At 39.2% G+C, this 138,098-nt stretch overlaps 9 protein-coding genes and 2 long non-coding RNA genes across 24 annotated transcripts; 7 read left to right on the forward strand and 4 right to left on the reverse strand.

The window, feature by feature from the left end:
* Positions 1-3,725: 3,725 nt before the first annotated feature.
* On the forward strand, positions 3,726-21,014 carry LOC110051181 (charged multivesicular body protein 5-like). Its single transcript, XM_089285014.1, has 8 exons — positions 3,726-3,883; positions 3,960-4,064; positions 5,812-5,858; positions 6,579-6,672; positions 7,680-7,751; positions 9,715-9,826; positions 11,153-11,271; positions 20,404-21,014. The coding sequence occupies exons 1-8, from the start codon at positions 3,815-3,817 to the stop codon at positions 20,452-20,454; spliced, it is 669 nt and encodes a 222-aa protein (XP_089141140.1). The 5' UTR covers positions 3,726-3,814; the 3' UTR covers positions 20,455-21,014.
* Positions 21,015-28,015: 7,001 nt separating this feature from the next.
* LOC149115539 (uncharacterized) lies at positions 28,016-37,186 on the forward strand. The gene is made up of 3 exons (XR_016206079.1): positions 28,016-28,149; positions 30,102-30,225; positions 36,899-37,186. It is a non-coding gene; the product is annotated as an uncharacterized LOC149115539 (long non-coding RNA).
* LOC149115540 (uncharacterized) lies at positions 35,155-36,886 on the forward strand. Its single transcript, XM_089285018.1, has one exon. The coding sequence runs from the start codon at positions 35,229-35,231 to the stop codon at positions 36,033-36,035; it is 807 nt and encodes a 268-aa protein (XP_089141144.1). The 5' UTR covers positions 35,155-35,228; the 3' UTR covers positions 36,036-36,886.
* A 3,194-nt stretch (positions 37,187-40,380) lies between the features above and the next one.
* On the forward strand, positions 40,381-44,064 carry LOC110051175 (major facilitator superfamily domain-containing protein 6-like). Its single transcript, XM_020757187.2, has one exon. The coding sequence runs from the start codon at positions 41,543-41,545 to the stop codon at positions 43,220-43,222; it is 1,680 nt and encodes a 559-aa protein (XP_020612846.2). The 5' UTR covers positions 40,381-41,542; the 3' UTR covers positions 43,223-44,064.
* Positions 44,065-45,414: 1,350 nt separating this feature from the next.
* LOC110051173 (epithelial discoidin domain-containing receptor 1-like) lies at positions 45,415-72,768 on the reverse strand. 6 transcript variants are annotated; one of them, XM_020757180.2, is made up of 11 exons: positions 72,083-72,768; positions 71,190-71,220; positions 70,350-70,486; positions 51,603-51,700; positions 51,314-51,480; positions 50,300-50,473; positions 49,981-50,128; positions 48,234-48,779; positions 47,982-48,098; positions 47,345-47,710; positions 45,415-46,819 (listed from the first exon to the last, which is right to left on the reverse strand). In XM_020757180.2, exons 3-11 carry the CDS (start codon positions 70,400-70,402, stop codon positions 46,704-46,706), a joined length of 1,785 nt encoding a protein of 594 aa, XP_020612839.2. In that variant the 5' UTR covers positions 70,403-70,486; positions 71,190-71,220; positions 72,083-72,768; the 3' UTR covers positions 45,415-46,703. The 6 variants fall into 6 exon arrangements, with proteins under 6 accessions (XP_020612839.2, XP_020612841.2, XP_020612843.2 ...); XM_020757182.2 differs by lacking the exons at positions 70,350-70,486; positions 71,190-71,220; positions 72,083-72,768 and adding an exon at positions 65,250-65,416; XM_020757184.2 differs by lacking the exons at positions 70,350-70,486; positions 71,190-71,220; positions 72,083-72,768 and adding an exon at positions 65,246-65,416.
* Positions 72,769-72,878: 110 nt separating this feature from the next.
* Positions 72,879-87,153, reverse strand: LOC110051178 (cation channel sperm-associated targeting subunit tau-like). 5 transcript variants are annotated; one of them, XM_089285020.1, is made up of 11 exons: positions 87,109-87,153; positions 83,493-83,575; positions 82,597-82,688; positions 81,187-81,372; positions 79,937-80,065; positions 79,601-79,648; positions 79,372-79,440; positions 76,405-76,443; positions 75,099-75,162; positions 73,862-73,946; positions 72,879-72,932 (listed from the first exon to the last, which is right to left on the reverse strand). In XM_089285020.1, exons 2-10 carry the CDS (start codon positions 83,527-83,529, stop codon positions 73,942-73,944), a joined length of 669 nt encoding a protein of 222 aa, XP_089141146.1. In that variant the 5' UTR covers positions 83,530-83,575; positions 87,109-87,153; the 3' UTR covers positions 72,879-72,932; positions 73,862-73,941. The 5 variants fall into 5 exon arrangements, with proteins under 5 accessions (XP_089141146.1, XP_089141145.1, XP_089141148.1 ...); XM_089285019.1 differs by lacking the exon at positions 87,109-87,153 and adding an exon at positions 86,687-87,102 and having other exon boundaries at positions 83,493-86,178; XM_089285022.1 differs by lacking the exons at positions 79,372-79,440; positions 87,109-87,153 and having other exon boundaries at positions 83,493-87,102.
* Positions 87,138-99,637, forward strand: LOC110051176 (26S proteasome non-ATPase regulatory subunit 3-like). The gene is made up of 16 exons (XM_020757188.2): positions 87,138-87,401; positions 87,878-88,027; positions 90,553-90,593; positions 91,083-91,220; positions 91,782-91,918; positions 92,308-92,362; positions 92,670-92,726; positions 93,055-93,133; positions 93,978-94,081; positions 94,796-94,910; positions 96,374-96,467; positions 96,582-96,711; positions 96,907-96,969; positions 97,326-97,418; positions 97,644-97,694; positions 99,487-99,637. Exons 1-16 carry the CDS (start codon positions 87,287-87,289, stop codon positions 99,559-99,561), a joined length of 1,497 nt encoding a protein of 498 aa, XP_020612847.1. The 5' UTR covers positions 87,138-87,286; the 3' UTR covers positions 99,562-99,637.
* A 1,904-nt stretch (positions 99,638-101,541) lies between these two features.
* Positions 101,542-109,141, reverse strand: LOC110051177 (HSPB1-associated protein 1-like). Of its 4 annotated transcripts, XM_020757189.2 has the most exons (7): positions 108,739-109,140; positions 105,963-106,323; positions 104,619-104,720; positions 103,613-103,660; positions 103,237-103,290; positions 103,033-103,092; positions 101,542-102,082 (listed from the first exon to the last, which is right to left on the reverse strand). In XM_020757189.2, the coding sequence occupies exons 1-7, from the start codon at positions 109,107-109,109 to the stop codon at positions 101,660-101,662; spliced, it is 1,419 nt and encodes a 472-aa protein (XP_020612848.1). In that variant the 5' UTR covers positions 109,110-109,140; the 3' UTR covers positions 101,542-101,659. The 4 variants fall into 4 exon arrangements, with proteins under 4 accessions (XP_020612848.1, XP_020612851.1, XP_020612850.1 ...); XM_020757192.2 differs by lacking the exon at positions 103,033-103,092 and having other exon boundaries at positions 108,739-109,141; XM_020757191.2 differs by lacking the exon at positions 103,237-103,290.
* Positions 109,142-111,973: 2,832 nt separating this feature from the next.
* On the reverse strand, positions 111,974-113,918 carry LOC149115541 (uncharacterized). The gene is made up of 2 exons (XR_016206080.1): positions 113,858-113,918; positions 111,974-113,643 (listed from the first exon to the last, which is right to left on the reverse strand). It is a non-coding gene; the product is annotated as an uncharacterized LOC149115541 (long non-coding RNA).
* A 314-nt stretch (positions 113,919-114,232) lies between these two features.
* Positions 114,233-125,010, forward strand: LOC110051214 (uncharacterized). Its single transcript, XM_089285016.1, has 7 exons — positions 114,233-114,810; positions 117,604-117,865; positions 118,347-118,633; positions 119,337-119,519; positions 119,754-119,923; positions 122,686-122,898; positions 123,722-125,010. The coding sequence occupies exons 1-7, from the start codon at positions 114,487-114,489 to the stop codon at positions 123,975-123,977; spliced, it is 1,695 nt and encodes a 564-aa protein (XP_089141142.1). The 5' UTR covers positions 114,233-114,486; the 3' UTR covers positions 123,978-125,010.
* An 8,227-nt stretch (positions 125,011-133,237) lies between these two features.
* On the forward strand, positions 133,238-137,059 carry LOC110051119 (uncharacterized). 2 transcript variants are annotated; one of them, XM_020757096.2, is made up of 3 exons: positions 133,238-134,006; positions 134,795-135,025; positions 136,018-137,059. In XM_020757096.2, exons 1-3 carry the CDS (start codon positions 133,602-133,604, stop codon positions 136,078-136,080), a joined length of 699 nt encoding a protein of 232 aa, XP_020612755.1. In that variant the 5' UTR covers positions 133,238-133,601; the 3' UTR covers positions 136,081-137,059. The 2 variants fall into 2 exon arrangements, with proteins under 2 accessions (XP_020612755.1, XP_089141156.1); XM_089285030.1 differs by having other exon boundaries at positions 134,795-136,091.
* The last annotated feature ends 1,039 nt before the right edge of the window (positions 137,060-138,098 follow it).

The following is a 138,098-nucleotide window of genomic DNA, read 5'->3' on the forward strand; positions in this document are numbered from 1 at the left end:
TATTTCACCGCCTTTAATGATAAGAATTTTGTACCTAATGCCTATGCGTTTACTACGATTTTCTTCCTTTCCAAGCTTCATACAGATTCTTAAAATATTGCCGCCTCAAATTTTGACCGAGGGGTCATATCCTGAGTATGGGTACCCAGTGGCAAAGTTCCTATTCAGGCGGAGAACGTTTCACATTTTGTAGTGCACAGTCCGCGCAGTTTCCACTCTTGGAAATGTGCGAAACAATAACGTGACGTAACAACATGGCGGTTGTCAACTTTTCCCGTGTGGACTCTTCGTGAGTTGTGAATTTGCCTCTTTTCAAGTCTTCCTATGGTGCGTGACCTTCATGTTAGTAACCCAACAACAAAGAAGGTATTGAAGAAGCGTTATGCGTGATATTGTGGACAATGGTGGCGTAATGTGTGCAGACGGGAGGTCTTGCTTTCGATATGTATGTCAGGTTTTGTTGTCTTCTGTATTGTGAGTATCAGCCGTAGAGGCGGTGAAGATCTGGGTAGAATGACTATGGTGCCAAGTGGGGTGACTGTATTGCTTCAGTATGGGCCCTAATTAATATGCTCCTAATCCCCGGCCGGTGGTGATAGTACCAAGCTTAGGAGAAAATAGCCTCGATTAACAGGAGATACGGGATTGAATGTCATCTATCTAGGTGATATTGTCAAAACGAAACACAAGCCACTGGAGATATAATGGCAGATAGATGTCCCGTGCTCCAAGATTGATAGATTCAGTGAAATTAGTCCCGTACAGGGTGGCTCAGGGTTAGTTCGGAGTTTACCGGGTCAGAGGGCAGTTTGTGGCAATGTGGGAAACTCTTCCAAGGCGAATTAGCTGGTCATTCATCACATGGAAAAGACATGTAGTTGCCATCTTTGTGGGTTGGCAGCTGGCGACATGTTAGTCCTGCATTTACCACCCGCTGTTTGCCCCACACTGATTGGACATATTCGCAGCGGCGATTCATCTACTGACTAGATGAATATGTCCCTATCTCCCCCCCCCCCCCCCCCACATGAGGCATTTGTAGCAGGGCGTTGTTTAGCATCATCCAATCAGTGTGGAGCAAACAGCGTGACGGTTGCTCCTTGGCACACGAAATCCCGGTCGGTTGCTTCGAAAGCTTCATTTTTCGAAAATAACCCGGCGGTTAGCGCTTAGATTTTGAATGGATCTTCGATCGAATGCCACGAGAAGAAGAAGAAGTGTCGACCTTTAAGTTTATCTGGTGTTCGATCTGGAAGTCCGGCGATTCTAATTTCTGGGTGTATATCGGCCTGGTGCTGGAGCGGTGGAAAATGAGCTTTGCAACCTTGTTCTCCTCTTATAACGCGTAGTAACAGTCAACGCAAAACCCACCAAATCGCTAAAATTCGCCATTTTGAGCCAAAGGAACGACAATACACAACATTTATTTTGAGCTTTAACATAGACATTACTCGATGTAAGTTTACGGTATTAAGACTCTTCAATATTCCCATACATTTCTTTATATTTCGAACATACAAACAGACACACCGCTTGTATGCCCCCCCCCCCCCCCCCCCGGTGGACAATCCAGTCCGTCTCTTTATTGTCTTTGGCTCAAAGTTCAAACCAAAGCTCGACCAATACGCAGTGCATTCTGGTCTGCTGAAAACGAGGCTCTACCACTGCGCAGAGCATTATGGTCCGCTGAAAGCGAGGCTCAAACACAGCGCCGAGCATTATGGTCCGCTGAAAGCGAGGCTAGTAACGACGACAAAATCTCGATTTCGCCTCCATTTATTATATGAACTGCTGTTCCGCTCACTCCGCAGCAATAAATGGAAATATAGAAAGTCAGGGAAAAGTGAATAACAGAAAAAGATGGGAAAAGAGTGAGAAAAGAATTGAGGGGTTATCAGATCAATTAGATATATTTTTTTTACTTCTACTGATATTTTACTTTAGAAAGTAGGGTATCTAAAAGATAGTAATGCTGCGGCACAATTTATTGATAGTGACACATTTAACGCAGTAATTCATCCATCTGCGCGTTCCAAGACTTCCATTAACCTTTATTTCTTAAAGTAGTGTCAGATCGTAGCGTGGAACTTAAACTCCGTCCTTGTATGCATCACCTTCATGCATGATGACGCATCGATGGCGAGGTGTGACAAGGAATCGAGACAAAAAGGCACATAGTGATCTGAACTATGTTTAGACATGAAACGATACACATCAACCTCTCCTTTACCAGATCGCGAAAGTCGAAAGATGTGAAAATTGTAGGTGCAGAAATCTAACGTATAAATTCTGTACAGGCACACATTAAATATCTCTAGAATGTTGACAAACTGTGTCGAGGACGCGTCCATCGCGATGTGTGAAAATGCTCAAGCTTTAGCTTAAATAATGTTTGGATGAAAAGGAATTAGACCCGTAGCCCGCAAGGGCTACGGGTCAATAGCCCATGAGGCGAAGCCGAGCAATAATAAAGAATAACAAAAGCAATAATAAAGTTAGCAAATGCAAGTTGAAGAAATATTTATTTGAGAATAAAACGAAAGAAAGCGTCACGCTCGATTGCGCCAATTTTGCTGCTCGAGGACTATTACTAATAATCCTCTAGTAGCATAACCAATTGAAATGCAGGATTTGCATTTGTCCACTAGTCGGGTGATACTAAATCAAATTAGCGTGTTCTACGGTTTTCGTTTGTTTTAATTATTCTACAGGCTTTAGTAACGACGATTTCTCTTCATCTAAGAATTAATATTCAACCAAGGAGGCGAGACTGCTGAGAAATGACATACTAAGTTTAAAATTAAGATGTCACAATTAATCGACCAGATTTACAAACTTTCACATACTGCATTGGGAACAAAAGCAAGAGTTGTGAAAGTCAAGCACGATCTCCTTCACATCGTTTTACAGGTAAATCAGAGCAAAACATACCCGCTAACCTTTCTCACTGGAATCCACGCGAAAGCTTGACGGTGTGAAATCCTCGTGTTGTTAATGGCGCAATGCACTTTGGTAAAAAGTGGCGCAGCGCACTCTGGTTAAATGCAATGCATTCATAACCTTGTCTACCTCAGTAAAGGAATATCCTTCTTCGAGAACACTTTGTAGTATATTTTTAATTCTGCCTTGAATGATATTTTTGGTAGTTCTTTCAGAGAACTTGGTATCTTATTCCATAGTTTAGTACCAATTCTTGAAAAGGCGTTTTTAGCAGACGTCTACATGCATGCCTCGAGAACTAAGACCTCAGACCTGAAAAACTCAGACCCGGTGGGTGTCTCGAGAACTCAGACCTTAAAAAGTCAGACCTCCTGGGTCTCTCGAAAACGCGGACCCTGAAAACGCAGGTCCTCTTGCCACTCGGTGTCTTGTACCTCGGTCTTGTACGTTGCGGCACAAGCAAAGGCCGAAAGCTGCGAGAAACAAGTCGGCGAGCGAAGCGAAAGGTGAAAATGCCAAGCTTCATTATTTTAATCATTTCAGATCTCCTCCTTGATGGAGAATAGCAGCGAGTAATACCCCTATTCATGAATAATATTTTCCGTAGCTCTGTTCCTGCTAGTTCTCATGCGTTGCGGCAGCAGCAAAGTCACGAGAGATGAGTCAGCGCCAACAATCAGAGCCTGCTCGCAAGCTTCTTTCGCCCAGTACGTCACGGTCAGAATCCCAACATAACGTCATTGTTACAACTATATTTGGGATATGATCACGTGATCGAAGGCCTTCTTAATTTCATGACGGAAGCGCTGAAAATAGGGCAGAACAGAGTAGTTTTCTCGTCAACAGGAAAGGAAAATACATCCTTTGCTCCAAAATGAATAGGCTTTTTGGGAAAGGAAAACCGAAAGAACCACCCCCAAATCTGACAGATGCTATTGCTAACGTGAGTAATTCAAAATCGAACTCGATGTCCTATCTGTTTTTGTAACAGAAACTTAAGTTAATTTACTTTTCTTTAGGTTGACAGTAGAGGAGAGTCCATAGAGAAAAAAATCAGCAAACTTGATGCTGAACTCCTGAAATACAAAGAACAAATGAAAAAAATGAGGGATGGACCATCGAAGGTTTGTTTGGGAAAGTGGCCTAGACCAACTAACTATGGTCTTGTTGAAATCAGCTTGGCCTAAACCTTTTATGTCAATGAAATGCATTTAAGTCGTTATGTTTCCTTCGCAGCTTATCTCCTAGTTTCTTAAAAACGTTTGACAGGACCTAGTGAAGTCTATTCATTTGTAATATCTTCATTCTGTAACAAGTAGAATGAGACTTTCTCAAGTATGATTGTAATAGTAATTAGACCTGTCGTACAATTCAGGGAGTAACTGGGTGAGTAATTTCAAAATTGAACGAGTGCATATTGTGAGGCCAATTTAAAATTGCGAGCACGATTACTCTCTGAATTGTACAACACAAGTTGCAATTACCAATTAATCACATCAATAACAAAATTTTGAATTAAAAGTCTTTTGAGAACTTCTCTTGGACGAAAAGGTGCATGGAGCCTTCCACAAGTTTCAAAAACTGCAGGAAATATTCAGAAGAAAGCCATTAAGGCCCAAATTACAACAAGTTGATCGCTTGCTGATTACGTGACAAATAGGTGTGCGAAGAACCAATCACGGTCAAGAATTTTGTTATAGATATGAATTAAGACAGAATTGTAGGATGGCTGTTACTGGTTAATCATACATCAAACTAGTATGCATTTAAAAGAAACTAGTGGTCAGTTAAACTCTTTGGTAGTAAAGAAAACCTTATCTTCCCTATAACTCCTTTCATAATTATTCATACAAATAAAATTGTTGTTAGTCTCACTATTCAACGTTTGGTTCTTGAAATAGGGAAATAGAAATCATAAAGAAATTGTATGTTAGTTAGAATATGGTTAAATATAAATCTAACCTAAATATAAAACTTAAAGGTAAAAAACTGTTAAAATTATGAGTCTAAACATTTTCGATCTGTTTAATCATCATCAGAGTGAAATAATATACATACACTCAGTGTTCTTATAGTTCAGGTAATGCCAGTTATGTAATACCTGTTCCCATGGGAACAAGGTGAGGTCCAGTAATTGCACTTGTTTGTTTAGTTCTGGACAGAAGCGTGTGATGTAGAACGTTTCTTTTATTCTCCTTTTTAATCATGATTGGGCAGTGGTTAAAACTTCCCACATGAACTTGTGGTTAGGGTGTTTAGACTCATAATTTTAACAGCTTTTTACCTTTTTACATTTTACGTTATATCGGCGAAATGTATATTTAAATCTAACCTATTTAGCAAACATGTATTGGAGTGCATCTGCATGGCACTGTAAGCTTATTAGGCCTAGTTTGCAGTAGAGCAAATTCAAATATTTCTTAATGTTTGGCAAAAAACAAATTTGCAAATAATTTGGCAGTGGTTGCATCAAACCAACATGTCTTAACCAAACTTTGTTGTTGACTTTTACGCTAGTCACAATCCCATGTTAAAAGCATTTTTCACTAGAGATGATGAAACATCTTCCCCACAGATTATGCAAGAATGGTTACTTTGCCTTCTTTCTTTCTTTCTTGACATTTTTGTTTGGGCTGCTGCTGGCATTACTTGCATTGGGTACTTGAATAAGAAGGTGAAGGAGATGGTGTTGTTTCCATACTGCGATAAACATTGTGAAGAAATTTGTTTATTTGTTCAAAAGATAGATTTTTAACTATTATGTTATCAGCAGACCTTTGACATTTACCTTGACAAATTTTATGTTGAGGTTCAATGCACTGTGTAGTCGATGTCATTCAATACCTTAACCTTACATGTCCTTGATTCCAGAATATGATCAAGCAAAGAGCTCTTAGAGTACTGAAGCAAAAGAAACAGTAAGTTGCATGGATTACATAGATAATGAAACATTTTAACACATAACACAATGGCCTAAGTAGATGAATATTTACCTTGACTTCATCTCAGTTAAGATTCACCATTGTTATATAGCTGGAGTTTACATTGAATCTAATGCATGCTACCATTGGCTGATTTATGGTCATGTGACAATGGCTATATCTAATTGTTGACATCAGCAACAACCAAGCAATTGTCGCCCACTCTCCGACTAACCAGAGGTTACTTTTACTTCTCCTTGACTTATAACTTCACACTAAGCTCGAGCTGTATAACCAAACACTTAATCACTGGTCCCTTGGGAAACAGTTAGTCGTGTTTTCCCTCAAATCTTGATGTTTCTCTCAATTCTCAGCAAAAAAACTTACTGTTACCATCAGGATCATTGATTATGTCTACAATGTTCACGTCGCCCTTGGCAAATAATATATTATTTATTACTATAGAATGTACTCAACTTAAATCTCATAACATGTTGTTTCTCTACAAGGAGAGACTTGCTACACATGTATCTCAAATTAAAATTGTTACTAACCTTGTTCATCTTGAGAATACATGTGTGATTATGTTATTATGCTTGGTCCAGAATGTATATTAAGTTCCAAAAAAAATATCAATGAAATTTTACAGTTGATGAATTTTCCAACTTAGTGAGTTCTAGTTATTTAACTACCTGTACTCTTCTCTAAATATTGCAGGTATGAAAGTCAACTTGAAAATCTCCGGCAGCAGTCTTTCAATATGGAGCAGACAAATTATGCTACACAGACACTTAAAGACACTAAAACTACGGTGGGTGTTTTCCATGTGCAGCTGTTACATTTGTACATCCACTATACCTTAGAAAATTACGCATTGACTTAACTACAGCTTGCAACAACTTTCACTCTCGCATACATGCAGTCTGCAAAACCACTGCATGTAGCAGAACTGTGTACATGCAGTGTACCAGTAAGAAATATACATAAAATAAATAAATGAATAAATATACATTTATATAGCGCCATTTTCCATTAATTGTCCATGGCACTTTACAATACTTTAAAATTAAAATCCTAAGTTTAAAATCCTAAGAGTGGCTTTCACCTGAGAGTTGAAAAATAAAAACCAAAGTAATCACTCAAGCCAGTCATAAACGACACAGAATCAAGTGAACCAGTCAAAACCCAAGGCAAATACTTGTAGCTGGTGTGAAGTGCAGGAAAACCTGCGAGCAAGTTACAATTGGTTTTGGCTTTGCTTCTGATTGGTTTAGAAAGTAGTGCAAGATTTTTATACCAATTGCTGTTAGAGTAGTCAAGCAAAACCACAGCAAATGCAAATTACTTTTTATACGTAAGTCAAAACTGCTGTCATCTGTTGAAATCATGTTTGGTGTTCATCCTTGGTCTCACTGAGGTATTGCCATTGTGATAGTCTTTATGCAGTACTGTATGTCAAGTGTGATTCTCTGGGTGAGGGTGTAGTTCTGAAAAGAACCGTAAGTTTTTGAAGACTATCTTTTCAACATCCTGAGCAGAATTCACCTTCTGAGACAAGTGGAAAGTGTCTGTTAGTCACTAGTGTTGTAATCCTGGTACATTGAAACTGATTGGTCAGTTTAGCTATGATTGAATTGGCTTCAAGATTCTTGTACAACCTGTCCACAGTTCCAGTCATACGAAGTTTAGTGACTCGTGTTTTCTCCATACCTGTTCTGTCTGCCAGACTCCATATATCAAATAGTTTTTGTGCAGGTACATTTTAGATATTCAGTTGACAAAACAGAACATATCAAAGATTTTCCATCTTATTTTAAGGTTGATGCTATGAAGCTGGGACTTAAAGAGATGAAAAAAGAATACAAGAAAGTTAATATTGATGAAATCGAGGTATGCCTTGGTTTGTTGTAAGCATTTATTATTAATTAGTATTTTAATTATTGTGGTCCATGTACAGTGTATATCACTGTTTCTGTCAGACTGTGCCATTGTGGCAATCCCACGTTGCAAGGGGAAGGGAGGTTTCAAAAGCCCATTAGAAAGGATGACACTGAAATGGAATTTCCGGTGGGGGGGGGGGGGGGGGGGTGAAACTACAAAACCTTCCATGGGAGGGGTATGGATATTTCCTGGAACAACACAATCAGAGTTGGCCCCCAGAAAAATGAAAAAGGGCCAATTTGGCCCTCTCCTTTTACAAGACTGCAGGCTTAACACAGGCATAGTATTTTAAAAGCCATCCCAGGGATCGAAATTACCAATACGGTTGCCAGTGCAACTAACATTTCATCCTTGGCGACCAAAAGTTGTGGTTTAGTCGCCATAATAGTGACTACATCTCTCTGTATTGACGATCAATAACAGTTGTTTTCTCACACATTACATGTATGTCCTTCTAGAAAATCATATTGAAAGATCTTTGCTTCAAAAATGTTCAACATAAGAAAAGAAGTCTATTCATCCTTTTACTTTGCTGTATTGATTGTCTCACATCGGAAAACTTCCAAATTGCTCACCGTCTTTGAAATCACCCTATAATGCATGCAAACCCTAGATCGTTGACTACGTCATGTATGCCTATGGATTGTTCTCTCATAATGCACAGATCCTTCATACTGGTATCTGATTCAAAGGAAATTTTATTGAGTAGAAACACTTCAATAAACAGTTACTATTAAATTTTATCATACATCCTAGTAAACTGCTTTTTTTTCCTTGGTACCCTGATGCATTTTTTCTCTCTGTAGCTTTCAGTTTATTGACCTCTTTCCTAAAACACTGGCCCCTAAAAAAGGTCGTCAGGGGCCACTTTGGCCCTCAAGTAAAATTTTCTGGCTGAAGCATTGGTATACAAACAATATATAGCCCACTTGACATACCTCACCACATAACTAACTGAATTGGAATAAGATTGTGCAAAAACCTCCCAAGTGGGGAACGCCACTTTAAAACGGCAGGAATGCTTGTCATCCCGCTTAGGGTTGTAAATCACATGTTATTATTATATCAATTTGATTTTGGTCAAACTTAGGATGTTGAGGATGAAATGCCACTATTTTCAGCCATCAATTGAAGATATTTTTTAGGGTTGCACTTGAAGAAGTAAATATTAAAAAAACACTGTCTGTAAGTGATATCTTTTAGGGACCAAATAAAGCTTGAGCCATGTCCATTCAAATCTCCCAATGAGCTTCTCCAACCTTCTCACATGGGGTTTCCCCCAGGGAAGGTCCTATCTGATTGTCTTTGGTACAGTTGAGTAAGTAGAAATTTGATTCAGACAAGAAATGTTTGACATGGATTTTGTCTAAGGGAATATTATCAAAAAGGAGGTAATCATATGATTCAAGTGCAATTAGGAATTAAATATTGCATACAGTAAAATATTAATATGTTAATAAGGAGGCAGTATAGCCAAGTGGTTAGGGTGCAGAATTTGAAATCCGGACATTGCAAGCTCAGGTCAAGATACAATCTTTTGCACCATGGTACAGGACAGCTGCACTCCCCTTTTAGTCACTAAGAATTCTGTTATATACTCTGAATTCTGTACTCTGAATAGGCCATGTTTGTTTGATATATCAATATGGGGTCAAGATTGTAATTTTTTTAAGTTTCCTGTGTCTTTCAATTCCCAAAGGAGACTTGGATACAAAGAAAACAACACCAAATATAGAAGTTTGTCCTAAAAGCCTTGGAGCCATGTTAGAATATTGATATATCGAACGTGGCCTGTTAGATGTAATACTCTGCAACTGTATTATTACATGGTCACATGTTCCTTTTTGAAATATTACAACTGTAACTAACTGTAACTATGATATATACCCATTACTCGTCTCTCTGTTATTAGGACCTTCAAGATGATATGGCAGATATGCTAGAGATTGCTAACGAAGTCCAAGACACATTGGGCAGATCATACGGAATGCCTGAGGACATCGATGAGGCTGACCTTGAAGCAGGTTAATCGCTATTAATAAGTGTGTCCCATTACAGCTGGCTTGATTAGTGATGTTAGCCCATGTGTTTTTGTGGGAGGCACCAATAGACCATTTTTGTAATCTCGGTATTGGACTGGAACTAGCTTGCAACTGAGGCTAATGCAGGGAGTCTTTTCAAATGTAAATAAAATTTATCTCTTTTTAATGATATTCTCTGGCATCAGCCACCAAGCTAGTTCCAGTCCAACACTGAGAATATGAATATGGTCTATTACAGCTCTAGTAAATTATTGAGTTTTTTTTGTCTCCAGAGTGTAATCAATAATTATTTTTAAAGAATGATAGCATAGCTAGAGGGAGATTTTTGTAGTGATCAGGTTGTGCAAATGAGCAGTCGGTCTATCATCGGTAAAGTAGTAATTGTGCTGGCCAGTTCTGCTGAGTCAAACAAGTGCTTCCACAGTGAAGACTTTTAAATGGTACACAACAGAGATGGGAGTATGATTAGATCCATAAATAGCTTTGACAGTTTTTAACCTCATGTGCGATGGGTTCACACCTTAAAAGTTTCTTTCTTCTGCAAATTATTTCAAATCTCAATAGTGTCTCCTCTTCTTAATATATAATTACATTACTATAATGGCTTGAACATTTTTATTTTCCAATGCCTAATAAATTCTATACAACTGCAAATCATCCATTAGTAGCTATGAAGAAAGGAAAACCTTCCCTCACCAGTATTGAAAACACAACCTTCAGATTACCGCATCTGAAATCAGAGCAGAGGAGTCCTATTCCACCTTTCCATTTAAATTCACCATACAATTGCAGCATGTCAGTCTGTTTTTTATGCGAATCACTGTATGCGATCCAGCTGGATACATTAGATCCTGTGACACGTCTGGTGAAATTCTACTCATGTAAGTCAAAAGTGGCATACTGTACATGTAAAGAAACTCTGATTGTTTAGAAAACCTTATTTCCTTCGAGGTGCATGATGTGTGTTGCATAACCTTTGCTAGTTGTTTAACACTGCATGGTCCTCATTTTGATTGTCCTAGATTGCCAAAGAAGTCTACTTTAAATGAAGAGATTATTTTGAAGAACTCTTAAATTAAGCTACATGTAACAGCAAATAAAACGGCACAGTTGATTAACTATAATTGTATTTACATTGACATGCCATTTTCATTGTTGAAGAGCAGTGGTGAGGTACAGTTGTAGAGGGATAGAAAAACAGTTGAAGTATCAACTCTAGATTCCTGTTGCTATAAAAAAACAGATTTTTATTTACATTTGTTGGTGTTTGTGCCCTGAACCACATATTTCAAATTTTTAAATTAACAGAATTGGAAGCCCTTGGAGATGACCTTGCTCTTGATGAAGACACTTCTTACTTGGATGAAGTTCCTGCACCATCAGATACTGTACCAGGGGAGAAAGATACAGGAGAAGCAAGAACACAGGTGTGGGACACTGTTAATCACACTGCATGAGTCAGTTTGTAAAGTACCTCTGAATATAGTACATCTCAGTTTTCAGGTGGTATTCAGCTACAAACCACAATTGGTGGCATTCTTTGTCTGTGTGCAATCTACGGTTATTTGCATCGTTGTCAATAGTGAGTGTTTGAATACACATGTAGCTAGTCAGATTTTGAGTTTGATGACAGTTAGTGGCTTTGCTGATGCTAAAAACAAGAATTGCAAGCAGTTTGGTTTATTCAGTAATAGCTCGAAGGATCTTACACTATGTTGATACACGAGGTACATAAATCTATACATGGCCATGCTCATTGCCATGTATTTTTTCTTGGTGATGGTGGACCAAACTTTATACTGAAAGATCTTCAGTTTGTTTATGAATAAACCTAACTGCTCAGGTAACAATCAGTTGTTTAATAGCATGTACACAATGCGCCATCGTTGAACCCGCTACATTTGATGGTTGTATTCAGTGTACCCATTCCTTTTAATACAGTAAGTTTACATGTCAACTGGTCTGGTAGAATGTACAGTTTGCTGGTCTGGTAGATTGCACTGTTTGCTGGCCTGGTAGATTGCACTGTTTGGTGGTGTGGTAGATTGTGCCGTTTGCTGGTCTGGTAGATTGTGTTGTTTGCTGGCCTGGTAGATTGCACTGTTTGCTGGTCTGGTAGATTGTACTGTTTGCTGGTCTGGTAGATTGTACTGTTTGCTTGTCTGGTAGATTGCACAGTTTGCTGTTCTGGTAGATTGTACAGTTTGCTGGTCTGGTAGATTGTGCTGTTTGCTGGTCTGGTACATTGTGTTGTTTGGTGGTCTGGTAGATTGTGTTGTTTGCTGGTCTGGTAGGTTGTACAGTTTGCTGGTCTGGTAGATTGTACAGTTTGCTGGTCTGGTAGATTGTTCTGTTTGCTGGTCTGGTAGATTGTGCTGTTTGCTGGTCTGGTAGATTGTGTTGTTTGCTGGTCTGTTAGATTGTACAGTTTGCTGGTCTGGTAGATTGTACTGCTTGCTGGTCTGGTAGATTGTACAGTTTGCTGGTCTGGTAGATTGTACTGTTTGCTGGTCTGGTAGATTGTACAGTTTGCTGGTCTGGTAGATTGTACAGTTTGCTGGTCTGGTAGATTGTACTGTTTGCTGGTCTGGTAGATTGTACAGTTTGCTGGTCTGGTAGATTGTACAGTTTGCTGGTCTGGTAGATTGTGTTGTTTGCTGGTCTGGTAGATTGTTGTTTGCTGGTCTGGTAGATTGTACTGTTTGTTGGTCTGGTAGATTGTACAGTTTGCGGGTCTGGTAGATTGTGCTGTTTGCTGGTCTGGTAGATTGTGTTGTTTGCTGGTCTGGTAGCTTGTACAGTTTGCTGGTCTGGTAGATTGTTCTGTTTGCTGGTCTGGTAGATTGTACTGTTTGTTGGTCTGGTAGATTGTACAGTTTGCGGGTCTGGTAGATTGTGCTGTTTGCTGGTCTGGTAGATTGTGTTGTTTGCTGGTCTGGTAGCTTGTACAGTTTGCTGGTCTGGTAGATTGTTCTGTTTGCTGGTCTGGTAGATTGTGCTGTTTGCTGGTCTGGTAGATTGTGCTGTTTGCTGGTCTGGTAGATTGTGTTGTTTGCTGGTCTGGTAGATTGTGTTGTTTGCTGGCCTGGTAGATTGCACTGTTTGCTGGTCTGGTAGATTGTACTGTTTGCTGGTCTGGTAGATTGTACTGTTTGCTTGTCTGGTAGATTGCACAGTTTGCTGTTCTGGTAGATTGTACAGTTTGCTGGTCTGGTAGATTGTGCTGTTTGCTGGTCTGGTACATTGTGTTGTTTGGTGGTCTGGTAGATTGTGTTGTTTGCTGGTCTGGTAGGTTGTACAGTTTGCTGGTCTGGTAGATTGTACAGTTTGCTGGTCTGGTAGATTGTTCTGTTTGCTGGTCTGGTAGATTGTGCTGTTTGCTGGTCTGGTAGATTGTGTTGTTTGCTGGTCTGTTAGATTGTACAGTTTGCTGGTCTGGTAGATTGTACTGCTTGCTGGTCTGGTAGATTGTACAGTTTGCTGGTCTGGTAGATTGTACTGTTTGCTGGTCTGGTAGATTGTACAGTTTGCTGGTCTGGTAGATTGTACAGTTTGCTGGTCTGGTAGATTGTACTGTTTGCTGGTCTGGTAGATTGTACAGTTTGCTGGTCTGGTAGATTGTACAGTTTGCTGGTCTGGTAGATTGTGTTGTTTGCTGGTCTGGTAGATTGTTGTTTGCTGGTCTGGTAGATTGTACTGTTTGTTGGTCTGGTAGATTGTACAGTTTGCGGGTCTGGTAGATTGTGCTGTTTGCTGGTCTGGTAGATTGTGTTGTTTGCTGGTCTGGTAGCTTGTACAGTTTGCTGGTCTGGTAGATTGTTCTGTTTGCTGGTCTGGTAGATTGTACTGTTTGTTGGTCTGGTAGATTGTACAGTTTGCGGGTCTGGTAGATTGTGCTGTTTGCTGGTCTGGTAGATTGTGTTGTTTGCTGGTCTGGTAGCTTGTACAGTTTGCTGGTCTGGTAGATTGTTCTGTTTGCTGGTCTGGTAGATTGTGCTGTTTGTGGGTCTGGTAGATTGTGCTGTTTGCTGGTCTGGTTGATTGTGCTGTTTGTTGGTCTGGTAGATTGTACAGTTTCCGGGTCTGGTAGATTGTGCTGTTTGCGGATCTCGTAGATTGTGCTGTTTGTTGGTCTGGTAGATTGTGCTGTTTGTTGGTCTGGTAGATTGTACAGTTTGCGGGTCTGGTAGATTGTGCTGTTTGCTGGTCTGGTAGATTGTACAGTTTGCTGGTCTGGTAGATTGTACTGCTTGCTGGTCTGGTAGATTGTGTTGTTTGCTGGTCTGATAGATTGTGCTGTTTGTTGGTCTGGTAGATTGTACAGTTTGCAGGTCTGGTAGATTGTGCTGTTTGCGGGTCTGGTAGATTGTGCTGTTTGCTGGTCTGGTAGATTGTGCTGTTTGTTGGTCTGGTAGATTGTACAGTTTGCGGGTCTGGTAGATTGTGCTGTTTGCTGGTCTGGTAGATTGTGCTGTTTGCTGGTCTGGTAGATTGTGTTGTTTGTTGGTCTGGTAGATTGTGTTGTTTGCTGGTCTGGTAGATTGTGCTGTTTGTTGGTCTGGTAGATTGTACAGTTTGCGGGTCTGGTAGATTGTGCTGTTTGCTGGTCTGGTAGATTGTGCTGTTTGTTGGTCTGGTAGATTGTGTTGTTTGCTGGTCTGGTAGATTGTACAGTTTGCGGGTCTGGTAGATTGTACAGTTTGCTGGTCTGGTAGATTGTACAGTTTGCTGGTCTGGTAGATTGTACTGCTTGCTGGTCTGGTAGATTGTGTTGTTTGCTGGTCTGGTAGATTGTGTTGTTTGCTGGTCTGGTAGATTGTGTTGTTTGTTGGTCTGGTAGATTGTACTGTTTGCGGGTCTGGTAGATTGTGCTGTTTGCTGGTCTGGTAGATTGTACAGTTTGCTGGTCCGGTAGATTGTACTGCTTGCTGGTCTGTTAGATTGTACAGTTTGCTGGTCTGGTAGATGTTACTGTTTGCTGGTCTGGTAGATTGTACAGTTTGCTTGTCTGGTAGATTGTACTGCTTGCTGGTCTGGTAGATTGTGCTGTTTGCTGGTCTGGTAGATTGTGTTGTTTGTTGGTCTGGTAGATTGTACAGTTTGCGGGTCTGGTAGATTGTGCTGTTTGCTGGTCTGGTAGATTGTACAGTTTGCTGGTCTGGTAGATTGTACTGCTTGCTGGTCTGGTAGATTGTGTTGTTTGCTGGTCTGGTAGATTGTACAGTTTGCTGGTCTGTTAGATTGTGCTGTTTGCTGGTCTGGTAGATTGTACCGTTTGCTGGTCTGGTAGATTGTTGTTTGCTGGTCTGGTAGATTGTACAGTTTGCTGGTCTGGTAGATTGTGCTGTTTGCTGGTCTGGTAGATTGTACCGTTTGCTGGTCTGGTAGATTGTTGTTTGCTGGTCTGGTAGATTGTACAGTTTGCTGGTCTGGTAGATTGTGCTGTTTGCTGGTCTGGTAGATTGTGCTGTTTGCTGGTCTGGTAGATTGTGCTGTTTGCTGGTCTGGTAGATTGTGCTGTTTGCTGGTCTGGTAGATTGTGCTGTTTGCTGGTCTGGTAGATTGTGCTCTTTGCTGGTCTGGTAGATTGTGCTGTTTGCTTGTCTGGTAGATTGTGCTGTTTGCTTGTCTGGTAGATTGTACTGCTTGCTGGTCTGGTAGATGTTACTGTTTGCTGGTCTGGTAGATTGTACAGTTTGTTGGTCTGGTAGATTGTGTTGTTTGCTGGTCTGCTAGATTGTACTGCTTGCTGGTCTGGTAGATGGTACTGTTTGCTGGTCTGGTAGATTGTGCTGTTTGCTGGTCCGGTAGATTGTGCTGTTTGCTGGTCTGGTAGATTGTACTACTTGCTGGTCTGGTAGATGTTACTGTTTGCTGGTCTGGTAGATTGTACAGTTTGCTGGTCTGGTAGATGTTACTGTTTGCTGGTCTGGTAGATTGTACAGTTTGCTGGTCTGGTAGATTGTACTGCTTGCTGGTCTGGTAGATTGTGTTGTTTGCTGGTCTGGTAGATTGTACAGTTTGCTGGTCTGTTAGATTGTGCTGTTTGCTGGTCTGGTAGATTGTACCGTTTGCTGGTCTGGTAGATTGTTGTTTGCTGGTCTGGTAGATTGTACAGTTTGCTGGTCTGGTAGATTGTGCTGTTTGCTGGTCTGGTAGATTGTACCGTTTGCTGGTCTGGTAGATTGTTGTTTGCTGGTCTGGTAGATTGTACAGTTTGCTGGTCTGGTAGATTGTGCTGTTTGCTGGTCTGGTAGATTGTGCTGTTTGCTGGTCTGGTAGATTGTGCTGTTTGCTGGTCTGGTAGATTGTGTTGTTTGCTGGTCTGGTAGATTGTGCTCTTTGCTGGTCTGGTAGATTGTGCTGTTTGCTTGTCTGGTAGATTGTACTGCTTGCTGGTCTGGTAGATGTTACTGTTTGCTGGTCTGGTAGATTGTACAGTTTGTTGGTCTGGTAGATTGTGTTGTTTGCTGGTCTGCTAGATTGTACTGCTTGCTGGTCTGGTAGATGGTACTGTTTGCTGGTCTGGTAGATTGTGCTGTTTGCTGGTCCGGTAGATTGTGCTGTTTGCTGGTCTGGTAGATTGTACTACTTGCTGGTCTGGTAGATGTTACTGTTTGCTGGTCTGGTAGATTGTACAGTTTGCTGGTCTGGTAGATGTTACTGTTTGCTGGTCTGGTAGATTGTACAGTTTGCTGGTCTGGTAGATTGTACTGCTTGCTGGTCTGGTAGATTGTACAGTTTGCTGGTCTGGTAGATTGTACAGTTTGCTGGTCTGGTAGATTGTACAGTTTGCTGGTCTGGTAGATGTTACTGTTTGGTGGTCTGGTAGATGTTACTGTTTGCTGGTCTGGTAGATTGTACTACTTGCTGGTCTGGTAGATTGTACAGTTTGCTGGTCTGGTAGATGTTACTGTTTGCTGGTCTGGTAGATTGTACAGTTTGTTGGTCTGGTAGATTGTGTTGTTTGCTGGTCTGCTAGATTGTACTGCTTGCTGGTCTGGTAGATGGTACTGTTTGCTGGTCTGGTAGATTGTGCTGTTTGCTGGTCCGGTAGATTGTGCTGTTTGCTGGTCTGGTAGATTGTACTGCTTGCTGGTCTGGTAGATTGTACAGTTTGCTGGTCTGGTAGATTGTACAGTTTGCTGGTCTGGTAGATGTTACTGTTTGCTGGTCTGGTAGATTGTACAGTTTGCTGGTCTGGTAGATTGTACTGCTTGCTGGTCTGGTAGATTGTACAGTTTGCTGGTCTGGTAGATTGTACTGTTTGCTGGTCTGGTAGATTGTACAGTTTGCTGGTCTGGTAGATGTTACTGTTTGCTGGTCTGGTAGATGTTACTGTTTGCTGGTCTGGTAGATTGTACTACTTGCTGGTCTGGTAGATTGTACAGTTTGCTGGTCTGGTAGATGTTACTGTTTGCTGGTCTGGTAGATTGTACAGTTTGCTGGTCCGGTAGATTGTACTGCTTGCTGGTCTGGTAGATTGTACAGTTTGCTGGTCTGGTAGATGTTACTGTTTGCTGGTCTGGTAGATTGTACAGTTTGCTGGTCTGGTAGATTGTACTGCTTGCTGGTCTGGTAGATTGTACGGTTTGCTGGTCTGGTAGATTGTACTGTTTGCTGGTCTGGTAGATGTTACTGTTTGCTGGTCTGGTAGATTGTACAGTTTGCTGGTCTGGTAGATGTTACTGTTTGCTGGTCTGGTAGATTGTACAGTTTGCTGGTCTGGTAGATTGTACTGCTTGCTGGTCTGGTAGATTGTACAGTTTGCTGGTCTGGTAGATTGTACAGTTTGCTGGTCTGGTAGATTGTACAGTTTGCTGGTCTGGTAGATGTTACTGTTTGGTGGTCTGGTAGATGTTACTGTTTGCTGGTCTGGTAGATTGTACTACTTGCTGGTCTGGTAGATTGTACAGTTTGCTGGTCTGGTAGATGTTACTGTTTGCTGGTCTGGTAGATTGTACAGTTTGTTGGTCTGGTAGATTGTGTTGTTTGCTGGTCTGCTAGATTGTACTGCTTGCTGGTCTGGTAGATGGTACTGTTTGCTGGTCTGGTAGATTGTGCTGTTTGCTGGTCCGGTAGATTGTGCTGTTTGCTGGTCTGGTAGATTGTACTGCTTGCTGGTCTGGTAGATTGTACAGTTTGCTGGTCTGGTAGATTGTACAGTTTGCTGGTCTGGTAGATGTTACTGTTTGCTGGTCTGGTAGATTGTACAGTTTGCTGGTCTGGTAGATTGTACTGCTTGCTGGTCTGGTAGATTGTACAGTTTGCTGGTCTGGTAGATTGTACTGTTTGCTGGTCTGGTAGATTGTACAGTTTGCTGGTCTGGTAGATGTTACTGTTTGCTGGTCTGGTAGATGTTACTGTTTGCTGGTCTGGTAGATTGTACTACTTGCTGGTCTGGTAGATTGTACAGTTTGCTGGTCTGGTAGATGTTACTGTTTGCTGGTCTGGTAGATTGTACAGTTTGCTGGTCCGGTAGATTGTACTGCTTGCTGGTCTGGTAGATTGTACAGTTTGCTGGTCTGGTAGATGTTACTGTTTGCTGGTCTGGTAGATTGTACAGTTTGCTGGTCTGGTAGATTGTACTGCTTGCTGGTCTGGTAGATTGTACGGTTTGCTGGTCTGGTAGATTGTACTGTTTGCTGGTCTGGTAGATGTTACTGTTTGCTGGTCTGGTAGATTGTACAGTTTGCTGGTCTGGTAGATGTTACTGTTTGCTGGTCTGGTAGATTGTACAGTTTGCTGGTCTGGTAGATTGTACTGCTTGCTGGTCTGGTAGATTGTACAGTTTGCTGGTCTGGTAGATTGTACAGTTTGCTGGTCTGGTAGATTGTACAGTTTGCTGGTCTGGTAGATGTTACTGTTTGGTGGTCTGGTAGATGTTACTGTTTGCTGGTCTGGTAGATTGTACTACTTGCTGGTCTGGTAGATTGTACAGTTTGCTGGTCTGGTAGATGTTACTGTTTGCTGGTCTGGTAGATTGTACAGTTTGTTGGTCTGGTAGATTGTGTTGTTTGCTGGTCTGCTAGATTGTACTGCTTGCTGGTCTGGTAGATGGTACTGTTTGCTGGTCTGGTAGATTGTGCTGTTTGCTGGTCCGGTAGATTGTGCTGTTTGCTGGTCTGGTAGATTGTACTGCTTGCTGGTCTGGTAGATTGTACAGTTTGCTGGTCTGGTAGATTGTACAGTTTGCTGGTCTGGTAGATGTTACTGTTTGCTGGTCTGGTAGATTGTACAGTTTGCTGGTCTGGTAGATTGTACTGCTTGCTGGTCTGGTAGATTGTACAGTTTGCTGGTCTGGTAGATTGTACTGTTTGCTGGTCTGGTAGATTGTACAGTTTGCTGGTCTGGTAGATGTTACTGTTTGGTGGTCTGGTAGATGTTACTGTTTGCTGGTCTGGTAGATTGTACTACTTGCTGGTCTGGTAGATTGTACAGTTTGCTGGTCTGGTAGATGTTACTGTTTGCTGGTCTGGTAGATTGTACAGTTTGTTGGTCTGGTAGATTGTGTTGTTTGCTGGTCTGCTAGATTGTACTGCTTGCTGGTCTGGTAGATGGTACTGTTTGCTGGTCTGGTAGATTGTACAGTTTGCTGGTCCGGTAGATTGTGCTGTTTGCTGGTCTGGTAGATTGTACTGCTTGCTGGTCTGGTAGATTGTACAGTTTGCTGGTCTGGTAGATTGTACAGTTTGCTGGTCTGGTAGATGTTACTGTTTGCTGGTCTGGTAGATTGTACAGTTTGCTGGTCTGGTAGATTGTACTGCTTGCTGGTCTGGTAGATTGTACAGTTTGCTGGTCTGGTAGATTGTACTGTTTGCTGGTCTGGTAGATTGTACAGTTTGCTGGTCTGGTAGATGTTACTGTTTGCTGGTCTGGTAGATGTTACTGTTTGCTGGTCTGGTAGATTGTACTACTTGCTGGTCTGGTAGATTGTACAGTTTGCTGGTCTGGTAGATGTTACTGTTTGCTGGTCTGGTAGATTGTACAGTTTGCTGGTCCGGTAGATTGTACTGCTTGCTGGTCTGGTAGATTGTACAGTTTGCTGGTCTGGTAGATGTTACTGTTTGCTGGTCTGGTAGATTGTACAGTTTGCTGGTCTGGTAGATTGTACTGCTTGCTGGTCTGGTAGATTGTACGGTTTGCTGGTCTGGTAGATTGTACTGCTTGCTGGTCTGGTAGATTGTACGGTTTGCTGGTCTGGTAGATGTTACTGTTTGCTGGTCTGGTAGATTGTACAGTTTGCTGGTCTGGTAGATTGTACTGCTTGCTGGTCTGGTAGATTGTACAGTTTGCTGGTCTGGTAGATTGTACTGCTTGCTGGTCTGGTAGATTGTACAGTTTGCTGGTCCGGTAGATTGTACTGCTTGCTGGTCTGGTAGATTGTACAGTTTGCTGGTCTGGTAGATGTTACTGTTTGCTGGTCTGGTAGATTGTACAGTTTGCTGGTCTGGTAGATGTTACTGGTTGCTGGTCTGGTAGATTGTACAGTTTGCTGGTCTGGTAGATGGTACTGTTTGCTGGTAGTAATGCAGTTTTGTTTCTTGATTTTTTTTTAGGATGGAGTACAAGTAGACGAATTTGGCCTGCCAGTCCTAGCAAGGAATTAAATTCAAACGTTGCGTTTGTTAGATTTTGTAACTTGTAAAAAGTATTAGTTGTTGGTATCTGTCAGTCGATCGGCTGTAAAAAGTCAAGGATCCCGATATTCAGTAATTTGCAAATTCCCCGTCGTCTGTGCATCAATATCCCACCTCAAGAAATTTTTGTCAGTATTAAGTAACTGTTGTGAGTAGTTAAGGTAGAATCACATTAGCCTGTGGTGGAGGAACGTGCAATGCCTGGATGGGTGGGCTGATTTCCTTTTTGTTAACTAAGCGACTTGAAACTCTGTCAGCGAGTCGATGTGACTGTGTTGAAAATGCCTTCTGTGAATTAGCCTTGCCAGATTATGTAGAACACCTAACTATCGTATTGACAATTATGGCGGAAATACAAGCTAGTGTATTTTTAAAACCAAGTCATGCTAAGCATTCTGTGTAACGCACAAGGACAAGACAATTCAAAAAGGGACATTTTAAGAATTAAAGATAATTTTCTTTGTTAGCCATTTTAATGTACGGTCTGATCTAATTTATATAGAAATAAAGACATTTTTAAATGGAAGAAATGTAAGCATTGATTTTTAAGACCGATGAACATGGAATTTCTCTTAAGGTGGCCAAACACAGTTTTCGCGCGCGCTTTTGCTGATGCAATTCAGCGCGCACAAGGATTGCAAAAAACAAACATGGCGTCAATAGAGCGATCCTTTTATTTACTCAACACCCGCACTATCTGTGCTATTTTTCTCTATAATTGAACGCATTGTATTGATGGCTTTAGTCTTTTATCACAAATATGTGTTAAAAAAAGGTAAAGATGGAATGAACTCGGCAATTCTCAGCTTTTTCTTTGTTACCGAAAGAACCCAGTTAAATGCAGCGCATGCGTAGTAAGTCAAAAAATTGCGATTGAATGAAAATTTGCACTCTCGGAAATACGCCTATTTCTCGAGAACCACTCATTAGAATTTCACGGAATTTGGCACGAAAATACTTCAGGAAATAAGTAATTGGAGTATTGAAAATAATTGAACTTGAACAAAGGAAACTCTAGATATTCCAGTAAACCTTCAACAAGGGACAATTAAAGATCACTCTGTTAAATTGTTAGCAAAATGGTGTTAACTTGTGAGAATCGTTACAAGCTTGTTGCATGCAAATTATAAAGAAAATCTAAAGACTAGATTTTCTACAAATAAACAAAACCGATTTTAAAAACCTGTTTATTTTTATTCGTGTTGCCATGGCAAAGGCACATACGTCAGCTTAACCATAAAAAAATCAAGGATTTTAGAGAAAAAGGTGAATGAAACGCAGGCATCAAAAACTGTGTTCAGCCGCCTTAAGGGTTTCACTAAATAATCAAGCACAGCTGACGAGAAAACCACTATCACAGTAGGAGATAAGTACTTCCTTGCAGTACCTGACATAAAGCACACGTGTCTGGGAGATTATCGATTTGAAACGGACTTTTAACATAATAATAATAATGATGATGATGATGATGATAATGATAATAACAATTAATCTTCCTAATCTTACTTATCCCAGAAAGTAAAATTCTTGATCACACATGTAGCTGAATAATAACATACCAAGTGAAAACGTAATTTAATAGGATAATTTCAACACAATGACTTGTCCAGGATCACTGGAAATAATATTATTGTCAAAAATTGTCTCACGATAAAGCTTGTCGGTTCAGTATTCGTATCCCTGGCTGAAATGTTGATCAAATGTTTTTGATCTATTTCTTCCACATCGCTCCATTTGATATGTGATTGTAAGACTAGCAACATCTTACTCCCTTTTGTCCACGACAACATTTTGGTCAGGGGCTCTCACAACTTACTTTCAGTGAGACAGTGACCTGACCATTGTAGAAACGTGGCCGTCGTTATATGGAGAAGAGTGCACATGGCTCTAAATCTTAGTAATAAATGAATCTGATGTGAGACTTTGAAAAATGACACCGAAGACATCTTTTAAACGAACGAATACACACGATATTCATGGATTTACACCATGTGGTAGCGGTGTTCCACCCGGCCTAAGCAATTTGTCGTAGTGTAACCCAGGCTGAGACTTAAGAAGATGGTTGCTGGTGAAACAGCACTTTGGTTACTAAAACAATCCGTTGGGACTGATTCAACAAAGGAATAGAGTTGTGATACAGTCGTGATAATCTTCTCCGGTTTGTGTATTATCCTCTCCTAGTTTACTGAAATGTCATTATACACCCGGGGGGGTACTTTGGGAATTTCTGGGTGGGGATGAGCCGCTGGGACCCTGGAACCCTTAGCCTCTACCAGAGCTAGTTCAGCTGAATTTTGCTACCCTATACGAGAGTAAACTCCCCAAATCCCCCCATCTATTGACACTGTTGAGGCTGATTTGCGTAAATTTAAACTTGCCGATTTGATTTTTTTTATATTTTTGAGTAGCAATTTCTGGTTTCCTTAGTCTAGATAAAATCTTCAACTAACCAGTCAGTTTTGTGAAAAATTATACCCTATTCTAGACCCAAACGGTCTGATTTCTATACCCTATCCTAGAGTAAACTGCTTGAAAACCATACCCTTTACAGCGGCACATACCTATATAGCCCATATATGGCGGTGTCCCCCCCGGGATTATACATAAAGAAGAAATGTGGATCCGCCGTGTAAACCACTATATATGCTTCTGTATTAACTGATTAATTCTCTTCTAACATTCCTTTTAAATTTAGAGATCTGCCAGCACTAAATTAATAATGACGATGCGTTTTTACACTGGGGACTATTGGAAAATGGAGAAGTGTAGCTGGTAGCACTAAGAACAGAGGCGAAATCAATTAAGCTCTGTACGTGCGTAAATGTCCAGCTGGGCAGTGTATGTTGACTAAGTGCATACGAGTGATACGATTACGCGCAGAAAACAGTAGGAGCTGACCATATTCAAATTTTGCTACTACCGATATTTCATTTGTTGGTAAACTTAGCACCTTTCCTTGAAAAGACCCTTACTAAACGTATCTCCGATATAATCAGTAATTTATAGTTAGACAGCTCCAAAAAAAGTTGAAGGTTCAATCCAAAATGATTGTCTAGCAAGCAAGAAATCATATCAACAGAAGAACAACTGTTCAGATGAACAAAGTATGAGTTCGAAAACTTTCGGTTATAATGAAACCAAAAGAGATCTACTGTTGACTAATAGTTGAATGCGTACTGGTAAGAACAAAAAATGAATAAAATCAAATGAGAATGAATGATAAGAGAGTTAATCCGCCAAGCCCAGGAGGCCTTACAAGACTCTTTATACAAGTATTTGCATCCTCCAAGAACACAACTACGCAACTCCCGTGGTAACATTATCCGCGGGAGACTAAGAATAACCTAAGAGGGATTACCTTGAGAACAACTCGCTCTTCTTCCTCTCTTAGTAAAATACAAAAGACCCTCTTGTGGCATATCAATGCAGCTAGTGCGCTGGTTGACTTTGTTGAGCATCAGGTCTTACTCTTGCCGGCATTCGAGAGCGCAGTTTTATCAGTGTTTGTTTAGCTGCTGCACGGATGTCACGATACCGCCAGCAGTACAACAAAGGATTCAACGATGAATTGAAAAGAATAAGAGACTGAGCGATTAAGACAAACATGAAGGTTGGAGAATAAATGTTAAAAGCAAAAACAACAGCAGTAATAAAATAAGGAAGATAACAACTGACAAAAATAAGCAAAATAATCATGGCATTCGCCACAGTTTTTCTGAACCTGGCCATGTTAAACTGATGTCCTGGTGCAATCATGTGGACTTGAATATGAGCTTGGTGACGTCGGATCACTTGGTAGATCTTAATCCAAGTAAAAGAAACTGCAAGAAGGCAAATCGTACCTATGACTGCCATCATTTGGTGGGAAAATGGTACAAAATCAAAAGTCAATGTGATTGAATGAAGGCCACTTGTCAGCAAAAAGCAAAGCAAGGCGATCTTTACTCTTTTCTTGGTAACTACCTCTGCATATCGTAGATGGAAATGTATCGCTAGGTAACGGTCAATGTTTATCGCTGTTATAGTAAAAAGAGCAACTTCTTTTATCAAGAAGAATATCGCAGCCTTAATTTTCGGAAGCGTGCATGAAGTAAGTTTGTTATTGTACAGTACAACCTGCCAGGCGATGACAAATGGCCCACAGATAAGTCCACTGAACAGATCAGATAAAGCCAGGCCGTACAGTAGGGTGTTCGAAGGCGACTGTAAATTAGAACTCCGACATAACGTGATAAGAACCAAAAGATTCTCTAATGAAGCTATTATCGAGAAAACGATGTTGAACGCTATGTTTGTGAATATCACTCTTGAGTTTGCAGACTCTTGGAGGACTCCAAGACAGATAAACTCTTTGGAAATGTTTTCTCCGCGCATGTCTTCTCTTTTCTTCAGTGGATTTGTAAAATTTAACGAAACCAAATTCGTTGTTTCAAAAAGGTCTCGCTTCGTTAATCCAGATTCAGTTGCGATCTAAAATTGAGTGATGTCAGTTCTAGCGGGATGAATGACTGCAAGTTGATATTTGTTGAAGACTTCTTACTGTAGTCTTGAAAAATGGTGCAGAATTGGAACGTGCCAGCTAACTGATGGAAACAAATGAAAACGCGCCAGCTGTGTTTCTTCTAAAACTAAAGCTAATACAAATATCCCACATAAGTCACGTAAAAAGGACGTATATAGAAAAAATGTCAGAAAATTTTAGTAGCATGCAGTTACGGTTTTTATGGTTTTAGTTCCTATGGCTTTTCATCTTTTCAACTTGTACTCTTTGTTCTACTGATATTTTGAAGGAATATTGTTTTGTGCGTTAGAGTTAGATTTTTATTTAATTCAATCTATATGTAACGCAAATGCGTTTTAAATGCTGTCAAAAAAAAAAAAAAGAAATTAATTTGTCAAATCATGTCAACCACCCTTACATTCAAGTAAATTCCGCCGTTTGAATGTAAACTGCATCGGGTGAAGAATAATAAATTCAAGTTCAGTTCTGTGTGCTAAGCAAGACAATGTTTTTTTTTTCAGGCTGATCTCTGAGTGAATCAAGACAAAGGCTGAAAGCTGAACGTTATTTACAATACTTTGCATAATTTTTAAAAGCGCTGGCTTGATCGCCTGTCAAACTGTACTGAATAAACACACCAAAAAGCTTTTCTACAGTGGAAATTCTTTACGTTAACAATGAAAATCTCGCTTATTACACATTTGTTTCAGTCAAGGTATGGCCAGAATACTAATATAAAATTCTTCTAAAAGTTTAAAAAGTGGCAGAAAGTGATCTTGAGAGAGAATTAAGTTACAAGGGAAATATGAGTCCTAATTGGACCGTAAAATGATCCCACGATCGGAAATTTCCCCAGATTGTACCACAAATGATTCCCGAACCGGAAATGGTCTCCTCGCCATAAAGGATGGAATGAATGGACTCAGGAATTTGGATCGTGCGTTCAAATTTACGTAATCCATTTTATTTTACGTAAATAATACAGTGGTTAATTTTGGTACGACAGTTACAATAGGTTACACAATCAAAAGAAACAGTACTTAAACGATTTGAATGCAAATTTGACAACTTTAAACATGTATCTAGCGTCGCGAAGTCCTGTGTTAGAGATTTGTGGCGAAGCTGGGCGACAATTGCTATGGTTTTCCTCAAATATCTTAATCTGGTCACCTGAGATGTACTGTATAACTCAGGATATTTGCTGTATTCTAGTATTTGGAGACAACTGAGAACTCCTGAGTAACTTGTTTACATCTCTTGCGCAGCTTTCCTCACATCCATAGAGGCGGAGATGTGATTGGCAGGAAAAAATTTGCTCGTGCAAAAGCGACAGATCTACGCGTACGTACGGTATGCAAGTAAATCCACTAAGGTAATTCAAGCTCTTACTATATTTTATCTTATATCTGCAAGAGCGAGTTGTGAACGGGAAAAAACATTTTTCAATAAAAATGAATAAAAAGCAAATATTACATAATTTCCGGAATTCGCACGTAGACTAATCGTGTACGCTTAATGGACGCCATGACAACTAAGAACGCAAGTAGTGTTCAGGAAAAAATTCTAAGGGGTTGGTTAATTGCAGAGGCATCTTCGAAGATTCATGTGATTTTTGCGGTGCGTTTTTTTTAAACCAAAAATTAATTATATTTATTCTGCGCGGTATGTTTCCCGTGTTTTATTGTGCCTGACCAATAAAACAGCCTGAGCTGAGACGCTTGACTTTTTAGTCTTTTCTTCACTTTGCGTAATTAAAAATATATATCCATACACTTTTCATAGAGTCCACGCCATTCCTATTATTTGGGATTATTTGCGGTCCCAGGATCATTTGCGGGCCGGGATCATTAATTATCATTTACGAGCCTGTACACAGGTGCAATATATACATTGTCAGTAAGGCCCATTGTAATTATCTTACATTTGAATCCACAGTGAGAATATTCTTGTATATAAATCATAAAGATCACATACAAGTAGAACACGTTACAAGAAATAACTGTCTCTGCCATTGCGAGGCCGAAAATACACGAAAAAATAATGCCGACTCGCACTACTTTTGAGTATTGAGTCTCACCTTATTGTATATGATTAACAATATTGTTATTCTCTGTTTTTTAGTGACATTGTAATTTCTCGAAACAAATGAAAACGTTTTAAAAACCTTTTGCTCAAATTTCTCTTGTTGCCCAAAATGTTTTTTCTATGCAAATCACGACTGCACGGAAATGTGAGATATTTCTTTGGTGTGCTATGATGACCTTCTCATTTTATTCTATATTTTAGCATTACATTGCAATGAGTTACCTACTTAGCATGGGCTGGATTGCTCCCAGATCGTACGCGACTCTGCAAGGACTTACACAGCGAAAAACTAGCGAAATTGTCGGGGGTCTACTACTATCTACAGTAACTGGGGGTCAGTTTAAACAAAACTGACCAGTCAACTTACAGAATACAGAAAAATCGTTTCCTTCCTTGTTATGTCTCTCATTTTGCATCGTCTTCCCCTGTAAAGCGGTGCAAAATATTTCGACGAATATCTGAAGTTTGGGAGAACGCACAGGCTTAGGGCCTGTTTATAAGGAGAGGGTTACTCTAGCAAGCGGGTTAACCCTAGCAATCACACGTTTCCTCGTTTTTTCTTCGTCGTGTTTACAAGGCAGCTAGGATTACCCGGGTAGGCGGGTTGCCCTATCTGCGTGCTAGGGTTACCCTGGCAGGCGGGTTAACTTTTTCCTTTGTAAACACTCCAGGCAGGGTTAACCGGCCTACCCGAGTTAACTTTCTAATTGTTCCCAGGCTACCTGTGAAATTTTGCTTGCACTCTTGCCCTCCAGCTAGGGTTAACCCGCTTGCTAGGGTAACCCTCCCTCCTTGTAAACAGGCCCTTAAATCTTGAAAAAGTGTATTCTTTATCAATCTTCTATAACATCTCAATTTCTTGACTTTATCCACTGAATAGTTTTCGAATTATTTCTTTATTGCGTGACAGTGCAGCGTGCAAGCCTCATCATGGCGTGATGCCCCGGCCGGCCTGGTTACCAGGTGGTAGTTGCGCGCTCGAGTGCGCAGCGAGAAAGTCCAGCGAAAACAGTTTTATTTTGAAGACAAAATGTGTTTCAAGGTTAAGTGCAGTAAGTGTCAAAAGACAACTTGGAAAGGTAAGCACGTTATAAACAGTCTGTCTCTACCTTGTGGCCGAGTATCTAGGAGAGCATGTCCGGCCAGACAGGAAATGACAGGATGTTGCACTCAGGATTTTCCAAATTCAGAGTCCATCTCCTCGATGTATTCAATCTTTATTATGTTATCCTTGTTTAGATGGCTAGGACGTTTATCACTATGTGTCGTGTTGACGTGACAATCTGCTTTTAAAGATGATTTCCATTCCGCAATGCGCAGTCTCAGCACCGTTATGTTTATAAACATTGTAGAGGGGGACATGGGGACTTGCGGTGTTGCGGTGTTGATGTTTTTCTAATGCGGTGATGTGGTGAATAAAATCTCAACTTGCGGTGTTGCGGTGATCTCAAGCCCTACGGTGTGCGATGTTTGTGTTTTTCACGCTGCGGTGTTCGGTGGAATGAAATTGTTTGCGGTGCTGGGGTTTTTGATTTACCTTCTCAAACCTAAATTCGTTAATCCATGCTAATTTATGACAAACGCGTACCATTGAGGTTAATAATTTGTAACAAAATGCAGATCGTCACTTTCTAGTCAATCTGCAATATGCTTCGGCTGCCAATCCAAAGCTGTTTTCATTTATACGTAACTTAACAAGTAACTCGACCTTTGCCACCCGGAGCTCAGTGTTCGCTAGACACGTGGAGGAGTGAGGACAGAACCAATCCTGGAAATTCTGGAAACACCAAGGCCAAATATAAATAATTGGCTGCGCAGATTTTTTCTATGAAAAAAGGTAAAGGTGGCGAAAACTACTGGCCACAAAAGGTCCTGCGACTTTCTTGACCTTCAATTTTTCAAACGATTATCGACTCAAATGCAAACACAGCTAGCTCCGGGAAGCAGTACTTTCAGTCAAGATAGTAGGGCTTCAGCAGGAGTCCCCGATTATGGCTCCTGGCTTCAGTCAGTGGGTTTATTCACCAAGAAAAGTGAGCGAAGTAAAAGAAGATGGGGATCATATCTGGGGTAAAGGCCATCACTCCAGGCTCCTCTCTTTTTTCTTCGTCGGCTTCCTAGCTTCATGCAAGGTTTCTTCACAAGAGCAAGAAAACTGATTTACAGGCATCAGCGGTATCGACATTTGTGCAATGAAAAGCATTGTGATGAGTTTATTTTGTGGAAAATTGTTGAGGTATAATAGTATGATTTTAAGTGTAGATGAATGAATCATGATGCTAAAAATATGTGTTGCAGTGACTGTGTTTCGTAGACTTTTCTTGCGGTGATGCGGTGTTTGTTAATTTTTTTTGTGGTGTTGCAGTGTTCAGAACCCCCCCATGTCCCCCTCATTGTAAGTCTCACTCAATGGAATGCGAATGTTAATTGATGTTATCTGATGTTATCTGATGTTATTCGTTATGAACCACATACCTTATCTTTGAGGCCTTTCAAATTCTTTTTCCAACAGCTTCATTGATTTTTACAGCTGTGAAGTTGTTTCATCAAGTGATATGAGATAGAATGAAGCACAAAGCTTCTAGCTTTGCATCCATAATGGTGGTTGTTTTGAAACTTTCAAATTTACTTCATGTAAGTAGTTGCAAAATGTTTACATTTTGTGGTCTTACATGAAACAAAACAAAAAAACACAAATAAACTCTCAGGAGTGCTCAGTACGGACTGGAAATCATCTTTAATACTGAGAGCTAAGGGTATACCTTACTGTGGTGCTGTTGATCGTTTGGAAGCGATGTCATGTTCAAATTTGGTGTAATTATAATTATTTGCAAGTAAATGACTATAAAGTCTTTCAAACTTCTCGTAACCCAGTAAGTAACTTGTTTATTGGGTTTTCCACAAACCAGTGAAGCCATAAAAATTCAGTGTTTCAAAATCTTACCTAATCTTCATGTTTAGGTTATGACTTTTCTTCATTGTAGAGTAATTGGTGGTATAGAGTAATCTGTTCTTTTTATTACTGGTTAAGGCTGTGGCTTACATGCTGAGGCAGTGATGAGGGGTGTCCCTGAGGCTGATAGGTGCACCTGCCCTCGAGATGCTTCTAATAATTGAACTAACAGTAAATAGTGAATTCATTTTTATGTTTCAAGGTGAGTACCAACCTGTTACTAACTAATTACAAGGGCCATTTTGGGGAACATTGGTAGGAGGTCATGGCAGTATGGATTGAGCACAGTAAGGTCCATACAAGAAATGACCAAGGGCCAATATTCCCCAGTGCGGCTTGAGCAAGTGAGCAAGTTGCAAATTTTGAATTTGCTGGCTTTTGAAAAAAAAAAAAAAATACAGGGCTTTTTACTGTATGGCAGATCCTGAGCAAGAAAGAACCAGTCAGAACGTTTGATTTACCTCAAAACTACCTACAATATTATGTCATATTATGTATCTTGCAAGGCTGAGTGCTCATTTGTATTGATTGGTGAGAGGTACTTTAGCAAGGTTGTCGCTAAGCGCCTGTTGCAGGCAAAATTCGCCACCTGAAAAAGAGGTGATCTGCCATCTTGTAAACAGGAATCTTGGTAGCCCTGCATTCAAGGTGTTTGCAAAAGATTGGGGACAAAAATTTTGTTCCAGGTCTCTCACAAAAAATTGTGACCGGCTCAATGAAAATCTTAGTTGGGAGACTATTTTCTTACATGCAATCCTGCTTTAGAAGTCTAATTTGATATATACACCAAGCTACTCTATGTTAGACACTGGCGCTGTAAACCAGCATGCACATGTAGGAACTTACATTAGGTTACTTGTGTGCTTAAGCCTCAGGGGGAGGGGTACTCCCAGAAAAATTGGGTCGGGGAGTGCAGCCGGCTTCCCAAAACCATTACCCTATTCGTGACCAAAATCTGCAATTTTCCCTACCCTATTTATGACCTGACCAAAACTTTGATGCCCTATTTATGACCTGACCCTAAATCAATACCCTGTCTCAGACCTGCCTTATAATTAGTTACCTAGTTCAGACCAATGTTAAAGGCACTGTGAAAGGATTTTGTTGATGGTCTTATTGATAATGATGAAAAAAATAGCTTTTTCTAAAAAACATATCCAGTTCAAGACTAGGGTACAAAAAATCATACCCTATTTATGACCAAAATGGCCAAAATCGATACCCTATTTATGACCAAAACAGCTGAAAAACCATACCTCTTGGGGCTGCACATACCTGTATCGCCTATATAAGGGAGTATTCTCCCCCCCCCCCTCCCCTACGGGACTTAAGCATCCCATCCAGGAGTAGCAATACTCCAAAGTTGTTTTACATGTATGTCACAAGAGTAAGAGTTCAATATCATCTGCATGGCCAATGACTGTTGACGAACCTAACACTAGTATTTACAGCCTGTACCAATTCATTGTTAAACTGACCACCCAGTCTGAACAGACAGGTTGTTGAAAAGTCATTTACCAATAAGAGTTCATTTTAGAACTACATATATCTCACCCAGACGATCACACTAGACAAGCTTAAGGTAATTCCTCAGAAACAAAAATTGTTGGACCATTTTTTTTAACTTTCCCTGAATTGTTCCGAAAATTACAATTATAAAAAGATAAGTCACCATGTTCACACAAGAGATATACATGTTAATGGATGGGCCAATCTTCCCCCAGTTATGCCTAGTCATCTGCATTATTTCACTGGTCCATGTTACATTTTGCAGTAACTGGAAGCAGAGTTTTTTTAAAGAAATACCTGAAAAAAACATGACTGGTACAAAGTCTCGAGCATATGGAACAATGTTAGATGTAATTTGCAGAACAATTAGTAAGTAAGTGGCCACACTTGCCGTCTCTTCCACAGAAGCTTAAAAACAAGATCCTAAAACGTGAGTACGTTGACTTTACTGATCTTCTTTCCTCCAACATGTATCCTGTCCATACTTCTTCATCATCTGATAATTTTACCGCGGCCATCAACCCTGATGATACTTCCACACTCTCATTTGTCCCCCCCCCCCCCCCAACAAAAGAAGAGTCGCATCAATGGCCCTTCTTCATGGCTTGAGGCTTGGAACCTCTACTTTTGTACCCTCCTCTCTGGCTTCCCTCATTTAGCCCCTGATCTTTTAGCATATCAGGATCAGATCTGCTAGTTTAGCCGCAAATTCAAGTTTTCTGCCTGGCTCACATGGCTGCCTCCAACCTCTCCACATCCTGGTCTACGATCAATGAACAGCTCTACAACGACATTCTGAAGGAAGAAACTCTTCCTTTTTGCATCACATGCCACTCCTATGGCCATCGCACTGTTGCCTGTCTTTGACGTTCTAAAACAACCCAGCCCTTTCGTCCCTCAGCAGGAGGACCCTTTGCGAATGTCTCCTCTACCTCTACCATGCCTGACTCTGTTAAGGGCCCATTAACCGATCTTTTTGAGCCGTTGCTAGGGAAAATTTAGTCTCATATAACCTCATCATTTTTAGTTAGTTCAAAGTTATTTCATGTGTTTTAACTTTTTCCTGATCAGTAACACTAGTGATGACGTCATCAGGCCACGCCCATGGTCATGTGACTAATACAGAAAAAATACAAAGGCTCTCAGGCAAATTACTTTCCCGGGATTTTTTTCATTGATTTAGTATCTTAATTTAAATCCCCATTACACTATGCATCGATTTTTTTTAATTTCTAAAAGGTCAGATTTTGAGAGCATTTCAAAATATTGAAAAATTTGTAATTTTCTGAAAAGAGCATGATTTCGAAAAAGGAATGCATAGCTATGTTGCCAACGTTGGCTTTAATCGAAATTCGTCGAAAAAGGCGGAATTTTATGAAAAACCGCGTTTCCTTTAGCATTTAAAGAAACCGGAAGTGCGCCCGATATCTATTGGAAGTTACCCTATCAGCGCGTGCGCAATTTACACTACCAGCGCACTTCGGTAAGATCAAACAAGGCCACACGGAGTTAGTTTTTCTCTTTCTATTGCTCTTGTTTTTCTATCTTTCTCTTATTTTGTCTTTGCTTGTACTTTTGTTACTTTGCATTTTGCGAAACACAAAGAAAAACGTCTAAAATGTGAGCAAATTTGCAAGTTTTTGAGTTGTTTTTATTTTCCGCACTCAGGCTGACGTAAGTGACCAGAAGTGAAATTTCATCTCCTTAGCAACGCGCGCGAGCGCGCGCATGAATCGGTTAATGGGCCCTTAAATTGAGCGCAAGCACTGTCAACCTGCCTTCGCAAGCCTTTCAGCCTCAGCCAAATGCCAGATGGTCAATCTGCCGCAACTTCAACCGTCGCCTCTGCCGGAGACCTAATTGCCAGTTCCAGCACATTTGTAATAAGTCCGAATGCAGTGGAGATCACCCTGGCTTCCAGTGTCCTAAACCAGTCTGATGCGACTTTCACACCACCTTTGCTCAGTCCCCCTACTACCCCCATTGTTATCCCTAACCTCTCTACAGAACTAAAAAATCATCCTAACCAGAAGTTTGCTTTAGATCTCCTCCATGACCTTCAGTGGGGATGCCGCCTGGGTTACACTAGTCCTTGCGCCTCCAGGGTCACTCCTAACCTTAAGTCGGCTACACTCCAACTTCAAGCAGTTTCTGATGCACTGGCTAAAGAAGTATCTCGTGGTCACACTGCCGGTCCTTTTCAAGAGCCTCCGATTCAAAATCTACAATGCTCCCCACTAGGGGTTGTACCAAAGAAAGGTGGAACATGGCGCATCATCATGGATCTCTCCTCCCCTCATGGCTCCTCTGTGAATGACTACATATCTAAGGACACCTACACATTACACTATGCCACCTATGATCAAGCTCTTGCTCTTGTTGCCTGGCACGGTCAAAACGCTCTGATGGCTAAACTTGATATCAAACACGCCTTTCACCTCTGTCCAGTTCACCCGGCTGACTTGGCACTTGCTGGCATTCATTGGGAAGGCCAATACTACATCGACCTTCGTTTACCCTTTGGCTTGCGCTCCTCTCCATACCTTTTTAATCGTCTCGCTGATGCTTTCGAATGGATTCTTAAAAACAATTACATGATTACAGATCTCATGCACTATCTAGATGATTACTTCACTGTGGGGCCATCAAACTCCGAGACCTGTGCCGACAATGTCAAAATAATAATCCACATGGCCTTACACCTGGGGATTCCTCTGGCTCCTGAGAAGCTGGAAGGACTGACCACATCACTAGTCTTCCTTGGCATCTTGATTGACACCACTTGTATGGAAACTGCCCTACCAGATGATAAACTTAAGGAGCTTCTTTCTGAACTTCAGTCTTGGTCGTCTCATAAAAAGTGCCTTAAGCGCGAGTTACTGTCCCTCATCGGCAAACTTAACTTTGCTTGTCGCGTCATCCCTGCGGGGCGCATATTCCTCGTCGCCTTATTGACCTAAGTACAACTGGTAGGCTCCCCCACCATCACATTTCCATGAATCTTGAGGCTCACCGCGATATCGCCTGGTGGCAAAGATTCCTTCCCACTTGGAATGGCCGGGCGATTATTCCTGATCCACGCTGGTCAAGATCCCCAGACTTGGCCCTCTTCACAGATGCGTCTGGGACCCTTGGATATGGTATTTACTATTCTGGTCATTGGATTGCTGACACCTGGCCACCTCCTCTTCAAGGTCGTTCTATCCAATGGAAGGAGCTCTATCCTATTGCTCTTGCCTGCCTGTTGTGGGGTCATTCGTGGTCGGGAGAGAAAATCCTCTTTCACTGCGACAATCAGGCAATGGTTGATATGTGGGCTTCTGGCACTTCCCGAGACCCCGACATCATGCACCTTGTCCGCTCCATATTTTTCAGTGGTGCTAGTCACCATTTCACAATCCTAGTCTCGCATATTGCTGGTACCGATAACTCAATTGCTGACTCTTTATCCCGTTTACAGATGGTGCGGTTCCATCAGCTCACCCCAGCAGCAGACCTAACGCCAACACCTATCCCTCCATCAGCCAGGACCCTCTGGAACGTCGTCTAGCGTTCCTCCAGTCTCAAGCCATTGCTGACTCCACTCGTCGCACTCACTCTCGGCGATGGAAGAGTTTTCCAGCCACAGTACCTACACTGCGTTATTTTGCTGCCTTCTTGGCCGACCAAGTTTCTTACAGAACTGTCAAGTTGCACATGGCCAGCGTTCATTTCTTTCTCATCGAGAACAACATCCCTGACCCATTCCAGGACGCCCCATTACTCCATCTACTTCTGCGGGGCATCAAATGCAGTGTGGGCCTTTCCTCCAAACACCGCCTTCCCATCACCATGTCCCTCCTTCGGAAACTCAAGACTGAGCTGGCACAAGCACCTGGCATCCTTCCACGTGACAAACTCATACTATGGTCTGCCTTCACAGTGGCCTTCTTCGCTTTCCTACGTTCAAGTGAGTTTACTTCCCCATCCACCTCTCACTTCAATGTACTGTCACACCTCAGCGGCAATGATATATCCTTTAACTCTGATGGCTCCTTAAGTCTACACCTGAAGTCTTCCAAAACAGACCCTTATCGCCAAGGTTGCTTCCTCCTGATTGCCCCATCAGGCCACTCCGTCTGCGCAGTTTGTGCGATTAAAAAATACATGGCTCATCATCCTTTCAATTCGGATGGCCCCTTCTACACTTTCCAGTCTGGCCTCTACCTCACCAGAGCCCAAGTCACCTCAACACTTCGTCTTCTTCTCAAACGCCTACACATTCCAACAGAGCTCTATGCTTCCCACAGCTTTCGAATCAGGGCAGCTACAACCTCAGCCGAGGCTGGCTTACCTCTGCGGCTCATTCAGGCTCTTGGTAGATGGTCCAGCAATTGCTTTGCTCTTTACATCCAGATTCCCTCGTCTATTCTTCAGAAAGTACCAGGCCTATTAGCCAATGCTGCTGCAGGAACACAGTCCATCTGGAACCCTCAGGAAGGACGTTGTACTCATTTAACATAATAGTATTAGTTATTTTCTTTTAGGCAGTATTTGGGAATTAATTTGGGTGCACACCTGCCACTTAGCTTCGCACGTAGCAGGCTGGGTGGGACCCTGACCCCACCTCAGGCTTATATCTATCCGGGTGTGGCATGCGCCACATTTGTTGGCTCATCCCTTATTTCCAGGTGTGGCATGCGCCACACTTGTTGGCTCATCCATCACTTGTGGGGTGTGTTGCTACCACCCCTATTATCATGTACCTATTTACAGGATGTGTTGCTGCCACCCTTAGATTTACCAGGGAGCACCCAACAACCTTAGTCCCATTTACTGCCAAATGGTTGTCAACTTTATTGCGTACTTATGTAAGTGGCCGAAGTTGTTAATAAGTCAAGTTTATTGTGTATATACACTTGCCTTTTGTGAGAGAACTCGTCAGCTAGTTTGCAGGTATAACACAGCACAACAATCACACAATTTTAAATGACATCAACTCGGAATGTTCCTTGAGTTGTTGTTTTCAAGGTCACACTTTTAGCTGTATCTTTTTTTTTCCTTCCCAACAATTTTTTTAATTTTTTAACTCGGAAAGATAATTTATACACCAAAATTATGTAATGAAAAATATAGGTCACCATGCTTGTTAACGAGAAAACAAGCATTTATTTCACTGTCAAGCTAAGCTTGAAGGAAATCTCTTGATGTCGTGTATATGCTTGTTCTCGTGTGCGGGCACTAATGATGCGAAAATTGTGCAGCAGGGATGCACAATGCAATGCTGAGGAATCACCTTAAGCCATCTTATCATTAGATATAGTCAGCTCATCAAGTCACATTTGAGTATGTTGAATTACTTGTCTTCCTTTTCTAATTTGTCGCAGGCTTTCGTAGAGTTTTATACAAGAGTCAAGATGAACTTTGTCACTTATTCTTCTCATATGAAAGATGGTTATTTCATAATCTGTCCAGATTCATCATTTTGGTGTATTGGTATGTAAGAACAGGAACTCTCCAACAAAAGCAAAGCACAATGATCTGCTTTGTTATTCATAAATAGTGCCAGCTGTGTATCATTTGTATAAAAATCTTAGCAGTTGCACAGGAATATGAGTTACGTACAATGCTGCATGCAGGGAAGAAGAAATAAACACAAAAAAAGATTCAGAGAAGTACATGTATCTTCATGTATTTGTGAGAAACAACCGGAGCTAACAGGGAAAACAACAAGGTAGTTTGAGACAATAGGACTTATTTGCAAACAGGTTGCTGGGTAAGGTAAAATTTAGCCAAAATATTGATTGCCTTGTAGAAGGAAGAGTATACCTGCTGGGTAAACTTGCTTACATAAATTTTGTTAAGTACTCATAGATTATGCAGGGCGTTAATTCCCGCGACCTTAATTGCCATTATTTTCACCTCATATTCTCGATATTGTGCCATGCCAACCTAATTAACGAATGGTACGAATGGCTTGGAACAGAAAAAGGTAAAAAAATCACAATCATTGTGAAGTCATTTTTCCAGTATTATAATGGTTATTATTTACTACTAAAAAGCACTAGTGTACCACCATTGGAACGGACGAATCAGTGAGGCAACAAAAAACGGATCACAAACCAATTGAATGAATGTACACTCACAAGGGACACCGCAATTATTTCATGGGGGAGGGCTGTGGAAAATGGTAAGAGAGTCATTAGATTTGATGTAATTGCTGCGGAGCGAGCGGAGCGAGCGAGCAGCAACAAGAATGTATAGGAGGGGGTACGAATTCTCGAATTTATCACTTTTTACCAGAATGCATTGCATTTAACCAGAGTGCATTGCGCCACTTTTTACCAGAATGCAATGCGCCGCCCCACGAACAACACGAAGACGTCCAGCCGTCGTCCTTTTTGGCGTGGATTCCAGTGAGAAAGATTAGGAGTTATGTTTTGCTCTGATTTACCTGTAAAACGATGTGAAGGAGATCGTGCTTGTTAAAGTTTGTAAATCTGGACGATTAATTGTGACATCTTAATTTTAAACTTAGTATGCCCTTTCTTAGCAGGCTCAACTCCTAGGTCGAACTCTTAGGCGAAGAGAAATCGTCGTTACTAAAGCTTGTAGAATAATTAACCGTAGAACACTTCATATATGCTGCGATCTATTCCTTTTCATCCAAACATGAATTTAAAAACTTTAGCATTTTCACACATCGCGATGGACGCGTCCCACAGTCTGTCAACATTCGAGAGACATTTAATACGTATCAGTTCAGAATTTATGAGTTAGATTTCTGCTCCTACAATTTCCTCATCTTTCGATTTTCGCGATCTGGTAAAGGGGAGGTTGATGTGTATCGTTTTATGTCCAAACATAGTTCAGGTCACTATGTGCTTTTTTGTCAAAATCCCTTGTCACACCTCGCCATCGATGCCTCATCGTGCATGAAGTTGTAGATGAACCACTGTATAAAATATGTCACTATCAACAGAATGTGCCATGGCATTACTATCTTTTAGATATATCCTAGTTACAAAGGGAAGGGTTGCCATTAATTTGGCCAAGGTTTTGGGGAGTGCTATATCTTTTTGTGCCATTGTTGTCAATTAAAGTGCTTTAATCTAATACTGGACAGCCTACCAAACCATTACAAGACCCCTTACAACAAGGAAACTGCTTTTTCCAAAATACTGAAAATACATAAGTGAAACCAAGAACGTTTCTTTCGCAACCAACTGCGTTATTTTTCTAAAATATCAGCCTTGAAGAACATCAGGGTTATACAGAAAATAACAAATAACTCTTGGAATCGAGATGATGAGTCGATACCATATGTTCACATATAAAACAAGGTTTATGTGTCGTTCGGAAGAGATTTTTACCCCCCCCCCCCCCCCCCCATTTACTTCTTTTTTCTTTATCTAGCTCTTCACTATCTTCCAAGAAAGCCCTTTAGGTCAAATAATCTTACACTTTTATAATAGCTCTTTTCTCTTTTCCATTTCCTAGCCAGCCATTTGGCGTCATTAGTGGAAAGCTTCTGCATTAACGTTGTAAAACATGTATGACAAATAAAATCTGACAACTGATATAAGCTGACGAATGACTGTAAAATTAGTTAATACCTTTCTTTAATGTACGTAGAAGAAAAGATTTCCGTAATAGTTTCAATATAAAAGAGTGATAAAATAGGAAAACTTAAAACCATTTTGGTTGAAAATTTATGACGACGTTTGGACGTTTGCTCAACGTCATTTTCAAGTCAACTGAGTGAATCAGTGAAAATGGAACGAATACTTATATTAACTGAGAATTCCTGGGAGACATGAATGCAAAGACAACAGTGATAAAAGTGTTAAAAAAGGATAAAAATAGTACAAAAAACATTTGACGCAAAGAGTCGCATAAAACGTTTGGTACGAATCGAGTCATTCTGTGTATTTATCACACACAGACTTCAGTTCTGACTTCTGTTTTTATCCTTCTTTCCTTTTTGCGTTAATCGTGTTTCTTGTTCAGTTATGCCAAAAACAAAATCACGACTCTGCCTTACGAACTCTTTTTTTTTCTCAATCTTGTTAACGACGGTATGTTGTTAGCGTCTGCGAGGCAGGCTAAATCTTGTTAGCCATTTGACATCAGTAGAGGACGAAAGATGGGAAGAGGGCTATATTTTCTCTCCTCAATTTAATGGAAGCTTCTCCATCTTGATGCAGATATGCAGTACCATGTAGATGTACATGCAAGGATCCTAGTTTGATCCACCATAGATAGTCTCCAATTTTTCTTTGTTTTTTTTTACACAAGCGTAGTCTGTATCGCACGTCTTGTTTGTAACAATTAGCCTTTATTACTCGCCTTTGAGTCACGCGCGCGAGCGGCGAAGAGCAAAGTATCGCTTTATTTGTCAAGATAGTCAATTTTCTCTTCACTTTTGCCGCATTGTATGTTTTGGTTATGCTTAAGTGAATTTGGTGGAAAATAATTTTTCCTCGTCGTTTGTTTGACTAGATAACTAAAAAAAATTGTTACTTGGTAATATAACGGTAATAAAATATTGACTTGAGGAATAACGAAATTGGGAATTTGATGCAGGACACCCTCGAACACTTGACGGTTTCGTTAGTGTGAATTATCCTGACATGTAGTTTCATAATTTATGTGGAGCCCGGATCAATCTACTTTCTGCTCTCCAAAATTTATCGCTCGAGTTTTACAAGATTTTTCTATTACCATCGTGAAAAGTTGAGTAGAATATGATATATCCTTAGGTTATGCTGATTATTTGCACTTTACAAATATCAACCGGATTCTATTCTCCGACGAATCTTTTACAAACAATTTTCATAATATTTTTGGGGGGTTAACATGTATTTTTAAAATCTTGATATTAACCTCAGTAATCCTACTTTAAACGTGTTCAGTAGTGCTTCAATAGGTTACTGATATTAATAGAATATTTTGTGTTGTTGTGTGTTGCCCGGTAGAGATAAGAAAAGCATTTCTACTTTGCTATACGCTACCCCTGTGTAATTAATTAATTATTGCCATTTTTACATTTGCACTGTAGGTCGCCAATTTTATTTTGGGCCACCAAATTTGATAACATGTTTTTGCGATTTTAGATAACTAATTTTTTTTGGCCTGCCCTCTTTCAAATGGATGTAAAACGACGGCAAAGTCGACAATGATCTTTAATGGAGGGCTTAATAGCTTCTTTTTGTATGAAAAAGGGTCTACACGTGTAACTTATTTTTGTCGCACAAATTGACCAAACAAGGCTACCAGCGTAAAAAAAAGTATGTTTTTGTTTGGTACAGTTTTTGATTTGTATATCTAAAGTATTTGCTTGGTGAGGTTTTCACCTCGAGAAATGGATAATATTTGCTCCCAGTTTCTAAATATGTTTGAGGTGCCCAAGTTATAAATATTCAGACTAAACGGCCTTGAATTTCATAAATTTCGTCAAAAAAACGTTTAAGAACAAAACAACTTAAAGAGCTGGACCATTCATATTAAAATCTGAACATTTTGATTGTTGTTGGCATGCATGGACGGCTTTTAGGGTCTGACTGCGAATTAAATATGGCAAATTATCCGCAAGGTTAGAGACTTTTAAAATGAATATTTGAGAAAATAAAGTTTGTTTTAATCGTTTATCATCACCCGAGGTCATCAAGAACACAAATACATTGATAACAATAGCACACTGACGCACAAAGAACTCATTATTCTCTCGCAATCACCTGTGTCTAATATATTGCCCGTCAATCATTTTTAAGTACAGCGGAAAGAAATTTGAAATATGCCATTGAATTTTCATCAAAATATCACTCGCCGCGGAAGGCGGTTGAATGCGTGTGCTATCTCATGCAAATTTCTGAGAGTTAAAGTCGAAAAACATCTGCTCAACATAGTGGCCCAAGCGAAACATTCAAACTGCACGCTGACGGGAATTTAAAACTCCAGCGCTCCCGGCATGGGCAGTTGACGTTCGTGGTATTAGCCAAGGCCGAAAAAAACTTACTTTGACTTCCAATATGTCTGAGAAAGGGACACTTCTGCAATCCAACGAAGAAGGACAAAACGATGGAGATTTATTCAATCCCGAAGAAGAAGCCATGGCGCCCGAACCGTTGGAAAGCGAACAGCCCAACGCGAAGCCAGCATTTTTCGATAGGATTCGTTCGACAGTTACTATCAACCGAAACCTTCTTGTATACAAGGTATTCTATTTCTTTTATTTCGCCGCTCTTGGAAGCCTCATACCGTACCTATCGCTGTATTTTAAACATTCTCTGCTACTGCCAGCTCATTTTGTTGGCATTATACTGGCTGTGAAACCACTGTGCCTGTTTGTCAGCGCGCCTATTCTGGGAACCATCGCAGACAAATTCAACAAGGTCAGATCGGTTCTGTTGGTTGCACTCTTCAGTTACATTGTCATGAATCTTCTAGTGGCTGTTGTCCCTCCTGTGACCGTGGATTGTCTGAGCGAAGTACACAACAAACTAAACATGACAGACGAAAATACAACTTCCTTTCATCGTCATGTCAGTTACAGCGGAAAACCCAGAAACGAACAAAATGGTTCGACAACTGGCAATACTGAGATGTGGCAAGAAGCCTGGCTTTTTGACCTTTACACCGAAATGGATCCGAAGATCTACAAGAATGCTAAATTGGTGTTTGTCGTTGTTTTGGTGATCACTATAGTCGGTGAACTGATTGGCGCTACGTCCAACACGCTAGCCGATGTGGCCACGTTTCAAAACCTGGAAAATCGTCCACAGTTTTACGGAGAACAGCGTTTGTGGGGTGAAGTGGGTTGGGGGCTGACGGCTTTCATCACCGGCTCTATAGTTCAGCATCAATACCGCAAACAGACAGACATATGCCCTGAAGACGTATTTGACATTTACCGTCCTTTCTTCTACGTGAATGCCATTCTGATGGCGGTTGCTCTTTTTGTCTCAACCCGTTTTAATTTTCAAGACGCAGACAAGTATGTCAATGAAAAATGTGCTCTGCTTAAAGGTCTGCAGATATTTACCAAGCTGGAATACTCTATCTTCGGTACCATGGCTCTTTTCCTTGGAGTCGCATTGGGATCAGCGGAAAGTTTTCTGTTTGTTCACTTGGTGGAGCTTGGCGCTACACCGTCGCTGTTCAGCGCATTGGTGGCAGTACATTGTATATCGAACATTGCACTATACTATGGTTCCATCTACTTCCTCGAAAGCTTCGGCCACATAAAGATGCTCACAATCGGTCTGTTGATTTACGCGTTGAGGTTTTACTATTTCTCCGCGATACAGAATCCCTGGCTCGTGCTACCGATCGAGTTTCTCCGTGGCCTGTGCTCGGCATCTGTGTGGTGCGCGCTGGCGTCCTATGTCGGCACCCCTCCCCGTGTTGGCGCCACCCTACAAGGTATCTTACACGGACTCTACTATGGTCTAGGTAGGGGTCTTGGGCAGCTGATAGGAGGCATCTTGATCCACAGCTACGGTACCGAGTCGTATTTTCGCTACTTTGCCCTGATTGATTTTCTGGTGATGATTGTTGTAGCGCTGCTGATTCCATTTCTGAGTTCACGCGCCACAATATGGATGACTCTCTCTGGTTATTCATCGCTAGGGAACAAGGAAGCTGAATGCTGCGCGGGAATCTACAAAGTACTTTGTCTACCGGGAAAGAAATCTAAAGAACAGGAATAAAAAAAATAGCACTGGAATATTATTATTATTTGTTCCCAGATAAACTGAAAAACAATCATTCTTTTCGTAAGTACCAGGAGAAAGAAGCTTTCTTCTTCACGTCAGTTTAGCTATAAGCATTAGTGCGAAAATTGAAAAATATTTTATTTAAAGAAATGATATGTTTAAAAATGGTTTGATTTATTTTCTTAAAAGTTTCTATTTCCTTAAAATTTTAAATTACATTCTGGATTGCCGACCAAAAGGCAAGTAAAATCAATAATTCTTGTTTTCTAATCAATTTCATTTGCCCTAGGTGCTAACTTGCAGGAAAGTCCGTATTTGATTGAAGTTCCCGTGTGAATTATCTGTAAATAACGTGGGAAAATTACGTTTGAGTTTCGTTCTGTGGGGTTATTACAAGACATATTAAAGGATAATATAAGTAAGCCGCCTCACTAAATTCTCAAAAACAGATCTTTCAGTTTTCGCTTGTCGTGTAAGATAGTAAAATCCTCCATGTAACACAATGATTGGCAGCATGCTAGATAAACACAGTTTTTGGCCTCTTCTTGGCCTTCAGTGCAGTCGTATTTTAGCTATCACGATTCTCGCCGCGGAAAATTATTTTGAGGAAACGCCAGTTAATTCAAGGTAAGGACTTGAATATTCTAGGATATTGATCAAGAAGAAATGAAATGGCTTATACATCCAGTAGAAGTGTTCAGTATTGCTGTACTGACTCTGTCCTCTTGGTAAGAAGAGATGCTTAGTTCAAAGAGTAGACAACCTGGAAAGCGGTAGAATAGGCGATGTTAAAGACAAAAGGGGTTTATTCTGGGAATAAACAAAACATTTCTGAAGTGTGTTGCATTTGAGTTTAATTTTTCAGTTGTAGCATTGGATGATGATTACATCGAGCCCTATGGCTGAGAATTTAACACGTAATTTTCTCTCGTCGAGAGACAAAGAGGGAAAAAAAATGTCGAAATTCAAGCTTAAACTGACGCCCGCTACTAGCAGATTGGAATTAGAAAACCAAATGATATCTACCAGCGTGTTTGTTCGCTCGGAGATATTTGCTCTTGTCTGCTATTTAACTGTCAGGTGTCCTGCTCTGAAATTAAGAGGATAATTTCACACTATTTAATTCTTCTTTCCATAAGCCCCTACTTTACTGCTGAGAATTCAGCTTGTTTTGTGTTTGTACAGAGTGGATCCATATATTAGGAAGACCGGACCGTATTGTGCTTAAGGTGTTTTTTTGGTTTCTTAGCTATGCCAGTTTCATCGGGATATTACTAAAACTTGAGTGATATTGATCTTTACTGAAATAGTATCGTGGATCGCCTCGTCTTTAAGATTGGCCTGTCTCTCTTGTAGTGACCAAATGAAAACTGGTGGAACATCATATCAAAATCCTTGTACTTCCTCTATGGCGCGGCAATAAGACGCCTTTCAGTCGTCTAAGTCTTGGAAATGAGTCCACGGAATATCGCATTTTTGTTCTTCTCCATTAGCAAGATGATTTGTTTGACACCAACCTGAGCGTCTTGGCATATTTACCAACATTTATTTGGCAGGTGTTTCACCTGATCGTCAGTTCTCTGATTATTTATCTTAAACATATTTTCGTGTCGTATAACCAGGGTTAAACGAGAGCTTATATTCCAAAGCTATAAGAAAGGTGTCACAATTACTGAGAAAAAACGTGAAAAATATCAGTACGATGAAACAATTTGGTAGAAAGGTATGCTAAAACACGGTTGCCATGTCAACATAGGAACAGTGGAATTAGCGGCCGTCACATTAAAATGTTTCCGTGTGATAGGTTATCTCAATCTCAGGAGGGAGGAGATGGGTGGGTTCACCTTCTTATCTACCCTTCCCTCGTGTTCCTTCAAAGTTTAAGCGGCATAATTAAGTCCTTATATTCAACATCTTATGATTTGCTTGAAAGGCGTTGTTTTGATTAACGTGTATTGTTTACTCAGGGCTGTGGATTTACGGCACTATGAACAGAAGTAGGATAATGAGTAAGTTTTCAAATAACTAGATAGCTTGTGAACAGACTCCGTGAAGCGATCCATGGGGGTTGTCTCTCTCTCTCTCTCTCTCACTCACTCACATCTGCGGCGTGATGCACAAACCTGGCCGTTTCCAAATACAAACAGATTAGAAATTCAAAGAAAATAATAGTCATGTCACAAAAGTTTAGCAAAAAAGGGGAATCCTTTATTGGAAGTTAGAAGCAATGTTAACATTCTAATAAGAAAGATATTTGTAAATATATACATGATATACTGTAGAGAAGCTTGAGTGATCGAGTCCCTAGCTATTTTGATAACCCGAGCAATTCTCCGTTGCCAGCAACATAAGAAGTAACAGTATATACAATGCTTAAAACAATCTAATCATATGAGCTATTACTAGTGTATGAGATGTTTTCATGATCAAACCTATGTAATTGTAAATCAATTCTGAAAACCCCGATTGGGCTGAATTAATCAAATGTTTATAAAAAGTTTCGCGAGCACGTTCGTAATTTCCTCAGTCGTTTGATAAAAGAGCATAACGGCAAGCGCAAGTTTAAAGAAATTTCAAACATACAAATAGTGTAAATCCTTAATTGTTCAAGCTTTTATACAATTACCTCTACGGGGCTTCGAAACATCACAAAAATAACTAGTACATCCCAGAAAGATGCTTCGGCGTCGAGCTAATAAAGGAGCTTAGCTAAACATATCGACTCCTGCAGTCCGAACTCGAACTAAAAACAATCAAATAAATATTTATTACTGCCAATAGTTTTTCTTTTTTGCTGAATTAAATCTTGGCCCAATTAACGATAACGCGGTTTCTACATTCTTACCAAGTCTAAAGTCGATTTACACATTCTTACTTAATGTGAAAACTATTAACAGTTAGGAACACGCATACACAATCTAACGCGTAGCAATACTACTTGCAGGACAGGAGAAAATTTCACGCAACATAGAATTCGAAATAAACCTAAACAAACTTAAATTTATCAGAAACTTCTTTGAAATAAATAGCTTTAATTTGGGAGCTTTTAAGGAGAGATAATCTGGCTATTTCGAAGATAATGGTCCGAAGGGGGGAACAAATCACTACTTTCAGGGACCGCGGTGGGGGAGGGGCTGCTTTTTGCCTGGATTGATATTTTAAGGCGCGCAAATGCATGATAAATGACGGAGCAGTGATTCCTAGTGCATGTTTGTCTTAGCCAGATATTTTAGCCCTACCACATTAACATAGTCTCCGCGGTCCCTGACTTCTTAGCGATTTCTTTCAGCAATTTTAGGAGCCCACGGTTGTTGTTGTTTTGTTTTTTTTTTTTGGTTGAAAAGGGCGGAATTGAACCTCAAATGCGCCCAATATATCAGTTGTAAATGGCTTCTTTTTTAATGCGGAAAATCTTTAACAAAATCATGTTACAGGTGCCACGATATAGCTCCTAACCCTGCACGGCACCCTGCACTCATTCACTGCTACTTTCGCTGATTTTCCTCATCTCTGCGAGAACTTCGGCCTTTTCTTCCTCCAGGGAGATTTCTTTGGATTGAGGACGGAGATTCCTGCAAGCATCTCCGTCAGCTGAAAGTTAAAGCAGTTCATGAGATGATATGAGACGACACGAGTTACCCTCTGCATAGATGCACGTGTGGTGATTTACTCATTGACACTGAACTACGGTGAAGACAATAAAGCCATACAACTCTCCTCAAAGCTGTATGGACTCCACCTTATTTATCTTTTATTTGCCATTTGTAACTTCAAAACATTTTTCTTGTCGCTCATGTTGTTACCCACTTCCCCAGAAGAGAAGTACAACCCCACTTCTTCCAACCCCGCCCATAAGTTATGCCTGGTGCAACAATGGTACCAGGTTACTGTACACTTCATGCATGTGTTTTGTTTTGGTGGATAGCTGCCCTCTTTTTCAATAGTCAACAATTGGCGAACGCTACAGGATGAATTAAAGAAAGTTCATATCACGGAGAGAGAAACGCTGAGCATAGCAAAGGGAGATAAGCAGTGTTTTTCCACACTTTTGTTGCAATGAAGCAAGGAATCATAAAAGTAATTTTAATAACATAAATCAGGAGCAAATTCAGTTACCTTTGAGCAGTTGTTGCCTGAATCCCATATGCGTAGCGTTATTCAGATTACATTTCTCCATCATCAAGTCCATGTCATCGTCTTCGTCATCCATTTCCTTCTCCAGCATTTTCAACTTCTCAAAGCGCACCTCCTGCATACCAGGGTCATTCCGTCGGTTCAGGGAGTTTTTGTTGCTGGGATTGATGATTCTGATTGGTCTACCGTTTAATGCTGGCTCGGCGGCGCGGGTTCGTCGACTTCGACGACGCCACACCAACACGGCTAGAACACACAACAGTAACGCTGCTATCACTCCTGCGGCGGCCAGACTACATATCATGACTACATCCCAGGTCTTGTCTGAGGGTTTATCGTTACTGGACTCTGTGGAAGAAAAGTTGCAGATTACAAATAAAGATTTGGACATTTTCACAGCGGCCATACTAAGCAGAAGAGCAGAATTAGCTTCCCAAATGAGAGAAAAGTCTTTGTTTGCCTCCGAGGCATAGCGAGTGTGAAAACGCTTTATTAATAAATCATTGATTATCCGAGAAAATGAAGTGATTCAATATGCACATAAAGAATAAAAACGGTGTAGCCAAACTATCAGTGCAGTCCCTGAACTCTCCCTCACTCACTCACTCACTGCCCTTACCTTCGACAACTACTCCATTTGTTGTATTAACCATGTAAATGCTGTTCTTGGCTGTTGTGGGTGGAACTGTTATGTTGGTATGTCCTTTTTCAGGAATGTCATTGGGAGATATTTCAACTGAGAAATTAAGACACAAAAATAAACCGTAAAAAATCAACATATCGCCAGCACGGAGAAAACTAGACCTCCAATTGTCTTCACAGATCAATTGCACCTGGAAAAGGGATGAAGAACGAAATTCAAACAAATTACCTGATTCGAATTCCACTTCGCTTATCAGCACCCACCAGCCATAGTAGAGAAAATCACACGTCACGTATTTGCCAATGTTTCCATCGAGGTTCACCTTAATCCAAAACGCTCTGTTGCTCATTGCAGTTCTCTTGGCCATACTAGGTTCAAAAATAGTCTTCCAAGCAAAATACTCGCCATCCCTGGAGAAGGAAAGGACGACCTTGCTGAACAACATTTTCTCGTGATGGCCCGGTAGGTTGAGGACGTGGAAACGGATACAGGAGAATTTCCGAAGAGACGAGAATTCAAACGTGACAGTTGGGTCAGCGGTCAAGGAGTCCTGCCAGCCAATCCAGTCAATCCAGTTTAAATTACCAGTGTCATTCCAATCCGCACTGCGGCCGATCACTCCATCAGTTAACTGACCCAGTCCGCGGTAAAGTACTCCGACCTTCGTCCCAAAGGACAGCCTTGTGCCGTCGTAACCGTTATCTCGTAAAGATTTCCACCCGGGCATATTCTTTCGGAGATTTCCCTGGGAGATACGGTACGATATCAAGCCGTCTGAAGAGATGAAGAGATTTTACTCATTAGAAAAGTAACACTTACATGACGGAGGGAGAATAGTCAAATGTCCGGTTACCACACTGATAGGAGTAGTACATGATGGAGGAAGTCGCTTATTAGTATGCAAGAAACTAAATTAGTATGCACGAAAACTACATTAGTACACGAGAAAACTACATTAGTATGCAGGAAGTCCTAAACGATGTTAATTCCATCCCACAAGCAATATGAAATGCGTCTACCTCGACAGATGATAAAAAGACACTCTCAGGCCATCTTTGCCAGACGAAAACTTTCTATCAAAGACAGCTTTAACTTTTATTAATCCTCGGCAAAGTTGGTAACCGAAGCAGTGACACAAATGGGCTGTCAAGTCTGAATCGTCTTTCAAAGGTTCATACAAAGGGCTGGCAGTCTAAGAACCTCAATATTAAGGTAAATAAAGCGCAGTAGTGAGTTTGTGAAGCTTAACTTTTCATCTAAGGTGTTCGACAAATTGCTGTTAGAAACTGAGCCTAACGCTCGAAAAATCACCTTTACTAACTCGCTTCGGTGTTTAATTTACCTTGAGATCAACAATAAGTTCAATAGATAGTCTTTCAACTGCCCACAGACGAAGCTTACAGAGATTTTTTTGTTTCAGTGCCATATCATAACACAGCTTAAAATAAGAACAAGATTTTATTTATGAGAAAATAGCGAGACATCTCTTAGCGGGCGACTTGTTCCCCTTTTAACGTCAACCGGACGTTTAACGGTGAGGTCAGGTCAGACCTCCTTTCCCCCACCCTCCCCCTCCTTAACGTCCACTAGGAATTTTGCTACCTCAAGAGTAACCGCACTACGTCGCTACAGCTTACGTCACTGAGATTTGAAGATGAAAACCTATTTTTTTTGCTTTTTAGATGAACAGGAAACTTTCAATATATCAGTGATACATTCTCCTACCTGTTTTGTTGAAACATCTGCGTAACTACTTTTATCGCAAAGTTTACGTTTTGATTTCAGTAGTACTGTATTCAGAACAGAGGAGAGAACCAAAATCGGTACAAGGCCGCTCGATGTTTTTAAATTTCTTTTTCAACTTCGTCTCGACCACACGTTGGATAATTTTGCGTTTGGTCAGAACTCCCTCTCTCCCCGTAAACGTTAGTTGACGTTAAGCGGGGAACGAGTGAATGTGTGGAAGGCTCCTTACCATGTTTAGTCCAAGAACAGCCGTGTATTTCCACCTTAAGACACCATCTGTCTCCTATTCCTTTGTCAAACACCAGCCGCACGTGGCGTGCAATACGAGGAGTCTGTAAGTGATGCTTGTGAAGCCCGGAACCATTAACCGCAATAATCTAACATAAAATAAGAAAATATCTAACGTGAACTTGCACGAGTGATAACGCCTGTTTCCGCCTCACAATATTAACATAATGTTTGTAGTTTTTCAGTTTTTCAGAACTGACTGACTGATAAGAAGAATAGAATGAACTTGAATTACTGAGGTGGTCCCAATCAATTCTTACCGTCAGTGACACGTCGTTTCTGTGGTATCGCCTCCATGTCTTGTCACCGTCTCGTTTGTAGGCAAGGAAATACTGTGACACGTACATGAAGCTGTAGTTCCCAGTTGACGCGTTCTTTACCCGTACTCCAATGGTGGACAAGGCTGTAACGCGCATGTCGTGACCCAAGTCAACCTGTACGTAGCAGAATGTCACTTATTATTATGACTGACTTTTAACAAAGCGTAAAAGTGTAAAAGTTCAAGTTTTGAAGGCTCTCTTTTGAGGGCTTTGAGCCTCTTAACTCTGAATGACCGCTACAAAAACATGCAAAAACCGAAACCGCAAGCTAAATTTATTATTTTCCGCAACCGCACGATTTTCTCTTAACCGTAAACCGGCAGATAAATATGAATGTACCGCAAACCGGCACTCAAAATTAGCTTAAGAGTTTAACAGTTTTGGGTCTATTATACTCTGGTGGTTTGGCGGTTTGGTTGGAAAGGAGAGTATGAAAATTCAGCGGTAGAGTCAGTTCTCATTCAGGTTTGCTGATATTCAATATAGAGTTACTTTGTACATTCTACTTTAGACTTGAGTGAGACCGTTTGCTAATTCGTTCATAAAAATGATTCGAAAGGGTAACCTTTCCTTTCGTTTTGCTTTCTGAAAATTCAGTCTCAACAAGTGGTAGGTACAGCACATCTGAATGATTACCTCTCCATTTTCAGATTTTCGTTATAGAAAACTCTAACGGAAAAGAAAGTGATTAGTTTCCGAAGCCAAGCGTTAACCTCCTTAGTGAATTTGGAAAAAACCCCGACGTTTCCAGGGTTAGAAAGAAAATATATAAGCCTCGGAGAGAGGTGCATAGGACTTCGTTATCTTACATAATTGACGTGCCCCACGTATGTTGAATTCTTGGAAAAAAGGCGGGCATAAAGATGAAAAACCTTGGTTCGCCTGGCCTCGGGGTGGAGTCACAAGGTCAATTTTTATGTCAAGAGAAAACAAAACTATAAATCAAGCCGTCACCTCTATGAACGCTTTCTCTTCTTTAGCAGTTGAAGAACACCAACCAACAGTGTCTGGAGAATTGTTCATGCGCCCGCAATGAGCAGCGAACGTGCTGCGGTCTGATGTAGAGGAAGCAGTCCATCTGTTGTCTGGGAGAGACAAGCCGAGTGGAGAATCACATTTTTCTGTTGAGTAAACAAAGTTAAAATCAATGTGGTGTACAGGGAGTGCAACAGACCGCACAGAAAACTGAAAAGTACCTGTAGAGCTTTTAGCGGAATGACCGAAAGCTAAACAGGAAACGTACCTGATTGGTCTTCACTCGTCGTAACTCCTGAAAAAACTAGCAGGAGAGAAAAGAGCTTCAAAACTGTTTCCTTCATGCTGTTTGATATATCGGTCTTCCTGAAAAGTGTGAGAAATTTCTGAGGTTAAAAAAGTAACTTACTCGACTCTTTTATCTTTACCAACATTTCCATTTCTGTTAATGTTGGCAGGAGCTGTGTGTCCATTTCGAGGGGCTTCACTCAAATCAACTTTTTTTTTCGCGAGCGAGGCTATTGTTTTGTTCGAATTTTTTTTTTCGCTTTTTGGTTAACCATCTGTAAAGGAAACCTTTAACTTAAGAAACTGCTGAAAGCTGGTGTAACGGACTTCAGCTGCATCACAACTCCGACCTTGTTACCTTTCCTTTATATCCCAAGGGACGCTTATCAAGCGATTTTCCTCTGAATTTCTTAAGTATAAAATCTTGCTGAAGTTCAATGCAATTGATGTTCGAGAGAACTTTGTAACTGTCGATATGATGTGAACCCCGCAATATATAAACTGGAACAAACATCATCATCATCATTACTGGCATTCCTTCATAATCCAATACTTCTCAGTTACAAATCAGATAATAGTCTTCTTCCAGCGGGGTGCAAGAAGAAAATAAACGTTTTTACAACTGGTCACAACTGGTGCATATGCATGTGTAAAGTGTGGGTTCGTAGCAGAGGTTAAATGTCCACTAAAAACATATAGGAGTAGGTTTTTGTTTAATTCAACTAATAGCACACTGGCTTTCTGGAAGATTTTATCACCAAGGAAAATCGGGAAATTCATTTAAAATATTAAATATCAAATTTATAAATCTGGACTTGCAGACCGTGCCTGAATCCAGCATTCTTTTGATTAATTAGAAAAGCTTTTGACGTGCAGTTATACATGTAATACTTTGTAGGATTCCCCCGTCACTAGCGATATATGCATACGGTCCAAAAAGAGTTAAAAGAAAGAAAACAAACATAAATCGCCTCAGATGTAAAAATACAGGCTGACTAGGCTGATCAGTACAGAAGTGTTTCAAGAGTAAGTATATCCTTATGGCTGATGTGGGCGTGTCGAGAAGGAAGAATCTGTTTGTAATTTTCGCTAACACATTTCTCTCTTTTTGGTATTTTCTGAATACAGTGAGCTCGATTGTTAATATCATAAAGTATATGCTACTACTTGCCTCTATTGGCGTTTGCTATCTCCGAATAGTACAGTTTTTGTAACATAGCATGGCAATGTGAGAAAGCTATACGAGAAGATATATTGTAACCTTCAACGTGTAACAATTCAAACAATTTATGACCATTTATAAATGCGATAGGCAGTCATGCTGCGGAGCAAGCCACCTTCTCCCAATCTCTCCAACTTGTTCTCGCTCCAATTCTGTTTAGCCAAGGAGAATGTCTGACGCTCCATGGAAGAGTAATGGTTAAATTTCCCCGGACGTCACCTTGAATTCGCGCCCCGAATTTACTCGCGCACGAAAAGCTTGGTACGTGGACTTTCGTCTCTTACGATCTTAGGCATTTACTTTCAAGATTTTTTAGTTTGGTGGAATAATTCCTATTTGGCCCATTATTTTAATGCAAGTCATTTACGAAATTTTAACTGAGGTAAATTACAGTAAAATCTGCAACGATAAGAGTTCGTTATTCTTCCACTGAAATTTTTGAATTTTCAAGTGGGCCATTAACAGGGAGCATAAATGATGACTTTTCCAACTTCAGAAAGTTGGTTACAATTAAAGAAACTGGATTTAGTGACCCTATTTTCAAGACGTATGGGACAAGTCTTCAGTCAACAACAACAACAGAAACAAAACAACAATAGAAATAGATAAGCTGCAAAGACTTTGGCTAAATTTGATCTTTAGAGTTCTCTGCCCAGTTATTAAGATGATTATATAGCAATTACAGCAATTGCTTTATAGCAGGTGTCATTGAAAAGAACATTCATGTGAAGGTGAATTAATCAACATGACACGAGCGTGGGACAAAGAAAAATTCTGAGTCCCCGACAGGAATCGAACCCATGACCTCCCGAACACCGGGCGGGCGCTCTATCCACTGAGCTACGAGAACTCGTGGAGAGCAAGGTCATTTAACTGAGTTCATATATGATAGGTGTCCTGCATACTGCTAGGATCAACGCTATCGAATTCATCGTGAGTAGTGATAAGTTAATAAAGATGGTGAATTTTTAAGCTCGGTAATGAAATGTGAAGGTGAATTAATCAACATGACACGAGCGTGGGACAAAGAAAAATTCTCAGTCCCCGACAGGAATCGAACCCATGCCCACGCTCGTGTCATGTTGATTAATTCACCTTCACATTTCATTACCGAGCTTAAAATTCACCATCTTTATTAACTTATCAAGAACATTCATGTCTGCCAAGCCCCCATAAAATCGGTCAGCGGACCAAAATATTGCCGATAGTTACTTTGTGTCATGTTACAGAAGGATCAGCAAAGCAGATTTGACATTTTAAATCGTTATTTTTCAGTTTGGAACTGCAGTTCGTTAACTTATTTCTTTATTCGAAAAGTAAAATTTTGTTGATCATGAAATTCTTAGTGTGTGTTTGAGGTTTCTTCTTTTGGATAGAAGGCCAGGTTTACAACATTTGGGGCAACTTGCCTTTTGTAGGAGAGGAGACAAGAGACGACTTATCACATGCAGTGAGCGGAACAGACAGTCACGTACGCGTTTCAAAGGTTCATTCAAGTTTCCAGACAGGCGGGTGATTCCCTCAGACCGACTGTGAACTATTCTGGGCAAAATCAAACCCGCGGCGAGATGTAATTTTGTCGTATGAAGCTTTGCGCAGTTGTCGGTGAGGTACTCTCTACTCCAGTTAGCACTTGTTAACCTGTTGTTAATCGGCGGGCAGTAGTTTTACGCTAATACGTACATTGCGTCAAGACAGTTTATTCTTCGTTTAGTAACAAGTTGAAGCACTTTCTCAGTCTAATCATTGTGCATCAGTTGTTTTTCAAACTAATCTTCCGACGATGACGTCACATTGCGGCCTTATATGTGCGGGCACGCACGACGAGTATTGACGATGACGTCACATCAGCTACCATGAGATTGCCTCTACATTAGCAGCCAGCAGAATTTACTGCTCGGCTCGTACGAGAAAAGCCTAAAAAGTGAACATACCCATGTATCCCCAAAGCAGCAAACATCCTTAATGGCGCCCGCGCATGAACATGGTGGGCTGTTGACAGTTTTTGTCTGAACTCCTAGAGGCCATTGTCTGTCAAGACAAGACAGTCTCTTTTGTGTTCATGTCTACTGTATGCGAGCATCATTGAGAAGAAGACTTGACAAACTGAGATTATAGCGATTAACCTACGGTTAACACAGGAAACTATTAAGACGCAAAAATCTGTAGCGACGTCTTGACGGCAGGGCCGGCGAGTTTTCTCTTTTAAGAAACTCGTAAGCCTCCAACATCTGTGACGGAAGGTCCTCGTAAATATTTTATGTTTTCTCGCCAAATAATCATTGCTGTTTCTAAGAGTTCGGAAAGTCAACTTTCTCTGAACGAGAAGCAGCTATTCTAAATCAATATTAAAACACGGCATATAACAGAGCTTCTAGAGTTTGTACTGATACACTATTTAAAGACAGTATTGTCCACATTTGGTCATACCTTCTACAGTTTCCCAGGCCTTAAAATTACTCACTATTTGGTTTCTATGTTACCTGACGTGAATCCTAGTGCAGTGGTTACGGTGTCTTTTCAGGTGAGAAGTGAAAGTGTCCGACAAAGGAGCAACTTATAATAACAACTTCAGGTTCATCATTCATTGAGTTGATATTCGAATTGCAATATTTGCAAAGTAAATATCGATCAAAACTAAATTAAAAAAGAAAACAGCTGTTAAAACGTAAAAAAATGCCAAAAACTCCTTTTTATAAACACCATTCCAAATAAATTGGATTGCTCTCGTCCAGTTAGACCATAACAAGACTTACTGAAAATAGATTTAACGCTGAAATCTTTTTACCCAATACACGCCATACCTGCTGTTGGCATGAATATACAAGCAAAATATTTGTAGAACCGCTTTCTCTCTTAATACGATTTACTGCTGAAATACACCGCAGCCTTTTCAATTATGCTAGTCTTTGTTCCCATTAATCCAGAAATGTGATAATCCTTGCTCCTCATCACCAGCTCTCACGCGGCCCAGCACAAGCTTCCCCATTATGTATCATAGAATAATGGCGCCAAGTGTGACAAGATTCTGGCATTTGTGACAGGACGTTTTGGCTCTACTTCAAAGCCACTTGAATAAGATCAAGTAGGAGAAGCTCTCCGACACAATACGATTGTCATATCGCCTTAAAATAGAACTTAACAGGAATATTCACTTTTGATTTTTGCTTTTTCAAGTTAGATTAAAATTCTTTTCGATTTAACCCTTGGTAAGACTGTCATCATGAAAATAAAAGTAAATGTTGATTTAGTATCGAATACAAGAGAAAGAAAAGAGGAAAAAATACTTTCCCAAAATAACTGAAAGGTAATATTTCTTTACGAAAACCACAAAGACGCAAAATATGACCATATATTTCCTTTTACCGGCAGGGCACTTTCAGAAAATAACAAGGTCAATGCATAAAAAACTCTGCAGCCTCCAAGATTTAAAAAGTTTCGGCCTTTGGTATCATGGAAGTTAAAACGCAAACTTTGATTTCATTGTTTGGCCGCGGCAGCTCTCTCTCTCTCTCTCTCCGATTGTTTCTTTTTGTCTTTACTCTCTTTAATTAATCCTCTTAACACCTTGAAATGTCCGGAACTCTTTCTTGGGCGGCCTAAGCTAGGTCTTTCAGTGCGTACAGACTTTTGAAAAACACTAAAAGAGATTCTTTGAATTGCTTTAGAAGAAAAAAACTGAGAGTGTAGTACGCAAATTGCCGTGCAGTCTCACTGTTTGTGAGTCGAAGGTAGGGTCACTTTTAGTTGAAAGGCTATCGTTTCTATCAACAAACTGCATATTACACCTATTGGCATTTTGCCTTGAATGCCGTACGCATGTAATGGGATTTTTTCCTGTAATTCAATCAAGCTTTTCTCCCCTCATCATTGAACTGTTAGTAAGAAAACCATAAATAAATAGCTGTTACGCGATAGCCCTTCATCACAGATCTCCCCCCTCCCCCCCCCCGAAAAAAAAAGGTGCCCTTCGTTAATGAGGAGTTCAACACACATTTCTCTTTTAACGTGTAACGGGGGGACCCGGACAGTCGGCCAACTGACTACACCGTCGTAAATTCCCCAATGTTTCAACCTCACGTACGAGCAATTTCTTTGAATTAAACTCTTCAACATGCTGATACTCACTGACTCTTCACTTAATGAGGAAAACATTAACTTCCTCCCCTGGTGAGATAATTTTTAAGCGATCAGTCAATAGATCAGCAACAAATCAGCAGTAAAAAGTGTTCCCCCGGGTCTTACGTAACAACACTGGAAATTTTCCAACATGTTAAACCGGAGGTTGAACACACAAGGATGGTGACATTTCCGATCGAATAACAACCACTTCCTATTTTGAAGATGCGTCAGCGCAGTTCTCACCAAAATGCTTTCTTTTAGCTGCGTGCATACATATACATTTTGCCTCTTTATTTTAGTTTCTGGCACCATTGGCCTGATTCTGAATGACACATGTCAAGAAAATGTCCACAGTTGGGTTTCACTAAAGAATTGTTTGTACTCCATAAGAGACCCAAAATAGGCGGCAACAAGTGAAATACATAAACCGCAAACATAGGCAAGCTACAGCTATTAAAATATACTATTTTACAATCTAAATACATTTTATACTGTTAAATGTGGCAAAGCCGAAGTTAAAAATACTTCTTGGAAAAAAAAGAGCCAACATTTATCAATGACGAAGGCAATTTTCGGCGATGGACACACCATGCAAAACCGGTGCATTATAAGTTAAACGAAACGGTATTGCTGCCTTATGGAGAAGTAACGAAACACCGACGATTAGACGCGTAGGAGGTTACAATGTACGAACAAATTTGTTCCAATCAATCAAACATTGGCAATATTAGTAAACACCGGCAAACACTGAGGTTAGATAACACAGCCAGATCGTGCATGCCATGCTACAGCTCCGCTTCAACTAGACTAAATAATCTCCAAACCACACCAACCTTACGCCTAGGATAGGTGAGATCAGACGAACACCGTTTCACTGTTCTTTGATATAACGCGGCCGGCTTCAGCACTACAACACAATGGACCGCGGCCGCCAAAAACCTCTTCCTGATGAAACAAGTATCAGAGGTTTGTTTTGAAAATGTGACACCAAATCTTTGAACACGTGAGCTCTCTGGAATTCAGCTGCTCACATAGCAAAATGGAAATCAATATAAAGATTGCCTACGCGAGGAATGAAGTAGAGCAGAAAGAAATCTGGACTGAACTGATGACCTGATTGACAAGGACTCGTGATCATAAAAGTCGTTGTCATAGTAACGCTAAGTAGTGTTGTTTTTTACTGTCGACTAATGTTTTCTGGTTTTCAAATTACGTTTCATCCTGTTCAATTTACAAAACAGAGTTGGCATCTTGAGTGCCTGATAAGTAGATTCCAGGGTTGGACATAGCGTGTTCCACTCATGGGAAAAACCAGCGGCTGACAGAGGGCCAAAATCAGAAAGAATTGGATACTAGACCCGGCGTGTGCCCTAGACCCCTTATAAGGAACCTGCAGCAGGCTATGATAGTACAGACGATCTGTTTGTGCAGTTTAATATCTCCCTCATTAATTATCTTATCCTGGTATCTGCCGGCAGAAGGATCATAAAAAGAAAAAAAAAACATTTAAATCAGTAGGATTTCCGATAATGTGTTTTGGCTGAGTAAAAACATCGACTAACAGGTTCAACAGGATTACAAAACAGGTTTCTACAAAACCTGCCCAGTGCTCCGCGGTCTTCGATTTAATGTAAAGATCACATGAGCGAAGGTGACCAAACCAACATTGTTTTTGACTGAAGTATAAAAAAAAAAAAAGAAAGAAAGAAACACTAATGTATGCAAGTGTTTCACAAACTGGCAGTGTCAACCAGTGTCGAGCCATAGTCACTACTCTACAGTCAAATAAACTACAAGTAGCCATTCAGGCTGGTAGCGAATTAAATCGAAAATCTCCTAGCTGTTTCCACTTTAGACTTTGTTGAAGTCTCTTTAGTAAACTATAGTTCTTGTTTTTTAAATTGTCAGAAGAAAAAGTGTAAAAGAACTCAGAAATCACTAATTTTGAATGTTACAGAAAAATCAACGTGAAATGTAATATGACATTGTTGAAGACAATTCTAGACAATTCAACGCTGGCAATAATGATTTTCATCCAGAATTATAGCATTTGGATCGTGTAACAGAAAAAATGAATGCGGCGTTAAAACACCAAATTGAAAATAAGAATGTCTGAATAAATCGGAGTTGCTGAGGTTTTTGATACTTTTTAATACTTATTTTAAGCAATAAACACAAAGGGTCAGTCCGAAAAGAGAAGAAAGGAGAAAACAAAAAGGACCATCAGTTGGCGTGTTAACACACCACAACATCTCTAAGTATTTATATAGCTTAGAGTTCTTAAGCATGCTTAAAGCACATCTGTTATTTTTAAAAAAATCTCGTCTTACTTCACTCCTTTCAATACATTTTTATCTATTATCTTATTATTCTTTCAACAGCTTTCATCTGAAGTAACACACACTAGGGTTTCACATAGAACTACCTTGGACATCACAATTACCCTCCAACGCAATATTCTGGCTCGTCACACAATCTTTTGAACGTGGGCCAACGAGCGTTTGCGTAGGAGAACACGGCAAAGCACTGCAGTACCATCTGAGAATACTGCTGAATAGCTCACGTGCTGTGATGAGATGTGAAGTGGAGTAGTTCTATAGCATAACAAAACGAAGGGAGACTATTTCGAAAATTACTTCTTCCATTGTTATGTAAGCTTTTTTGTCTGTTCCAGTAATGTTTGCTTTTGCCACCGGCAATATAGTGTTTACTTGACCTTGAGTTGAGTACAGTTTTAACTTTACTTATCTCAATTAATCTTTTGGGATTTTTCCAAATTGTTCACGTTTTTTTCAACTTTGAGGTGATGAAGTTGACATTTAAGAATGTAAAAACTGGCATCAAATGAACTCCATATGGATGCAGACCTATGCAGCAAAAAACAAGTGGTTACGATAATCGCACTTTAAAAGTTCAAGGAGAAAGAAATACGATTACGAAACTTAAAAGTAAATTGCAAGCAAGAAAAACGAACAAAAAGGAACCTAACGTTTCTTTTCAATCATATGTACGAGCTTGATATTTCAGTCCCATGCATGTACAACAACAGAAATTTACCGGCTGACGGATAACGAAGTTCCCTGGCTAAGAAATTCAAGCGCAAACACTGAATTTCGAGATACTCTTAACAATATGTTCTCCTTCTTTTCATCTGTAGTGCAACATATTTGTCTTTTTGCAGGCGTTACTTGCTTTCTTTCTGCCCTGTAGATGTCAGCTCTTCATTTACCAAGGGCGTTGGCGTTACAGTACGTGGGCCGTCAAGTTTATTTATTGTTCGATGTTGAGAAACATCACAGGAAGGGGTTAAACCACAAGCCATTTCTGTTGTCAACTTATCAAAGGGAACACCTGAGACTGACTTCTGTATTCTACACCCGCCTGGTAAACACGGGTACTATGTAAAATAAATGCTGTATTGTGTATTGTAGCGGGAGATTTTTTCACCAGTGTAGTACAAGTGTAGCTAATTCACCTCCTCTTAAAGACTGCAGTACGCCCACGCAGAACTAAACCTATTAACCACACCTCTACAAAGAGCGGAAGTACCATTACTGTTCGTAAAAATGTGTATGCGCTTGTTCAATCATGAAAGAAACTGATTACTTCTTCTGGATTCCGATTAATCGATAGATATTTGTCAAAGCAAGTCTCCCGAGACTGTGGAATTAGGACTATACAGTTAGGACTATACAGTAGTTTTTCTGCGCTAATAAGGAATAAATCCTAAGTGGTAATAAACGCGCTTATTTTAGAATAGGACTAATGTAACATATGATTTCTTTCCCAAAAGACTGACTAGCCACTGTCACTGTACAGGTCTAAGGCACGCCTAACATTGTACTGCACTGTACTTAAGTTATAACGGCAGCAAAGTTAACAGTCCTTTCACCTACTGATACGTTAAACATGGCTGCAGGAAAGTCAGACGGAATACATCACCGATTAGCTTACCTGGCAATAAGCGATACTTAAGAATCTGTACTCGACACAGCAAGTTAGGAGTTGGCAAATGACGCTCAATTTGTGTTCACTGAAACTTTCAGATAGCAAGGCTGAATTAAATGAACAGCCAAGGATTGAAACACGCATCAATTGGCCATCAATGGAAAACGTCCAAACATCTTAAACGCAGCTATCACTTTACCACTGATTTTGGCAACAACTGACCAAGAGGAGACAGGAAACGCTGAGACAAGCTCAACCAAAACTACCCATGTAGTCAATACTCACAATGCTCACAAATCAGGAAATCTCCATAGAGTCTTATTAACGTTCTCTAGCCAAGTTTATACCTCCGATATATGAGGGCGTCAAACATTCCAGTTTTCCTTCGACCCCCACCCCCCAGTCCAAACAATTTGTTGAGTTGCGATCTGTGACAGTACATAATCATTCTAACCTTATATGTTAGGTATTCCCTAATGCAGTCGAACCTCTCTTTACGGCCCGGGGAGAAGGGGGGGGGGGGGGGCTACTCCCTTATATGGGCTCTATAGGTATGTGCGGCCCCAAAGGGTATGGTTTATCAGCCGTTTTGGTCATAAATAGGGTATGGGTTTTGCACTCTAGTCTTAAATTGGGTATGTTTTTTAGAAGAAGCTACTTTTTCATCATTATCGATAAGACCATAAACAAAAGCCCTTCAAAAATTATGTTTAGGGCAATTGTGTCAGCCGCAACGGTCATAAATAGGGTAGGGAAAATCGCAGACTTTGGTCATAAATAGGGTAAGGGTTTTGGGAAACGGGCCGCACACCTCCCCCCCCCCCCCCGCGCGCGCGTTTAACGGACACCGTCACAGTTAGGACATCTCTATTTTATTACGCACTGTCCACTCTGCCCAGAGAAACCAGAATTCATACATTTCGCTACCTACATAGTACGGGCGGATACATCCAAAATACGGACATTCGGCTCTACCTATAAAGAGCTATAAAGAGGTTCGACTGGATTTGTGTCTAATTAACTTCATGGCAGACATATTTTTACACCATTGTTTCCGGGGGTGGGGGTGTCCTACAGAGCAGCCTCCTTACCTCAACGCGTTTAACGCTCCTCAACAGATCAATAGAGCAAGTATTCGGAAATGTACAAAAAACTGCTTGCTGAACCGCCAATAGCAGCATAGTGAAGCTGCACGTTCATGTGAACATGCTGTTAGCAGTCGTTGTTGTTATCTTTGCAATCTTTGCAACCAGGAAATCAAACATGGAAATCTTGAATTATGGAGCTTTTCCCACAAGACGATCTATTTAGTATTCCGGCTAACGAAGCGCAGTTGCTGCGCAAGAAAATGAAAAAGCGTGTTGTTTTGATATTGAAGAGATTTAATCTCGTACAAAACACCCCGTAAATTTGACCTTACTTGCGTGTTTTGATATATAAAATTTCGGATGTAGGAAAGGAATCATTCTGATGTAGCCAGGCTATAAATAGGAATAAAGAGCATGAAACAGGCACGTGCCAGAAAACAACATTGATTGAGGTTACTCACAAACTGGACTAATTGAAGTTTATCTGGAGTGTTCTGTGGCTAAACACATTATTATACATCCATTTTGCTTCGTTTTGTAATAAATCAACCTTTAACGTTGTTGAAATTGTCTTTTCTACACGTACATTCAAAAGCAACCTTGACCCTTGCACATGGCGTACGGTACATTTCCGGAACGTGATCTTCCTGTGTTGTCAAGTATAACAAACTGCGGTTGACCACGTGCGGCGCTCGCGGAAAAAAAAAGTTTGAAAAGCTGAGAGAGGGTATTAACAGTACTTGAAGATTGGTCAGGAAGAACCTGAACATTCTTTGCATAGAAAAAATACTTCCAAAACTAACTGAAAGATACAGCGGCCCTGTTTCGAAAAGTCATAGACAATCGCCGCGTCATCCTTTACAGTTGCCGGACATCACCGAAATGCTGCCGAAGATTGCCGTCATGTCGGGCTGACATCCAGCGGAAACAATCCCTTTAACAAAAAAAGTTCCACATCAAGAGTGAAATGTTCCCTGATATGTGCAAAAACAACGCAAACAACAGAAAAAAAAATACACAAGGAGCCTTAGTGATCTAATCGCGGCAAAAGGGGCAAATATATCTCAGTGTCAAAAGAATTTTTAAGAGGAAATCTTGATAACGTTAGTTCCGCCTGACGAAGAAAAGTGATGTCGATGACCACTGCATTCGAAAAGACTAAAACGATGAAGAAACGTAACTGACTGATGTTTCAACATCGAGTGTCTCTGCTAGTCCAAGGTAATGTCTACAGGCCCCTCCCTGTTGCCTTACAAGTTTGCCGTTGAGTGGTTTCTTCCCATGTTTAAACCATCAGTGTCCTAGTACTTCTATAATGTTTTCTGCATTAGTTTAAGTTAACTGTCATAACACAGTGAGTCTGGAAAGTTGTTTTGTAAAGCACCTATAGGCCATTAGTTGTGGCCATGTGGGTCAAGAGAGGCAGTCCAAATTTACAAATAAATGCAAACAGATAAGCACTCCCGTATAAACAGTATCAACGTTTGTGTTGCTATTCTTAGAGCACCGACCCTAAAGTGCGTAACCGCCCACACAATTGTGTTTAAGTGGCAGCGACATGTTTTTGTAGGTGAATAATTGGTGTGACCAAGTAGTTTTATCGGCGTCCTGTTTCGTAGTTAAGATGCGCGAGCTGTACTCTCCTATGTACGCAAAATTTAGGTTCGTTTCGGAATCTTTCGTAACGAGCCCAGCTGAGACCAAAACACCTGTAATGACACCTCAACGTAAGAAAACGGATGTACAAATGCTGATCTCTGAGTGCGCCTGAGAAGCTTTATAACTTGTAACTTTATAACTTGTATATTTTCCACCAACTGTCTCGCAAACAAGTGCACTCTTCACATATTATGAGGAAAATATCATTCATAATATTTCCCACGTACCTACAACGCAAGATTTGACCCTTATGGCATACATTAGTTGCCATGGTAGCGAAGAACGACCGTTATCTATTTGATCACGGTAAGAAACTGTGGCGCTTACTTCAGGAATTCATCTTCCGAAAACGCAAATTTACAAAACAGAATTGAGAAGATAAAGTAACCACCGTTTTCTAAAGCAGAACGAATCCAAATGGCCTGTACGGAGCGCGGAAGTTGAGATATTCTAAGACATTTCATTGGTAACAATGAGCCGTATTAGGTTGCTTGATGCAAGCAAAACTTCAGTCGGAAAAGCTGGTCGTATTGTGTAGTCCAAATTTTAAACTAAAACTAGTAGGCTTTAAAGAGTAACCACTGGACAAATTGTGCATTTGTTACCCGAACAAAATTAAAAACTTAGGTTTCCAGCCAAAAAGGAAGTGAGTGGAAGTGACGTAACAAGAAACACGTCATGTGTGTTGATTGTGCACTTCATCTGTTTAGAAGTGGTAATGGAACCCAGAAAATCGCGGGTCTTTTAATCTAACGACGCATACATAAGCATAAGAATATCACAACCTTGCGTTCTTCTTATTCCGGCTTATTTAGCTATTGTGTCCAGTGAGGACATGTTGGTATGAGCATAAGCATAAGACTATCAGCCAATCGGCGAGTACTGTATGTTTATGTCAACCATGTCCTCACTGAACAGAAGCATAACCATAAGAAGAAAGCTTATGTTGATGTTTCTGTCGCGGCCGTCCCCACTAGCGCATAAGCTTGTTATGCTTAGGACATTAACTTATGTTTATACTTATGCTCGGAATCGTTTGTGGTGAGTCAAGTGGTCTCGTTGTGTTTCTTTTTGTAGTCTAAAATCGTTTAAGTCACGGTCTCGATTTTCAAACAAGGAACTCAGGGTCTCGAAGCTACACATTCGTCACCCTTTTAGTTTCTTGGTAACACTGTCAATTCCGGTGAACGCAAAATAATCACAAATCAAGACACGATGAGTTTAGTTCCGTGTAAAAACACAAAGACGCACAAGCAGCGAGTGAGATCATAAAACCTTACTCTGCTTGAAAAATCACGCAGAGCTTTCCAGAAAGGAAGTTCATATATAAAAATATAAAGCAAAAAACACTAACATACAGTAAGATACCATCCCTTCCCCCGCCCCCCTCCGCATGGGGGAAACAACGCTGCTTTCGCGTTTCGACGACATTATTCCAACACAATATTAAATCTAAAGTTAAAGGAACTACTTTTGCCTGCAATGTAAGAATTATTAACTAAAATTTACCATAGCACCGAGAGTTGTAATCCGGCTTATTATGAAGAAAACGTATTAGGAAAAAGAGTAAATTTGTGTACTCACTTACAGTAATTCTTTCAGGTAATTCCTCCAGGTAGGCTTCTCAGTTTCCAGCACAAAACAGATGAGAATTCTTTGCCAAAGTCACGAGTATCCAAAACAAGTCTTCCTCGTCAAACGCCTTTCTGAGTAGTGTTACAACGCGCTGCTTCTGTGTTTACTAACATAACGAGTGTACGTGCCGCAATATATAAGATACCAAAACCGGAAATCCCGGTTCACGCAGTGCAACACGACGAGTTTCAGTCAACACCACGTTTCACAAAATATCTCAAAAGGAAAATGTTTTTGGAACGTCAGCACTATGGAGTATACGCAGCGTGAAATGCCAAAACTTGAATTAGCGAAAACCAAAACGATCGAATACTGTTCAATCATTTAGCTAAAACAGTTGGCTAAAACTTTCAATGAGATGGCTAAATCTTTCCGACACAATGACCTATAACTAAATCTCCCAGCAAAATCTCTAACAACAGCGAATTCGAGTTTTGGATGTTTCGTATCAGCGCCAAACCGACCAATCAGTTACGCATGTGTTTCTATCCTGGGGCAGTTCAACCGGTTAAAAATATCTAGCGAGAGCCTATTTTAATTTGCTGGCTTAGCACGAATTCTTTCAAGTTCGGTTTGAAACTTTTACCGACTATTACAAATATAGAACTGATCAATAACAAAATCTTCAGTAACAATAGCACAACTTGGCTCAAAAATAACTTATATCAGCTTCATGTTATTTTTTTACATTTTAAAAACGTGCCTGTCCTTTATAACAGATCGGTTTGCAGCCCATTGTTCTTTCTTTAGTTGAGTGTTTGTTATTATCAAAGGAAAGAAAAACTCTACAGGAACAAACACGTCAGCCATTTTTGGGGGTTTTATTGGGTTTTACTTGCACACCATGAACTGGAATTGGATTAAAGCCCTAATTCACTGCTGTTTGGTGTGTATCGATTTTTGAAACTTATCTGTAATGGCACATTAACATGAAGTTTTGGTAATCCTATACAGACCAAATCAACTGAAGTGGAAAAAACTCTTGGCTCGGGCGGAAAACCGTAGATTCACACTCAGCAAATCCTGGACACGTGTGGCAACATATACGACATTCCTGAAATGAATTATGAAACATGCATGGGGCATATCTGGTCACCTCATATCACCAACAAAGAGCAAAACTGAGGTCAAACAAAACAGGTATAGTGACAATGTTCTTGGCGCTGACATCCGCTCCTGAAGTCGTTCGAAAGCGCCAGAATTTTGTTTTAAAAAAAATTAATTTTGTTTTCAAAGCTAACACTCAATTAATTGACCACTCCAGTATGTTTGCTCTTCGAGAGGATTAAAATTTCGCGCAAAGCTAGTCGAAAACTTCGTATTTACAATATCGCGGGTTAAGGTTAACTGACAAGGTTGCATAGAAGCCGAGGAGGAATCCAATACATCGGTCAAACCACAGATGTAAAGTACTAAGTAAAATAATAATTGGACTTCTAGAGCAGAAATACCTAGACCAAATAGAAGTAGAACTGACTGACAAGATTAAAACGAATAACAATAATGATCACATTAATTGGCTTGAGAACTTGATCTATAATCCAATAAGAGTCCTCTTTATTAAATTAACTAAGATGAATCTATCGTTTCAATTATTTGAAAGCTTTTTTTCATGATGTTCGCCATGTCCTGAGCCTCCACAGTCTATACCTGACTGGAAAGTTTTTCTTTCAAGAATTATAATCGCGATATCTACGAACGATAACAACAGAGGTGGCAATCTTCCAGTCTTCATTTCCTTTTCCTTCTGCCGTTTGCAAACGCGAAATAGCTAGAAACACGTTCAACACATACCCAACACACGTTCGGTATGTTAAATTATGTTTTCGGTTTTCATGCAGCGTTTAACGGTCAAAAAAAACAAAAAAACAAAAAACAAAAAACAAAAACCATTCCTGCAGTTGTTTCGAGTTCAAGGACGTGACATGAAGTATCATAGCCTCCAGAAGGCATCCTAGGAGCCCCCGTGTAAATTCTGACCCCGCGGGGCAGCCGCATGAATGATGTTACTCAGTTCAATAGCGAGGCCTCGGGTATAAATTTCCATCACGAGATTCACCGCTATTTCCGCATTTCTAGCGGAAATACAACAGATCTTCAAAAGTGCCCTAAAATCTGAACGGCTTTCCGTAAAATTTGACTTAGAACAATAAGTTGTGTAATCACGCTAATAGAGAGACATTATTGGACATGCTGTCTTACTACTATCATGCTAAATCATTGCTCAATGTCGCCGCACGATCCCAAGACACCTGGCCTACCTCCTCTGTCTAGACTTCTGTTAATAGTTAATATCCACTTCACGCCTCTTAAGTCGTTCTACAGGTGTGTTCTAGTCGATTCTAGGGTCTTCTAGAAATTATTTCGAAGCACACAAACAAATATACCACCACCAATAGTCAATAGCCGTTTTAACGGGAAGAAAGCCGACAGCATTTCATGCCGAAGTTTCAAGAACAACAAGAAATTTCTGTTCCCTAACGAGAATGTAAACACAATTGCTCTATGTTTTAAAAATAGCTGTAAAGTACTATAAATGGGAATAGAATCGACGGGTGTTCGGTACTGTACACCGCGCGCAACTCCGGGGTATTCAAGTAACTGTACGGGTGTCATGACTTCCTAGCACGTGCCACCATTCGCGAATACGTTTAAGAAATGCCTGGTGTAGAAAGCGTTCCAAAAAATGTGACAATAATTGAGCCTCTAATAATCTCAAGATACCAGTTAGCTCACAACTAATACCACTAATTGTTAAGAGTAAGGAAGCACGTAAGCGAGATCTAGGCGTGACGTAATTCCTGCGCCTCAGCACGTCAGAGTCACGTGAGTGACAACGGAGCCTTGGATAAACAGTAAAATGTTTTAAAAACGTGCTCGTTAAACAGCGTTTTGCTTACAACTGACAATCCTTGGCGTTTCAATTGGTTTGTTGCTAAAGAGACGCCGACTTATGAAAACTTAGCAAAACGCTTCAAGCAAAGGCACGAGAAGATGATCTAGAAAAAAGGGTGTCAAGTCCGCCCTGGACAGGTCTGGCGTGAAGCGACTTTGTTTTATAACTAGGAGCCACTTCACAACGAGGGATATAGCTTTTCAGGATAAGAAAGACTCATCGGTTTAGAAAAGGGAAAATATCATCTTAACTTTCGTTTGGGCGGAGATGAAAACCAAAGCAAAAACAAATAATTGTACCACTACAATATTGAACCAAAGCAATGAACATACAGTGGAGTCCCAAATTTATCATCAACTTCTCGAATATCCCAGTTACTTGAATTTCCCGAAACAGGTTTCGTCTGCCTAAGATGTTCAAATACTCGGAAACGGACAATCGAACAAAACAATGCTGTTCAGTAAAACGAGAAAATTTCTTGTTCCAATTCTTTTATGAAACGCCATCCGAAAGCGGTAGTGAAGAAATGATACAAATGAAGCCTTGAATGACTTGAACCCGGCGGCGGGGGGGGGGGGGGGGGTACTCCCTTATATGGGCTATATAGGTATGTGCGGCCCCGAAGGGTAGGGTTTTTCAGCCATTTTGGTCATAAATAGGGTGTCGATTTTAGCCATTTTGGTCTTAAATATAATATGGTTTTAGCACTCTAGTCTTGAATTGGGTATGTTTCTTGGAAGAAGCTCCTTTTTCATCATTGTCAATAAGACCATTGACAAAAGCACTTCGTAACTTATGTTTAGGGCAACTGTGCCAGCTACAAAGGTCATAAATAGGGTATCGAATTTTTGGCCAGCTCATAAATAGAGTAGCAAAAATCGCAGACTTTGGTCATAAATAGGGTATGGGTTTTGGGAAGTGGGCCGCACACCCCTAACCAACTTTTCCGGGAGTACTCCCCCTCCCCCGGGGGGACTTGAAGCAGCGGTTAGTCTGTAGATATGAACTACATAAGGCTTCCTGTTCTCACCCAATCACAGTGAACGAATGAGACATAAGCAAAAGTTCAATAGAAGTCTTGGCAGATATTTTAATGTGTATGGTTTACAGTCCCTACGAAGAAGTCAAAATAACGCAAGACTCGTAAAATTACTTAGCGATACAACACACTAAAATGTTCCATAAGATTTCAATCTATAAGCTACTTCTCAGAACTCCTGCACACGAAAACCCAGCAGGTTTTGAAGTGAATTGTGATAGTAATAGTAAACTAAACTTACAACTTTCAAGATAATTTTAAGATACAATTACACCAACTGAATTAAGAAAAAATGAAATTCTTTTTAAAAATCAAAAGTCCTTTCAATAAACTGATATTTTGCTTTCCTTTTTGCCTGGTGATAAGCTGGTATTTACTCTCAGTTTGGGGACGAGGCTTTGGGAAGTGTGCTTTCTTTTCAAGGGTGAGTGAGTTTCACCACATTAGGGATTCCCTCGTTTGTCAATATTTGACTTCCTATTGTTCGAGGGTCTGGGCACTACAACTGCGGATCGACGGCCGCGAGAAGCCATGGCGGCCATGATTTCAACTTCACCATCTGTATCGTGTTCATCTGGAGTTACTTCCACCTACAACACGATAAAACGTGTCGCTTACAAGCCTCTCCTTAGAATCAGTTGTGGATATGATACACTGAAACATCCCCCGAGCCTAAACGGTGGGGTTATTCCCATGACCTACACAGACGTTCAGAAACTATCGGATAGTCCTCGACGGTTATCGAAAGTCTTCGGATTACACAAGAAATCCCACTATTTTCTTTGAATTTGGGCCTAAACCTTCAAACTAACAAGCTCGTTTTGGCATACATGCCATCCGGAACGATATGGAATTTCTAATTTAAAAAAGAAAAAGAAATTCAGGGTTCTTAAGGGACAAAGCCTTAGTGTAGAACCAACGGCTGTATCTCAAACATCACGTGAACACGAGCCGTAAAGAACTCAGCAGTAAGAATTGACTTCAAAAGAGAACACTCCACTACCTTGTTCTCTGTGGCAGACGTAAAATATATCATCTTCATTTAGGTTTTGCTCACCTTTATTGGAGATCTATAAAATTAATATCGTTGTTATTGACGCACATAACAAGCTTCTTACCTGGCCGTCCATTTGATGTGTTGATGGCGATTCCCCGGATGTTTCACCGCCATCCACTACACCTGACACCGAAGGACTCAAAGCCGGTTTAGAGTTTTGCAGAAAGTCAGGTAATACTGGAACCTCAGACGTCATATCTAGATGAATAAGCGCAGTGAATAAGGGCCAAACTGAAATGGAAAATCCTTCTGAAAAAGGGGGACACCATTGAATATTCAAAACTTGATATGATTTTAAGCTAACCAACACCTCGTGACCGCTGGGTTAACAAAATTGGCCGTAACAAAAGGTAAAGAGGAGTGATTTCATCAAGTATAAAACTGAAATGACACGTGTCCATGTTGTGGGTTAAATTGTTTTCAGGTTATTGTTTCCATACCAATCTCTTAATCACCTCAACGCAATTTGATTTCATTGATAGGAATTCATATCATATTGTCATTATAACAATCATATACTTGACAGTGAAATCAAAACATTCTCGCGAAAACATAGATTTTTTAGCATATACTGCATAACTAATAGAATAAAGGTGGAAATGCACATCGAAGAAAAACTCGAGATTCGCGATTGTCAATACATTACAGTGGCGAAGTTTGTCTTGTTTAGGAAAAAACTAACTGTCAAGAAGCTAAAAACGACTGTCAACGTTTCTCGTTACAGTATCACCGCCACTGGGCAACCACATAACAGAGTTTCCTAGCATTAAAACGACACAGGTTTTCTGCTTAAAATTATTTTTTAAAGTAACTTTAGACCAAACGTCCATTTTGTGAGGCTGTTCACAACGCCCAACGTCCTTCTCTACAAAGAATCGTTTCCACGTAATACAGGTTTTACCTGGATCGCCTTCACCGAGCGACTTATCAGTCTAAAAAAAAAAAAAACAGAAATAGTACCAAGTGCCAATACAGTCTTAACGCCCACCCCTCCCATACCACAACAAGAAGTCTTCCTTTGCATTATCTTACCAGTGATCTGCCCCCCCCCCCCCCCCTCCCGGTGTCCTAGGTGGAGAGGTAATTTATTATTTAGTTATCGTGCCAACTCCGCTTAGCTGAATAGCTACTTTACAGTGAGGCCCACTCTTAAAATAACATCAGTGTACATTAACTAATAGACAAATAAACTTAAAATACAAACTAGATAAAATGTAAGTCCATAAAATTAAAATAATTATTTACAATAAAAGATCTAAAAATATTACATAACATTGCCAATAATATTAGTAAATTCATAAGTTAAGAATTTAATAATTGATATTATAAAAATTTATGTCGTAGATAAATTTAAATTGGATATCTTACGCGACGAATTTTTCGTAATAAAATCATTTGTACCGGCCATGGGGCGTATTGTTACTGATAGAGCGTTCCATGTCAGTTTTTGAAGCGGATAGACCTCAGACCATGCTTGGTGCTGGCCACCTTTGGTAAATAGAGCACATTTGTGCTCCTCAAATTATAATTAGTTTTCGTTACTTGAAACAAGTTAGCTGCAGGAATGGGTACACTTTCCAGAACACCAAAGATACGTTAACTAACAAGTACTTTATACTAACAACTCTCTAACTAGGTGTCCCTCCTGCATATAACAGAACTGATACAAACACTCCCATAAATAATGACCACTCCTGACTCTTCCCTATTGTCAGCATCAATTCATGTATTCAAGTCACGCAAACGCGGAGCTACACTGTACAAGTTGATAGACAAGTGTGTTTGATTACTTGCCTCTCCACCAGCAGCTGAACGTCCACGAGGCATCTGTTTCTCGGCTTCCTGAATGAGTTCTGAACACAAGTATGAAATCAGTCATAAGAATCGCTAGGACGTCTGCATCAGCAGTATATATGTGTGTATTTATTTCCACACGAGTTGAAGGCTTAAAGGATGAACCAGAAACTATGCAACTAGTGTATATCACTTTTAGACCGAGGTGAAGGAGATATTTCCTCTGTTACTATACTAAGATTGATCATTGGAAGGTAGTGCAGCCTGATTGCCGATTTGTCAAAAAAAAAAACCTATCAGATTTGCTCTCATCTGTCAGAATATGTTGCAAAACATTTTTAGTCAATTACGGGAAATACCTCTCCATCGCAACTCTAGTTTGACTTTCCTACATGTAGAAGGTTGCCAAAAGACTGATAAAGCATATCACAAATGCACTACCAGATAACAGGAACTGGATTGGAGTGCTGGAATCATAGCGACAAGTTAAATTTTCAGCGATTTCACAGCTACCAATGAATTTTTCAGATCTGCGCTATCAGTTAGAAAAATGGCTCGTTTCTCAGGTTTAAGCCTCATCCAGACCTTAAGATACCCATAAAGGGTTGAAACACGAAACAGAATATTAATAATATTATTCAGTATGAATATTAAGGGTTTCTAATACTACTGTAAGAAATATCTGAGTCTTGTTGAAAAAACAAATACCAGGAGCTCCTGCCATGAATGTTATGTTAGCCATCTGTGCAAGTGCTCCTGTCAAACCAAACTGAGTGACGTCACCCAGGTTTTCCATTGATGAACCCTCAGAATCACTTTCCTGTTCCGCAGGCATTACACCATGCACATCCTGCTCAAAACAGCAAATTACTGGTATTGCAACAACGATAATTAAAGTTAAAGTGTACTTATTGGTTGACAGACATGGCCTATGAGGGTAGCAACATGACAAACTCATGCTTGAAACTGTCAAAAATAGATGTTTGCTATTGACAGAAGAATTGACTAAAAGGTGTCTTCCTTTGTTAAAATATTAAGAATTTTGAAAGAATTTTGAAGGCTTCTTTTTAGATGCGAGAATCAAGCTTTGGTCCATTGCCACAGTTTCATTCAACAGTTTGGTCTTGGGAGAGAATATGTTTGATAAAAATGAACAAGAAGTCAAATCATGTCTATTTGAAGATGAAGTCATTTATCTGTAATCAAACTAAACGTAACTACACATACCATTGAAGATCAATTCTTTCAAATTACATTATATCATTTTGTGTCTAAAATAACTACAGTCGAGCCTCCACTAACAGCCACCTCTCTTCAACAGCCACTTATTTGGTCCTGGCAGACAGTCCATACATTCACCCATATTTCAACCTCTCTGCAACGGCACCTCTTTATAACGGCAGTGGGCACTAACATGCGTCCGGAGTGCCAAAATAACCTCTCGACAATGGCCAGTTAATCACTGACACATGAATGGTGCATCCAAAACCCCATTTTTTATTGTAAAAGGTCACTAAACTTGATCCATACCAGGCGTTGTCTCGATGGTCTCTGTTTCTGTTTTACTGATCTATTTTCAACTGATTGTGCTACGTACAGTCTGTATGCTAAAACAAGCAATTTTTAAGAAAAGAAACGTTGCACCCGGAAAAAAAAAAAACAGGTGTCCTTTTACGCCCCCACCTCCCCATAACGACCACCTCTCTACAACGGTCACTTTCCTCTGTCCCTGAGGTGGCCGTTGTGGAAAGTTTTGACTGTAAAATCCTTTGTACAAACCTTCTCCTGAAGAAGTGTTCTCAAATAATTGATCCTCTGGCTTCTTGTCATGAGTTGAGAATAATCAGAATACAGCTGATTTAACCTAAAAATAAGCAATAACAACTCTATTACTTTAATAGCTAGTATCATTTATATAATGTGATCATAAATAACACCAAATGTATGCAGCATTATAAAATTAAGGGGCACTGTTAGAGAATACTGAGCAGAATCAAAATATCCAGGTCGGCCGTTTATCTTTATCCTCTCACGGTATAAAAGCTGAAATCTCAGGCAACATTAGGTGAGGCTAAGATGTACTTTGTACTACTACTAGACACTCACATATTTTGGCAGTTTGTCCCCTTATTAGTTGACTGAGACCTATTAGTTCTGATTCAACTGAAGTAAAATACAAGATTGCATGCACTGCAATGCACCTGACACAGATGCATTGCATGCATCTGTGTCAAAAGCATACATTGAATTAAACTTTTCATGAAATTGAGTTGCTGTGATAATTTTGAGGCGGTTGATGAAACAAATACTGCTACAAAAATTAGGCATGAGAACATACCACAGCAAATATTTTTTTCTTGGTGTGTGAAAAAACAGGATGATCTTGCAGGCTATGGAAACTATGGTATTACACTGAAGGGCATCTAATATATCCAAGTCAACTAATTTAAGGGGACAAATATTACTGCCAAAATATAAATGTTTCTAGAAGTTGTACACATAAAGTTACCCTAAATTTTGGCTATTTTACACCACTCATGTGCTTGTGCTAATGATACAAAAATCGATGCACAATCCAATTCTGAGGAATAATGTTACGTTATTTAAGTGCCAGTTAACTCTTTTTTTGTAAGTTGCTAAGAGTGCAAAATTTCCTCTGAAATCCTTTTGAGGAATCATGCAGAAAATTAAATAATTATTTGAATCTCTCTTAAAATTGGACTTTCTGGAAATCATACAAAATCTATGTTTAGCATGAAATGAGAAAGCAAAATTAAAATATTATAAATTATGAATAATGTCATTAAAGTCATAAGTGGACAAGCCTTTACATTTTTCCAAGTTAGTCTTACATGTATGACTGTACTTATTGCTTAATGACATTACACTGTATCTTTGGTAATACATTGTACACTGTATCTGTACAGATAACATGATTCAACTTATTCAAGTTTTTTTCAGTGTGATCAGCTCCTAGTGACTTATTAAGTTATCATCAAACATTGTTACAATGCACCTTGACATCTTTTGTTGAAGATGAGGTCTTGATTTGCTGTCAATTGATGTAAAGTTCTTTTTAGCTGCAAGTACAAAAACCAGTCACATTATAAGCCAATATTTACAATAAAGAAATAGAAAACATGTACCCTGTTTCTATCGAGTTTTAGTAGAATTCTACTAGTACACTAATGCAAATGCTGTAATCTGATTGGCTGCACCATTGAATACTATCAGCCATTAGTGTATAGTGGCTGGAGGTCGTCTAGGAAATGGCGACGTTTCTTCTAATTTTCCAAAGTTTTGGAGGAAAATTTTGATGCAAATGGCTAATTAAATTCCTGAGAAGTCTAAACGAAGGACATTTATGGTTTCTTGACATTTAAAAAAGTTGAAATTATTGAAAAAACTGATGTACGGGTGCACACAACTTCAATTTTAAATGACAATTCAATCTGAGTGATCTTTTCCAGGCAAAAAATTTCATAACATGTCAAGAAATAATAATTATTATTGGAAACCATTATTTGAAGTAAATTTTAGTAAGAATTCTACTGAAACAATCAGATTATGAGCTCTCGATTTCTATGAGGTGATAGTTGATTCGGCCTTTGGCCTCATCAAATATCACCTCATAGAAATTTCGAGCTCATAATCTAATTGTTAAATAGAAACATGATTTTTTACCAATCAGTGCACGTATTTTCTTAAGACTGTTTTCTACTCAGTGTTGTTTGTACGCTCCTCTGGAAAGGCTTCTTTGTTCTCTTTGTTATCAGATGCATATAGTGTTCCTTGGGAGAGGTTATTGTAAAAATGTTGCATATTGTAGTGCTCCCCCCATTTGTCTGTGTGAGTGTCAGAAGCGTTTGGCGACAACAATTTCCATCTCTTGACACACACACTTTTTTGGTTAGAAATTCTCTGAAACAAACCTCTGTTTTACATACAGTATTTTCACTTCTGAATTTTGGCTCTGAAATACAGTTCAAATTTTGGAATGCAGTTTATTGTTTCATTCTAGAGGTTGATCATTTTGGTATTCTAGCTGTGTGACATGCACTAGGCAATGCTTACTCGATCTAATGAAAGCAAAATTAATGGTTGAAACACGATGTCAACAAAGAAGTGGTTAACTGTGACTGGACAGTGTACCTTTTAGGGATGAAATAAAGTCTGAGCATGTGAGTTAATTACAGTCACTCTCCCGAATGGCAAGTGGCAAGTGCTCATAAATTAAATTTCCAACACTGGGACAAGCTCCTGCCAATACTTCAATAAATATATATATGGGGACAAAGCATAACACTGACCTATATACTTACATGTAATTTCCACCTGAGTAGAAAAGCTCCCTGTGTTATCTATTAAAAGATAATGTACAGTATGTTAAGATTTAGAGAAGACTACAGAACTTACAGTAGTATGGGCTGAATTCTGGTTCCAAGTTGGTTATTTTCTCTTTGAAAGTGATGATATTTGGGTGTGGTACCTTCTTGGGTACATACACAATCCTGTAACAAAAGTAAATAATACCAAATATTAACAGCCTAAGTGAGCGATGCTACTAAAACCTGAATGCCAGTTGTGTAAGAAGGCTGAACAATACTTCACTCAAAAATTAATAACCAGAAACAAGATCACTTATAATTTATAAGCCAGTCCTTAATGCTCTTTTGGGAAAAACGTGGTAAATAATAACAAGAAGATTAAATGTTATGTGTAGTTCAAATATTCAATATGTCAGGATTGAAAGAAACAGTATAATTACAGTCAGTGTGCATCTCACTTGTTTGAAAGCCTTACTCATAAGAAGTAATGTACAACATGAGTGAAGCATAAATATTATTATGAATCTAAAATTTATTTTTCTTGCTGCCTACTTAGACAGAAGTGAGAGATGTCGTAGCCTCATGGTTAGAGCGCTCAACTCCAGAGCGAGCGGTCCAGGTTTGAGCACTGGCCGGGGACATTGTGTTGTGTTCTTGGGCAAGACACTTAACTCTCACAGTGCCTCTCTCCACCCAGGTGTATAAGTGGGTACAAGCAAATTTAATGCTGGGGGGTAACCCTGTGATGGACTAGTATCCCATCCAGGGGAGAGTAGAAATACTCCTAGTCGCTTCATGCTACAAAAACTGGGATAAGCTCTGGCCTGACAAACCACTTGGCTCATATACAGACTTTACCTACTTAGACAGAAAGTCCAGAGCTTTGCAAACCAGAACTGTTGTTATTGATATCTAATCCTTGTATGTACACTATTATCTTAAACTATTGTTATCTGTACTCTACAACACTACTCTGAACTGCAGTTGCTATCTACTCTACATGTTCCTACAGTAAAGTGTTGTTATCTACTCTGTGTACACTACCCTGAACTGTTCCCCGATGCGCTGGTGTTCAGTTCCAAGTGTGGATATGCACTTTGTTGTACATAATATCTAGGTGGCTGATGGCTTTCCAGCTAAAAGATATTAAGTAGCTAGAACTTAGAGATCTAAACTTAAAGATTTTACCTTGGGAACAGACTTTCAACATAGTATGTATTAAATGAGACACTTTACATGTAAATTTAAACTGAATATTATTTTCTGGAATATCTATATATACATTAAGGTGGCTGAACACAGTTTTTGATACCTGTGTTTCATTCACCTTTTTCTCTAAAACCCTTGATCCCTCGGCCACCAAAAATGGCAGCAAGCAAGTTAACAACACAAACTTTGGTTTTTTGATGGTTAAGCTGACGTACGTGCCGTTGCCATGGCAACACGAATAAAAATAAACAGGCCTTAAAAAATGCTTTTGTTTATTTGTAGAAAATCTAGTCATTAGATTTTCTTTATAATTTGCCTACAACAAGCTTGTAACGATTCTCACAAGTTAACACCATTTTGCTAATAATCTAACAGAGAGATCTTTAATTATCCCTTGCTGAAGGTTTACTGGAATATCTAGAGTTTCCTTTGTTAAAGTTCAATTATTTTCAATACTCCAGTTACTTATTTCCTAAAGTGCCAAATTTTGTAAAATTCTAATGAGTGGTTCTCCAGAAATAGGCGTATTTCCGAGAGTGCAAATTTTCATTCAATTGCTGCATTTAATTGGGTTCTTTCGGTAACAAAGAAAAAGCTGAGAATTGCTGAGTTCTTTGCATCTTTACCTTTTCTAACATGTATTTGTGATAAAAGACTAAAGCCATCAATACACTGCGTTCAATTATAGAGAAAAATAACACAGATACTGCAGGTGTTGAGTAAATAAAATGATCGCTCAATTGATGGCATGTTTGTTTTTTGCAATCATTGTGTGAGCGCTGAATTGCATCAGCAAAAGCGCACGTGAAAATTGTGTTCGGCCACCTTAATTATGTTTATTTGCAATATGCATCTATGCCAGCTCTCCTAGATTACAGTGTATAATTATGGAAGTCTTCTAGATATAGACCCAGTCTCGCATAAGGGTCACCAAATTCAGAAATTGAAAAGAAAATACTAAAAGTACCTAGACTTTCATATTTACAGTGTATTGTAGATGATTTTCAGTAATGTGGGGGTCAATATTGCACATTTTATACATTTTTGAGATTGAATCAACAGAGCTCAATTTTTTGGCTCCTGCATTTTTACATTTTTTGGTCTGCATCTTTGAATGTGTCATAATAAAACAGCACTTGTGCTACATGAAGTTTCCCTCATCTTACCACATACATTTGTAAGAATGCAAAAAACTAGCTTTACATAACTTTGGGTAGCATAGTTGTCAAGATATTTAATTTGCTCCAAGGATGATCTACGAGTAGCTATATAGCTAGACCAGGTCCTCACCAAAACTCAAAATACATATACTTTTAGGTACCTGCATGTAAATAGGTGACATAGAAACAATAGAAATTAAAATAAGCTGAACATTTTCCCATAAACTTTGGTCTCATCATACATACATACACTGTACCATGTTTTTTCTTTTGCTTATTAGATGATCAGTTTTGGTGGTGAAGTTTACCCTTTATTGATTACCAGTTTTTACAAGTGCAGTAAGGGCTCAAAAAAGTAGACAAGTAGCAAGTAACAAGTAGCAAGTAGCAAGTAGGGACAAGCAGCTCTCAAATTTTGCTTGTCCTGGGGGTCTATTCTACTCGGACAGCACTTTTTTCGAGCCCTGGCAGTGCATTCTTGTTTCTCACAAAGTGAGGCCAGAGGCGATTTTGTTGGCCTAAGAACTCACATAAGATCAAGTTGGATGTAGAGTTTACATTCAATCCATATATATTTGGTACTGAATAATACCTGATCACACAAGCCATAACCATATATGCCATATGCAAAAGCAATCTCTAGCTGGAGATCTCCAGCATACTGCAATGAAGAAAACATTAAAACAGCCTCGAGCAGTCTGTGTTTTTGGTCACTGTATATTTATTATCTTGATAGTGTACATAACATGTCAAGATCAAATCAATAACAGCACTCTGTCTCCCTTAGAAGCTTTTACATGCAAATTGACTCTTTAACATACCTGCTTCTTTCTGTTCTGAAGCTCAAATGTCTCCATAGACCATTGTTTCTGAAAATTGAAAAGTTAACATAATACAAGTCTAATGAAAAGACTCTAATCATTTTTATCCAATTGTAGGTTATAGTCATTTGGTTCTTTCACTAACTTACTGTTAAGAGAATGCATGAGCTTAGAAGTATATGCTACAGAAATCTTTTGTTATTGTTATTGTAATTGTGATTGTGATTGTGATTGTGATTGTGATTGTGATTGTGATTGTGATTGTGATTGTGATTGTGATTGTTATTGTTTTTGTTATCATTCTATTCTATGACTGAAACCAAGTAGATCACACACCTTAGCTAACTTGTGCAAGTGAAACTCAGTTTTGCCAAGCAGTTTGTGTTTTGGGATTGGCTGAAGTTTGTCAAATCCCACAACAGCAACTGTAACTTTGTTTACGGAGCTAGTCACTTTAGGAGAAATCTGAAATAAAAAAAACACTGGTCACAACAATACAAAATAAGATCCTGCTGTGTTTAAATTTACAGTTGCTTTATTCTTCAAATTGAACAGTTGGACCATGCATTATATGCACTTAATAAACCCAATATAAAAACAGAGGGACAAAACCATTTCAGACCTTAATTTTGACTTTCAAAACGTACATTTTCTTGCCTTATCCATCAAATATTATGCCAACAGTTTGAATATATGTTGGTTCTCTGTTTCTATCAAATTATAGAAGTGCCCCTTCAGCATACACTTTCTTACAGGGTGTTTTCTACATACAAAAAACACATAAACTAACCCTTAACCTCACATCCAGGGTCCGAAATTGCGCTTTCCTGGTCGCCAATGCGACTAAAAATTTTGCACTGGCGACCAGAATTTCACAACTGGTCCCCAGAGAGCGATTAACTATTTCGTGCCACGATAATTGCACAAACAATAACTTTGATTTTCAGCCAAATCGATTTTAAAAAATAAAATTCAAAGCCGCCTGCCAATTGGTCACTTCCTTTTTACCTTTCCGCTGCTTTTGAAGTATAAAACCGATTTTCCTGTTATTATAAATCTACCATAACGTTTCACAGCTATGATCAGTGCAAAGCTTCGCCACCATGTTTTTTCAATGGTTTCCCATAACATACGTATTGCAGACGCAAGAGGCCCCATGTGTTTCTTTCGCCATGATATTTATTCAGGCGATGTGGCGTCCAAAGATGCTCTGAAATCTTTCCGTAATTTATTACAAAGTGGAGACGGAACATCCGCGAAGAAATTAGATGAAGATTTAGATATTCTCTGGGCGTCAAAAGGTTGAAATGTAGATCTGTCAAGGTGGTCAAAAGATGATTTCAGTACTGGTTTGATTCCTGATTACATCGATTGCAAATATTTTGCCGGCAAGCCCGTGGCGACCAAAAAGTTTGGTTTGTGTTTCGCTGCAAAGGAAAATTTTTATTGACACTTTTTGGCGACCACATTTTTCCATATGGCGACTGAAAAAAAAATGTCAGTCGCCAGTTGGCACCTGCCGAAAAAAGTTAATTTCGGACCCTGACATCAGTGTAAATATGTGCCTTTCTGGCTTATTTACTCACAGTGAGGGAGAAGTTCTTGATCTCATCCCAGACAACACGGCCCTTTTTGAAGGGTGACTGTAGTGACGTACATTTTGTCATTGAGCCAACTGTTATTTGAACATAAATTCCAAAGTGTTCAGGAGGAAAGTTTGCATCCAGATATAGGTTTTGACAGCCATAAACATGAACAGCAAACACACCAGTCTGTTAAAAAACAAACAGTAATCAACCCAAACATTATTACATTAACAAGGACAGGTCAAATGGATACAAGCAGATTGTACATTTCTATGTTTAGCATAACATCACCACCAGGCTTTTAGCCAGATGGGTGTTCAGGCATCCCATGGACGGCCACTTTCTAAAGAAAATTGTTTTAATTTTCGTGTTGTCTTATAAATTGCTCATTTGAGCAGGCCCTATAGCACATATTTTTGGAGAGCCACTTTTCAAATTCTGGCTAAAAGCCTGATCACCACTATATTAATAACATTAGAAACAAATGGAACTAAGGTAAACCTTTATACATGTTAGAGTGGAAGGAATGGGTGATTACCATTCAGTTACTCAGTATATTAACTCTAATTAAGGAGGCGGGACGGCCTAGGAAGGGGACGGCCTAGGAAGGGGACGGCCTAGGAACTCGTGGAGACGAGACTTAGAAGCAGACATTAAGAGATTGGGGCTGACCTGGAGTCAGTTAGAAAGGAAAGCCCAGGACAGAGATAGCTGGAGAACTCTTGTTGGTGACCTATGGCATAAGTAAGTAAGTAAGTAAGGAGGCGGGAGGTAATGAGGATAAAGAAGGTAATAAGGAATGTAACAGTTTCTTAAGTTAGAATTGAAATCTCGTTCTCCTGGGTTGTTTGCACGCGCTGTCGAAACTCCTGAGAACACCAAGCCAGTATAGGAGAACAATCTTTACTCTATTGTCTTTAATCCTAATCTTGTGACCTCAGGGCGTTTTCATATGAATCGAAGCAAATTGGTCAACTGAAACAATTACATCAAGAAATCACTAAATATCATTGCGTTTCTAACTTAGAAAGTAATCACAATGATTATGCCATGTGCTCATGCTAATAGAGAGCCTTGAGAGCGGTTGAAATCTAAGAATAGCTCTCACTAGAGTCACAAATTTACGTAACAATGTAAATATCAACATAAGTGGATTGTAGCTTACCAACGTTCGTGGGTTTTGATTTTCCTATGAGAATTTCGCTCTAACTTGTTTTACAATCTTGAACAGAAGGGGTCTTAGCTTGAACTGAATTTAGGCTATGTTTGTTAAGCATTTAATGCATCAATCACAATAACGTCAATCAAATGGGAAAATATTTCTAAACTTTACCGGAAGCGGTTACAAGGAACACATTATTTGCTTTGCAATTTTCTCTCGGTGTTGAGTCATCAGCTCTGCTCACTTACAGGCAGTGTTGATTTTTCCACCAATAGAGGATCTTCCTCTTGAAGAATACCCTTTTTCACAACTTCAGAGCCCTTCAATTGGGTGCCAAGACCTTTGTGGAAACAAAACAAAAATGCTAGTAAGTGGTGAATATTGTAATGGAACGTTCCAATTGTATCACTTTGACAGTATATTAAGTGCACTAGGCTGCAAATATAGAATTTGAAGACTACATTGTCATATGGTGAACACTACAAACAAGTAATACTTTGAGGGTAATATTCAGATTGTGTAATGTACTTATTTTGTTTATTTGAGGAGATCTTAGTGAGCTATCCCCCTCTCCCCCCCCCCCCCCCCTCCCCTGAGAGCATTAATTTTATGGTCTCTGTTGACTCGCAGCTTCAGTGGTAAAGGGCCACCTACATAAACTCACTGGGAGAATTACAGGAGTTGACAACCACCACGTCTACAAGTTTACATAGGATTCTTGTAAAGTCACTTTGTGACATGATGCAAGATTAAATAAACAAATTTACATGTAAAAATATACAGAGGAAGCTCAAATAAAATGGAATGAAATTACAATAAATAAACGTGGTCAGAGATGGAGGCCTTAAATTGTGTGAATGAGTCTATCGACAAGTGATTAACTGGTAGACTGTTCCATGGTTCTTGTTTTGAGAGACAAAGGGGATTGCACCAAAGTAGGGGTCGCTTCAATTCAATTCCATTCCTTCCGCTGATTAATCGATCGATGAGTGTCTAGAGTGACTATGAAAACCAAATTATTCAGCAAATAATTAAGCTTATTTAGCCGTGAACTTTTTTTTTTTTGAGGTGCCAGAAAAAGAATCTTGAAACTGGGCGAAATTACATGGGACATTGCTTTGAGAAACATTGCCATATATCTTACCCATGCTGGGAAGAACTTCAGCCAGTTCAGAATGCATTATAAACTACGTTAAAACTAAATGAACCATACATCACTTAGCGGCAAAAAAACTAACATGCCATTAGGGACAGCGCGTCTCCCAACCCCAAAATGCATCGGGAACGAAAGAATATCGAGATCGAAATGTATTGTGGGCCAAAATATAATCAGACAGTGGGAGCCTGGTCTCTAACACTTGAAACGCCTGGTTAATTTCAGCTTCAAAATGCAGATAGCGACCACCAGCTGGCAGTCCACATTTGCTCGCAATATTTCTGAAAGGAAACACGAATTATCCCTCGAATGTCTCAGTCACAGAAATTTTTGCTCATCAGATCAGTTGTGCACCATGGTATTTATTATCTTGCAATTCATTGACCTATTTGTTACTAGTAAACGAACCTTAACTTGTGTTGTCTATGTAGAAATTATATGTAGTTTCTTTAATTTGCTTAACAATAATCATAACGGCTTGTAGTGTATTAAATGCAGTAATACAGAATTTCATACCGTAATCCCATTATAATTCCACACACATACCCAACATTGAAAGCCTGAAAATATATAATGTAATATATAATAATATTTATCTGTTTTTTGTTTCTGTAATGTTTCAGATTTGTTGCTTAAAAACAGTATAAACTCTAGAACAATATGAAATAACTATATTACAATATTGAAATGACAGTACATGTCAGACATGTTCTCAGAGTCCAATTTTCCTGAGAATGTTACTCGAGCCATGTATGGCAAAAAAATATTACATTAATAGTAAACTTGTTGCAAAATCAATATAGTTCGCACTGTGCCATTCACGACTTACATGTACATGTACATGCATATATCTGTGGGGAGCTCAAGTTGATAAAAATCCTACGGAAATGAGCTGATATGATCAAATATTTATGCAAAGCACAATGCCCAGTATTGTGATAGCTCACTGAAGTTAAATGTGTGAAACACAAGACTAGTTTCACCTCATGCCAATAATGATTTCACATGCTTATCCCTGTTCTATTTTGCGGAGCATCAAAAAACATGGTCTAATATTATGATTAATACCAGCTGCTGGAATAGTCTTGAATGACTGCTCTGTCCCTTTTTTGCTAATAACAGAATGATTTCAATTGAAAGAGAACTGGCATGTTCCATATGGGTCGTCCAGAAACAGTTAGAAGCAGCCTTTAAAATTTCACTAGTCTGACTTGTAATGATTTCATATATTTTCTAGTGCAAAAATGTGTCCTACACTAAATGCTCTAAATAATGATATCATCTTCTCTATTTAGCAGAGCATCACCAAACAATTTTGCCAAGGGACCTGTAGATGCAGGTTTTCATTATCCCTGGTGATCTTTTTCATTTTGATAGAAGTAAATTATGATGATGTTCATCACAATGAAGAAGCTAAAGACCTGTGGATAACATAAGCCAATATGGCAGTAGCCTGCTAGAAGGCTAGTGTCAGGTTGCACAGTTATCTCTAGCTGTTCAAATCGTCAAGAAAACATGTACAGCCTGCTACTGATCATATCACAAGGGCCATTTTCTAGATGAAAACCTAGGTCAAAAGGTTTCTAAAAGCACTCTTCTATCTTTGTACTACACTAACCACATGTCCTGCATTTTCATGGGGCGGTGCATTTTGTTCATGTTAGAAGGAGTATTCCTTTCCAGCATTGTTGTCTTTCTTTTGTTAAAGGATTTTGTGTTTGCAAACATGTGTTGTAAATATCAGAATAGTCCTGGAAATGGGTCATGAAAAAGGGTTTTACACATAATGCTCAAATTTGTTGTCATTATGCGAATGCTTGATGATCAAAAAATCGCACTATACATTGTGCTCAAAAGATGTCGACCAGTTTTTGTCACTGTTGTGCCCACGTAATTCTAGATTCTCTTGCCTCACTGTTATGCTCAAAATAATGCCAGCACAATGTGTAAAACCATATAATGACCACTAATGGGGGTAAGGGAAAGATGGAGTGGTCATCAGTGGAAATTGTGGCACTTCCACAATAAACAAACTAAAAATTTGTTTCACACTGACAAGAACACAGCTTCGTCTCTGCTCATGGGCGACACAAAATATAACCAGTATTGGGTCGGGCATTGCAAGAAAATTGATTCTTTGATCACTGGACCTGTTAACCATCGGAAAAGAGGGCTGTACAAGGCTGCCACAGCTGCGTTCACCAGAGTAATAACACCACATATATCAGTGCAACTGTGTAGGGAATAGTTACTGCATCGCCAGTCACATTCATGACCCTGCCAATTAGTCACACTGGGAGAGTGGGCAAGCACCAAATGACTCTTTTGTACGTTTCAACTTGTGGAATGTACCGTGCAAAATCATTGACGACGTCAATGATGTCTGGGGGAGGTTGCCAATGATTACCACCATTTTCAGGGCTGCCAATGAAAGTTTTGCCATTTCTTTGCCCCACATTCAGAGCAAAACCCAGCCTTTTTAATGGTCCAAGGTCAAACAACTTAGCTTTCCTCATCATCTTGTTGTGGATATTAACAACGATGTTAGGGCATAGTAGCATGGTATCGTTTTGCATGTCGTTAAGCTGTTTTAAAACCCACGTGACGTGATCAGTAGAGACCCAGGCTTGCGTTCCTGATGCAGCAAGATGGGCAAGCTCATCTGCAGTCAATCCTGTCAATTAGTAACAATATGATATACTTTTCATCTGGCTTTATTAAATATTTTCTAAGGGAGTGGGGTAATAGACCTCAAAAACTAGAGTTGGAGTGGGCTGCTAGCAGATAAAGATGTATATAAGTTTATAAAGTTCTAAGCGTCACTGCTTTCTAATTCAACAAAACTGTGATACTGTATTGGAGATGGCATCCCCCAACCCCCTTTCCACCCTTGGACACCATGTCGCAAAAATTTTGAAGTGAAAAGTAACCTTTTAAATCCCTAATCGCATTTTTTCAGGTACAAAATGAGCATATCCCATTTTCTATTTTACATCATTTTACTTTTTCGGGCCCGTGCACGCATTTTCGTTTTGTTTATCTTTAAAATTACATAAACTTTATTGCATATTTTAGCCGGTTCCAGTACCAGTTCAGGATATACCTTGAAAAATGAGCCTGCACATCACGACATCACTCCACACGAAGTCATTTCTTAATTTTTCTTTAAAAAAAAAACTTACCATAACTTGGTAGCATATCGTCAGATCAGAAGGATTGTCCCAGATCATGGCTTTGAATTTGTCGATCGCTTCCGAGGAAATTTCTCGCCGAGTTTTGGGCTGGCGAAAAGCTTTCGAAAACCACCTCATCTCAGTATTGTAAGCACTGGGTTTGCCCTGTCGACGGCTCAACTTTGCAAGGATCATTCTATACGTAAATATTGAACAATGCTTGGAGCAATTCAAGTGGAAATTTTATCCAGGATTTACCTTTCCCGCTAAAAATGATAAAATTAACCAGGCGTACTAATGTTAGAGACCAGGTTCCCGCTGTCTTGTTATATTTTAGTCCATGATATTGTCCATGATACATTTCGATCTCGATATTCTTTCGTTCCCAAAGCATTTTGGGGTTGGGAGACGCGCTGTCCCTAATGGCATGTAAAAAACTACAACATCGCCGCCATTGCCGCCATCTTTGCTTGAGCCGTCAGCGGTCTCCGTCAGCGATTATGCGTAGTTTTCTGTGCAGTGTCATGGCGGACGTCGCATGAGAACGTGCTTTAGAGAAGAAAAAAAATCAAAAGATAATTATCTTTTTGGGATGATAAAGAACTAAAAATGGCGAAACAAGACGTAGAAATGAAAGAGGCATCCAAACAGAACGATACCGCGGAGACAGAGGAGCCACAAGCTGAAGTTTCCAAAGAAGAAAAAGAGAGACTTGTTTTAGAAGGTATGCCAAATGTTCAAGGTCCGAGATAAAAGAAAAAACCTTAAGCTTAAGTAAGACTTATGAATAATCAAACATTAGTCTAGAAAAGTTGGTGGAATATTCACTTATAACCTTGCTTTTACTATTTTAATACACATGTAAGCGTAATTACATTCAGTCCAATTTGATATAGATCTAGAAGCACAAGTTAGGGTTATAAGCTTATTTTGATAACGGCTTGAATTCAGTGACTGAATTTGACGGTGAGATTTGATGACACACAGTGACAGCTGGGCACTCACAGTAACTAAAGTTCTCAGGGGCAAAGAGCTGATCCTTTTCAAAAAACATGTCCAAAAGACGTACATGTATTGGCATTGAAATGTCACTTTTGAATGCTTTCAATACATATTTCTCATCATCAATTCAATGTAGGTACTACATGAATCATCTTTCATTATAAGTCCCTATTTGTTGATTGATTTATTTATTTGTAGACCTAAAAGACCAGGTGAAGTCCATAGATAAGTCAGTCTCATCTAAAGAACCTCGGCATTTAACTCGTGTTTTGAGGTCTATCCCAACCACAAGGAGGAAGCTAACTCACCCAATCCTCAGGAAGCTCATTTGTGGCTTCTTTCCAAATTGTAAGTACAAAAATGTTCAAGAATAGATACAGGAAAGTGACAAAATGACCCTAGCTAATGGTTATTTTCAGTTTAAATGCAGTTAAAATGCAGTTTAATGGAGTTGACAAAAAGGAGCACAGGTCTTGTCTTTGTGGTCAGCAGCATTTAGATCTGCGCATGTGCAAGGATTCCACATGTTCTTGAGCCACAAGGAGTTCAAGTAGTTTTACATTGCCAGCGCTTTCCTCGAGCATCTAAGTCTCAAGCACGGGGACTCTGCTCAGAGGTTGCTTCCCCTTCCCTCCCCTGTCCCTCCCTTCCCTTTCCACTGTTTTATCATTGTGATGGGTGTCTGCTTTCTCCCTTCTGCATGGGGGCTCATGGCTGGGTTGCCAGGATTTGCCAGCCATGGAAGCGGTCTTGATCTAGGAGCTGACTGCCAATAGTGGAAGGTCCTGGATGCCTCGGGCACCCAACCTCCACTTTGCGAGGCAGTTGTTAATAAACAGTGAGTTTTGCTCCTAAAATGTGGGTTTGAAGGTCAGTTGGTCAAGTAATAACTTGCAAGCAGCTGGTTTCTCCTCTGCCGAACTCCAACTCTCTCATTCGGCATAGGGGAAACCATAGAATAAAGGAGATCCGTGGTAAAACTTATGTAAAGCTTTAAAGTCAATCGTTAAAGCGCAGTTAATGGAGCGTGACGCTATTTACGTACAGTCACTAGCTTACTGTTGTTAAACGTAACGCAATAGAATTGTTACGCGTTAGAACATTATAGAAGTCTTTCTTGTCTAGTTTAAACAATATTCACAATAGCCTTTCACGTATACATGTTGCAACAACGTCCGGTTTAACTATATCATGCTTTTTGTATGGCTAGTCTTTTAAGTAGCCCCATTCTTGTTTCGTTCAAGGTCGCATGGACTCTGTACGTTTCATGGTACAGGATTTTATATTGGTTTAAACCTAGACATCAGTCTACCTATAAAAGAGGCTTAGCTTGGACTTTAGCATCATTCGCTCGTTATATCACTACTGTAACTTTTAGTTAGCCCTCGAAATTGTAACTCCCACCCTTCCCTCCCTTTGGAGGTTTATTGTCATTGTTCATTAATATAAATAATAAACTGGGGTTCACCTCTCGTGCCACGCTATCGGTTAAGTCTTGCAGCGACTTCCCCAAGCTTTGTTTTCGCTAATTTAGTGGCGCTATTTAACGCTCTTTTATGCCTCTTCTTGTCCGATCCAGCACGTGCCGGCGGAGTCGGCTCATAGTGCTGGGGAGATAAGTAAGGCTTGAGAACTGTCTACACTCTAGCATGATGCTGACCGGACGTCAGCTCGTAGTGCCGCTTAGAGTTACGCTACTAGGACGCGCAAGCTTTTGGCCTCGCCAACTTGTCCGATCCAGTGCAGAATTAACCGCTGGGGAGATAAGTTTGGCATTTGGTCACGCAATGGAAGTTCGTCTGTCATGCCGATTGCGGAGCAGTGTTCCCCCCTTTACGCCATAGAACGCGTGTTTATTGCTTGTGTTTGTCGGGATAATTAAAGCATTACTCCCTAGGAACTGCAACATTAATTAGACAAAAACACATATAAATAAGTTTACATTATTGATGTTGCACATAATGCAGGTCATCCTCCCCCAAAACAGCACTGTTCAGCAAATTATGTTGAAAAATCTTGTCACAAGTAGTGAATGAGACAATCTTCAAGCAAGATTTTGTAAAAAACTAAAATTACAATTATCCTTAAGAGGGATTAAGAGCTTAAGGTCATTCCCCAGTATTGCATTGTGCATCCCTACTGTGCATAATTTCACGCGTAATTAGTGCGTGCATTAAAAAAGGCAGCTTTTTCTTTACAGCTGGGCTTCGCCATAGAGGTAAATTGTCATTTTCTTGCAAACGAGTATGGTGACCTATCATTTTTTTCTGTTGTTTTGAATTGAGTAGGAAATTTCTCTGTGTAAACTAAATATGGACCAATTCTCAGTGTAGAACAAAAAACAATCGTCGGAAACATGAATTTAGCAAGCAATCGTGACTACAATCATGGTGCTATTATAAGGATTTATTGGGTATAAACAAGGTGCTGTTGCTCATAAACGAACATGGGGACCCGTCATTTTTATTTCAAAATTTAAGTTCCTGTAATATAAACAATCAATAGGCAAAGTTTCACAAAAATCTCAGTGCAGGTTCTATTTCAGTGGTATGACCTTAAATCTGCAGTTGAGCCTACTGGCCCATATGGCCTTCACTTTACTCTGTTTTTTGTGGTATTAAAGGATGCGGGATATTTCTACTCATCCCTGAATGGGATACTACTCTATCTAGGGTTAACCCTGGTGTTTAATTAATTTATACTCCTGAGCACTGAGAGGTTTGTTGACCCTGGCCAGGACTCTAACTTCATTGAGTAATGAGTAATGAACGTTTGCTCTATTTACATGTATCCTTACTTGCAGAGTACATGCTTTTGAACCTAAGCATGCTCATACATGTAGTGATGTTCCTGTTTTGTAATTTCATTTACAGCATCTGTTGCAAGAGATGGCTTGTTGGCTTTTCTGGATGAGGTTGGTGCTCTTCAGCATTCAGTAAAATACATTTCCACAAGTACATGTAAAAAAAAAACCATGAATACCTTATAATATCGTACGACCAATGTTGTTCTTTTTAAATGTGACGATGCTGTTTTTCTTGAGTGAATCACTTCTTAATACTGTAAGTGATTGTCCTGGGTCTCAAGATCTGGTTCTAAGTATACATTGATCAGAGCTTTTATTCAGTACAGCCTTGAAATGAAACTATAGTGGAGCTCTGCTTTTAGGCTTGGCTAAATCTATATATTATCATAATTATAACATTGTAGATGTTTGTAATCTCAGGGCATTGAAAAGGTTTTGTTTTCTTTTTTGGTTATGATACTTTCACACATGCATTTTATGGATTATGACTAGAGTGTAGTTTATTATATTTGAGCAATAAAAGTTGTGTTGGTAAGTTCCACACACCCTTTGGATCAGACAGGAATCTGAGTGCATTTATTGATTTTATGATTGTAGCCAATGGAATCAGAACCTGGGACACCATTCAGACCACGCAGTGCTAGGCTGGTAGCTGCTGCCACACTACCAGAAGTTGAATTCTATTTTCATTTGTTAGTTCTGATTCATCTCATTGATACAGAGTGTTACAATGAGGTAAGTTCAACATTTTGATTTTAACCTTTATAGTATTTTTACCAGTTGGTGTCCGTTTGTCCAACAAACAGCAGTACATGCACAAGTACATAATTTACATTGATAGCCTTTAATATGGCCACACAGGCCTACACTGATGTGAGAAGCACACTGTATACAACAGGATACTGCATGAGCCATACATCAATGCTGATCTGTTTTTACAGCACATTATGTACATGCAATACTGAAAGTCTGTTACTATGTTTTCACTGTTGGTGACTAATGACCAGTACCATTGATAGCTGCACTCAGTGGATATGTGAGACAAACCACTGTTGGCTGTCAAAGAAAGCTACTTTTAGACAACAATTTATTAACATTGCTTGTGTTGGACCTGTTCACTCTCCTTGAATAAATCGGTTAAGTGACTTGATTCAGTGCCTATTTTATCATGTCCTCTCAAGCTCAATTCTTTTACTATTTGAAGAAGCCTGGTAATCAAAACCGTGCCTTAATGCTCTTGGTTTTTTATATGTTATATTTGCACTACAACCAATGACAGTAATTTTTCCTTTTTAGGCAGTTCAATGTTCTGAATTGCTGATGCAACGATCTTTAGGACACAACAGAAGGACGTTAGACCCTCTACTGGCCAAATGTTACTTCTACCATTCCCGTGCTTATGAACTGGTTGACAGACTAAATGAGATCAGAAGGTAAACTAAGAAGTAAAATCCATGATGAAGGTGGAATCTGAGTGAAGCTTGTTATGTGACATTCATTGTAAATTAGGGAGAAAGATGATGATGCAATCACAGGGGGCTAACACAACAGGCTAAGAATGCCCACTGTTACAGATGTCTGTGCAGCTTTTTTGAGAAAGCTTGTCCTAGTCTAGAGAAAAGTGCATGTAAAAGCATACATGACAATGCCAAAAGGTATTATTATTACGGTCAGTGGTAGTTCTCAATTGCTTGATTTAATTTTGTGGTGTAAGAATCTCTTAACTTACTTCTTTTCAATGGCCATTATGACTGGCACAGTGTACATCATGGTGTATAGATGGCAAATTTACATGGATGTACTTTTCAATTTCTTGTCACAGTTTTTTACTCGCCAGACTTAGGACAGCCACTCTGAGACATGATGATCAAGGACAGGTAAGTGTTTATATCAGGAGCGAACACAAGACTACAAATCAACAAAAGAAAAACCACCTAGGTTTACTTGGATATTAGATTGTACTTCACAGTCATTTTGAACTTACATTAATGTACATAAAATTTACCAAATGATCACTACTTGACAGTAATTATTAATCTGCAAGATCAAGGTTTTTGTTGGTGATGAGTGAAGCCTTTGCCAATAAGCCTGGAACACAACTTTTTCTTAAGAGGTGTTATTGTTATACTTTGGAACTGCATGTTGGCTTGTAATGTTTGTTTGTTTTTTCTTTCTTTCTTGTAGGCCATTCTTTTGAATCTTCTCCTAAGAAATTACCTTCATCTAAACTTGTTTGATCAGGTACAGTAAGTCAAGCAACTTGCAGCATTAAAAGGTTACTGTATCTGACACTCGTACCCTGCTCTCAGTGTTTATAAAAATAATGAGTTTTAAGACCAGCCCTTTGAGTAAGTTGCTCAGTGAGTGAGTATGAAACTCTGTAAGCTGTGAACACCAGAATTTCACAGTAACAATTTGAAACATCACAACTATGTCGTGAAATGTTACTTGACTATGTTACATGTAATTCAACCACAAAAAGATCCAAAGACCAGACACCCATCTGGCTAAAGGGCTGTCTAAAAATATACTGTGTTCTTATTTTGTTTTTCTAACTCTTTGAATGTAGGCAGAGAAGCTTGTTTCCAAGTCATCCTTCCCAGAGTCAGCAAGCACAAATGAATGGGCAAGATTTCTTTATTATACAGGTCAGTTCACTAAGCATTTATGGCAAGTTAAACAAAACTAGCTGGTATTATTCCCACATAATATGGTGGATCATATGTACCAGCGTTGTGTACATTTGCGAGCAAGTGTGCATTTTGGGCATTTACAGTAATTGTCGATTCATGCTCATACTGATTCACTGAAAATGGGTCTGTTACAGGTAATAAAGTCATCCCTTCTACTCAAGTTGTGCAGGAGAAAAGAGCTTTCTAATGATACCCAGATCTGAGTGTTTGAGTTAATTGAGCCTGAAATATATGTACCAAAATGCTTAGAAATTTGAGTGAAAAACTCAGAGAAAAAGTTTCCTTAACTACACTTGGCTACTCCATGGTAAGAATTTCCTGTCCTGATGATGCTTTCTCAAGATCTAGAACTAGAAGCAAGCCCAGCAGAAGGTCAAAAAGTGCTCTATGAGCAAACTTGTGAATCTGATAATTGTGCATTTGAAGACATTTTGTAAGGGCTGATTTAATTGTCACTTGAAGATCTATGTATATGGCATAATAAACTTAGGAACACCCAAAAAATAGCAGCAGGATTGGGAGCTGGGTTGGTCAGGCAGTGAGAAACAAACAGACCCATGTTCATTGTGCACGCTTCGATATTTTGTCCTTGTTTTTCTCAGAAACAAAGCGCAAAACAGCCAAAAAAAATACAGGGGAATGTTTTACTACTAAATTGAAAAGCACATGCAAAAATTCAGGCACTTTTGAAGAAAAAAAAATTTCACCCGAAAAAGTCACTTACGTCAGTCTTGCACCAAGCCATTCATTTATAGTGGTGGCCATTGGTTTACAACTGTGGCTCCTTGCCTCTCTATAGGTATTATCAAAGCTATTCAACTGGACTACTCCGAGGCTCATAAAAACCTCCTGCAGGCAATAAGAAAGGCTCCACAACATTCTGGTTATGGATTCAAGCAAACTGTAAGTATATTCCACAAACAGACGTGCTTTGTTCTTTGTGTTTCTTGAAAATATTTTTTCTTACATTGTACACACATGCTCTCAGTGCCTTTCTGGATCAACTGCTTCTTGTTTATATAACTTATTTGTTACAAAAGGACTGCACTTGTGGTGTAATCACTTACAGGCACAATTATCTGATGTCCAATTGACATAATTGTACTCTCAACAAAGGCAAAGCACAATGAAAAACATAGTGCAACCTAAAATACATTAATTTACATCTTAGGTAATTTGTAAAACCCAAGCATTACTTTTTACTGCTGTCTTGTTACCTGCTTAAGTGCACAGACATAAAAACATTGTTTTTGACTTTTGATCTTTTGTCATTTCTTTAACTTGTGACTGTTTGAAATAAGCTTTCCTCAGTACTTCCTTGTCATTATGTCCTTTCAGAATTGCAGTTGCAAATACTAGTGTTTAATGTTGGGCTTTTTTTTCTTAAAACTGCTTTTCTCTTGTGGTCAACAGTAAACTATTTTGAATGTAATTTTTGCTAGCTTTCAATTTACTGCATATTTGAGCCAAACCCATTTGATTTCTACAGTAGGCTGCTCAGCCCTTGATTGTGACATTTCTGTTCCTTTTCAGCTATTCTTTATATTAGGCCTCTTTGTTAGTAAGAAAGTTCTACAACTTGAAAATGTTAACTGCTGTTGTGGATCTTCTTTTTAGGCACAAAAGTTTGCTATTGTGGTTCAACTGCTTCTTGGTGAAATACCTGACAGAGCCACTTTCAGGGAACCATTCCTTAGAAAAACTCTTGTTCCATACTTCCAGCTTACTCAAGGTGAGTTTAATCTGGCACCCAATTACTATAACAAAAATTAACCAAGGGATTGAATGTTTTTCTTGTTACAGTTGACTAAACACTTAATAATCTTATCATAATGATATTAAATTAATTTTTATCAAGACATCCAATGTTATTACAGTATTCAGTAATGGAGCTTCTTCTTTCGTATACTTACTGTTGTATTTTAAAAATTGATTTAAAGAAGGCAGATAAACTTAATCCAAGACTGGTGTTCATCTCATATTTGGTTCAAACACTTTCAGAGACATTAGTATCATTGTGGATAAGTATTAATCAAATTTTACAGGAGTTGTGTCATGGACAGAGCAGCTTGAAGACATTGGCAATTTTTTTCAAATTGTTCTTTTGTCATCATCCATGTTTAATGTTATTTTCAGTTAACTCCTTTGGTGTTTCTCTATGTTAGAAACCCATTATTTTGATGTTCCCTTCAATTTAAAAGTAATTTTTTCATCAGAAAAAACAATTTTAAATATTGTGACATTTAGAGCCCAGCGTTATTTGTTCGGTAGTCTAATGTTTAATACACTGTACTTAATAATTGGAGATTGATAATTCAAGTCCTGCCATTGCTCTTGTGTTGTGTTCTTTGGAAAAACAAAAACAATAATCCTGCTATTGCAGTGCCTCTCCCCACCCAGCAACCTCACAAAATATGGGATGGTACACTGTAATCTGTAAGAGTGAAGAGTGCATTCCATCCAGGAAGGGGTAGACTACAAGTAGTCCCTCTCTTGCTTACTCTGTTGTTGGTGACATGAAAGAACATGGCGAGAAAAAAATGACTGTACAAGATCCTGGGGGAGATTTCATGTGGCTTCTTTTTTCTCTCAATTTATTAACAGTTGTGCTCAACAGAGACTACACAAAGTCTAGGGGAGAGGGGAGTGGGGAGGGGGAACAGCAGTAATCTTAGTACCCATTGATAATTTCTGGCACTGAAGAGCTGTCAGACTTCTCCATTTTCTGGAATACACCTTTAGAGTTTCTGTCTACAACCAGGTATAGTAATCTTTGGGATTGTAAATATTGATAGTAATCCTTACTAAGTAAAATGTATTATGTATGTCATGTTATCTAAAGTGATTTTTGTCTCCCCTTGTCAGAGTGTATGAAGATTGTGCTCATGAGGTACACTTTGGGTGGGGAGAAACAGAAATGCTGTACATGTATTACATAACAAAGGGGCAGGAGAATATTTTTTCTAATTGCCTTGTTCATCAATGCATACAGCTACATGTACTTAAAATTAGAGTCAAATAAAATAAACACATACCGGTATTCAAGAAATTAAACCATGGCCAGACGGTGAAATAACTTTAATTTCATGTATATTGCATGTATATAACAAAATTTTATATATTTGATATCTGAACTCTGTGTATTTTACTTTGTTATACATTATTTTTTTCATTAAAATATCTTTCTCTTTACAGCTGTGCTGAATGGAGACTTGAAGCTTTTTAACCAAGTAATAGACAAGTTCAAGGAGAAGTTTCTTTCTGAGAAAACATATACACTCATTATCAGGTTAATATCTTGCTTGTTCATGACATCATGTTTGTTTTCTTCATTTGTCTTAATCATCAGTGTGCTGTTTATGGAGAATAATATTAATTAGGATTGTTTGATATTGATTATCAGGTTGCGGCACAATGTGATTAAAGCTGGAGTTCGGATGATCAACCTGTCATATTCACGTATCTCTCTAACTGACATTGCACAGAAGCTTCAGTTGGACAGTCCTGAAGATGCTGAATTTATTGTTGCCAAGGTAGCAAGCAATACATTGTGTCAATAACCAGTAGATATTTTTGGTGGTTTTCTGTAAACATCCAAGTCAACAAAGAGCAAGCAATAGCAACTAGTTTTGGCTGGTGGTTACTTTGTGTTTTGATTTCTAGAGACTGTAGGTTAGTAGGGTGTTTACAGTGGGCTTAACCAGTTTAAATGATGGTCTTCTTTCCAGGCAATTCGTGATGGTGTCATTGATGCTACAATAGATCATGAGAAAGGTCATGTACAGTCTAAGGTATGGAATTCTTTCTCCATCCTTCACTGCTAACACATGCTTCAGTGTACATTAGCATAAAGGAAGCATTTCTAGTAGCAATTTTCGTAGTTGATTTTGAGCAAGACTTTTCTCACGTGAATATCGTAGTGCTCAAAAGTAAGTTTCCATCCTCTCAAGAGGTGCTTCTCATTTCTCTCAGGGATTCTTTGACAATTAGGTCCACAAATGGCAGAGACCGTTAATGCAAGAAAACGTTTACACTTGTACCAGTTGTTATTATCTTACATTGGGCAGAAGTTTTATTTTGAGTGGGTTGTCAAACAGCGGCAGTTATTGAGCATGATAATATGTAAATTTGTGCCTTCTCACTTCAGGAAAATGTGGACATCTATTCCACTAATGAGCCACAAGGGGCCTTTCATCAGAGAGTTAGCTTCTGCCTGGATCTTTATAATCAGTCTGTCAGGGTATGTCCAACAATAACACATGCAGCTAATGAGAGCAAAAACAAGTGAATTGATTCATGTATATATAAATATGTTTTGTTGTCTTGCTGTTCAGTATAAAATAACGTATAATATGGTACCATGGCAAGCCAGGTACTGTCTGAAATAAATTAAAGAAGACAAAATAATGGAAAAATTATTTGATGTTGCTTTTTTTCTTTTTTTCTTTTTTTTTTTTGAATCCAGGCCATGCGATTTCCACCCAAGTCCTACAGCAAGAATTTGGAGTCACTAGAGGTACTGTACTGTTGCTGTCATTTTTCTTCCCCTGGGGAGATACACCCGATTTTGCCAGAAGGTGTCTACTTCTTGCAGGAAGTCAATATTGCTCATGCTGACAAAATTGCATAAGCAACATCAAGAACTGAATGGAAACAAGTTTCAGCTCTGAAATCACATAAAGCCAACTTAGTATATGTTCAGTGATCATTTCAAAAAGCTTTCAGACTTGTGTTTAAACCAAGGACCCCACTCTGTCATTTGACAACCACATTTTAGCGACAGTTTCATCCTGTATGAGTAAATTAGCCCAGATTAATCGAGCAAAGCATGCATTTAACTCTGGCCTATTAGTGACTGTCATCAACGCGCTCGTTTTCATAGACTACGAGTAGTCCCTCTTTCGCTTAGTCCATCATGCGTGACGCGAAAGAAAATCACGAGAAAAAAATGGCCGCACGAAATCCTGGCCCCCAGGATTTCGCGTGGACATTTTTTCCTCGCGAATTTCTTTCGCGTCACGCACGACGGACTAAGCGAAAGAGGGACTACTCATAGTCTATCGTTTTCAGTAAGTTGTACTATTGCTCTACTGTATGGTCCAGTACCACTGCTTGTAATGTGCAAAAACTTCAACTCGTTCAGAACTTCGCTGCTCGGATAATTAGTGGTACATACACCCTGTATAAATTTGAGCATGTAACTCCATCACTCAAGAATTTGAGGTGGCTTCCTGTAAAAAAGCAGCTTTACCTCCAAGACGCTGTTTTCGCTTTTAAGTGCATGATGGGCTGCACCCCGACCTATCTGACATCACAATTTGTCAAAAGGCAACAAATATCAAGCAGAACCACAAGAAACTCACAACAACTGAATATCCCCCCGTGCAAAACCACTGCTGGTCAGAGATCTTTTTATTACAGAATATTAAAACTATGGAACTTTTTAGACAAAGACTTAAAACTATGCAAGAGTCATCTAAATTTTAAGAAAACTCTGAAGACAAAGCTTCTCAGCGAGTTCTTAAATTAAATTTTTCTTATTTCTTTTATTTTTCTTCCTTTCTATTTTTTTTTAACAGAAAGTTAGTGTACTTCATACATAATATATAACTAGTGTACTTTGTACTTATCTCACCTCATGTATTATATTGTTCACAGAAAAACCTTTTAAGGAGTGTACAATAAAATTTTATATTTTTATATATTTTATAAGGACAGCATTGAATATGACAACAGATAAACGACTGTCAAGGAGGTTCTTATTTTGTCTTTCTGCACTGCAAGTGACACATGGTTTGACATAAGCATGCACTGAAGATATAGGCATGGCATGAACACTTTGATTCTCATCAGAGATTGTAAAAGCCTGTTTTTCACCAAAAATTTCTTGATTTTGTTTGAGACTGACTAAAGTAACAAATGAGGTATGTCCAGAATTGCACACTAATGAGATGCGTGCTATTTTTGATAATTGCTGAGATTGATAAGAACTCTGTAAAATATCACCAAAACACACATATTTTCTGTCAAATATGAAGCTAAATGAAAAGGACACTTTGTGATGCTTATAATAAGATGCATGAATCTCATTAGCCTTCAATCCTGAATGTAAGTTTTTTTTCTATAAAACCCCAAAGTTATTACTTTGGGTGTTGGTAAGTATTCTGTCATATTTATTCTTGTATGTTACTCAAAAATTTATTGATAAGGTCTCAGAGTATGAAAAGGTTATTAGAAACAAGGACAATGTTGAATGTTCCTGTGAACAGAAGTTTTGAAGTTTACATGCATTACTCTTTTTTCAACAGGAACAAAGAGAAAGAGAAAAACAAGATCTTGAGCTTGCCAAAGAAATGGCTGAAGATGATGACGATTTCCCTTGAATTCAAAGTCTCTGTTGTCAGTCACTGTCTGTAATTCTTGTAGTTCCTGCAGTATAAATAAAAATGTCTTTTTTGATGTTGTTCTTGTTTTCTTGTTGTCTTACAGTTTGAATTTAGGTGTTTTGGATCCCCCCACCCCTTCAGAATTACCAGTGACCTTCCATGGGCTGGGTATGGATGTTTTCTGGAACCACACACTGGTGAATCTTCACAGTAGCAGAAATAGAATTTATGGTGCACCTTCATTTAAAGTTCATACAACATTGCTTAGCCAGGAAATAACAGTTTACAATAATTACTCATTCGCCAAATACAACGAGCTCCTATAGAACTTGAAAACCCCAGAGTGGTGTATGCCAGATTTGGCCAGATTGAGTAATCTTTTCAAATTATTCAGGGGTCAATTTAATAAAACTTTTACACTTGTAATCTACAAGTCGGACCATTGTATTTACAAGCGCAGACGAAAACAAGTTTAATAAAAATCGTTACAAGTCCAGGTTACAAGTGTCTGACTTGTAATTATAGGTGTAGCACTACACAAGTAAAAGATGGTGAGAATCAAATTTAATACAACTTTTACAAGAGTCTGACTTGTATTTTTACAAGAGTTCAACTTGTAAATCACAAGTGCAAAATACAAGTCGCATGTCACTTGTAAACATTGAGTACAACTTGTGAAACAGATGTTGGAATGTCAAAACATGTCGTCTTCTAGTGAAGAGGAAGTCGACGAGCTCCTGAGATGTCAAATTGTCGGCCAACCTAGGAATTTTGAAGAAAGACAGCTTTTTGACATCGACAATCCAAGGGAATTTCAAGGGAAGCTTCGTCTACCTGTGGACACCTTCATCCACCTTTTGGGATTTTAAATAGGCCTGCAGATTTTGAAAGGGCAGCAGAGAGATTAAAATTTGCATTTGTAAAAATACATGTGCATTCAAGCAGATTTTACAATTGTAAGGCTACATTTGTAGTTTACACTTGTATCCTAACTTGCAATACACATGTAAATTCCAGTGTAGAAAATACTTTCATTGAATCCTTGTATTTACAAGCTGAACTTTACATGTGTAAATTACACGTGTAAAAACTTCAAGTGTAATTTCTTTATTGAATTGACCCCAGGATTTCATCATTATAATTGAGTAGCAAGTTGTACACTGCTATTTCCTTTCTGTTCACTCTCTTGGTATTAAAGCAGAATTACTGACATTCAGTGAGATTGAAGGGTACTTAGTGGCTTGTGTACCCCTTGTTAGACTCTTGAACTGTGAGATGTTTACATGTGACTTTTAAATTGGTATAAGCAATCCCAAGTTGCTTTTTTCTCGAGCACCAATTCAATGCCCTAATCTTCAGCAGGAATAATTTTTTTACTTAGTTTTTCCAACAAATTCAAGGGAAATCATTCATTTACAAACGAACAAAGTTGTCTCTCTTCACATTTCTACCAAGGGGAATTGTATGTACAAAAATCAGCAAAACCAATTTAGCTATGAGGAGGTGCTATTAAATTGAAGATGAGAAGTCTTCAAAAGTCCAAAGAGAGAGCCCTTAAATAACTTAACATAAGGGAATAACCACACTCACTGTCTTTCCATTAGACCACAACATGTATATGGATTACTTGAAAGATGGACATACCTTCTTGTATGACATAAAGAAAGTTGATGAGGTAGTGTAGTAAAACACCCTGTTATTCAGAAAACTAAGAAATCTTGATATTGATGAATTAAGAATTCAAAATATTATGCCTAAGGTAAAGATAATAAAATTCTGCTTCATTAGACTCCTTGTGGCATTTTCTCAATATTTCTTCAACCTGTCTTTTTCCTTATATAATTTGCCACAAAGGAGAGGTAGGGTGGATGTGATGGGCAACTCTAAATGTACCTTGGAGCACCACAATGCTGATAAATTTGTCTTGCTTAGCATTTTGAGACATGGAATTGAAGTATGTAGCCAAAAAAGGAGGAATTAATTTTAAGCATTTTATTAGGAGAATCCTACCCAGTGAACAAACAATAACTTAAATATTAATAATACCTGATTCATTATTAAACTAACAATACTCAAGTTCATCACTTCAATATTATTATTCCTTATTGCTTCCCCTTTCTATACAGATTCTTTTACATGGGGGATTCCTTAAATGAATTTTCCATTCATCAGATGACTGGGTCTCCACCGATTGATCAACCTGGCAAGTGCCACAGCCATGACATGGCCTCTCAGAGTTATCTTTACTTGGTGGTACTGTCTTTTTATCCTGTGTTGGCCAAGATTCCAGTGGCAAGTCACTTGTTTGGGAAATCCCAATTTTATGGAGGACTTGAACAGTCATTTCATTGATGACCTCTGGAGTTGTTATGCAGTTTATAAGATCATCAGTAGACAGTGGGATGTTTATATTTTTATCAGTCTCTCTCTGTTGTCTTCCATCCAGGTTTGCCTTATGTTTTACAGCAGTTAATGCCTGATGTAAGTAGCCCATGTTCTGACTATGTGTTCCAATTTCCTGTGAATTAAAAATAACAAGAATAAACTGCATGTAATTTTTACTCAGATGAAATCTAACAACAACTACTATGCCTGAAGCTCATTGATTATTTATTATCAAAATCTTTTATTTTGTGCAATTAAAATTTCTCCACAGCAGAATTCCTTCAGAACAGTTAGTACCATGGCCAATAAAACTGTAGCTGTTTATGAAGGTGGTAATTAAATATTTACGTGTTAATTATAATAATTAGAATAAGATTGTGATCTTATCCAGTTTTGTGCCAACCAACAGACACTGTTGGACAGTACATCTTGTCTGCCATAAATCCTTGAATAAGCGCCCCCTTTGAATAAGCACCCCTCTTATAGGCCAAAATTTAAAATAAGCGCCTCCCCTCAAATAAGTGCCACTGCCCCCCCCCCCCCTTCCTGGTCGATGATCACTTCACATTATTGATATGGACGAGGACAAGATCAACATTGATATTTAATATGTGATCACACTCACCAAACTAGTTAAAGCGTATTAGATTTGTACACTGCTTCAATTTATGAACACTGTAAGTTTGGAAAAACAATTACAAGTACCAACCGTACTTTTACTAAGACTTTAGGATCAGCTTTGTATGCTGCATATGTTTACACATTAATACTGTATTTCAAAATAACTATCATATCTTGCTACGTGTTGGCGAAAGTTAAATAAGCCCCCCCCCCGATTAAACGCCTCCCTCGTATGAGTGCCCCCCCCCCCATCTTCTTCTTAATTTGGAAAAAGCACCTTGGGTGCTAATTCTAGGATTTACGGTATTCCTGACATCTTGTTCCTTGCTTAAACCCCATCAAGTACACACTCAAGTCATGAAAACCAACAAACATTAAAATCTTCTACAAGGAGACATAATGTATGTTAAGAAATTGTATAAAAAGCAGCGAGGAGAAAATCAACGCTGATAAGTAACTAACTTCTGATGGGTTCACCCATGTTACTTCAGCAGCCCCATCCTCTTTCTTCAAGGCACACACCTAACAACGCACAGTGCAAAGGAGCTCATTTTAATTTACAAAATGCATTGCCAGGTGCATTTCAACTATTTTCAATAATTATTATTGTACTGTGTGGTATTATTATCTTCAAATCAGACCCTGGACTTCAAACATTTTGCCTACCACATTTTTGTTGACCACTTCTAATAACAGTGAACACTTGATTCCATTTGATTTCTATTTAACAAAAGAAAGTCCAATCACTTCAGAGGAGTGGGTTATTTTATTAATCCTCTCTTTCCAGTTCCCTTTGCCTTTAATTAAGCTGATGTCTCTGCCTACTGTACTTTATATACTGTACCCAGCACATTTTATGACACAGCACAGTGTATAGTGCTTGTATTGTTGTTCCCAGATGCTTTGTTGCCTCAATCTCACTAATACTGAGCCCAGCACTGTCCTGTTATGATTTTTTACATTGTTTCTGGTATTTATGGTCCTGCCAAGTTTTTAAAAAACTATTTAGTTACTATATTGACCTTCACACTTCTTTACCTACCAGTGTTCTGATCATTGCTTCTTTGACTCTTTCAATATGATCACTTTCCTTTGGTCAACAAATTAAAATATGTGATTAATATAAGTTTACAAATTATGCATGAATTACCAGATTTTGTTAAGGCCCATTACATTGTACATGCAACGTCATTTTATTCCGTATTGCAGTCATTTGATCAATAATACATACAAGATGTGTTATCGCTGACATGTTTTAGTGATATTTAATATATTTGCATTCCATAAAAATAAACATCTAATTTTAGCATTAAAAGATATTGTTAAGAGAGATTAATTGGGGAAATGTAATTAGTAAAATTAATGGTCTTAATTTATGAAGTTGAACAGAAATAGTAGCTGGTATATTATACTGTTACAATTCAGTCAATCTCAATTTACAGCACACTATATGTCAAAGACTCAAGCAAATTTGTAACCTCTAATTCATATGGGCATTTGTATTCAGAATCTAACACGTCAAAACATGAACAAAATAAGAAGCTTTGTGTTCAGTGTTTAACAAACAAGAGATACAATGCCATGGAAGGAAAAAATGCCATTCAGATGTTAATTAAAATATCTCTCTTAAGTATTGCTTTCGAGCCTAGTTGATACATCTTAAACCAACATTACTAACAAAAAGGTTTGAGATGAAAGAAAATTTCGACTTAAATCCTTACTTTAGAAATTCACCAAAAGTAAAGGTTATAACCTAGGGATGATGATTTACATATTAATTATCCTGTGGACCAAGCCTTATGAGCACTCCACTAAATATAACTACCTCATTATTACAGCCATTGCTTGGACCAAAGAAGACAATTTATCTGTCAACTGATTTAACACCACCAATTTATGGTCCAAAGGTGGATTAAGTTTCAACTGCAGCTCTGATCTTTAATGGCAACCGACAATCAACAATAATGATGGCAAACAGTACAAAAACTCATGTCAACTAGTTTGCAAAGTCAACTGCATTGCATGTTGTGACTTATTCATGTACATACCAGTTCAATCCACGTGTTAATACTAATCGATGTTTCTAATGACTCAACATAGTGCCACCATTTCTTGGGGACAAATAAAACATCACCAGGCTGAAGAATTACCTTCAATAAAAACATATCACCTGCCCATCAATTTGGTAAGTGCATTCTAAGCTTACTTTTAAAATAATCATTGCCTGTACATATTATTCTGTACGAAAAAACAAAAATTTATTTTCTTCTACATGTACTACATGTAAGGAACTTGCTACTTTATGCCAGAGGCCAGGCTTTTGAATTATTAACATTTTGTGATGCATAGTTTTGAAAGGGTTGACATAAATTCAACAGCAACAACTTGCAACTCTATGAAACGTTGTATCATGAAAAATATTACAGAACTTTCGTAATCATTAAACAAAAGGTTTAATGAGGAAAAGTATAGCTGTGCATGTGCTTGATAAAACTTTGTACATTTTTTGTGGTCTTCTGCAAAACAACAATGTGAAATGACCAAGTTCTGAGTAGTCTGGGGACCGTGAATGACAGCTAATTTTTCACATTTCCATTTGGAACTGAATGATCTCGTTGCATATTAATGTAAAGACTTTTACATTAAGTGACTGCCTTCTTCAAATGACAACACTGACAGAACAAATGAGCAGTGCCTGAACCAGGTTTACTGTGTTTTTGTATATGCAATTTTCCAGCAAAAAGTTGGTTATATCCAAATTCAACAAATTAAATGCGTTGAATTTGAAATTAATCAATACCAGTGCCAGTCTGAAGCTCAAACTCCTTGGTTGTTACTTTTCAGCCTGTATTGAATGTTAGCAGGTTCCTGTCCTCAGTTGGCACCAAATTATGTCACCGGTTGTTTTAAATTCTGTTTCAGTAAAACACTGCCACAAGTTGTCATGTCATCATGGCCCTTGTCAGACATAATTTATTGCTCACAATGAATTGTAAATGTGTAGTTCCAGAAAATATCCCTACCTTCTCCTTGGAAGATTCCCCCACTCCTCTGGAAATAGACCATATTTGTACTCCTGGTATTAGGCTGGAACTAGCTTGCAATGGAGGCTCGTGCGGCAGAATATCATTAAAACGAGAAAAATGTCATTTGCATTTGAAAAGACTCCCCGCGTTAGCCTCAATTGCAAGCTAGTTCCAATCCAATACCGAGAAAACAAATATGATCTATTCCAATTAAGCTTCATACAGTTCTTTAAATTTTTTGGTCTTAAGAGCCACCCACCCCTCAGGAAATTCCAATCCCTAATCTGTGGGGGGAGTATGGATATTTTCTGGATCTGCTCAGTGGCAAAAAAAATAACTAAAGCATAAACCTAAGCATGTAAATACCTCATATTGAACCACAGTTGCAAAGGCCGGAAATCTTCTCAAATCTGGATTAGTTACATTAACTTGACTAAACACACTGGATTCCTCATAAGGAATTCTGGTTGGATACAAGTTGGGTGTTTCACTCTGTGGAAAGAGAGTCCATTTCTTTGTGCCATAAATCTGTGCTACTAAATTACAGCCGTACGTATCAATATGACAGGGTGTTGATGCTTCAGCACTTCCAATCCATATTGTTGATTCATCGCCACTTCTTTCAGGAAAACCAAAACAGCTCCAGTTAACAGCATGGCGTAAGTGTGGGAAATCTTTGAATAATTCGGCCATGTGTTTGTAATCGGCATAGCACCAAAAGTCCTGTCTGAAAAGTAAACAAAATAATCAACTGCCTCTGTTACATCACAACTTATAATCCATAAAATATTTTACCTCGTGGGCAGTCCAAACGCTGCTCCCTTGCGATCCCACACCCCATTTTTTTTTTCTTTTTTCTTAGTCTTTGACTTTACAAAACGAAATGTATTTGTCTGTGTATGTTCTGGGATATTTATCGGACAGCTGAATAGCTAAGCACATTTACACTGACCAGCTGTCCCAGATCACATGAGAACATTCAGGCTTCAGCTGTTCAATAATATATAATCAATATGAGCAAATAGAACTATATCTCATGGAAAATAAACTTAAGGCAACTGGTCTAACAGACTGTATTACACACCAAAGAATTGCAGTCTCAAAGCCATATTTTACATGTATGTATTTGTAAGTCAAAAGTCAAGAGTAATTTCTTCTTTTAAGAGCAATGTGTCTGGTCATGTAGACAGACAACAATGGGACAATCATTCTGATTCACCTATTTCCAAATATACACTAAATGTCAGCTATAAAAATTAGCCAGGTTGTCTGATGTTTAGAATTGCGATGATCAAGCATGTCTTCATAACTCCATAGAATTAGAATGTCTCTATTCTTGGTTCACTGAATCTTTGAAATACTATAATACTGAGATGAAAAAACTTGTAAAAATGGTCCAGTTGTGTGTAGCTGACAAATGAAGAGTTTGTTCTGCTCATGAAATAACTGCCTGTTAAGTTTATGTTTTGCTTTTTTCTCCTGAGATGGTCAGACATTTTATTCCCTTGGCATTTGTACCAGGGATTGTTCCAAAAAGGTTCTAATATCACTGCTAGAGCCCATTGCTGACTATAGTTTCTGCATGCATTACCAAGCCCTACTGAAACTGGTACATCTTAATATTTACGCAAAAGACTGTCACTTTATAGAAAATAATCCAAATATCTAAGAAGTGCCGAATGCAAATCATTGCCAGTCAAGTTCCCTAGAACATGAAATAACCAGAAAAACAGCTCTTAGTTTATGTCAGGTTATGCAACTGCACAGTGATCTTTTTCTGGTGAATTCTTTGTCTGTGCTAAGAAATGTAACTGAGCCTGACCACCACTGAGACCACATGTTTTAGAGGTATTTTTCTTTGACAACAAGGGTATTGTAATTGTTAAAACCCTTTGTTCTAGTATTATGTTTCATGTGTTACACTGCTTTCTCTGATAATATTCAGTCTATAGAAATGTAGAAAGAAGCTTAGTTTAATACCATCATCACAGTCTCTGTTGTTTCATGTTATCAAGCAACGAGTCTAGAAGCTAAAGGAAGTTTGATTTTTTTAGTGTCAATTTACCAGTGGTTTTTTAAATTTACTCCTTATCTGATTAAGCTTTTTGGTTTCTTGTTGTGCAGAAGTATTGATAGTTTTACCAATACTAAGGTGTGCTGTGAAAGTAAGGTAAGTGAAAACTGTTTTCTTTCATCCTTTTTAAGTCTTTTAAAAGTAGTGAAGATTTTTTACATGGTTTGCCATCATGGGTTATAGGCAAGAACAAGCAAGGGAAACTTACTTTTAATACACGAGCAGTGAAAACATGAAAACTGAAAAAAAAAAACAAAAAAAAACGTGGTTTAAAAATAAGGTCTCCAAGTTTTGGAATTTCAATAATAGGGTCTTAGAATCTCTGACCCCTCCTCCCCCCCCCCCCCCCCCCTTAATGAATACACTTTTGGTATGTAACAGTTTTTGCCTCTTCTTGCACCCTTTATATCTGCTAGAAGCTTCCCTGTCTTAATACGCATGTTCACTGGATACACAAAGCAAACTCTCTTAGGCTTCAGGGGTTATTCATAGAGAGTCATCTGATAACATCAGGCCTTGGCATTGCCCAGTGAACTTCTCTGAATATATAATCATAAACAATAACCAAAGCAGTCACGTTCTATTCTTGAAGGGATTGATTAATTTAAATTGAACAATAGCATTACGGCACCCGGCGTAAACACACACTCCAAGGCGTCATGTTGTCTCTCTGTCCACGCCTGTAACAGGTCGGTCAATATCAGCAGATATTTTCTTCAACACTCATTAACAATTTGCATTCGTTGTTGAAAGCCATTTCCCATATGCCAGCGGTGTTGCTCATCTTGTCCACTTGGCCAATATTTCAAAGATTATTAAAATAGTAAACCACAGAAGAATCAATACACAATTAAACCGACAGCTACGTTTGCTGTACTTCTGAGTACCAAAAGATAATTTGTTTGTTTGTGTTGTATGGGTAAGGTCAAGATCAGTCGTGATTGAGATTGGACCTGTATTTTAAGTATTATTTATATATGGCGCGACACACCCGGTCTAAAATAAACGTGTCTTCCAATTAGCAGCAGGATACTAGATTATCTTCTATTATAATTGGTCTTTTGTTACCTTTGGAAACGCGACAAACTTCCCGACCTATCAATGTTGCCATTCAACCATTGAAAAAACTCGCCAAAACTTGCTTCCTCGAATTCGCAATCTGTCTCCATGATCGCTTTCTTGTAAGGACTAGGTTCATTCGCGGACGAGTTCGCTCTCGAACAAAATCGAAACCTGGTTCGAAGATCGCCGACTTCGGAAGCAAGAAATTCCGGTGTCCATAGCGAACACGTCCATTGTCTAGCTGCGCCATCAAAAACTATCGGCTCTGTACGGTTTAAAAGATGAATTCGAAGTTTTTCAGCGTTAGAAATTAGTGATATTCTCTCCAATTCGTGGTGATTGGCCTTGTTTACACTCAGACCACGTTCGTCCACCATGTTGGAATGACGTCACGTCACGGTTATTCCGCTGTACAATAAGAACCACGGAATAGTGTACATACCGGAAGTAGTGATGCTGGAAGCGGGGGCATCCTGTTACGTAGCGTCACGCACGTACAGTGATTTCATGAAAAGAATATTGCTGTCCAATAACCGCTGTCACGATGATAGCTGTTTATTTCATTCCGTCAAAAACAAATACTCTTTCAGACTCGGCGCTTTGTTGTCTCTGTTATTGTTTTTGATTTATAAAGCTGTTTTTTACGTAGATGAGTCCTTGGTATGTGAGGCATATTGTTGACATTGTTATTTAGGCAGTAAGACAATTGAATTTTCAACCGAATACGTGCTGTTTGCCTTATCCAGATAATTCCACTGAAAGAATTAAGACTTGAAACACAAGCATCTTATCATGAACAAAAATATCCTTAGTGTTTTCCGCGTATTGGTGTTGAAATGTGAAAAATGTCAGAGGAACAACAAGATTTCACACTACCAAACAGGAAAACTGTCAAACACGATATCATTATCGTTGTTTTAGCATCTGGGAAAAGCAACAGAATGCAAAACACGCTGCTAAAGGCGAGATTAATATATTATATCAAGAGATATAAATCGCAAATATGTTTGCTACGGTATTTCAAACCCTAAAACCTCTCGGAATAGAATTATCAAGATATAAAGAAATATCAGCTAGCAGAGCCATTCGTCTTCAGGCTGTGTTGCTTTGTTCTTTTTTGTTAAGTGTCAACAAAACCAGAATACATGTGCGCTTTTCCGTCGTGGTGTGCATTTTTCGGCGCGAAAGGTCGACAGATCAAGAGTACCGCTACTCAAGTCTAATCCGATTGACAATCGAAAGTGAAAAATCCTCGAGTTTGAGTTTCACTCGCGTTGCTTGAAGATATGTTGTCTTTAGAAACAGACTAGCAGTAGTGTGGGGGATGACAATCACCCATTCCGGCGACTTTACAGGGTTCACCGCGAGGGACGGGGACTGGGGGCGGCGGGGAGAGGGTCGGTGGGGTGAAGATATTGTTGAGTGGATTAGAACTATATATATAACACCCGGAATAACATGCCAACAGGGGAATGCAACTAATCCTTTCACCAGCATCAGTTATTAAATTAGAACCATATCCAATAGATCGTGAAATTACACAAGACAGGTTTTCCATTCACTCCGCAAATTCTGAGTAGCATATGTACCGAAGTTTTTTTATGGCCTTAAAAACGTGTGCAACACGTCGCAGACGCACTTGTATTTTTTTCCTCTTTTGAGATCTTCACTATCAAACCTTGGTATGTTGCGTTCAGATCTTAGTTTCGGAAAAAAACTGAAATTATGAGCAAAATGAGAGAGAAGCGGACTCAAAAAGGAGTATTTTTCACTGCAATACAAGTACGAGATAATAGTAATACGTAGAGTTTGTCATTTAAGCGGGGACACCGAAAGCTTGTTAGGCTTCGTTTGAATTGTCTTCATCCTGAACTCTATGTTTCGAGGAAATGCCATGGATTGCCGCGAAACCGCAGTAGAAGAGTTGAAGGTGTTATGCTTTGTCGTAAAGCCAGTCGTCATATCCAGTAATGGTAGAAAACTGAATACGTGTACACTGTGAAAAGATAACTGGCTTAGTAAGCACTTGGACGATTCACGATTTGCAAATCGTTTCTTTTCAAACAACATCGCTCAGCTCTCAGCTTGCGTTGACTTCTATGATAAAGGACGTGAAATGACTCAGTCAACATATTTTTATACGGGTATTTTTGAAGAAATTTCCATCAAATATATCATTCAATGTTGGATCAATTTCCCAAGTAAGGTGTCCAGAGCAAGTCAAATATATCAGTATTGTATTGACGAGTAATGTTGGTTTAGTTCGAAATTGAGCCCTATAAAAAACCTTAACTGCCTCTCTTGGAATCCGATGGCTTTCCTGAAATGTTCCTCTAAAGAAGGGAAATGTTTCTCCGCCAATCAGAACAAGCCGTGATTGTCCTAGTGGTCGTGTTAACAAACCAGCAACTATTTTGTGCACATATGTATATTTCGCAACGACAGACAAGCACCTTAATGGGTATATATTTAATGAGATCGGACATGAACTCCATATTCAGTGCAAATCAGTTCCTAAAATACAGATAAGCTGATACTGTCTGCGGTCACGTGCCTTTGTACCATCTCAGTTTCAAAGCAAATTCTGACGTTGTTAAGACAGCTTTTTGAATTTTTTTAAACAATTGGAAGCTAACGTTACTAGTGTATATAGTTGTGTTGACTTTCCTTGGCTAGCTCCATCGCTCGATCTGTTGGCAAGGAAGTTGTTACATTGGGTGTGTCTTTTATGTTTTCCGTTTTAGCATCTTGAGATTAACTGCTTCGCTAAAGCTTTGATCGTTATCGGAAATCCCGCGCGGAAAACGTGGTAGCGAATTAGAACGCGCGAACGACACCACGGGCAAACTTTGGATTAGTCTTGCTTTCAGAGAGGCGTGCTTATGAATGATTCTAGCTATATGAAAGCTCATCACAAAAGATAGATGTTGTGTCGAAGTGTTTGAAAGCAGTAGTTGATTCAACACCGCAGGCAACATCTTCATTTTGATCATTCTTTCACGAGTAATTGCGGTTTCCATGGTTTTTGACGAGTGTTTGGAAAAGGCAAAGAGTACAATCAAGCCAGCTTTTTGTTTCTTTCTGTCATCTCACGAATAAATAAAGAACAAAATATCGGCCAAGCGAAGGAAAGAATAATCAGATCTTCACTTGTTTTATGCCGGCCCTGAAGTTCAGTGATTGGTGGAGTATTGTCGTGATATCCTAACAGAGCTTCGCATATCAGTTCACAGTCTTTCAGTTGTTTTATTTTCCGTGTTTTATTTTCAGTCCAGAAGTTTACAGAAATAATGAATAGGTTAGCGGTGCCGTTCTGTTGATTAAGACCTGCTATTCATATTCAAAACGGGCATCTAGAACTTGTCATGATAACTGCCTTTACTTTATTTCTCTTTCTTTCTAATTGGCAAGAACTGTCGAAAGTCTCTTCGTATTTGTGTGAAGATACTTCTCAAACACTTTTTTAGTGCGAGTAGTTTCCTAATTCGCCGGGAAACAAGCTCAAAACAAAGTACTTGAGACTTTATGGTCGAGAGACGAATGGGAAGGCGTGTTTGACGAGGCCATTTGGCAGCTGTGCGGACCAATATCGCCAAAAGTCTCAATAAGTTGGTGCTCGTATTGCTAATGTCCGACTCCCTAAGGTCGGCCATTAGTCTTCTCAATGGTCAGCATCATTACGCATTTATCAAATGGATGACGTCACGTGAATTGCGTTAAATATTAATGAAACGTGCCGCGTTTGGGCTTATTTCTCAAGACCGGACTGAGTGATGTATAACAATTATAGTCGTGTTTACAATACTAACGAGCGACCTTTTTAGATGTAAATTTTTGACCACTTTGTCTGCCTGTATGGCGAAGCAGTTGCGTTGTTTTGAAAATTATCTTTGGGCGTGTGGTCGGTCCGTTTTGGAGGCCAGTTTATCAACTCTATGGCTGGTCTGACACGTCATTTGCATGTTTGGCTTAGCCACCCTGAAAGAGGGTTCTGCATATAAAAGAAACTAACCCTCACATTTCAATGATAATACCATTGTTCGCAGCCAAGCCCACGACTCAATGCCATGATTAATTTCACAAATTATTTCCTTCGTCTTTCTTTTCAGTGGCGGCCATATACCCGTTTTCGTGACAAAAGCTCAAGCTAAAGGCTGCTAGCGCAGCTGCCCCCATAGTGGAAAACGAAACCACGTGAGAGCTTCATTGGCTAGGATGCAAGTAGAAGTGTATATCGGCGGTTTTAGTGGCGAGCCAGTCGGTTTAGCTAATTGATGCAATATGTCATAGGCTGCCTAGCTAACTCCAGGCAAATTTCCACGAACACTGTTCCAATATAACGAGTGACAACGTCGAGGGAAGTAATTAAAATTTCACTTTTCATTTATTAGCTGAACAAAGAATAAAACCACAATGGAAGGCCCGTCAGCTGCGTGATTGGTTCAGGTGTTTTTGAGCGAATCATGAAAGACAAATTCGTTTTCTGTTTGCAAAGAAACTTGTGTCCTTGCTAGTACTAAATGTTCGATGCGAACGCGTCCGGACTTGCTTCAGCGCGCTTGAATCGTTGAAGCTTTCAGCTTAGTGAGCAACATCTGAAGTGCGGTTAGAAACTCTTGTCAAGAATAATATTGGAAAGAATTTTTCAATTCAAAGGGCCTTAAGGCGAAAAGGTGGTTATATTGTCATTTACATCCACCTAATGTCTTGGCGCAATATACATTTCTGTCCTTCTTGCGAAAGTTCTTTCTTTTCAGGGCTGACTCAAGCTCTTCGTTTGCGATATTTCCCAGAATAAAGATTTACGTAGATTCGGATTTGTGTGTGTTTGACGTCATCGATGCTTTCTGCTCGCCTCTGTCTTCCCTGTTCACAGAGCCCTCGGCGATGCGCTCCAGTGTTTTGCGACATCTAACAAAAAAATTTGGTCTTGAGCGCAAACGAAGGAAAAATAAAAATGTTTCAGCCTGTTTCGTTGTAAGTCCAACAATGGATCGTCCAAATAAAAAGCTATTTCTACCTGAAAGAACATACATGTCTACCCACAGAAGCTCAGAGGCCCTGCTTCGTTGCGTCGCAACCAATGAAAGCGTTTGCCTAAACCCGAATAACCGAACCAACTTACCCGTTTCAATAGAGATAACACCAACAACTATGATTCTTTTACCTTTAAAAAAGCACTGTCTTACGTCGAGCTAAAGCCAGCGATCGAGTGTTTCGAAACAAGAGGGAAATTAAATAAATTATAAAGGGATTATGTTTCGGGGCGAATGTCACAGATATGTTGCCCACTCTCGTAATCTTCTCAAGTCGAGTTCTTTCTCGATTCGCCCAGAAGTTTGTGACGCGAATCAGCAGGCCTCAGAGGTCAATGGTTCTCCACGCTGTAGTGCCCTGTTCCGCTAGCTATAGTCCCTTGTTCCGCTAGCTTTTGCGTTCTATTTTCTCTTTCGTGGAGATAGCTGTGATAATTATGTTTTATTACGAACACCAGCCCAGCTACCAAGAATTCTAAACACGCGCCGACCACGCTGATTGGTTCGGAACATGTCATGTCCGATGTGAGCATGCGTAATGCGACGGGAAATGCACGTGTCAAAAGAATATATAAAAACAACAAAGCTTCCTTCTTAGTCTTAGAGATATTGTGTCATTAGCAGGGAGGTATCCTTTATGTTTTTCTATTTATCTAGAGCTTTTATGTCGGCCGCAGTCATTTGGGTCCCTTCGTAAGTGTGGTCCGTTGAGAATAGAATGCCATCAAGCATGTTGGACTCAAATCTTTGTCCACCTAAAGCGAAAAAATTCGCCCATAGTTGCCGAAACGCCAGCTCTGGGAGGTTTACATACTGCGTACCGCCTCTACATAGATTATCAGCGAACACAAGGATATTTCAGCCCGAGGAAATGGAGTCTAGGATTATTTTGCCGCCATCGTTGTTGACTCATTTAAGCGAGGAGGTTCTTGTTCTTATTTTGGAGTATTTGGACTTCAGGAGTCTTGTAATGTTGGGCAAAACTTGCCGACTTTTTCACCGACTCTGCCTCTCGAATCTCATATGGCGTCATCGATGTAGGGTGAGTGAGTGGTATTTTTGAACTATTTTGTCAGTGTGCACGAAGCAAGTTATTGTTTTAGTATTTAGCTCGTTTCGTTTTGAGTTTCTGTGCTATTCAGCTTGGTTTAGCCTTTCGGATCAAGCGAGAGAACGCCACCCTTACCTCATGACAATCATGGGCTGTGAAATTCTCGTTTACAAGTCGTTCACTTTTCCCGTTTATTGAACGGAATATTTTTGCAAGGAGACTAAATTTTGAGGCTATTAGCAGTCTTTCTGTGAGGAAATACACAGAAAATCTCATACAAGAGTGTCGAGGTGCCATCCTCCCCTCCCCTTTGTTGTATTCGCTCTGAAGTAGGCAGCAATGCGCTTAAATTTTCCATTTCCGATTTCCAAATGCCATGCGGTAGTTGTACCCGTTCGGGCAGAATATCTGACAGAAAGGCGGCCTTTATTCGTGAAAGTCTTAGGGAATTCTACAATACAAGCATTACTGAACACGAAATATTTCTATTTTGGTTGCTCAGTTGCTAAGTTTGTGATATTTTGTAGAATACGTGCGTTATAAACATTCGAGTAACGAAGAGGGCAAGTGCTTTCATTTAGGTCTAATATATTATTCAAGATGTGAAAGCTGCCAAGAAATTCGAGCTTTATTTCTCTTGTATATTTCTCTTTCAAGCCGTAGGGTAAATAGAATGATAGAATCTGTCGACCAGGGGAGCGAGAAAGGCTGTCGGAGCGGTTAAACTGACTGTGCCTATTCACCGCCTGGCATATCCGGGTTGGGAGGAAAGAGGGTGTTTCTATTCGTCGGCGTGCCTCGTTTCATGTAATGTTGGTGGGTTATTGAAATGGTAATGAAGAGATCGATTTCAGTGAATCCAAGTGGTTGGTGTTGAATAGACGGCTTGTGTTGAATACTGCGAGAGAATAGTTGTGTTCTTGTGATACTTTATCGCGCGCTTGTCATATCTCTCGGACTCGGCGCTACCCTTCTCTCATTTCAACTCCAATCAATTCGCTTTCGCTCCCGAGACACTGGCTTGGGACTTTCAGTGCCTTTTGTAAACACGGTGTTGATTTTGCATGGTACAAGAGCTTGTCCAAGTGGTGAAATATGCACAGCTTTTTTGAACAAGAGGACATGAATAAATAAATTGAGGCTTTTTGAAAGGAAATTAACGCGATATTATCGGCACCGGAATCGATTGTTTTGTGTTGCTTTGGCCAGGCCTACAGCAGCTGCACCATGTTTGGCCACTGAACTAGATCCACTGTTTTTTTTTCCCTAGAAATTCTCTGCTTGTCGCTAATTGCAGATAATTTTTTCCTCTAAAGGAAGGAGGTAATTTTCTAGTTTATCTTATGGTAAATCTCTCTCTTCATAATCTGCTATTTGTGTGGAACGCGAAGGCAGGCTTCTTCGTGCAACCGTTTTCAGTTCATTGGGGGGTTTTCCCAAAGGCTATTGTTGACTTGCTGTGCTTTCCGTTGCTTGAACATTTCGAGTTTTCTACTGCACAGGACACAAGATAGTGAAGGTTCAGGGGAAACTGAGGGGAAAATAAAGGAAATGTAAAATCTTTGATGGAACAAACGCAAATGAAACTTTTACACGAAGTTCTAGGCAAGTCAGACTTACTAACGTTTGTGTTTGGAGTAGCATGATAAATCCATACAACAATTTTGTTTTCTGAGCATCTGTGGATCAGTGGCCACTACACTACAACAGCAATATTTTTTTCAATGGTTCCGTTATTGTTCTAGTTAAGAAATAGAAACAATTTCAGACTTCTTGATTTGATCTTGTTGAAAATTTCTCTGATTGAGAATGTAGGGTTCATAAGTTTTCTTCAAGTTTGCATGGTACAAAAGTACTTAATTATTCAGATTCTGCAGGACTGATGTTCAGTTTTACCTACAAGTGAGAACTCTAGCAAGACAAATGATAAACTTTGTTACTGAATATTTCTCTAAGTATGGGCACAGTATTGGATTTTGTTGTCGTTAATAACCTGAGGTTTGCTCTTGCAAAAAAATTCAGTTTTATAAGATTATGCTGATTTTCTTTTCCTGCCACTCAAGCAGCCAAATTCTATGATGTTCCATGTATGTTACATAGAAAACATCATATTCATAGATAGATTTCCTGTAGCAGACAAGAAGTGATCTGTTTTCATCTATCTGCTTGGCTTAGATTGCAAATTTTTGAGGGATTAAGTTATTTTTTTTTCATTATCAGTAAGCTGTGATTATTTCATTCCGACTATTTCTCCCTTTGCTGGTATTGTATATATTCAGGTGCATTCTCTTGCTAACTGGGCATTTTCCATGATATAAACAACGGGACAACTCTTCACCTTGGGTGTATGTGTGTGTGTTTGTGTCAGTTCACTGTCTTCATGTTTTTGCAAATTTTGTCAATTGTTTGTTGTAGAAGAGCAGAATTTGTTTGAGCCTCCCCCAACAAACTAATCCTTTAGTTGAAGAGTAGAGCCTTTCAAGTCATTGATCCTGCCAATAAACCATGCATCAAGTTTTGACCAATCGCAGCGAGCAGATTTTATGTGGAAGCCATGGCTATGTTTCTGGACATTTGTATTTATCTTTTATTCAAGCTCTCATAAACCATATTGCAATATGTTTAAAACTAAAAGACATAATATTTGTGAAAGAGGGTTTGGCATGTCTTGGAAATTATCCTGTTAGTCTGTTTTTTATGACAAACCTGCTGTTTATCGTCTAGAAGACATGAATAGCTTACCATCACATTATGTTTGAATCTGGTTTGACTTCTTCATTTCAGGTGGATTTTGGTCTCAAAACAAGGTGGCCTGAGTATACTTACATTTACCTCTATGAAATGTTCTACAAAGCTGAAGTACTTAAGAACGATCATAATTTTTTCAGACCAGTCAGTCAACTTAAGACATCCGTTATTGTTTGGTATCTATTGAACCCCATTCCTCCTTCTCAAAGTGTAAGCCATTTAACGGCAAGCCAAGCAAAGTCAATATGGGGATTGACAGATGAAGAACTGGAGTCAAGTTACCATGAATCTGACAGAGGTGAGTGTTTATCATTGTATAGTCATGTGCCTCAAATAGTATTGCTTAAAATGGAAGAGAATATTATAGGTTTGGCTACATGCAGTAGTTATATGAAAGTAATGATGGAATTGCAGCTTGGTTTTTAACTTACATCCTGTAACAGTTAACTTATCGAGAAAGTTCAAGGTGTTGCCAAACAAGAAATTGTTTGTTGTTTATCAAATGCACAGATACATGTACACAATTCTGTGAATTGTATTACACAGAAAGTGACTGATCTTGCTGCAGAAGTAAGCTTTCTAGGCTTCCTTGTTATATGGACATGAACTGTAGAGTTGCTTACCAGACTAATTTTACAATCTTTCTCATTGCTTGATAAATATATGTAAATAAAATTATAATTGAACTGTCAACTTTTGGCAGTTACTTTTCCCATGCCACAGTCTTGACAATTTCAGGTTTTGTTGTTGATGTGGATATGTTTTGTCTTCCTTTGCAGAACGGGACATACAAGAAGACTATCCCTCTAATTACTATGAATGGACTAGTTTATACAAACTTTTTGTTAGAAAACACGGTGGAATTAGACAAATGCAAACTTATGTTCTCAAGCGATGCTTGAGAAATCGGCAAGCTCTTGAGGAACATTTTCAACTTTCTTTGCACTCTTCACGGCAACAGAAATGGTATCAATTTTTAGAGGACAGGGATGCTGGAAATCGAAAGGCACTAAAAGCATTGACAGAACACATGCCAAGAGTAACTCATAGCTACATGTTACACCAGGTATGCACATACAAGTTTGAAACCTGTGACAATCTATATACAAGCGAGTTAATGTGTGAAATCTTAGTTGATTTTCATCTTCAGTACATGTATATGGTTTTCATAGCAGGTGAATAGTTTCATTGTATTTTGTTCTTTTGACTGAAATTATCATGGGGCAAGCAAATGTTCATTTATCAAGCAGCGAAGGACTGGAACAGCCTCCCGTGTGAATTAAAAGACACACATGTTTTATCTATTTTTAAAGCAAAACTGAAAACTTTTTTGAATGATTTTAGCTAATTTTAATCTTTAGAATTTTAACTTTTTAACTAATACGAACTCTTTTTACTCTTATTTATTTTAGCTTGTAGTAATTTATTAGGTAACTCTTATTTATGTCATTTTTAGGTGATTTTTATTTCAGAGGGCTCCACCGAAAACCGCCTTTGGCGAGTTAGATTCCCTCACTAAATATTATTATTATTATTATTATTATTATTATTATTATTATTATACATTTGTACACGAAGAACACATTGACCCTCCTTTACTTTACTCTGATAAAGAGCTGATCCGATATCTTCAGTAACATGAACACAACAGACAATTAACGTTGCCTTGGAGAGACCCAAATGTGGTATTCTCTATCGATATAGACTTTTCAAGGAGGAATGCTTGACTTTGTTATTAAATGGTTTTCACTTGTTTCTTTACACACTAGATCACAGCAATGTACATTGACGGTCATCTCAAAGGTGGTTTTCAAACTGTTGAGGCATATGCTGGATTCTGTGGCTACTTCAAGAACTGGTTAGATACCAAGAGCATCAAGCTCAGTGTACCACGGCAAGGTGAAATGGTGGCCGAGGATTACAGAGCATGCCTTGAGTATGTCAATAGTGAAGTAAGTTCACACTACAACAGTTTTTCTCAGAAATTTCTGAAACGTTATAGTTTGTAATGATGATGATGATGATCATTATTCTTTCATTTGACAACCAGGTCTTTCACCCAAAAGTGTATTCAAGATTTCTACACTTGCATATTCATGCCGGACACACACATTTTACTGATGAGCTTGGCTACTCAGTTGTTTGGTTATTCAAAGTATGAACTGAAATATTCACTCATCTTACAGCTTGCAAGGCATGCAGAGGAGATTGAATTGACTGTGAATGATTTTATGAGCAAAGCAAAGCCATACATTGAAAGACTCCATGAAGTCTGGATGTGGCAAAACCAGAATGATACAGCTTACAGAAAGGAGCACAGACCATCTTCCGTAGTCAGGAGGCATAAGTGTTACAGGTAAAGGACTAAAGATTACTTTAATACATTCTATAAAAGCACCATACAAGGTAGACATTTAACTGTGTGATCCAGTCAAACAAACGAACATCATCAGGTTGTCAACCATTTTATTTTCTTATTTCAGGAATGAATTAGTAACTCTAACTGGGGAGGGGGGGGGGGGATGTAGAGAGGGGAGAGGAGGTTAGCCTTCTTGGTGCATTCTCTGGTTTGTCTGATTTCTTTCTCTCCTGATTGCCATTAATCTCCTTTGTGTAATGTACTGCATTTGCTCACACAAAAACACCAGGTGGTTGTTCATGACCATTCAGAAATTACAGCTGACACTGGTCTCCTGTTCTACTCATTGTTTTGAAGTCATGAGGTTCACAGCTTTTCAAATAAAGGAAGTGTTTGTTATTTTCTTCTGAAGCCGATACACACCAACTTTGTGTAGCAATATCTTATTAGTTCATACAAGAAAGTTGTTATTCTAACATTTATGCGAGTATTCATGGTGTGCTTTTGATTGATGAGTGTTCGACCCTGTCACAGGTAGTGACAGAGTTAACCAAAATAGTTGAGCAGAATTTTTAGTTTTCTTGTGATGATAAGGTAACCACCAGACTGTGAATCTTTATTCTGCATGACTTCTAGGGGCGCAGCAGCAATAAGAAGCTTTTTTGGAACGTGCAAGAACCCCTTGTGTCTTATTTATATCCAAATTTCAGTTTGGATGGCTTTGGTTTATACCTGAACTTTACCAGTACCCCAAATATTTTGTTCAAATGAAAAATTTTTGTCTTGGCTCATCTGAACACCTCATTAGTAACTAAGTGAAAATGTTTGTCTGGCTTGTGCCATGTTGGCGATATTGGAATCTGTATTAGTATAATTTCTTAGTCTGGAAAAACCCAAGCCATAAAAGTTCGAGGTAAATAAAGTAGAAAAGCTAACTTGTTAGCTAGTGTATTTTGTCGCTTTGAGCATATTTCACAAGCTCTGTGAAGTCCATTGTTAAACATTGCCTGTGGCTAGGAACAGTATTGAACCAACCTCTTGGGATGCCATATTCACTGACCAATCCAAGTGATTAGGACTTATTTACCACCATCAAAACAATTTGATGACATTTTTATTGCATTTGAGAAATGATGGCACAGCTGGAGACTGTATATTCAAGAGACTAGTTAGCTCATTTTTACCTTGTGATGCATCAAGTGAAAACTTAATGAGCAAGACAAATACAGTCACACTAGTTATTTGATTTTTTGTTCCCAACGACACTATATTGAAAATGTTAGGTATGACAAATATCACGGGACCTTTTTTGTTGAGGGTATTTGAATATTCCATGGTTATTTGATCCAGCTGCAGTCTGCACTTAGGAGCACAGACAGAACAGTGTTTTACTGCTACTGATGGTATTGAGATCGCGTCGTTTGTATTTTAATTAATGATCCACTTGAAGTAACGTGGTGGCGCTCTTTATGTTTATTCACGAGGCAGATAAGTACTTCAACTCAATAGCACAACACTTCACTTTGTTCTTTCAGTAGTTTCTTTAGGTAGAAGTTGGCAGTAAAGCTTAGCATAAACCTTTTCAGGGGACCGCCTACTTTGTCTCGATTTTTAGCGACTCTTAGTGAAATCTTTGCTCAGCTGTTTAGTGTGATTTTGTTTAAAACGACCAACGAACTCGCTGTATTTTTTGGCGAATCATGGTCTATTTTCATGTTAACATCAAGTGGTTTCGCGGCAATCCCTCGATATGGAACCTTAGCACATAATCAACAAACACTTAGACATATATTGCATTAGCAGTGCAGTTGTTCGTCACTTAAACGTATTTGCTTTCGGTCGTGTGCTAAACAACGAGGATCACAAAACCCATGCAAGCGCCTTTTCAAGTGCTTATCACTTGAGTATTTTGATGATCCCTGATATTTGAACTTCTGACAATAATCGAGTCATGATTAGTGATATTATGGCTGTATAATAAAGCCACAAACCCAACATATCAAGCAGGCCGCCATTCCTTTCATTGTCATAAGAATCGCCCTCGAGCTACGTAAACTATATTACTGTGAAAGCATTGAGCTAAGTGTTGTGGTGACAGCCACCGCATTCTCTCCCTCGCGGCAGATTAAGTAAGCAGAACGTCTTTTGTCAATTCCGATTTGTAAATATCAAAACGTAGCAACGCTTCAAGTCCTTGTGATATTAGAGTAGGATTTTTTCAAAAAATGTTTTCCTCATCACGTCCTCACTCCACACGCTCTGATGCGTTGAATATTTGAAGAAAGAACTTCTGACCTTTTTTCTTGCTTATAGGTAGCTGCGTTTCAGCCGGTTTCGCTCACTTACGCTATCCCAGTCATAAAAGATTAGTCTGGCGATGGAAGTGCGGGAAATTTCGTGGGCCATTTTCAGTGTGGCACTGACTGGGTCAAAGCAAGGAAAAATTAGTATAACACGAATGTATTTTTGAAACTCGTAATAAAATAAAGTTGGGCTAAGGAATCTTTTATTCCCTTGAGCTTCCAGTTCTGTTCATGACAAGTCTGTAGATAAGCAAAAACGATGATATCAGATGAGAAGTTAACTTTAGGATTTCATTGTTCGTTGTTGTGAAGGAAATGAAACTACTCAGTTAATTATCAGTCGAGTGCTTGTCGTATTTTTATGGAATAAATTTCCCGCGTAACCCATTCTGTACTTCACGTGAACAACTTTCAATAGAGTTGACCGTTTTATTCATTTCTTGTGTTTTCTTGTAGGGAATTTCTAGAGAAAGGTAACCTGGAAGACTTCACCCGCCTCAAGATGTACTTTGAAAGAAAGGAGATTGTTGTGGCCTGGTTTAAGGAGAACAGTTGGTTACATACACTTCTTGGAGATTTCGTCATGAGACCGCTGAAACCCGCGTGTTTATCATCAGAACTATCTTCTTCTCACTTCTCGTCCGATTGCGTGTCAAACTTGGTTCAAAGGTAAGGATTGAAAACACGTTTTCCTCCAAATAATCCAGTGGGCGTTACGTGCTATACCGCGAGACAGCCACGTTCCGCGCGTGTTAGTCTGAAGTATCATGGACTCTATTCGACTTTTAGCCAGTTTGTTGTTTTGAGTTTCAATAAAGCGACTGTGTGCCGATGATTTGGTTGTGCATGTATATATGTTCAAGGACAGTTGCCGCTTTGTAACATGTGACTTCTTTTCACGAGATTCGCGCGAAAATCCCAAGACAATGGAACAGAAAAAAGCCTTGTTTAAGCTTTTGGTTGAATAGAATATAGCGTAGCTGGAAAAGAAGGTTACTGCTAAAAAACATTTGCGGCACGAAATTTTTACGAATGAAGATTCACCCCATACGTTCAAATAAAGAGAAGCATTCTTTCCTTCGGTTGTTGTTTTGATTACTGTCCAAAATATTCTTTATTTCTCGGATATTGGTCACAGCTAAGATCACGAGCTGCGAATAAATATATAGGTCAGAGATTTGTCGTGGTTATTTTGGCCATGGTTGTTCCATAATCTCCAGTATTAATGCCACATTGAATAGAGCGAAATTGCACGCTATGGAAATGAATTCTATCCTTGCCTGAGGTTTTTATGGCTCACACCGCCACTAAACTTGTGGTTTCCTTCTCAGACTGTGTTCCTACAGCGCCAGTGTTAAGATTTGGGTCTTACCGTCTTGCATTGTTAGTAGTATTTGTTGCTAAAGGAGAAGCCCTTGTCAGTGTTTTTATGCTCCATTTTCATTGGGTTGTTGTCTTGTCTCCGCTAATATCAAACCTCTTTCTCTGTCAGGTTTTTGGAGACTGGATTCCGGTCAGACTTCAACAAGATCCGAATGAAGCTGTCGGAAATGGGCACGCTTCAACTTCAGAATCTCGTGCGAAAGTCTCGTCAGCTGCGGGACTCTATTCAACAAGATGTCATGAAGGACGACTGTGTTTATGTCAGTGACTACGAAGACAGGAATCTCATGAACTTTTTTGGCAATGTTAGAGAACCTTTCACAGAATACGGGCGACGAAGAATTGAAGTCGTCACGTTGGATTAATTAGGTAGCAAACTAAGAACGATTTAGGGTGTTCATCTTGTATTCCTTATCTACCTTGACGCTGTCTAATTCAAGTCTTCTACTCCTTGCCTTGCGAGCGTAACAACTATACACCGTTAGCTTTTGATATAAAGTTGATGTTTCTGTGGTATTTTCACTGCTGCCGCGGTGTTTCCTTTCCCTTAATCGCTGTGTTTTTTTGATGTCTAGCCATGTGTATGATTGAGTTGATCCTTTCGTTAAACGTAGCTTGTGACGTTCTTGTTTCTACATGCAATGACATCGGCCAAAGTCGCTGACCGATAATCAGCTATAACAGAGAGACTTGTTAATGTCTTTCCGCTCTATTCGTATATATATTTAGGTCCCAAATTAACGAAGGTTTTTTTTTTGTTACAGCTAAGTAAATTATTTATTATTTCCAGTTGAGCTTATTTTGTACAGTGTGGATGCTTCGAGGAAAAAAAAAACAGAAAATAGAGAGATTTCAAAGTTAGCATACACCAAGCCATATTTCGCGCCTCAGCTATTGTATATTGTGGGACGTCAAAATTAACTCGGGGGGAGGGGGGAGGGAGTCGTTTGATCATTTCGTCCTTTTGACCACGCCTAGGATGTCTTTGATATGGCTTTTTGAGGACCTCATTACAATGGGTTCTATCTAAAGTGCGGCTTTGTATACTACGTGTCTCGTTAATTTTGTACGAAATATTTTTACATGGAGTTAATATTTTCGGAAGACTTGTATAATAGAATATTTAAGCTTATTGTAATTTGTTGAGAACTTCCGTCCAGTTTTCAAGAAAAAATATGAAAGAAAGAGGAGAATTTGTTTTTTGCCGGCCAACTGTCGGTCATGTTAATGTGAAAAAAGAACCGTACGATTTATTTATTATCCAAAGGAATATTTAGTGAAAATTATCTAATAGACCATATCTCGTGAAGCTTTAGATTATCATCAGTTATTTACTGCACAGCGCCAATACCTCTTCAGAATGAGAGCAAAATACATGATTAAAATTCAGTACATTGACATAGTGGTTGAGTGGTTTGTGTAACTAAGCGTTAGCCTGCATTCAGACCTCTACTGCCATAAAAGGAAACAGTGGACTTCTACACGCAAGGATCGGTGGGAGAATTGCCGAGGGAGTGGGCGCCATCATATCAACAATACAGTAAAACCTGTATTAAAGTGCCACTGAAACGAAATTTTCGTACTCTCTTTTTTTAGCCCAATTTATAGTTTCAAACGTGCTTAAAATAATGGTGAACTTTATTTCTGTCAAATCCTAACGGAAAGTGCTCTTTTTAGCTGCTGAAATCGACTTTTTGGAGCAAAACTGTGTCCGGGCTCTGGAACCGAGTTTAAGGACCTTGTGACGTCACTGGTTGTATTCACGCAAGAAGCGCTTAAGATTCTCTCTTGTTTTCACTTGATTCATTTAAGTTTATTCTTCATACTGTCGATACCTACTAGTTTCCTACCTTGTAATTTCAGTCCAGCCTTGACAGGAAATACACATCATAAACGTTGGAGGGCGCCAAAGAATGTAGATTCACCAAAATGAATGCTACAGATTAGAACAGCTCAGTATACTTTTCGAACATCTTGAGTACTCGATTGGAGATTTCGAAGACGAGTGTGGCAACTTTTGTATCACGTCCTGAAGCCTAAACACGATATTTCGTCGTCTGTTTTCAGCCTGGTTCTGAAATTTGGATTCTCACGTTTATCTAAGGTCTATTAACAAGGTTCGAATATATCCTCGGCAACTTTGCTGCATTAAAAGCCGTAAGCGCATCAGCCATCCGCACAATCATGAAGTTATTAACGGTCCACAAGCTTTGAGTCGAGTACTTCTTTGCACACAGAGAGCATCTTTTTATGATACTAATAAGTGAGAGTTCTTGTGGTAGACAAAATGTATCTTTGAAAATTGTGATCCGCAGCAGGGTTTGCTTTATCGCCGCATACGTATCAGTGTAAACAAAGCGGGAATTTCGCTTCTCTTTTACACGTATTTCCCAATTGTAATATTTCACGGCCGATGGATAACTTGGAGTTCTTTAGCGCATACTTATGTCTATGATCTTCATTTAATAGTATTCAAGTTCAAAGCAATTCGTTAAACGTCACTAGTTTATTATTTAGTCGAAGGTTTATTAAACAGAATTTGAACTAATTTGCATATATGACCTTTCGCCGCCGACATTGTCACGCTTTCTCTCGTTTCCTGAAAACATATAATTGAAGGGTTATGGCAGCTAAGTTTACCTTTATAGTTTAAATTCGCTCCCTCATATAAAAGGAGAGGGTTTCTTAAATTGTTGCTGTTGTGATAACTTGTAGGATGTAGCAGATACAACTAGACTAAAGGTCACTGTGGCACAATCTCGTCCGCGGTGAAACTCACAAAGCGTCCGGTTTCCTCGAAGCGAAGCGACTCGAAAACTCGAAACGTTGTTGCTACGATTCGTGCAGCAGCACTCCGGATAATATTTTCAAAAGCCGCTTTCTTTTGTTTTCATGTCTTTTAACTTTATGAGTGTAGATATTGTTTAATTGAGTGCTGGCCATTTCACTAAGAGTCCCGATCATTTTGCGATCTAAGAACTCCCACTCGTTTGCTTGCTTACATAAAATATCCAATTAAATAGACTGAAAAGCCCCAGGATCGACTCTCCACCTCTTCATGTCTAAGGCTACTGTTATTATCTGCTTTACAGCCCTGAGATGTCCTTAAGATGTTTTTTGGGGGGCTTCGAACAGTATTCCCTTCTCCCATAATCACTCTAAATTTTCAGCGCGGCATGAGAGCAATACAACCAGTGACGTCACTAGGCTGTTTTGGCCGCGCCAAGATGGCCGCCAATTTTGGGCTTAACCAGCCAATTTCGAACGGCTGAAAAAGCAGTTTTCGCTTACCGTATGCGAAAAAAAAGTCTGCAGTGTTCCCAAGTAAGGTTGAAACTTTATTACTAAGCAAAAATCTCACATACGAAAATTTCGTTTCAGTGGCACTTCAAGCGACCCCAATTTTTCTTCCCACACTTACTGTAAACTAAACCTGGATTCAGCGGACACCAGTATTACGCCACTTTGTTGCACAAAACCTGCAATTAAGCGGGCACTGGCTTATTTTACTTCTAAAGGTTCAGCGGAGACTCCTTAACATTCGGTTTAATAGCTAGGTGATTATTCCAGATTGATGCATTGATTGACTGGACATTGTACTATGAGCAGTCTTGGCTAGTCTTTGATCTTACACTGTGTTATAAAAGGGTTAATAATTAACCGTTATTGAACAAGGTACTAGAACCTGTTTTGAGCGGACACCCTGTATTAAGCGGACGCTAGTGTGGGTCCCAAGGCTGTCCGCTTAATACAGGTTTCAATGTACCTATTTTGTGACGAAACCACAAGAAAACAGGTGGGGCGGGTGAGTTATTACAACAATGGTTTCTCAGAGAAAGTCTGGAGCCAGGTGACGCTTAGATGACGGACTCGGCCAGTGGACCCAATGAAAATCGATTCCACTACGTTCTTGAGAGTAATGCTTGGACAGGTATCCGTAACGAGCTGTCAGAGTTTCCACAGGTCAGGAAATGCTCAAGGAAGACATTTTCAAGTTCAGGGTGAATTGACATACAGAGGAAAAGTGAAATTATAGCACTGCTGACGGCTGTAAGGGGAGGCTGAAGGCCTCTACTATATCTGAAACTGGCTAATTGTTTAGTTAGTGAAATTTTATTTTTATAAGGGAAAAGTCGGGGAATTTTGACCATTGATGTCTGCGGAAATCATAGATATCCCCCGGTACATGTGGATAATTACAGTGAGCCCCTAAGTCTGCTTGCCAGCGTATTTCACGTGATTGTTCAGTGAAAAAAAGCCGCGACCCTACAGCGTGAGGACAAAGGACGCAAAATTTCACTCCCTAAAAATAAGTTTTACGCATACCAGCGAGCGTTTGCCTGTCACCTGGCTTACCTAGAATAAGCCCGAGTAGATATTTTGAAATTTCCCATGACAATCGTTGATGAGCTTTGATGTTCTGGCGACAGGCCAGTTATAATGCTAAGATACCTTCAGCAATTTTTCTTATTGCACATGTTGACAAGTGATATAATTTTGGACGGACAGCCCCTGCGCCCCTGTTGCAATAGGGAAAATTAAAGACCTTAATTTGACTTTAACAGTTTCCTCTCCCTTCCCCCTCCCCCATGAGGAAAGGTGAATAGAATTTATAAATAGGCAAGAGTTTCAGTAGCTGAAGTAGTGGTTAAGAGAGGGATTACGATCTGGACACCTTGATGGGATCACGATGTGGTTAATATATTTGAGAGTTGACAGAAATCGCAGCGTAGTAGAGCGATTTTCAACACTGAGTTTCGGAAAACCATGGTTGGGAAACGGTGCGAGTGAGCGTTTGTCTTTTTTCTGATAGGACGTGTAGTAAAGCAAAACTAAAGCAAAAGTAAAAAAAACGCTGTATAGCGGCAGTACGTTTTGAACTGAACATTTCCATCCGCTGACCACAGTTCACAGTATTAAGGGCTCATAAGACATTTTGCCGGAAAGGGGTAGACATAATTAGACAAAGTGACATGAGTATAAGGACTAAGCGTGACCTCTGCTGCTCAACGAGATGGCAGTCAACTGGATAGAAAGGGCTCTTAAGGTGGCTCAAAACAGTTTTCTGCTTTCTGGAGACTTATAGAACTAGGTGCGATTGTTCAAGCTTGGAAATGTACTGTTTTGAATGGTTGTGGTATTTTATTAAGTAACTCTCCACTGTGCCTTTCTTTGTGTTTAAGTCATAAATCAAGGTTGCATTGTCCTGTTGCATAGCAACAAACTTGACCCACTTTTTACCATCAATTGTATGTATCTTAAAAACTAAGCCAGGAACCCCATATTTTTTTTTTTATAAAAATCTTTTTATTACACACAGAAAAAGAAACAAGCAAAATTATAAAAATTCTGTGGAGTGGATTTTTCTTGAAAATGGAAATTTCCAAGTTGGAGAAATCCCACTCTACAGTTTTTTATTTTTACAATTTCGCACATGCATTTCGCTTTTGCTGTTGAATATTTTTATGCATTAAAAAAGTAGGGTCACCGGATCAGTTTTTGAGATAGGAGCTTCGTGAAATTAGGTATTTTAGCGTGCGTTCTATGCGCAAATTAAAATCTCGACTTTGCAAGATCGCCCCTTGCGCACGCGCGAAGGCGGTCCGCTGATCAGTAACCCCGCAATTCCACGCGAATAAACGCGAATAGTCTGCGAATGGTGTTTTCTTTTTCGCTGTTGTCGTTAGCAACATAAGCGGTAAAAGAAGAGTACCATAAATACCCGGAGGATAGACTAGCCAAGTACAAAGAACGAAGAAAACTTAGTAGCCCAGCCTGTCTTTTGTATGCCCCACCTTTCTGATGTAAGAAATTATTAAAGCCTGTTTCATTATTTAAACATTATCCACCTTGTGTAGACATTAGCCAATATATGTGTTTTTTATATATATCCCACCTAAAGCTTTACTAAAATTCGATTAACGTTAAAATAAGAGTGTCGGGCATATTATACACATGTACAAGATATCAATACAGCAGACAACCTGACTTGTTGCACGGTGGCATGCTTGATGTTGTTGAGCAGCAAAATGCAACAACTAACGAAAAATGTAACCGACATTGATGCGAAATTCCGGGTGCGAAATGTAACAACTTTTGATACAAAATGTAACATTAACCCGAACTGTAACAATCTTTGTCGCAAAATGTAACAATTTCTTTAACTGGAAATGTAAGAACGTAAAATGTAACAACTCTGATCTTAATGTACAAATTTAGATCTGTATCAGCCTTCTTGTCACTTCTTGTCGACCTTGACATCTCTTGTTAGTCAAATCATAGTTAATCACTGAGAGGCTAAGATTTCCTTGACCCTGCACATCTTTTGTTTCATGCTCATGGACTATGCATGAATTACATAATCGCAATGCTTCTACATGTATTGGCTAGTTGTATGAACACGCATAACCGCCTTTTGTATTTTCCCAGCTTTTGTGCAGGGTCAACAGCCAACAAAAACATCAGTACAACTTTGCCAGGTTCTCATAACCATTGCCTCTATTAGCTATGGTCAAATTAAACAAACTTACTCAGGGTCACTTGACCAGTTCAAAATTTTATCTTGTTGAACTGAATTGTTCGTGTTTGTTCATGCCAAGTCCGCGTCTGTTGGTCCGTGCTCTGAGAATGGACGGCAATATGATATCTTCTACAATAAAACACAACATGTCGGAAAGCACGAATAATTACTAACAACTGTCAGTCACAGCTGGAGACGTTACAAGGCACATGACTTTGAAAATTGTTTATATTCAATTTCATTTTAGCTAGTCTTTATTGCAGCAGTGACTGTGCTTGTGTTCTTTGTTTAATGATCCAAAAAAGCAACAGTACATTTTAAGTAAAAGCAAGTGATGTGAGTAAAGTAGTAGAAGTCGTTTAACCATTCTTCCTGCTGTATGTAGTGTTAGCTAGTGGCAAGGAAACACCACATTTACGCCTTCAGCACCTAATCTGACACCCGCTTCTGCTTAACTTGTGCTCTTCCAGTGTTGTGACCCTTCGTTCCTCTTTCCCACTTTACCTCTAGTACCCGGGGGGGGGGGGGAGGGTACTCCCCTTTATGGGCTATATAGGTATGTGCCGCGGGATAGGGTATGGTTTTTTGAGGTTCTCGATCCTTAAATAGGGTATCATTTTCGCCCATGCTGGCATAGTGTCCCGGTGTGATCCTTAGATAGGGTGCCTAAATTGTATCAGCTAAAATAGCAGTGCGTAAACACCCAGAAACGAAATAAAGTTGACCCGTTCAAGCTATTTTGAGTTTTGAGTCGGGTTTGGGTCTTAAATAGGGTATCAATTTTCGTTTGATCCATCCTTAAATAGGGTCAGGGTTTAAGACCTTTCGCGGCACACACCTATCCGAAATTTATGGGAGTACCCCCCCCCCGGCTCTAGTACCATCGATAGTAACATAAACAGCAGTTTATTAATTTAGGAATCCGAAAAATCCATACTTCATAAGGTTTAGACCGCTAATCGAAGGATAATAGCTACAGCTGTGCTGAGGCAGTGCTGAGGTTGTTGGGGGTTGCTACGACTTAAGTTTAGCCAGCCGCACACACTGAATACAATATCGAAAACGTTACATCTACGTTGTGTTTCGCGGTAAGGAAGTTGTTACATTTTGGGTTAAAAAGTTGTTACAATTCGCGCAAAGAATTTGTCACATTTTGTTTCAAAGGTTGTTACAACTCAGTGGCGGATCCACACCTTGAGCTAAGTTGGGGGGGGGGGGTGGGTTAGGGTTAGCGACGTAACTTGTGTCCAACAGACGTAATGTGTCGTATTCGTACCTTCTCAAACTCATTAATAATTTACTAAGTTTAAACAAAGGAAATCATGACCGTGACGGTGTTTGGATATCTCATCTTAATTAGCATAGATTTTTACGATTTTATTTCTCCGTTTTCTCCTTTGTTTTGATAGAGAAGATATATCAAACACTCAAGACAGTGTTTGACCACATTTCCAAACACCTCAAAGTTCGTCAAAACTACTCCGCTGCACGTCGTATTTTCAACGCTCTTCTCGGTGTTTGGAAATGTAACACGGTCTTTCGTGTTTGATATTTTACTTCGTGGAGTTGGATGGAAATTCGAATTAGTTAACACAGTGACCCTCCCGCCCAAAGAGATCCGGTGAGAACCAAAGGAAGGTCAAAAACTGAAAGTTGTCACGACAAAAGAACCCTTCTACCGCATGAAATACCTTACCGACCTTGGAAGAAAGTAGGAACCGATCTCTTTGCGATCGAATTCAATTCAATTGGTTTTAGACAAGCTGCTGATACCAAGTCAACTAGCGAAGACTTGAAACTCAAGAACCACTTCACACATAGGGACATCCAGATCAAGCGATCTTTGACAATGGAACAAGGCAAGTTTCGCTTGGACATGAAATTCCAGCATACAATCAGTAGTCTGGGACAAAGCGAGTCCAGTAGAGAAGTAAAGTCTGCTCTGAGCACAGCAAAACGGTTCCTACGCAAATCAAGTGAAACTGGTACTGACCATAATCATCTTTTGCTATTCAGTACTACAGGAACACTCCAACACAATTGGATCCAGCCCGGCCCAGATCGAAGCTGACGAGTAGAAGAACAAAAACCCTGCTTCCAGCACCAAATTGACCAACGGGCCATAAACTGGTCGACCATAAACTGGTCGAAGATGTTAATATAAATAATTTTAAGACTATTTGCTCTTGCAGCCATTAAATCTTTTGTGTAATGTATATTCAGACGTCCTAACTTATCTCGACGAGATTGTACTTAATCTATTTTATTTTATCTTTTACCAACTTATAATTTTTACTGTATATATACATATTGTAATTATTTATAACGTGCTTTTATTATGTTATTTTCAACTCCTAGTATAGTTCCACTGTTTCAGGAGTATACTTATTAAAGATTAAAGATTAAAGATCACTCAGCCAAAGACCTACAGCCCCTCTGCTTGTGGGGGAGGGGGGCTGAGGTGGTACGAATGGAGCTGCTATGTCCGAATGAGACGGAATCGCGCAAAGCTTCAGTAGTCGAGAGAGGGGACTATAGTGCTCGTACACCGTACGTAGAGACATGGGACGCTGGTGTCTCTAAAGATCACGAGATCAGTATTCTGTATTGGCTCTTGAAGGATGGTCGGTACAAAATGTGGACCCCTCAATCTGGACCCCTTTTTGGACCCCATCTAGTCCAGATGGAGGTCCAAATATTGGTCCAGAAGGGGATCCAGAAGGGGCCCAGAAGGGGTCCAGATGGGGTCCAAAAGGGGGTCCAGTAGGGGTTCCAGATTGAGGGGTCCACGTTTTGTACCGACCCCTTGAAGGATGTAAATTAAAAGCAGAAACCGACACAACGTGGGGCTCTCCATTGCCTTCACAAAAAAACAAAACGAAACAAAAGAAAACAAAAACAACAACAACAACAATAACTGACTTAGGGAGTTACTTGTGATTTTTATCATAACCTGTCAGGGCAAGAATTCACCGCCACCAATAATCGTACTAAAAAGAATGTACCGTTTAGTACAGGCCGCGTGGTAGACTGGGCTCTAATTCACCAGTCCGACCCAGTCCGACCCAGTCCAGTTTGTTTTGATCTGATGAAACGCCTGCTACTTATTGTATTCAACGTTTCGGAACGTTTCATCAGTTTTGTAACGGCATTTCAATTTCTTCGGCATCGCGTTAAATAGGCATTATAAAGGGTTTAAAGGTAACAACTGAAGCTCAAGGTGTAGAAATTCATTTATAGCCATTGTAGTGAAAAGATGGTAAATTAATTTAGGCCACCACAGTCACTGTTAAAAGATGCAATGCCCTTAGGAAGGCATTCGTCTTAGTAAGATCAGGTGGACAACGAGCAAGCACAATGATGAATTTTATATGACCTTTCAAATCGAATACGCTTAAAATATGAGTATGAGCAGCGATCTCAATTTGGATGAGATATTTTAACGTTAAAATCATGTCAAGCTGATGAGATGGATGTACTCCAAATTTTCCCAACCGAAATTATTTTCAAGATTTTCGGCTGGTTGGACTTGACATCTTTGTGTTTGTGTCGAAGACTGTCGAGAAAATGGAGGAGATACGTTAATGAGTATCTTGGAGGCGTAATGTGTTTGGATTTTGTTCCTTATGAATCGATTCTGACAGAGGATGGGCTGAAGCATATGCTAAGATACGTCAACAATTTGCGAGTTCTTCATCTCGACTCATGTTGGCCATGTGTTACAGAAGAGAACTTGTTTGTGATCGCCAAGAACTGTAGCAAGCTGTCAGTTCTAACAGCAAGCAGATGTAAGGGAGTAAGTGATGCTGCCCTGGAAACAGTAGCAAGATACTGCAAGCAATTGGCAGAGCTGGATCTAAGTAGCTGCTTTAATGTATGGAAGAGACATCTTAGATGCTTTTAATGTTCTTTTTCCAAAAATATCTGGACAGGCAGCCAGGCACTTGTTTAATGAAACTACAGTTGCTTTTTTATAGCAAAACTGTTTAAGGACTTTTAGGCCATGTGCATAAAATGTTTTGTTTCCCATCACCTGACCAAGCCAGATTTTTTGAATAAGTACAAAAACAAGATGTTTTGATTGATTGCCTGCTCCCATTTTGGAAATCTTCAAGTGACTTTGACCCTTAAATCAGTCCTCATAATGGTCTCGTCGATTAATGCACCTTTTCGATAGTGGCTGTGGGAAATCTATAACTCACTGACTCACTTACACAAGAGAGAGGGCGATGGGAAATGAAATTTTTTATGCCAGGAATGGCCTTATCAGAAAATAGCCAGGCAAGCAATTCTAGGCACATGTTCAACAAACCTACAGCTGGGGGCTTCAAGTGGAAAGCTGTGTAAGAACTTGTTATTTTTATATTTTTTTGTAACAGCCACAACTGTTACACATTAAAGTTGTGATGGAAAGAGAGTATTTTAAATTTTTTTGTGCTATATGTTCATTCTGCACATTTCTGCCGGTTGGACACATTTCATCATTAATTTTTTGCTCTGAATTGTTTTACAGGGTATAAAAAACACAATCACACACAAAAAAATCATACTTTGATTGACTAAAATAAAACTCAAGATTTCTTTTGAAATTCTTTTTTAGATCTTGCAGAGTGAGATCCTTTGCCTTCTTCAATATACGACTTTTTTTTTTTAATATTTTAGATTTCTGATCAGGGTGTAGTAGCCTTGAGTGAGAGATGCCCAACTCTTAGAGAGCTTCATGTGAGCAGCTGCTATGGAGTAACAGACAAGAGTGTCACTGCATTGGCAAAGCATTCCGGTGACTTAACAGAGTTAGATGTCAGCTGGTGCTTCTCTGTCACTGATCAGAGTGTTAACAAATTTCTGTCACCAAGATGCAAGCTGAAGCTTCTAAGGATAAAGGGTTGTGCTGTAAGTACCTCCATGGTCTCGAGCTTGTTCAGAATAGCATCTTTTCTGTTTGCTTGGGAGCTAAAACAGAGTACCCAGAGGCTTCTAAACAGAAAGAAGGAATTATTGAGTAGTCTATCTAGTAATTAACACTGATCATCAGCAAACACAGAAAGAACACATTTTTGTCCATCAATTAACTAGCTGGCACATGCAGAATGAAATCCTGTCATGTAAGTCCGTAAGTAGCCTTTGACTGGAATGGAAGATTCTGTTAAGGTCCATAAGTGGCAGCTCACGGATTAAGATTTTTGTTGTCAAATTGCCAGTTGATGGCAATCATTAATAATCAGTGGTGATCACTTTTAATTGATGATAATGACAGAAATGCATTGGCTGGAATCAGCTCTTAAAAGAAATATTGTGGTTAAATGATCAGCAACCTTAACTTCAAGGCCATCAAAACACTAAAGGCTGGTTTTCACTAGCGACGGAATCATAGTTGGAGTCATAATCAGAAATGTAGAGCAATACGATCTAGTGAAAAATCAAATCGACGGAGTCGGAAGCAGAACACCCATTGCGCTCTCAACTCCATCCCATATGATCTAGTGAAAACTACATTGTTGGAGTTGGAAGCAGAAGTGGAAAATTAAACCAATCACAATGCTTGATTCTGGCCTTGTGATTGGTTGATTCTTCCGCTTCTGCTCCTGACTCCGACAATCTAGTTTTCACTAGAACATAAGCGACAGAGTTGTAAACAGGATCGAATGAAATGGAAATGTTCTAATTCTTCTGACTCCGATTCCGTGAAGTTTATGGCTTTGCTTACGACTCCAATTTTCAATTTTCATTAGGTCATAAGTGCTCTTACGACTCGGGCTATGACTCCAACTCCGACTCCAACTCAGTTGCTAATGAAAACCAACCTTAAATGACGAGGAGTGCAGAGCTTGTATTAATTTTATTGATAAAAAAACATAAATGATGTGATATCTTTGTACTTGCAGGTTACACAAGGAATGGTTTCTCAGCTTATGGCCAAGGGAATTGTTGTGAACAACTTCTTTTAATTATGTAAAAATTTAGTAAGTAACTGGAACGTAAAAGCTAGGATGGCCAATTTGAAAACTGGCATCTGGCATTTTGAACCTACTGGTTATTTTGGGTTTAATATCAGGAACCTTGTTTTTCAAAGTTGTATCTGTAATCCATTTAGTCGGGGGTTTCAATAAAAGCCGGTTGCCAGCGGTCTACCACTGCCTGTAGGACCTCTTACCGCCATCTGTTTGGATTTCATTAATGAAAATAAAAATGATATTAATGAAAAAAGCAAATGCAGCAACAACGACGACCACTGAAATGCTACAAAAAAGTGGGCAAACTAGGTGTTCCAAGGAAATAGCGTACATGTTGTTTGTAGTCGCCAATCAGTGTTATCACTGTTCATCTCAGGATACCTAAGACATCTGCATGATTTAATAATATGATTAAAATTTTCATTATTTAATGATTATTGAATAACTTAATGATGAACCGTGGGAGAATCAATGAAAAGTTGAAAACGAGGTTTGGTTTTGTAAGAATATTAGTAGAAAGAATTTTGTTGTAAAGTTTATCTCATTTCATTTTTTTCTGAAGAGTTAAAAATCAGTTTTTTGCCATGTTGGTACATTTGAATGAGTAACAGAGAAGTTGTACTTGTTTTAAGAAAGGACTTCAAAGAAATTACTGCCTAAGTGGATATCAAGTGTCACTGAGAGATATCTGCCTATAAAGGTATTCAAAATGCACCTCTGCATCAAAAAATTATTAGTTTGTCAAAAAAAATCCTGCTCTGTGGTCAATAAGAATACCCATCAACAGCACGCTTTTTGATGCCCAGAATGCTGGAAATCACATTTCTGAGCTTCTAAATTTCCTAGGAGAAAGGGGCCTTTACGCCCCTTTAGTGGTCACAGCTGCCTATTACACCTTCAGTGGCCGCTTATAACTAATGTTATTGAAACCCCTGTTAAGTAATTAAAGGGTAATAAAGAGGATGTTGCTGCTGCTGCTGTTGTTGTTGTTAAAGTACAATTCAGAGAGTAATCCTGTTCTTATGTTGTTTCAAACTGTCCAGGTCTGCACTCTCCACCAATGTTTTATCAAAGGAATATAAATATTATCTCTTGTTTATTTGCTGCTCCCTACCACACCTCTGTAGGGTTGATGGGATTTTAGACCCAAAAATAATAGTTAACTGAATTAGGGACCATTCAGATAAACTTTATTTGTTATGCCGTAGAGGGGTAGCGGGGCAGGTGGGATTTGATAGCTACAGTAGGTCCTGGAATATATTATGACCCCCTCCTCTGTATTACAATTTTTTACCCTCCCCCCTCCCCTAAATCCTACTTTTTTTGAGATGACTGACCATCCCACAAAAAACTTAAACTTATCAAGCTTAACTTGATAATATCTGATAAAATTCCAGTTTTAATCGGTAGTAATAGTAATAATATTGCAAGAGCACTAATTAACCAATTTTTGATGGGATGTGGTACGTTTTTACGAGAGGTTGCCTGTATTTTAAACCAAATAGTTGGGGGATTGAGTTGATGCTGTTCAGAACATAACATAGAAGGGGCATTGAGATGCATGTTCCTTTGAGTAAATTTTAATTTTCAAATCTCAGAAAAGCTATTTTAGGCATTCTGTTATAGCTGCCCTACATACCATATTTTTACAGCCATCCCACTCTCTCTGTTAAGATTCCACCAGCCCTCCTATCGTATGAAAAATGAATGGTCCCTTTTAACTGTCAGCTGAGATGTGCATAATTTACTGATAAAAGATTTACGGGAAAATGTCCGTCAGCTGCGTGGCACCTGGGTAAAGACTTGCATGAAGGTGGTCAGTAAGAATAATGAATAAAAGTGCCATATTTCGGGTAGTGTTTCCCAGAATTTACTGATGTTTGAGAGAATGGCTAGAGATTCCAACACCCCATCTCCCTAAATAAAAATACCAGAGGTAATATTATAATCAGTGGTGAAGAAGTCGTGATACTGTTTTAATTGTAACACTTAATTTTAATTAATATGCCTGC

This window comes from Orbicella faveolata, unplaced genomic scaffold, assembly GCF_042242905.1.
Source record: "Orbicella faveolata isolate gen_17 unplaced genomic scaffold, um_ofav_v1 contig_13, whole genome shotgun sequence".
Lineage (NCBI taxonomy): Eukaryota > Metazoa > Cnidaria > Anthozoa > Scleractinia > Merulinidae > Orbicella > Orbicella faveolata.

What these genes read in the sequence shown, in the direction of transcription:
- LOC110051181 (XM_089285014.1), top strand. Translation starts at nt 3,815, where the DNA reads ATGAATAGGCTTTTTGGGAAAGGAAAACCGAAAGAACCACCCCCAAAT. An exon ending in TGACAGATGCTATTGCTAAC is followed by an intron (nt 3,884 to 3,959) that starts GTGAGTAATTCA and finishes ACTTTTCTTTAG; the next exon opens with GTTGACAGTAGAGGAGAGTC. An exon ending in TTAAAGACACTAAAACTACG is followed by an intron (nt 6,673 to 7,679) that starts GTGGGTGTTTTC and finishes TCTTATTTTAAG; the next exon opens with GTTGATGCTATGAAGCTGGG.
- LOC110051175 (XM_020757187.2), top strand. Translation starts at nt 41,543, where the DNA reads ATGTCTGAGAAAGGGACACTTCTGCAATCCAACGAAGAAGGACAAAAC.
- LOC110051177 (XM_020757189.2), bottom strand. Translation starts at nt 109,109, where the DNA reads ATGGTGGACGAACGTGGTCTGAGTGTAAACAAGGCCAATCACCACGAA. An exon ending in AGTTTGTCGCGTTTCCAAAG is followed by an intron (nt 106,324 to 108,738) that starts GTAACAAAAGAC and finishes TTTACTTTTCAG; the next exon opens with ACAGGACTTTTGGTGCTATG. An exon ending in CAACTGTGGTTCAATATGAG is followed by an intron (nt 104,721 to 105,962) that starts GTATTTACATGC and finishes TTTTTATTGAAG; the next exon opens with GTAATTCTTCAGCCTGGTGA.
- LOC110051178 (XM_089285020.1), bottom strand. Translation starts at nt 83,529, where the DNA reads ATGCATTCTGAACTGGCTGAAGTTCTTCCCAGCATGG. An exon ending in ACTTGCACAAGTTAGCTAAG is followed by an intron (nt 79,649 to 79,936) that starts GTGTGTGATCTA and finishes TTCAATTTTCAG; the next exon opens with AAACAATGGTCTATGGAGAC. An exon ending in GTTATGGCTTGTGTGATCAG is followed by an intron (nt 76,444 to 79,371) that starts GTATTATTCAGT and finishes ATCTTTTAATAG; the next exon opens with ATAACACAGGGAGCTTTTCT.
- LOC110051119 (XM_089285030.1), top strand. Translation starts at nt 133,602, where the DNA reads ATGGATGTACTCCAAATTTTCCCAACCGAAATTATTTTCAAGATTTTC. An exon ending in ATCTAAGTAGCTGCTTTAAT is followed by an intron (nt 134,007 to 134,794) that starts GTATGGAAGAGA and finishes TTAATATTTTAG; the next exon opens with ATTTCTGATCAGGGTGTAGT.
- LOC149115540 (XM_089285018.1), top strand. Translation starts at nt 35,229, where the DNA reads ATGGCCAGCGTTCATTTCTTTCTCATCGAGAACAACATCCCTGACCCA.
- LOC110051173 (XM_020757180.2), bottom strand. Translation starts at nt 70,402, where the DNA reads ATGGCGGTGAAACATCCGGGGAATCGCCATCAACACATCAAATGGACG. An exon ending in CTGTTCTTGGACTAAACATG is followed by an intron (nt 48,780 to 49,980) that starts GTAAGGAGCCTT and finishes TCATCTCTTCAG; the next exon opens with ACGGCTTGATATCGTACCGT. An exon ending in CAGGCAACAACTGCTCAAAG is followed by an intron (nt 46,820 to 47,344) that starts GTAACTGAATTT and finishes TTTAACTTTCAG; the next exon opens with CTGACGGAGATGCTTGCAGG.
- LOC110051214 (XM_089285016.1), top strand. Translation starts at nt 114,487, where the DNA reads ATGCCATCAAGCATGTTGGACTCAAATCTTTGTCCACCTAAAGCGAAA. An exon ending in TATGGCGTCATCGATGTAGG is followed by an intron (nt 114,811 to 117,603) that starts GTGAGTGAGTGG and finishes TCTTCATTTCAG; the next exon opens with GTGGATTTTGGTCTCAAAAC. An exon ending in GTGTCAAACTTGGTTCAAAG is followed by an intron (nt 122,899 to 123,721) that starts GTAAGGATTGAA and finishes TTTCTCTGTCAG; the next exon opens with GTTTTTGGAGACTGGATTCC.
- LOC110051176 (XM_020757188.2), top strand. Translation starts at nt 87,287, where the DNA reads ATGGCGAAACAAGACGTAGAAATGAAAGAGGCATCCAAACAGAACGAT. An exon ending in GACATGATGATCAAGGACAG is followed by an intron (nt 92,363 to 92,669) that starts GTAAGTGTTTAT and finishes TCTTTCTTGTAG; the next exon opens with GCCATTCTTTTGAATCTTCT. An exon ending in ATCTAAACTTGTTTGATCAG is followed by an intron (nt 92,727 to 93,054) that starts GTACAGTAAGTC and finishes CTTTGAATGTAG; the next exon opens with GCAGAGAAGCTTGTTTCCAA.